The sequence below is a fragment of the Vicugna pacos genome, chromosome 2 (assembly GCF_048564905.1).
Source record: "Vicugna pacos chromosome 2, VicPac4, whole genome shotgun sequence".
Classification (NCBI taxonomy): Eukaryota; Metazoa; Chordata; class Mammalia; order Artiodactyla; family Camelidae; genus Vicugna; species Vicugna pacos.
The window spans coordinates 45,092,065-45,236,243 of NC_132988.1; the positions used below are offsets into that span (position 1 = coordinate 45,092,065).

Here is a 144,179-nt window from a genome sequence, read left to right on the forward strand (position 1 = left end):
TTTCTAAAGTAAACTTATTAGATTTTGTTTCTTAATACAGAAAATTTTAAAGAACAAATAACAAAAGTGGCCTACAGCATCATCATACAGAGGATTCCTATTTTTTAATTACTTCATTTATTTTATTGATTAAAAGATAAGGTCACCTGTTCAGTTATAAAATTCAAACAGTACAAAGGCTAAAAACATGAAAATCAAATGCCATCGCCCCCTTATCATCTCCTTCCCTTCTCTATTCCTTTTCTCTGAAAGTAACCATGATTAGTAAATTCTTGTGATGAAGAACATTTTCCAAGGAATATGTTACCCCATGATTAGGAATGGCATTTAAAACAACAGGCTTTAATCTTTTCAAAAGAATCTGAACCAGAATGCAGATTGTAATTTGGTTGCACATGTGAAATGTGGCAATGGCCCCAGAACCAAAGGCTTGAGTAACTGGCTCACCAAAACACCACCATCCCAGCCGCTGACACTTTTTGGAGTGAATAAGAAATCAAAGTGCCTTCTCACCACCAGAAATGATCCTTCCAGAGGTAAGGTATCTGGGGTACGTTTGACCAGCAGCTGCTCCTGCTGTCTGCCAGAAGCCCAGAGAAAAGACCACTGTCTCCAGGGCTGTCAATTTGGCCTTTTCAGACACACTTAAGTCCATTTCACAAAACAAAACAAAACAATTCTAGCTTGGAAATGACAAGGGACTCTTTAAGACATTGACTTACCCATATTTGCACACATTGAAAAGTATGTTTTATATATATACTGAATAAAATACCTAACTTTTTAAGAATGTTGTAAAATATTTCCATATGTACATTATATCAAAGTACTTCCCCCCACCAAGTTCGGTTGAAAGGAAATACCCAGAGCATTTGGCCATCAGAATAGATGTCTCTAGTTGTGGTTTTCAGATGCCCTAACGTGCTTCTGCCCAGAACTAATCAAATACAGCTCAGCACTTTCAGGCAGGGAGTGTGTATGTATGTAATTCCTCACAAAGGGAAAAAAAAAACAAAGACAAAAACGGGAGTAAAACATGATAGAAGAGGATAAGATATCATTTGGATTTTTGGTTTATTTCCAGCATTATCAACTGTCTTTAATCATTTAAAGTGAGAAGACTCCATCATGACCATCTGGATGGATGCACTGGGCTTGTTTCTCCATAAGTATATGAGAACGCAGTTTTTGTACCAGAAGCAGGAAAAGGCCATGCAGTCTGTGGTGTGGATAACTTGGGATATTTAATTGAATCCTAAGAACCTCTTAAGTTATATTGTCTCCGATTTATAGGTGAGATGATTAAGACTTAGGGCAAGAAACTTGCTCAAAGTCGCCTAATTGGTTAGTGTGGACTTAAGATTTAAACCCTTATCTGTCTAACACCCAGTTGTACATACAGTTGACCCTTGAACAATGCAGGAGGGTAAGGGTGCCAACAGTGAAAAACTCTGAGTAAGAAAATCTGAGCATAACTTACAGTCAGCCCTCAGTATCCTTGGTTGTGCACCTATAGATTTAATCAGCTGCAGATCCTATAGTATTGTAGTTTTTACTATTGAAAAAAATCTCCAAGTAAGTGGACCTGCACAGTTCAAACCTGTGTTGTTCAGGGTCAACTGTACTTTCTTCCAGGTCTTATGAAAGGACCGTCCAAGATCCATCTCTGTGAGAATCAGATAGGAGATCGCGTTAAAATGCATCGTTCTTGGCCCGACTTTCAGAGATTCTGATTGAGAAAGTCTTAGGTGGGGCTCAAGAATCTGCATTTAAACATCTCCCCAGAAGATTCTTAAGTGAATCTGGAGTGTGAGAATCTCTGTCTATATGGTAATGCTCAGATTTTTAAAACAGAAAGGGAAGTTTCACACGACAAACCTCCTTTGAGTCCCTGATGACCGTTTGTAAAGAGGTGGCAATCCCAGTGCACACTTCACCACTGACCGTGTCCTTGGCATGACCTGTTAGCTCTGTGTTTATATTAATAGTGTGAGCAATCCTGACTCCCAGCGGGTTGAACTACCAGCTTCCCTTGCTCAAAATTCTTCAAGCAGAATTCAGTCTTTCAACCCACCGTTAGAAATTCTAAAACTAAAATGTAAATAGTTCTAGAGGGAAGACACTGACTCATGGTTCACACGACGACTGAGGGCAGGTGTATTCTGAGATTAGGTTTTAAAGAGACATGGAGAGGGACCCAGAACTAACATTTGTTAAGTACCTGCTAGGTGCCAGGCACACTTAATCTTTATAAACCTTGGAAGATAGGTATTTGTACACCCATTTCTGGGGTTCATAAAACAGAAACTCAGAAAATTTAAGCAACTTCTCAAGGCCACGTAACGACAGAAATGGAGTTTATGCTTTGTCCACGACATCAAGACACATGCCTGCATTTGTGGGAAGAGGAGCAAAGGAAGGGAGATGGGAGACTCCAGAAATTCTCCCCAGGCTAAGTGACAGCATGGAGCCTGGTATACACTCAGGACAGTTATTTGTTGAATGAATTGATATCAATTCTTCATGCTATCAAAGAGAACTTTATAAATGCCACTGTACTTAAAGCCCTTTGGTGTCTCCTGATTGCCCAGAGTAGTGGTTCTCTAACTTGTTCGGAAAGCAAAGCGCTTAGAAATCATGGTGCTTTTTTCAGAATGTGATAGATTTATGTATTAAATGACAAATTAATTTACTGTTAATCAGATTTTGTGAAAACAACATTAGCACCAAAGATTTAAAAAAAAATAGAAATCAACACATTCACCCATACATTTGTAGTTTTTTCTAAAAATTGGGAATCCTAGATTACCCTGCAGAAATTCAAAATTTTATGGTTTGCTTTCTTTTTTCCAAAATGTTAAATTTCTCCAGATAATGTTCAGAAGAAAAATATAATCTTCCTGGTTTTACATAGTGCATTCCTGGAAATTTAAGTATTTATTGAAACCATGCAAAAAATATTCCTTTTAAATGGAGTTACCAAGGCTGAGATAACAATAAACAGATTTGCCACCTACATGAAAATCTGGTTGGGTATTGGAAAGTCATTTAGGACTCAGGATGATTTGCTGAGCAGGATGCCCTATACATTACAGAGTGTAGCATCAATGCCTCCCAAAATTTCCAAAATGCCTCATAGGTGCCGTTCCGGCTTGAAAGACTGATTTAAACTAATCTACCAAGAGTCATAGTAGCTGAACTAAACTGTGAGCTCCTGGAAGGCACTGGTGGTATCTTACTCACCCTCAGAGCCCCATCCAGTGCCTGAAGCTTAGTAGATGCCCAGTTCATCACCAGGACGGTGAAATGAAGTAATGAATCCATGAACGGGAGACTTTCAAGGTCACTAAACCAAACTTCCAGAGCAGGTAAGTGACTTAAGATAACAGAAGTTGTTAGTGGCAGAACAAGTGCTATAGCCCATATCTCTTTGCTTCCAGTGTAATACTGTTCCTACTGTATCAGGGATCTTCAAATCATGGTACTTCATACTTTAATCTCCAAGGTTGCCTGAAGACATCCCAAGGGGCACTGGAGTTTCCTTGATATTTTTAAAAGGCGATAGAACAGCTTTTTAAAAAATTATTCATATCTTTACTATGCTGGAAATTATATCCTTTGCAATGACTTAAATTTATAATGAAAAGTTTGGGGTGGTAATCTAAAAATGTGCATGAATCTACATAGGTTTTCAAAATTCTTTAAGGAATATGCAAGCAAAAAAAAATTAAAGACCATTGCACTGTACCACTGTTTTAGTGGTATACTGCTATGTAACTAACCACCTCAAAATTAAGTGTATAAAACAAATTTTTTTTCTCACTGTTCTTTGGGTTGATTAGACTCAACAAGGCAATTTTCTGCTGGTCTCACTTGAGGTTTCTTACGCAGTTATCAGCTGGCAGCTATAGCTGGAAGCAAAGAGTCCTCTAGAGCAGGGAGGGTCCACAAGGTACTACCTACAGGCCAAGTGTGACCCCATATTAGTTTTATATATAAAGCTCTATTGAAACACAGCCAATGACCATTCATTTAGGTATTGTATTGTCTATGGCTGCTTCCACACTCTATCAGCAGAGTTGAGTTGTTGCAACAGAGACCATATGGCTTAAAGCTTTTATAGAAGCTACACTAAGATGCAATAAACATTTGAATTTTCTTTCAAGACCATTTGTTCTACAGGCATGTGAAACTGTAAGCTTATTTCCAACCTGAGAGAGAGAGGGCATATCCCCGAGGCTATTTGGATAGGCCAAGGAATATAGAGGTTGAATGAGTATCAGGGGAATTGAGTCAGTAATTTTGATCCACTTCCTCCTTAATAGTAGGTTGATGCCTAAATTATCTAGGGGATCGCATAATTTAAATACCCTCTAATTCAGAGGAGTGTCTTTGCTCCTAACTGAAATCATTTAGGAAAGCTCTTCTTTCACTGGTCTCCCGTAGGAAGGGACAGGTGGCACAGATCTTTTGGCTCTGGGGCCACACAGGTGGACTAGAAGCTGTGTGCTGGCAAGGATGCTTCTTCTCAGTGATTTCAACTTGCTCACACATATCAGATTTGCAGGGCTCTGAATATTGGGAGTGAATTGAGTTGCATGTATTGCTTTTTATTTTTCTACACAAGCTGTTTCTTTATAGCTGATTTACGATTCATGTGTACAGCAAAGTGACAGCTTATATAGTTCTTTTTCACATTTTGTCCCATAATAGGTTATTACAAGATATTAAATATAGTTCCCTGGGCTATATAGTAGGTCCTTGTTTATCTACTTTATATATAGTAGCGTGTATACAAGCTATTTCTCAACTCAGGGCATTTATACATGTTGGTTCTTATGTCTGGAATGTTCTCCGTACTTGTCACCCAGCTAACATCTCCTTGTTCTGAGCTTCAAGGTGACTTCCTCAGAAAAGCCTGCCTTCACTCCCCATGATGTTCCTTTCTTACATGGTTTCACGGCACTGTGTACTTTTCCTTTTCAATTCTTATCCTAATGGGTGCAATTAAAAACTTGCATCTTCAATTTACGGGTCCCCCAATGTACCATAGCTGGGGAAGTCTGCTCTGATTATTGAATTAATATTTACTGAGCAGCAGTTCCTGAAACATAGTAGTTTCTAATAAATACTTGTTGGGTGAATGAAATCTAAAGCAAGTTACATACTAATGTAAAATGTACGGCAAAAATATCTACATAATCCTTCAAATTGACCAGAAACATTTAAGACTTACCCTAAATTACTGACATGCTAATATTTTGGAAACCAGAAGTATCTTTTTTTTTTGGTAGGGGAATAGGAAACAAGGCAGAAAGTATCTTTTGATTCAGAATTATTATGGATTTTATCCTTTAGAAATTCATGAAGATAGTCAACTTTAATACTCCTGGTTTAGAATACAGTGTTTGTCATACATAATTTTCATTGTTTAGAGATGAAACTTTTTTACCTTTGCAAGATTTTAAATTATTTTCCTCTACATTCACATAACAGGATTCAATAAAAGCTCTGTTTTGTATTTTATAAAATCAAATTCCAGAATACTTATAGATTCAAAGTATAATAAGAGTTTATTTCAAAAAAACTTTAAGTGCAAATCATTACCAAATATGTACCAGATATATGTAGAGCTCCCGGTGCCAACAGCATCATACCTAAGTTGTGATAACAGATTGTAACTTAAATAATATCCAGTGACTTGCCAATAATACTTAGTATCAAGTTTCCTGGGGGCAAAAAGGATTTTGTAGCATTTGGTTTCCCAGGTGTAAATACTCCCACCATGCCAACATCAAGGTACCAAACTGACATCACTGAACACAGAGCTGGACAGAGAAGCACATGACTAACTCTCACAGCTGGGATGAGCTGACTCCACACAACTTGCTCTATTGGTACTAATAATTGTAGAATTCTTAACTAGCAATAAGTAATCTAACTCAGAGAACAAGCATAATATTCAGCCCTGCTTCACAATCTTACTCCACAAGAATTGTATATGATTTTAGTTGGTGTTATAAGCTAGACATAGCCCTATCTAAATTCTGGGATCTCAAGCTCCAAATCAGGGTAAAAAAATGCAGGTATGCTATTACACTGCTGAAAATAAACTCGATTTACTTAAAACATATGGAGATTTTCTGCATTTAAGGGTGAAAAAATCCCCCTCCCCCATCCTTCTAATAGAATTTATAAGCAATTCAATGGAAGGAGAAACCCAAGACTTTAAAAAGAAACCACTGACTATATTCACATGTCTTTTTAGGAACCTGTCAAGAACACTTTAAGTCACACACAGAGAACTGGATTCAATAAAACGCTTTTTTTTAACAAAATCAAAACCTAGAACAGTAAGGAATCCATTTTGGTCACTTGGACAGTGTTGCTATGCTCACACCAACCTATGCTCTTATATATGTACACACCACAAGATGAAATCTCCAGTCCTACAAGAGGTGGGGTGAGAGGAGGGAATTGGACCAAACTGTGTGACAGTGTAAGGTGAAGAGGAGACTTAAGCAAAGGGACCTTTAAGTGTGGTCTGTGATCAAAAACAGTGGCTAAACACAGGTGAAGGAATGGTCAACACTCAGGTGTATTTCACATCCTTAGTCTTATGGACAGCATATTTGTTAAGTGGGGGCGAAAGGGTTGAAAATTTACACATATAGTATATGAACAATTTTATGATGTCTTGTATCTAGAAAACGAAACGGGGGAAGACACCGAACTGTTAAAACTGATTATTTGTTTACTGAAGTCAAAGGGGATTCCCATTCTTTCCCATACTTTCTAAACTGTCTATAGTTTTTGAAAAGTTTTCATTTGAAAAGTGAAAACATTTCAAATTTAGAAAAGGTTAAACCATCTAACGTATAAATTTTTAAAAGTACGTAACTATAATGCTTTAGCTTCCTCAAATTGCTAAGTTAACCCACTTATTTTGCAGAAACCTGGTAAGTCCTCAGCAGTTCATGAAATGGTCTTAGAAGAGTTCAGAAGAGCTTATGTAGAATACTTGGAGGGATGCTTGATATAGTCTAAGCACTTTAAGAATGAGCTTTTATTAAAACCCTTTACATACTTTTTCATTATTAAGAGGCACCAGGATCAATACAACATAGTTTCTAAGAGAAAATATATTAAGGTCCCTATTTTACTGCTGTCTAGAGCTGCCATCAAAAAATTCTAGCCATCATTGTCCTCCAATTACTTTCAGAAAAAGTAATCAACTAAAATCATGGGGGTTTCGTTACCACAGAAACCAAACCTGCACACTAACAAATCACCAACAGAAATTAACAGAACAAGGCTTTTTCACTTTATTACTCAAAAAAGCTTCTTTTTTTTTATTTAGCTTTTTGACTCTGTGCTTGTGCTTTCAATACTTTCACAACGATTTTCTGCTCTTCAATAAGGAAAGCACGCTTGATCCTAGAAAAGAAAATATTGAATGAATGTAGCTTTTAAAAATTGACTAACACAGGTAGGAAAAGTACCATAACTGAGTAAAGCAATCAGTGAAGATACCCAGAAAAGTAAATGAAACCCATACAAATACAGATTTAAAACTTAAGAGCAAGAATAATATGGACAGACCCTTTCAGCCTAAGGTCTCCTCCCTACACTGGAATTTAGAACAGGGTAACCCTTCAATTCTATGCCAGTAGTATCTGCCCTCCTCTTCTGAGCCATGATAAGCTATAAAATCACCCCCACAGCAGACTGCTCCTTATGATAGCTTTCATTTAACCTCACTTCATTATTAGGATCCAGGACTAATGGTATTACTTGATTCGCAATGTGTCTTAGAAATTTCCTATTTCTCAAGGTTTTTAAAAATATTAAATTTGGAAGGATTTGCAATTTCTGTGCTTTGAACCTCCATTTAGAGACAAAATGCACTTTATTGATCACTATTATTATTGCGCATAGGACCTGGAAACAGAAGGTCCATATTACCACTTGCTAACCAAAGCTACCTCTAGAGATAAAGCTCTCATTTAATTCCCACAGAAACCTACCCCACCTATGCTCCCTACTGGTATCCCTGGTTATCTAATAATCTACCCTCAGAACCCTGGGATTTCTGACTCCTTCGAATGTTTGGGATGTAATTACATTACACAAATACAGCTCACTCTTACTCAGAGCAAAGACTGCAGACTCCCCTCAACGTAACAGCCAATGCTATTCTATACGCTATCCTATAGATCTAAACCCAAATATCCAGAAGCTGGGGCCTAAATTGTATTTTTAATAAATGTGGTCATGTGGTTATGTTTAGCAAAGTCTGGGAGCCAGAGACTGGTAAAAAGCCAAATTCCTGTAGCTTAAAACTCACAATCCGTTCATCTCCAACATACCTTTCTGATTTCACTCCTCAATCTTCATTTTACACTCTCAATGTGCCAGATCAAACTATGTTCATTCTCTGCCTGCAATGCCCTCTGTACCTCATGTCCGAAACTCCCCCATCATTCAGATTCCACCTCAAATACTATTTCCAGATTCTCAGCTACTTGAAAGCTATTTCTCCTCTAAACTTCAACCAGTTTTCCTATCTCATGGAAGTTTTATTTAGCTTGTATTTGTATTAACGTTAACATGCCTAATCATCCCCTTACAAATTAACTCCTGAAAGGTAGAATGAACTTGCAACGTTTGGTGTCAGATTTGGTACAGACTTAGCCAGACCACTTGATAGAATGAGCTGACTAAACTGGAGGCAAACTATTCCTCTGAACCAATTTCTTCACTAGCAATGGTCAATCACCTCTCAAATCTTTCCACTTAGGTCTCTGGAGTCAATTTAATGTAGACAGTATGGTTAATTAAGAGTAAGAGTCTCAACAAAATCCGGAAAATAATCCTGATGCTGCCCCTTAACAGCTTTATGAATTTAAGCAACAAGCCTTGGTTTCTCCACAAAAAATGAGAATAGAAAACACCTCCCTGGTGGACTTCTGACAGTTTATCATAAAAATGCTGAGCAAAGGTCACCATTATTAACCCCCTGCTTCCACTCCTACCTATGCTACTACCAGTCCTTTAACAGTCACAAGACCCCGTCCTCTCCCAATAACCCCACCTCTAACCCCGTCCAGCCTTCAGGTCTTAATGTAGGTGTCATTTCCTTAGCCTTCACAAAGTAGAGAAACTCTTCCAACCACTCATCTTTAGTAGAAAGAAGACTTCACTATCCATCCTGCTGCAGTTTTAGTTTCTGGCACACCAAAGGTTTCCCTGCCCTGCTCAAAACCCATTGTTTCCCCTATTTGTAAAGATCAAGCTAAAAACCTGGCTTATGAGGTCGTTCATTATCTGTGACGTTTCTACCTTTCCTGTGTACCATCTCCCACAATGCTCTGTTCCAGCCACACTGGAACTATATATAGCTACGCTGTTCTTAGACTTTCCATCAACCTGACTGACCAAACCACTAGGAGTTCCTTACCTGCCCCTCCAAGTCCTTTTCGTTTCTACATCTAGCATAAAGATGTTCCAAATCACAACTGAATTAATTTGAACTAATATCATTTATTAGTATGTACAGCACCAATTATCCCTAGTTAAGGATTCTAGAATATGCAACTTGTTGTTTTTTTATCAGTCTTCTAATAATAATTAGCATGCAATGCAACACATACACTTGTTTAAGATAGTCATTCATTATTATTTACCTGTCACGGACACATTTAGCACACATGGAACCACCATAAGCCCGACTGACATGTTTTTTTGTTTTAGACAGTCTCATAAGAACTTTAGGTCTCACAGCGCGAACCTGCATAAAAAAATGTTGAGATTGTTTTGAGATGCTTTAACAGAAACAGAAATTGTCCCAGATTTTTGCTAAGTGTTAAGTGTAAACATTAAACTAGGTTACAGAGGGAAATGATAAACTGATTTATCTGAAAGGCATTTCACTGAATTTGTCATATAGGCTTTAAAAGAAAGTCTATGTCCTTCATAGATTTGGATCATGGATGCTTAGTCATTCTCAACCCTCCTAGTGGTGACCTCTCCATCCCTCTCTCCCTTACCAAGGAATTAATGCTCAAAAGCTCAACCCTTGTTATGTTATTCACAGCAAAAGGTTCACTTACTCCTCGAAGTCGGCCTGGGCACACGCCACATGCGGATTTTGGTGCTTTCCCAACTTTCTTGGTATAAAGGTAAACAATTCTATTACCAGGGGTTCGGGACCTAGGAAGTGAAAGAATAGGCAATAGCTCAGCACCTTGCAGAATAAATGATAGTACGTATATTAAATTCTGGAAATACTTACAGCCTAGTTTTGTTAGAGGCTGTATTGTAGGACAGCCTACGACGGTATGTCAAACGCTGGACCATTCTGAATGCCTAAATTGAGAAAAATGAAATAAAACCGCATTGTAGAAAAAATTCAAGTTTTAAAACAGCAACACAAAGTTTACTTATTATCCATGTACATTCTTAAATATAATAACCTTATATTAAGATATTTCATGAAAAGGAGTCTGTATTTTAAAACTACAGTTGGCCCTCTGTATCCACAGGTTCTGCACCCAGTTTCAACCAACCGTGGATCAAAAATACTTTGGGGAAAAAAATTTCATAAAGTTCCAAAAAGCAAAACTTGAATTTGCCACGTGCCCACAACTGTCTACACAGCCATTTATGTTGTATTACTATTACAGGTAATCTAGAGATGATTTAAAGTACACGGGAGGATTTACATAAGGAAACTTGAGTATCAGCGGATTTTGATATTCTCAGGGGCCCTGGAACAATCCCCCAGGATACTCAGGGATGGCTACACTTACATCTAAAGGTAACTGGTAAGAATGCTAAGAGGCAATGTTTGTTTTCCTAATGGTAACCAAATACAGAGCACTTGGTTACAATTACAGGTTTTTCTCCCACTGAAACTGATTCCGTCTGGAGCGGTGTCTGGAAAATTGCTACCAAAAGGCAAGTTTGAGAAACGCTGGTTTTAAAGGAAGAGCACACCTGAAAATTTAAGTTGAATCCTTAGCCATGCCATTTACTGGGAATATAAAGCGCCAGGAGCTGGCTTCCTTATCTCTAAAATATAGTTTTTACCTAGTTCACACAACTGTCATTAGGATTAAATGACAAGAGGCATCCTGACCAACATAGCGCCTGCCCACATAGTAGTTGCTCGGCGTTCAATGTTTTGCTCCTAACAGTACCTGGGTCAAGTTAAGTGCTATTTTTATTAATTTTGGTATTGGACCAAACGTCTCTGGATTATGGCAGCTAACTGGGTCCCCCAGCCCACACTTAACAACTAGAAGTACTACTGAATGATGTTTTTTAGCAAATCGGTTATACAGCTACGCAAACGAACGACTTCGCTCTTCAAAACATAAGCAAGACTTGAGCCAACCTAATTTATTATCCCAAATCTTGTTAACTATTTCATCACGTGTTATTTTAAAAAAAAAAAACTTGCATTTGTTGTTACAAGTTCCTTACTATCATTATACTGTAACTGTCAGAAACCAAAACCAACACGGAAGGCCAGGGCGAGTGACCCAATCAGCCGCTGGTCCGTGTGCCTCTCGAAAACCAAGACAGGAAACTTCCTGTTAAAACTTTTTTTAAAAATTTAAGTATAGTTTACTTACAATGTTTCAAGTGTACAGCAAAGAGATTCAGCTATACACATACATACTTTTTCAGGTTCTTTCCATTAGAGGTTATTACAAGATACTGAATATAGTTTCTTGTGCTGTACAGGAGGTCCATGTTGCCCTATTAAAACATTTTTTATCTTCCATGCTATTGGTCTTGGAAAAGAAAACACTCTGAAATGATCCGAATATGCCAGTCACTGGCCCTCCCAAAGCCTAGAGAACAGCCTCAGACGCGGGGTTAAAACGTGGGCCTAAGATACGAGCACGTTCCGCGATTTCGCTGTCTCAACCAGCCGGAATACAACTCGTTTGTCTCCGAACGCCGCAGGCGAAGGCGGCAAAGTCAGTGGTGGTGAGCTGAGGCCACTTAACTGCTCGGAGTGGAGACTGAAGCTAAAAGCCGGGGAACTGCACACCACCAACCTTCCTTCTGAGCCCTTACTCCCACGCCAGCTCAAACGACTGTGCCTGAGAGATCCCGGCTCCGGCAACTCCTCGGATGGCGGCCGATTCTAAAGGCAGTAGCGACAGGAGAAAGAAAAAGCATCCATACCTCTAGATCGGTCCCCGGAAGAGGAAAAAGGAAGGGCCAGCGAGTTCAAAGGCCAAATATGACTGCGCATGATAGGAAGTTACGTCATAGGAAGAGGCGAGGCGGAGAGAACGCCGCCATGTTGTACGGAAGGTAAGCAGTTCCCTTTAGTGGGCGGGGATTCATAGCACCGCCACGTTGTACGTAAAGCGACGTGCCGCGGTTCCGCGGGCCGGGATGCGCCTCAGCCGTCCGGGACAGCGCCACAGAAAGATCTTTTGGAACAAACGCTAATGACAAAGGAGTTGCATAGGGCAGAGGTGCGACAAAATCAGGTTTTTTCCGTTCTCATGGGCGCTATGACACATTTAACCTAAAGAGCGTCAAATCTGGGGTTAGACCTGGGTTTAAATCCCAATTCTGACAGTTATCATTAGGTGACCTTCGAGGAGTTGCTGCCTTTAACCGCCCTTTCTTTTTCTTGTCATTCATTAAAAGCACAAGCTTTACAAGATCAGGATTTTAATCCCATATCTGCTAATTATTATCTGTGTTACGTTGGGCGAGCCCTTAAATCTGTAAGAAGGTATTAGTAACTACCCTGCAGAGTTTTGTCGTGATCAAAGGTATCATAAAGTTAAGGCACTTAGCACAGTGCCTTGTAGAGAGTGAGTGCTCAGTAAATGGTGGCTAATCTTAAGATTATATATAGAGTTTCTCGAGACTTCACATGGGTGGTAGAGTTTGAGCTGCATCTCAAAGATGTGGAGGAAGGAATAAAACCCACTAAAATAGCATGTAAAAGTTTACATTTCTTAATGCCTATGTGTATTTTTCTGAGGAGAGAGTTCTTAGCTTTCATTATATTGTCAAGGGGGTTCATGACCTCCAAAAAAGTAAAGAACACTTCACCTAGGCTCTAAGGAAGAATGCTTAAAAGGGTCGTTACATTTTTAATCTCAAATTAGGCTCCTTGGAAACATACTGAGAGAGTTATATGCTGGGCTACGGGAGAGTACTCTTAAAAAATGCTCTCGTGAGGAAGTGAGGAACGTAGGACCGGGGGACCCTCAATGTGGTTGCAACTGAGACCTCAGCTGTTCCAACAGGGAGCCCTGGAATTAGGCGGGCTCTTAGTTGTCCCAAATTGGCAGAGAAGCTGGACTTTTGCTGACCCATATCAGCCAGTCTTTGGTCTCGCTGCTCCCTGACCATGGGTGAAGCTGTTTCCTGAATCTGAGAGCAATGTCCAGTGATGCAGTGACCCAGCCAGTATCCTTGACCCAGAAGAGAATTTGAATAGAGTATCCCAGTGTCCACTCAGTTTCCCTTCTAGGTTTTCCAGTTCAGTTACCGAGGTGAGAAAGCAGGCAAGTGACTGAGGGCAGGTACCCTGCCCATCATGCCTCACAGCACTGCCATCTGTGTTGCCACATGGGATGGGAGGCTCTGGTTGTATCCCCCCCTTTGCCTACTCTCACATAGCTGCTTCTCCCTGACCTTGTCATAGTTACGTCTCTCCTTCCCAGTCCTTCACTTTTTGTCCTCTGGAATCCCTTTTGTCTCTGTACCAGGCATTAAGATGGAGGCTGGATAGAGAGTTAAATGTGGCTTCTTAATGAATGAACAAATGAATGCATTTACTTGGAATATATATTCTTTCTATTTCGGGAGAATGCTGGGCAGTTGAGTATAACAGAAGATGGGAGCCCTAAGCACACTGTAGTGTACCTAGTGTGTGCTACCTAGCTTTCCGTGCCCACCTCCACGCCAGTAGATAAAAATAATGGTCTCACAATCAGTTTCCCTTATTATACTTAACCCAGTTCTATAACATGACTTTTCTTCTCTTTCAATCTGTATTTGCATTTTTTTCTTGATCAGTTTTGCCAGAGATGTGGCAATCTTATTAAACATTTCCAAAAACCTCATTTGTTTCTATTAATCTTTCTTTTAGTTCTTTGTTGATTAATTTCTGTGTACACTTACTAGATATTTCATAAACTTTTGTAAAATTGAAATAAGACTAACCTACCTCACTTTTTTCTGTCTTGGGCTGTGAAACTTTGAGGTTTAACACCTATTTATTTAAGGGATTTTTTTGTAAAAGTTATTAATTTTAATATCAAATTTATCTTTTTTGAGTTTGTGCTTTTTGTGTCTTATTTCTAAAACCCTTTCCTACTCAAAAATGTATAAGATATTCACCTAGATTTTCTACTGATGATTTAAAGTCTTGTTACGACTTATTTAGAGTTGACTTTTGTGTATAGTGAGTTAGGGATACAGTTTTCTTCCCTTCCATATGTTAACCTCATTTTTTCCCAACTTTATTTACTGAATAGTCCCTTTCCCCCACCAATCTAATATGTTATCTCTGTCATATACCAGTGTTCCATATATGTGTGGATCTGTTTCTGACTCTCTGTTCCACTGGTCTTGTCTTTGTGAGTTCTATACTCTCTAAATTTAGTAAATCCTGACTGTTGGAAGGGCAAATATGTACTACCTTTTCTTCTTTTTCAGAAGGAAAATTCTTGACTTTTTCTTTTCCAGATACATTTTAGAGTCAGCTAATCTGAATTTGTTTGGATTTGTATTGAATCTATGGATAAATGAGAGAATTGACATTTTTATAAAATGAAGTTTTCATAAGTATAAATATAGCATATCTCTCTGTATATTGAAGTCCTCTTTAATGGCCCTTAATAAATTTAATACTTTGTCTATAAAGATTTGCCTTTTGTTAGATTAATTTTTAGGTACTTGACATTTTCTAATTCTATTGTGAATGGTGTCTTTTAAACTAGATAGTCCAGTTTTTTGTTGCTGGTATATAGAAATCCTGTTGGTTGTATATTAATTTTACCTTCTGCCATCTTGATAAATTCTTCTATTATTTCTAGTAATTTGTGTAAAGATTCTTTTGGACTTTCTAAGATTTGTTTGAAGCAGTAATTAAAAATCTTCACACAAATAATACCCTTACAGTTTGATAAATTTTTCACAAACTAGATGCACCTAGATGAAGACACAATATTATCAGCACTCCAAATGTCCTCTCTATGCCCCTTACATTCTCTCTCCCTGTTTCCAAAGGTAACCACTATTCTGACTTCTGCCCCATAAAGTTTTACCAATTTTAGTTCTTTATATAAATGAAAAGTATTATTTATATCTGACTTCTTTTGCTCAAAATTATGTTTGTAAGATACATGCATATTATTTTTTCTTCCTATTGCTATGTGGAATTCCTTTGAGTAAACATACCACTGTTTTCCTGTTGAGGGACATCAAGTAGTTTCCAAGTTTGGGCTGTTATGAATGGTGCTGCTGTAAATATTGTAGTACTTGTATTTTGGTGAAGATAATGTACACATTTCAGTTGGGTATACACCTAGATCTGGAATTGATGGGTCATGGAGTACATGTGGTATGCAAAGGCAAAGGGTTCTAAGATGGCCCTCAATGACTTCTGCCCCATGTTGGTTCTCTTGTAATTATGTTATATTACACGTCAAAAGGGATTTTGCAGATGTAACTAAGGTTATTAATCAGGTGACCACAAACGAAGCCAAAATTAGAATTAACTTCTGCTATGCTAAATACAGAATTCAAGATTGGCAGGTTTTTTTTTCAGTACTTTGAAAATATCATTTTATTGTTTTTTGGCTACCATGATCTGTTGAGAAGTCAAATTATTCTTATTTTTACTCCTTTAAAGGAAAGTTTGTTGTTGTTGTTTTTTCTGGCTGCCCTTTGTAACATTTTCTCTTTAGGTTGGGCTTCCATTAGTTTTGGTTTCCAGTAATTTTACTATGATGTGCTTAGGCATGCTTTTCTCTTTATTTCTTTTGTGGGGCTTGTAGGATCTTTTATATCTATATATTGATATCTCTCATGAGTTTTAGAAAATTCTCAGCCATTATCTATTCAAATATTGCTTCTGCCCCATTCTCTTCTCTCCTTTTGGGACTCTAGTTACGCACTGTATTCTTATCACTGTATCTGTAGATCTCTTTTCTGGTTATCAGTTGCTGTGTAACAAGCCATCTCAAATTTAGTGGCATAAAATAACCACCATTTTATTATGCATATGGATTCCATGGGTCAGGAATTTCTACATATGGCATAGTGAGAATGGTTTGTCCTTGTTTCATGATGAGTGGAGGTGGACTTGAATGGCTGGAGGCTGGAATCATCTAAACAATTTTTTAGTTAATTCCTAGGTTGAGATACCTTGAAGCTAGGCTTAGCCTGAGACTGTCAATAAGAGCACTTATACATAGCCTCTCCATGGGGATTGGGCTTCTCACACATGGCAGCTGGGTTCTGAGAGGGAGCCTCTCAAGAGGCAGCATCTAAAAAGCAAGTATTCTAGGAGAACTAGTAGAAGCTGCACGGCCATTTATGATCTAGTCTTGGAAGCTACATAGCATCATTTCCACCATTGGTCAAAGCTGCCACAAGCCCCTGACATTCGAAGACATATATCCTCACCCCTTGATGAATAGAGTGTCAGTGATTTTAGGATTATATTTTAAAGCTTCCACAGTTTCCTGTACTCTTAATATTTACTATCATTTTGTTTTTCCATGCTTTGTTCTGTTTTCTTTTGAACTGTCTTCCAGTTCATTAATTCTCTTGTCAGTATCACTCCAATGAGTTTTTCATTTCAGTTATTGTATTTTTTAGGTGTAATTTTTTCATTTATTTCTCTGTTTATACTTTTCATTCTCTGCAGAAATTTTCAATCTTGATTTTTATTCCTCGAGTTCTTGAGTATATTTAGGAGAATTATTTTAATGTTTTGTAACTGATCACTTCATTATCTGAATGCCCCAAGGATGTCTTTTTATTGTCTGATATTTCCCTTGGTTTTTGTTGTCTTCTCGCCTCATGTGGTTGATTGCTTTTTATTGATTTCAGGATATTTTATGTGAAAAATTAAGAGTAATTTTAGGTCGTACATAACTACTCATATACAAATTTTAGATTCAACTTGTTTAGCTCCAGACAAAAACTTGTTGACATTTTTATTATGTTATATTTATGTGTTAACTTGGGGAGAATTGACCTCTTTATTATGTTGAGTCATCCTATCCAAAAACATGAAATCTCTTTCTATTTATTCATCTTTATTTTTAAAGTTTTATTCATATAGGCCTGTGCATTTTTATTGAGATTATTTCTAGGTATTTAATCTGTTTTCTTGCTAATATAAATGGCATTGTCTTTTCCATTGCTCCATTTAACTTTTTTTTATTGTAGGCTGTGATTTTTATTAATTTATATTCTACTGCCTTACTTCATTTTCTTATTATTGGTATTTAATTTTATTAATTTTAGGAGGGGGTTCCAGATAATTATCTAGGTATTTTACCTCTTTCTAATGCTTAAGCCTCTTGTTCAATTCCATTGGCTGATGCTTCAAACATAATATTAAATAGTAGTGTAGGTAATGGCCTTTTTCCTGAATTTAGCAGGAAAGCATCCAGTGTTTCTTCACTAAGTCGTGTGTTAAAGAAATAGCCATTGATTATTATTTCTTAAAAATTTTTTTACTATCAGGAATAGGTGTTGAATTTGCTCCTTTTCTTCTCAGTATCTATTAAGATGACAATTTAAGTTTTCTCCTCAGATCAGTTCACTTAGTCAATAATATGGGGAGGAGGGAAGCAGCACCCTTTCTGATTCACACAAGGGCATCATGGTGTTCCTGTTTCCCTGGCCATTCCTCTGCCTGGAATTCTCTTCCCCTGGTATCAGCACGGCTTACTCTTACTTCCTTTACTTGTTTGCTCAAGATAACTTTTCAGTTCACTATCCTAACTATCCTATTTAAATGGCACATTTCTATTCTTTATTGGCCCTTATAGATCCTCCCACCCTGTTTTTTTCCCCCGCACTTATCATTTTCTATATATTATATATTTGCTTATTGTGTTTATTATGTGTTGTCTGTCTCCATTAGAACTATGCTCCACGAGGTAGGGAGTTTTGTCCTTTAAAAAAATTTTTGTTGACTGATACATTTTTAATTCCTAGAGCAATGCCTGCCAAACAGTAAGAAAATTTTTAAGTGAATGGATGAGACTGGAGCTTATCAAGAATGGTGAGAGCATTTGGACTTGCACCACATACTCCAGAAGAACTTAAAGTTAAGAATTTAACATTATTTCTAGATTATTTATATTAGGTTATATTATATTATTTAAATTAGATTATATTTATAGTCATTGATATACAGGAAGACTGAAAGACTTTCACTATAGAACTTGTATGCTTTGTTCTGTAACTTGGTGTCACAGCCTGCAGGGCTCCATGAATTAATGAATTTTATTAGTACTGTGATTATTTGTGAATAGCTCAATTATATTACACTGTATTTTGTGTATTAAAATCATTAAGTGGTCCAATGTAAACACTTAAAATATGTCATAGTAATCTTGCTTTGGCGTGTCTTCCTTTTTAAATTGCCACTTGAGAACCTCAAGAAAAGTAGCAGGAGTGGCCCAAGCCTTTCTCAGCCTCTGAGAGGCCCTGGCAGAAGACGACTGTTCATCTTACACAGTCGCTGCAAGTCTCCTGAACTACTCCTGAGCCCTTTTGCTAATTGTGTCACCTGCATCTTTGGTTGCTTTGCCAGTTTGAGCTGTAATTTAAATAAAATTTTTGCTAGAAAGAGTTAAAATATCAGAGCATTTTAACCAGTCTAAAATTTAGAAATAGGAATTTGAGACAAATTAGGTTTTTCTAATAGAAATGTTCTGAGCCTAAAGCCCTAAAGGAGAGTAAGGAAACCAATTAACTTTAATTTAAATAATCATGTCTTAAGTAGCAAATGAACCAAATTCTATTGTTAAAGAACAACTGTATTAAATCCCTGAAAGGTTAGCTTCAAAATGGCATTAATGCAGTGGTTTCGTGTCTAACTAATGAAATAAGTTTCTGTTGGTCACTGTAACCTCTGTTTGTTGTCTTACTGGACATTGTATTGAGTGTAGAGGAGGGGAGAGATTGAGAGATCAAGGAAGGAATAATTACCATTGATGTTCCTATTGTTAGTAACCTTTTTTTAAAAGCCACAAACAAAAAGCTAATCATTTTATTCCTGGGAAAAAACAGTACGAGAAAATGTGGGAAAAGCTTATTTTCTTATTCTAAAACTTGTGTATATATATGTATATATATATGACTTTCTGTTTGTATTTGCTATTTTAAAATAATGTATTTATGATGATTGAGATCACTATGACTACAAAGACTGAATTTCAGCCAATGTCTGTAAGCATTAAAGCAGCCATCAACAATGTATTAAGGTATATATTATGCTATACTCTGGCACTGGGTCAGTGCCTGGAGATATATTTTGGATGAGTTTATATAATAGAATAGAGAGAACAGGAGTTTGGCAGACAGACAGTTTGAAGTCAGGTCATGGGAGGGTTTAAATGTTATGCTCAAAGACTTAAATGCTATTTCTCTCATGCATTCTCTATTTCTTCAGTCCTCATGTGCTACCTTGTGACCTTAGAAAGGCCAGGTTAACCTCACTGAGACTGTCTTCCTATGTGTAATATGGGGATAATAATCCTATATTATAGGTATGCCTGGAGAATTAACAGATGTAAAGCATATGACTGAGGCTGGCACACAGTGGAAGCTTAATAAATCTTGGTCTTAGTACTGTTTTCTAGAAATGAAACACTGCTTCTGCTCTCCTTATTAACTAATTTTGCACATCAATGTCATATCCTATGCTCTGCTAATGTTTGTTATGTTCTTGAGAGAACCTTTTTATTCCCTGTGGCATCTTGGGGAAGAAGTCTAAAGAAACTGGTATAGAATTTACTAAAATGGAAATTAGCCTGGGTTGACAGGCAAGGGCAAAAAGAGTTAAAAGGGTTAGTATATCAAAGCCTTGACTTTCTGGAGTTACTTTTTTCTTCAAAACATAGCCTCTGCCTTTGCTGGCAATGTGACCTGTACCTTGTTCCAATTATTTATGCTAATCAAGGTAATTTTTTTTCTGTGAAGGATTTGATGAGATGATGCTATAGAAAAATCCAGTGCATTTCCATTATTGCTTGCTCAACAGCAATACTATTCTGTAGCAAGAGGAAAATAATTTTGCAGAATGCTCCTCTACCCCCGCATAGGAAGTACATAATATCATGTTTGTGTCGAAACTTTCTCTTCCAAAATGTCATAACCCCATACGAAAGAGAATTAAAATCCCATTATTTTAATTTACGTCTTGCCACAAGATAAGTAAAGTTATCATTGAAATTCTAATTAAATGGGATGATTGACTAAGGTAGCACATCAAAGAAGAGAAGTGAATATGATAAGTCGAAGACTTATTAATTAGTCTGCGTGGAAGAAATTCCAGGGATGTCAAGCTGAGCCTGCTGCAAGGAGAAAAAAAGCAGACAAGAAAACGCTCGTTTCTTTGAAGTTAGGAACTGAGATAGTGATGGAGGTAATTGTGTCTGACTGGATCCAGTAATGAAGAGCTGTAAATCAGACCTCAGAATCGAAGGAAAGATTCAAGTAACGAACGCGGCCGCCCCCCCTGCTGCGAAGAAACAGAATGCAGAGCGCACTAATTGACCCAGCCTATTTCCCAGTAGTTCTCTGTTATTATTTATTAATTTTTAATTTCTGAATTATTTACGTCCTGGGAAATTATTCTTGACAGCCTGTTAGGCGTGCCAGAGTTAATGGAGGATGAAAGCACTGGTACCAGAATTAGCAGGGATGTAGTCACAGGCTACTGGATTTAATGATTTTGGAAGGAAAAATTGATTTCACACAGCGTGTCACTTTATACTACTTTAGGGATACACCAGCTATTTGATTAATTGAGGAATAACCAATTCAAAGTATATTTGAAGTGTAAATGAGTCACACTGCTCAGCTGTTTATTTTTCCCTCTTTCTGAGAGATCTGAATTTTCTTGAAACTGCTGATTAAAAGCTGATGAAGACACACTTGCACGCTTTGAATGTACACCTGTTTGATTCGTATTAAACACAGAAGGGAAGAAAACCCTGAAATACAAAAGGAGATATTTTTACTTTTCTTCTTTCTCCCTTCTGATCTCTTTGTGATTTTTTTTTTTTTCACTTCAGCATGTGGTATAGCAGTAGTTGGAACCTGCATTCCTTAAAAACTAGGCTCGGGAAGTTTCTCATTTGTTTTATGGCCTATGAACACAAGTAGAAAGAAGCAATGCCTGCTAATGAATAGAAAGAACAAATAGAAGGAAAACATACTAAAGGGAAACAATGACTTTAGTGAATAAGGTAGAGGATTAATATATTAGGAAAATGAGTGAGGCAGAAATAGGCCATCACTACCCAGCCTGAAAGCTCTGCGTCATTCGTGGCTTCTCCCTTTCTGGGCAACCGCGTTAGCCTTGGTGTGTCTGCTACTCTCACCTTTGTTTATCTCTCTTTGGCCTAGTCCTCTGACTGGTCTCAAGTCAAATCTTCCTCTTCCACTGTATTTGACATCAATGCTTCTCAAAGTTTAATGTGCACCCAGATCACTTGGGGGTTCTGGCTGCTTTGCAGGTTTAGATTCGGTGAGTCTGGGACGGAGGCTGAGAGTCTCCTTTTTTGACAGGCTCCCAGGTGCAGTTCATGCTGCTGGTCTTTGACCAGTCTTTGAACAGCAAAGTCCTTCAAATCTCTAACAGTCTCATTTTCTTTAAAAATATTGCTTTTAAGCACATAACTCTCTCATTCAGAAACCGTAAGTGATTTCCAATACCTACAATTAAACACAGATTCCTTAGCCTGGCATTCAAGATCTTCCTCATATGATCACAGTCTGCCCTCCTGGGCCTATCCTACATTTCCCAGCTCCATGCTTTTGTTTACGCTATTTCTTCTTCCTGAAATGCCCCTGTCTGTGGAAAGTCTACCAGTGCCTCAAGATGTATGTCAAATATCACATCCCCAATGTTGGCTATTCTAACCTTTTCCCATTCTATAAGACGTGTTCTCCTTCAAATGCTTTCTCTCATACTTTAGTTTTACCTCTTCCTTGCCATATGATGATCTTCAATCTTACATTGTTGTCATTAATGTACCTATTTTTCCCTATGCACATACAGGGTTGTGAGTTGTGTAAGGGTAGGGACTGTGCCTTATCCTTCCCAAGTGCAGGTGCAGAGCATAGAGTATACCGCTAACAAATATATCTAGTGAAACTGAACTATTCCCTCCATGGTCATCCTACCCTTGCAAATTTGTAGCATCTCTGGAGTTCTTTAAAATAGCCCACAAATTCTGATTTTTGCTACTTCGTTTATTCATTTATCCACGTATCTGCTTACTCACAAGCATTTGAATGTTTTCTTGGTGCTAGGTGCAGAGCCTGGGGCTGCAGGGAGACAAGTGAAACAGCAGTCCTTGTCCCTCAAGAACCACCCCCCCTACTTTTTTGTCCTGCTTTACCAACTTTATATTTCCTAACTCCAACCCCAAACATATCTAAGCAATATTTATTCACCCTAATTTTTTTAAAAAGCAAAAAATTTTTTGGTAGTTCTTGTAACTATTGTAGGCCCAAGCTTCATTACCTCAGAACATGGGTTCTCATGAGTCCTGAGGATTTTATCTAGACTTTGCATATATTCATTCTCCTCTCTGAAAGATCTGGAAATCCTTAAAGCCTTGCCCATTTAACCATAATTTCCACCTTATCCCCACTCCCCACAATACCCATTTTTCAGCACTGTACCAGTTCTCAAACCATTGCTTCTACCTGTCCTAAACTCCTTAAGGTAAGATTGCATAGCATGTTTAACAAATTTAACCAACACCAAAATTGTTCTCGAGTTCTTTCCTCTTCTTTTCTTCTCTCCTCTTTTTTCTGTCTCCTTCTCTTTATCTCATGCCCTTACCTTCTTGTACTTACTGTCCTTAACCGCTATACCCATCCAAATGTAGAGGGAAGAACATTTTTTTAAAAACCTAATTTCGTACCTACCATAAAGATTCAGGCAAAAATAAACCACAAGAAATTGTGTCATGGAGTGTATGATGTAGAAATGTCCAAGAGTCTAACTATAAATAAAACAGAGACAAAGAAAATTGTATTGTGGTTATTTGATGGCGAGCCAGCTCTGGCTAACCAGCAAGAAGAGAAGGATTCAAGGGTTTCCCAGAGAATATAAGCTAGAATTCAATAGAATTGAATTTAGGTGAGCAAGAATGCCACCCAATAAGAGACGGGTCCCTCAGTGCCCAGGCTAAGGGACCTGCTTGGGTCTGGATCTTACTCTCTTTCCTAGGGCTTGACTCATGAGCAGAGGAACCCAAAGAAGGGAAAAGACTCGAGTCGGTCCATTCTCCACGGGGAGACTGGTTACTGATTCCTGTAACCCCAGAGATGCCTTTATTCCAGTTCTTCTTGAGTCGTCGCTGTTCAGCTTTTACATCAACTGATAATTTTATCACTGGCAACCAAAGAACTCTAAGTGATACCAGAGACAATTATAGTAGTAGGTATTCAGTAGAGGTTTGTTTATTATCCACATGGTGTATTAGATATAAATTTTATACAGCCTACAGGGACAACTCCCTAGCCTCTTAATACGCAAGGATTTTACCTTTGTGCCTTTGCTCAAGCTTTCCCATCTGCCTACGATGTCATCCACCCTGCTCCCCTTCTCTGCTTACTCAATGCCTGCTCTTTTCTTATTGTTTAACATTAATATCACCCAAAGGAGAGAATCAAGTTATTCTAAGTTTTATTATGAAAAAATTCCATGTATATCAAAATTAAAAAACCATACAATGAAACTCACATATCCTCTGCCTGGATTCAATAATTGTTAACATTTTGCTGTAAATGCCTTGCATTTTTTCAAGTAAATTTTTCATCATGACATTCTCTGCTAAACACTCACCATACAATTCCTAAGAATAAGGATATACTCCTATATAACACAATTCCATTATTATGCCTCAGAAAATTAATAGTAATTCCATATTGGATTAATCTAATTGTTTCAAGAATGCCTTTTATGTCTCTTTAAAGAAAAAACAAGATAAATCAAGTTGTTCATTCGTTATATTTGGTTATTAGGTTTCTTTAGTCACTTTCCATATAGAACAGTGTACTACTTTATCATGACATTGACTCTTTGAGAGCTGCCGACCAGTTATCTTGTAGAATGTCTCACATTCTGGGTTTGTCTAATTATGTTCCTCATTTATTTATTTACTTAAAAAAAATTTTTAATGGAGGTACTGGGACCTTGTGCTTGCTAAGCATACACCCTACCACTAAGCTATACCCACTCCCGCCTTATGTTACTATTTAACTAGTTCCTCTATCTCCTATGCTTTTGGTAAACTGAAAGTTAGGTCTAAAGGTTTGATTAGATTCGTGCTAAACATTTTTAGCAAGACTTGCTTCTTGGGTGATGTTGTGTATCTTTCATCATATCAGGAGGTGTGTTGTATCTGGTTGTCCCACTATTAGTGATGCGAAGTTTGATCACTTGATCAAGATATGGCCCCAGGATCTCTCTGTTTTAAAGTTAAAATTTTCACTATTTTTCAATCTTCAGATCAAATATGATACTTTAATCCCTCCACCTATGCATTAATTGTCTCTTACTTTGTTAGAGATATATCTGTATTGTAATACTTCTACTTGTACTATGGTAATAGTTTTGATGTATGTTTTTCATTATTAGATGGTGAAATCCTTAAGGGGAAGGTTGATATTTTATTAATTTTATTTTATTTAAATTCTCTCTGAGGAATGAAGTGAGGTATAAATGTATAAATAAAATGCATTTCATGTATATTTGAAATTCTAATCTCCAGCATATGGGAGATTCTTTATAAGGAATGATTGAGCCCTAGCTACTCCATCCATCAGAGTGGCTTATCAGTGAATGAAATAATTTTGACTTTACGCATTTGTCACAAATTGCTTTTACTGACCTTTGGAAACACAGTTGCGAATAGCTGGTAGCTGCACCATTTGAAATAGTGGAGTCTGGAGGATACTCCTAAAGATCCATGGTCATTCATTATTGGTCAAGTCCCTACACAAGTCTTATACTGAGAGGATTATTTTACTGGGTTCTGGTTTATGGGGTTCAAGTATTATCCAATCTGTTTGGCTCATGAGACCAGATAACTCTGTCAAAAATGAACTGGCAGGTTTTTACTCATTAACAGTTCTGAAAGACTCACTGAGAACAACCTCCTTAAAGAAAAGGCAGTCAAAGAAAGTTTCAACAGCAGTATATATTATTAATACTTAAAAGGCCAAAGCCTATAGCTGGTAAGACAAAGCAAAGGGAAAGTATAGAAACTCATTGGGTGGGATGTTTATAGCTGATACCAGCATAGGAATAAAGAATGATTCAAACTGTCAGTTATTAAGGAATATTACAGTATGATTCTGGGATAGGAACAGATCAATGGAACAGAGTGGAGAGTTCAGAAATAGAGCTGTGTTTATGGGAATTTGATATATGATAAATGTGGTACCACAAAAAATGGAAAAGGATGCCTTGTTTGATATATGATATTAAGTAAACTGGCTCTTCACCTGAAGAAAAGCTGAACTTCTGACTCAACACTATGCACAGATGAACTCTAGATGGATTAAAAACCTAGGTGAGAAAGGTAAAAATACATAGCCAGTAGAAGAAAATGAAGAATGTCTTTGAGAAGCTTACTAAACTGTGAAAGCACAAATTGTGAATGAAAAATACTGATGGTTTACACTGCTACCATGATAAGTGACCTCCTCCAGCCTGGTCCTATGGTCCTGCTTTTCAGTAGGGCTGCTAGGTCCTTACTGAAGACAGAGCATTAACCTCTATTCTCAGAGCTCAGGCTCAGTAAGCTTCCTGGCTTATCATTTTCATGTTTTTAAAGATAATGATTACCATTTTAAGGTTTATGTGAATTTGTATTATCCATATATGTTGAATTCCAAAGGTACCCAAACTCACATTATTGGTGAAGATCTTTCCACAAAGGCTCAGTCTGATGAGGTTACAGCAGTAGTTGGAGTGTATCATGTAGGATTGGGAGAATTTGGAATGAAAACTCTGTGTAGGTCATTTCTGCCATTTTAAGCAAGTGATTCCTCCTCTGTACATTGGTAACACATCTGAGCACCCTAATTCCCAGGGCTACTGGCAAGGGACAAATGTGGCAACGCAGGAGTTAGGTGTGGATGAGCACTTGATGTATTGGAAAGAACTATGCACAAATAAATTTCTTAAAGTCAAAAAAAAAAAAGAAAAATTGATGGTTTAAGTACATCAATATTAAGGCTTTTTCAATGTTCAATGAAGGATACCAAAAACAGACTATGCTTTAAAAAAAAAAAAAACCTGACAGGGAGCGAATACTTGCAGCATTGAAAACTAACAAAGGATTAATATCTAGATCAATGCTGTCCACTAAAAATATAATTTTAAGCCACATATGTAGCTTAACATATTCTAGTAATCACATTAAAGAATAAAAAGTGAAATTAATATTTTTACCCAATATACCCAAAATATTAGCATTTTAACATGTATTCCAAAAAGAAAATTATTATTGAGATATTAAAAATTTTTTAATACTAAGTACTTGAAATCCGGTGTGTGTTTTACACTTACAGAACATTTCAATTTAGATAATACATTTTCATTGGAAATATTTATATTTCATAAAAGGTAGACTCACATACCTCAGTTGTTCTAACATACTTAAAAAATTTCCAATAAATGTATTAAGTTCCAAAAAACTTTGCCTTTAATATTTATCCATGTTGACAAAACTGGTTCATCTTTTTTAGAATAATTTATTTGACTTTGAAGCAAAAGCATGTCAATTTTAAAACCACATTAATTCAAGTTAAGTAAATTCACTAACTCCTGTTACTTAGAATTATTAAATATTGAGTTCAAAACGGTATTGTATAATTTGAAAAGCTACTCTAAACTTACCAATACTAGCAAAGCATTCTTCAAATTTTTTCTTGTTTTTCTTCTTACAATCAAATTATATAATGCCATTAATTATAATTAGAATCTCCTGAACTTTGACTCATATTAGAAAAATGTATAAAATCATTATTATTGGTTTGTATTATAAAGAGTTTCAGTATCAACATAAATTCTTGTACCTGTCTAGTTAAATCAAATATAACCTCTTTTGGAGTTTTAAATGTAGTTTGTCAATATGTAGTTTGATACCTGTGAGAAAATGAAAATCACACTGTTATTTTCTGCCTTTGGTTATCAGATATTCAGCACGCATTCCTTTCATCTCAGGAAAACCTTAAGTTGGGCTTAATTCCTTCCATGACTATTATCAATGGGCATTGGCAACGAGCACTGACAAAATCACTAAAATCATTGTCTTCTGTTTCTTTAAACAATTCCATAAGTTGGCAATGATTCATAGCATTTGTGCATATATGCCAAATGACTTTTGAACAACTACACTCAGAACACTTTTCATAGAGTCTGCTTCAGAATACTGAGCACAAATATTTTCAGTACTCTGGAACGAAGCAGTATGGAAAATAGCAGTCTCTTTATTTAAAATTCCAATAAATCTGGATTTTTGACCCATTGGAAGTGGACTACCACATGACATGTTAGAAACACATTTTTTATGTCTAGCTGAAATTTTTTGATGGCTGTAAAATATTAAAAAAAAAAAACAACTCTGCACCACAAATTCAATTCTCAGTCCATGAGAAATGAGTGACAGATGGATGCTATGGTTACCTTGTAGGTGGCTTGATCCCATCAGGGCCCTAAGCTGTCTTTGCCCTCCTATCCTCCAGTTTTCTTGCCGGTGATTCTGGCTGATCACAAACGTAGGGCATGTGAATCTGTGATGCAGTCCACAAAGGTCAGCCTCGATGACAGGTTACGGTGTAGAAACAAACTCTGCAGTACACCGTGTCTTTCCCTTTGTTGATTTTTCTCTTTTATTTTGGAGGGACCATCTTCTCACTATCTCCTTGGTAAAGAGTACATAGGAATTAAGTCTTTGAGACCTTAAATATCTGAAGATGTCTTTATTCTTCCCTCATATGCATGTGATAGTTTGGCTGAATCTAGAATTGCAGTAGGAATATTTTCCCTTGGGAATTTTGAAGGTGTTTCTCGCTTGCATTATTGTGATTGAGAAATCTAAAGTTGTACTGATTCCTGATCCCTCGTATGTAACTTGTTTCCCTCTCTGAAAGTTAATGGGATCTTCTCTTGGTCCCCAGTATTCTGAGATTTCACAATCATGTTCCTTGATACAGATCTATTCCAGTCTTTTTGGGGGAGACAGAGGGGTGGTAGGGAACTCAGTGGGCCCTTTCCATCTAGCAACTCATGTCATTAGTTCTGAGAAATTTTTGTTGACTTATTTTATTGACAGATTTTTCACTTTGTTTTCTCTGTGCTCTTTTCTAGGAAAAAAATCTGTTACTAAGATGCCTCCTGTCTGTTCCTTTTATTTTTCTTATGTCTTTTCTCTTATTTTCCTTTCTCTTTTGTCTTTTTGCTCTACTTTCTCAGATCTTTTTTCAATGTTATCTTCCAATTCTATTGAATTTTTAAATTTTTAGCTATTTTGTAATTTTCAGGAGCTATTTTTACTCACTGAATTTTCCTTTTATATAGCACCTTTTAAAAAGAAAGTTTCACAAGGGTAATCTTTTCTGATCAGAAGATACTAATAGTTTTGTTGAAGTGTTCTCTCTTGCTTCTCTCTCTCTAGTCTCCATTTTCTATAAGTTAGAAATATTTTTTAAATTAAAAAAATTTTAATTGAAGTGTAGTTGATTTACAGTGTTAGTTTCAGGTGTACAGCAAAGTGATTCAGTCATACATCTACATACATATATTTTCTTTCTTTTCAGATTCTTTTCCATTATATGTTATTATAAGAAATTGAATATAGTTCCCTGTGCTATACAGTAGGTCCTTGTTGTTTATCTGTTTTATTTATAGTAATGTCTGACTTTTTTCTTTTAACGGAGTTACTGAGGAAAGAACCCAGGACCTTCTGCATGCTAAGCATGTGCTCTACCACTGAACTACACCCTCCACCTTCTCCAGGTTACTTTCTTTTTGTTCATGGGTTTTGACCTCTGTCGTCTATGCTGGAGGTCTTCCTCAAGTTTTTGGTCATACTCTCTTATATGTTCATGATTAAGAATTAGGGGCTGAAATATAATTGGTTGCCCTGAGTACTTTGATGAGGCTTGTTTCCTTTTTTATTTTTTTTTTAATTTTGAGGAGGAAATAATTTGGTTTTATTTATTTATTTATTTAAAAATTTTCTATAATTGTAGAGTCCCTAATTTAATAAATATTACCTATTTCTAAATTCTGCCCCACTTTGTTTTGTTTATTTCGGGGGGGCAATTAGGCTTATTTATTTGTTTATTTAATAGCGGTACTGGGGATTGAACCGAGGACCCTGCATGCTCAGCATGCACTCCACCGCTGAGCTATACCCACCCCACCCCAAGGTTTGTTTCCTTTGAATGACACTGTCAGGTGATAAGGATGGGCTGCTTGCTGGTGAACTCCTGATGTGAGTATTTTCAAATCTCTTCTCTTAGGCTAGTTATGTTTAGCAGAAAAGAATTTTCCAGTCTCCTGCTTAGAGGGAAATGGTCGGCGGCTGGCATTCTGGGAGCCAAGTCAGGGAAGAGATAGAAGTTGTTGGTACTTAGCATTCAGTCATGACATCTCTCTGTATTTGGTATGATAATAATAACATACCTTCATTTATGTTTAATGTCTCACAGTCCAGAGGCCTTCTGTACTTGCTTCTATTATAGGGAGAATAAACTATTATACTATGTAGTTTGTATGTGTATTTATTTAATATAAGTACTATATATATTAAAATATAGCAATGTGCAATATGAGCAAAGATGTAGAGAGCTGGCCTGGAGGAACAGCTTTCACCCAGCCCTCCCTACCTTAGCCTCCTAGTTGCTTTAGCCTCTCCTTTACACCTGCTACACCAAGTAGAGGTGTATGGTGCTGCCGGTTGTCAGTCTGCTTTCTAGATTCCAAAATTTTACTGTTCTTGTATTCTCTTGTGTTCACTTTCATGTAGGTTTATGCCTTTTAAAGAAAATCTCTTTACTCAAGTTTTAGTGGAATTTTTCAGAGAAGCAAAATCAGATGTGTAGTTTATTCTACCATCTTAACCCAGAAAACCATTTAGGTCACTTTTGCTTCTTTTAAAATAAGCAATGAGGCAGTAGTTTCTTGTTACTGAGATAAAGACCAAAGAGAGTGTTCTTCTGTCTCCTTTATTCTCTCTCCATGATAATGCGAAACAATATTTAGATTGTACAAGTACGTATTCATTTAAGCCCTCTGCTGTTGAGAAAACTAGTTTTGAAAGTTTGAACAGTCTGAGCAGCTGCATTTTGGTCCTTGAAGCCGACTCAGAGGGATTTTTCCACAACCTGCGACCAAACTTGATGCACACAATGGCTGTTTATTTAAAGAACAGAGGCATCCATCTCATTACCTCTCCTAGGTGAGAAATGATTAGGGTCCCTGAGAGCAAATTCAAACTATTCTTTCTCATTTGAGGAAATGCAATGTTGTTTTTCTCTAGTAAACACGCTAAACAGAATGCAAGTGTAATTTCTTAACAAGAAATTTTATTAGGTTACTTATTACACAATTACATGTGTTAATTATTGAAATATGGATAACTTGTTTTATGCGAAGGTGCAGTTGGGGATTAGTATGAAGTACAATAGTAAAAAGTTGGAAACTCTTCATTCCACTCATTTCCCATAAAAATGAAAAAAAGAAATCATTAATTGTATTATAACTGTTGTGGATACTTCAGGACTATAAAACAGGAAATTTGCCAAGGATCTCTCTGGCTGACCTTAAGTAACATTCAGCCTTCTTCCTTTTTTCCTTTCTCCCCTCCTTCCTTCCTTCCCCCAAAACATGTTTCTTAATTCTCAGCATGTGCAAGGCTCTGAACTAGTTACTGGAGCCCTAGCTATGAACAAGGCAGACACTGTCCCTGCCTTCTTGAAACTGTGCTTGGCAGAAGGGAAAAGCGTGAAACAAGTAATTACAACATGACTTACTGCGATAAGAATATAAAAGAGGAGGACTTGCCAGATCTCAGGTGTAATGTTTGAGCTGAGATCTAAGAGGAGTAAAAGATGTTGCTTAGGCAAAGGGCAGATATAGGGAGCCCGGGAAAGCAATACCAGACCTAAGTTAACAGTAAGTGTAAATAAATGCCCAGGGGCAGTTTTGGATGGTCAGAACTGAGAGACAGAGACAGAGAGAGACCGGAGATGAGACTGAGCAGAAAGCCAAGTCCACATCGTGTTTGGCTGTAATATTCCCTCAGAAAGAAAAGAACTCCTTATAGCAGAAATACTGGGCAGGGAATTTACTTGCTCAACAGTTTAAATGGCCATCCTGCTTCAATATAACAATACATTTCAATGAAAACATTTTACTGAGAACACGTTTTCAAAAGTATATATGTATATATTTTTTAATAGTTTCGACTTTTATTAGACTACAAAATGAGTTTTCTAATAGGTGAACAAGAACAAGATCTATTCCGGGTACCCAACACCATCTGCTATGTTATGTTAATGTATCTACCTCCCAATGTTTTTGTTTTGTTTTGTTTTGTTTTGTTTTAATCACAATTCAGTATTTAAAAGATAAAGCTTTTTTTTTTTTCAACATTCACTATTGCTTAATAGCTGAATGCATGTGCTGTCCTAGATCATGAGGTTAGTGGTGCTTATTTCAATATTAAATAAAAGGATTCATTTTCATTGAAGCAAGCAGGGAATTAAGCTTACAACTTCAATTACCAATAATTAATTCCCTGCACTGCAAGCCATTGCAGTTTGCATTTAAACTCCCAATGCCCAACGGATAACAAAAATCTATTTTGATCACTTTTTATTTTCATCATTTAAGGCGTACATCTTATTTCAATTAGGCACATGCTTTTCCAGATCATAAGAGAGAACAAATACCCCTTCTAAAAAATTAGGCGATTGGAGTAAGGGAGACTTTTAAGTGTGACAAAGAAATCCTGGGATCTTTTCATTTCTCTTGCTTTTATTGAAGGAGTGCTTACTATTGTGTAGAATTAGCTGCCTCATATACACGAGCCTTTTATTTACAAGCAGGTGGATCATTTCCCTAAATTTGTTTTCCCTTATGCATTAAGCTATTCTTTGGTGGTTTTTCACTATCTGAGGAGAAGAAAGCAATTGAGCACATGATTTAGAATAAGGCAAAATTAAGTCCTGCTCCAAAGCCGAGCCCACCACCTTGGGCAGCAGGCATAAGGATCAGAAGATCTCTTCAGAAAGGGAGACTTGACCTGGAGATTGATGAGAGACTGAGCTCATCAGGATGTTCCACATTTTTTTGGACAAGTTCTGAGCAATAGAAAGAAGCCGCCAGGGTGTCACCAAAGCAAAGACACAATCAGAGCCAGAGTTCTTAAGTTCTTAGAGATGAAAAGAGGTGCTTGGAATTAGATTTCACTGGAAACAGGCAGACCTGTGTGGCAAAAAGAAAGTAAGTTCTAAGAAGCCTTACTTTTCAAGTTTTCAAAACATTAGTTTTCTTCCTGCTTGTGTTAACCTTGCCACAAATATATCTCATAATTCATAATAATTGACCATATAACAATAATATTTTATTTAAGTGGAACTCAGTGAAATGAAACCATAAATTAACTTGAATTAGCTTCTTCATTTGGCTTTCAGGAAAAAGAATGCAGTATCAGTCATTTAATAAAAAGTAGTAGCTACAATGGCAAGTTCTAAGGTTAGTACATATCCATCCCAGTCTTCAATCCACCCTGTACTATGGTGCAAACAGATTTAGAATCTGATTGCCATACCCCACATGACCCTTAGTATAGCAGTAATGCACTAAAAAAAAAATTATACTTCCCATTTTAAGAAAACAAACCAGTATCAACCAATATATTTTAAATGATTCTATTAACAAGGGTTGGAGCAAAGGACTTTCTGGCCAAGTGAACCTCAATGATTAAAAATGGTAATCGTTATGCAGCCTAACATTCAAGCATTCTGACTAATCCATCAACTTTTTCCATCATTAAGTAAAAATATATACTACACTGAAAGAGACCCAGCCATCAAATGAAGTTCAGCCAACAGTTTCTGAATACAAGGAGAAGAATTTGCTGAATATTATTATACAAAACAAACAAAAACAGATGTCATGTTCCTGGAGGCCAAAAGCCACATCTACTAAAATCATTTAAACACAGAGACCCACTGCTGGCCTTGCTTGATGATGCATTGTTAGCACAGCCAAATATTTCCACCCTAGGAAATCAAGTAGAAATGATTTAATAAGTGATTTTACATGACAAACTTAGAGAAAGCATTAATTTTTTTTCCATTACAGTTTTTGTTAATGAGCCATTCTGATAATAGAAAGGTAGAGGAGAAGATTTAATTTCCTGGGAATGAAGATCAACATGTGACACTGATTTCCTGGTTTCTTTCTTCATGATATTTTTAAGGTCAGACCTTCAACAATAAAGGTAAGTCACTCATCTTAGACTCTGTTACCTTCTGCTCCACACCATCTGTTAGACAGAACCTCTCTCTCACTTTAAGCTTTTGGCTCCTTTTCAGAGGTCTGCTGATGTTTTCAGCACAGACAAGCAAATTCGACCCAGGAACTTTATTGTGGTACATACAAATGTAAGTTTCCAAGCACAATGGATATTATTAGCCCCAAATATCCCTACTAGACCACACAGCTCTGAGACCCAACCCCCAGTCATAGGTAGCCACAGGGAACAAAGAGGAGAGAGAAGGCTCAAATTTGCTTGGAAAGATAGGCCAACCCCGGAGGTCTGGGACAAGAAGCAGCTGAACGTCTGATGGATTTGCCATTACACAGCTGTTCTTGCCTGGGAAGAGGAGCAGGGAACACTTGTACTGCTTTCCAAGATTCTGTAAATGGTGAACTTCTGAAGGCAACAGCATAGCCCCAGCTAAAATCATCTGGGTAAGTGTATGAGACCGAGAACTCAAAGTAGACTAGATCAGCAAGCCAGTGAGATCTTTGTTGTTTCCCAGTGGAACTAGAGGCTGTCTCAAGGTTAACAGTCAGCCAAAGTTTTCAGATGTGCTTTTCACAAGTAAAAGAGACACCGTTTATGGCCATCATCTGTCACTCAGGCGTCTGAGTTGTTCTCCCACTAGATGATCTCATGCTTCTCTGCTCTGTGCTCCTTGTTACCAAATTACTGTTTTTGAAGTGAGTACCTAGCTAGGGGTGCAGACTGACAGTGCAACACCACTTTTACTGCACATGCCCAGAGAGTTCAAGTGGCTTAAAATTAATGGAAGTCATAAAACTAGTTAATCAAACACAGGCTTGAACTCAGATTTCTTATCTTCTCACTTTACCATACTTACTATAAATGGTTCCAGTGTTTAATAGACTGCTGTTCCTCACTGTGATAAGCAGAACAACGCCACCCCCCCCCACCATGTCTACACCCTAAACTTTGGAAGCTATGAGTATGTTTTGTTAAATGGCAAAGAGAATTAGGGTTGCAGATGGAATTAAGGTTGCTAAACTGAGTTTAAAATAGGAAGATTATCCTGGATTATCAGGATGAGTCCAGTGTAATCACAGAGGTCTGAAATGTAGAAGAAGGAAGTAGAAAGTCAGTGTCGGTGATGTAATGTGAGAAGGACTTCACACTGCTGACTTTGACATTGGAAGGGGGCCACCAGCCAAGGAATGTAGGCAGCCTCTAGAAACTAAAAAGGCAAGAAAACAGATTTTCCCCTAGCACCCCAGAAAGGCATGCCCTACCAACTTCCAGATTTTAGCCCAGTGAGACTCATTTCAGACTTCTGACTTCCAGCACTGTAAGATAATAAATTTGTGTGGTTTAAACCACTAAATTTGTGGAAATCTATTACAGCAACTGTAGGAAACTAATACACTCTCTAAAGTGTCTAAAAATAAACACATGATAAAAACTCAGTAATGTGTCCTACTATTTTTTAAAAAGGATCTATTCTTCCTTTGAGGTTTGATCTTTAACAATTAGGAACAGCAGCAAATATTCAAGTATAATACCTATTATATGCAAGAACTGTTCTCAATGTTAGATACATTAACTCATTTAAACCTTTCAGAACATTATAAGGTGTTTCTGTTATCATCCGCACTTTATAGAGAAGAAAACTGAGACACAGAGAACTCATGCAATTTGTCCAAGGTCACAAAGCAGGAAATTTGCAGAGTTGGGATTGAACCCAGACTAGAGTCTGTCCACTGCGGTGCTATTCTGCTGCTCTCAATGGTAGTGACTCAACACATGTCATCCTTACCTTGAGTCAACATAGATGATCTTGTCTTTTATGCAAGAACTTAACAAAATTGCTGTTGGAGATTTGTTTTCTAGTTCATAGATTGTATTCTTTGAAATATTTTTAGCTTTTTCTTATAGGTTTCCCATACTGTTACTTCACCTTTTCTCACTTAGCACTGAGACTGTTTTCATGTTAATCACCAAAAATTTCATAGCTTTGCAGATGTGGATTATTCAAGAACTGATCAACATGTCTGGTTTCCCAGCTCAGTTGTCTCTCTTCCTTTTTGCCTCTTGCCCTGTTGAGATACCTTACCCCATCTACTAGTCTACTTGCAGTGAAGGGCAGAGGAAGTGAAAATAAAATCTGCAGATTTAGTTACTTGTAAACAGCTCTTGACAAAAGAACAGTTTTGCCCATCATTGCCCACCATGGATTTTTTTGCTGTTTGTTTTCAAATGAAACTTAAGCTTCTTGTGTTCCAATGATGTCTCATATGTAGACATAATTTTCTTTTAAGTTTTCATTTCTACTGTAGGCTTTTGAGATTCGTTAATTTGATTTGTTCATGCTATACTGTACTCTCCGTTATCACAGATGATCAAGAATTGGCTTTAATCATGTTTTGCTTTGCTTTGTTTTGTTTTGGTCTCCAGACACAGAAAACCAAAATAAGAAGTCAAAGCCAGTTTGTTCTTCAAGGTTTTCTTCCCATTTAAAATATGCTCCACTCTGTGTGATTGCCCGTGAATGGAAATAGATTAGTAATGGCTGATAGATCTGTGGGGACTGTCCAAAGTATTTCTGAAGAGAAGTTTATGGAAAAATCAGGGCTCTATGGAAGAGTTTGATGATCTAGATGTTCACTAGTAGAGGGAGATGTCTGTTTTGGAGGTGAGCTAGGTATTACAGCGGCCACACATTTGCCATACCTCCTGTCATGAGTCAAGAACTGTTTCGCCATAAATTCTTGCTGAGCTTCTGTGTGGACAAACTTAGGTCTAGGCAGCACCATCTGTTTCAACCTTACCATTTTCCTGACTCTCCAGACTTTCAAAAAAATTGAAACTACATAAAAACGCATAGAAGATACTGTGTAAGTCTCTAAAATATAGCCTAAAATGAGTGGAATTAAGATTAAATTAAATACAGAGAGTTTTAGGCTTCAAGTAATATTTTACCAACTTGAAGGATTATTAGGTAATGCCAGAGGTCATCGACAGCTGATACAAACTTTCTTTTTAACATAACAATGGCTATCATTTCTTGAGTTCTTTTATTTGTAAGGCCCTTTGTTCAGCGACTTTATATATTTAACTTATTTTATCCTCATTCAAGCCCACAAGGTAGATATTTTAAATGCCCCTTCTGCAGAAGAGAAAATTGAGGCCAGTGAGGTTAAGTAACTTTTATTCGGTCCCAGAGGAATCTCTCTGGAAAGCTTTGGGAAGATTGCCCTCTAGAGAAAAAACAAATCAGACAGATGCCCTTTGAATGCACCTCAGCCTAGAGATGAAACTGAACCTGCTTCTTACTCTCCCCATTTGAAAAAGTAAGCGTTACCAAAATAGAAACTGAACAATATGTTTGAAGCCATGGAGGGATTAGACAGGCCAGATCTCAGCAATGTCTACCTCTCAGGACTGTGTGAAGATGGAGCAACCAGTCTCTCTCAGTTTCTTTTATCTCTTTCTAGGTCAGTCCCTGCAGGGGTTCAGTCCTGTCAGTTACCCTTCTCTGCGTTGCCTATCAATTATTTGCTGTCTTGCTCTGGGGTTGTGATATTTAAAAGAAGATATATATCAAGCTGTGAGGTTTTGCTTGAATTTTCTGGGAACTTGCCTCAGTTTTCTGCTTAATTTTTGCTTTGGAGACTAGTTATACAATGGGGTGGATTTTCTTTTGCATCAGAGGTCATTGCAGAAAGTTTGGAAAGCTTGATCATTAACAAGGACTCAAATCAGACCTCTGGCAGGAACTTAAACTGAATGAAGTATCAGTTGAGAGACTATTTGGATGTTCTTTTGAGGCTTTGTCTGGATTCAAGCTTTCAAAAATACATAGCTTAAAACACACACACACACACGCATACACACAGCTTCAACTTCAAATTGGTTCATGAGGTGTGCTTCTTAAAACACTAATTTGGGTCACGCAGGCCAGGAAGAAATATTTCAGTGAACTATTTTGATTAATTCTAGCTTTCAGGATTAAAGTGAAGTTAAAGTTACCATGTCTGCCATTTTTGACAGCCAGGTGAGTGGAAAAGAAAAGTACTTTCAGAACTCAAGAGATTCGGAGAATTGCATGGAAAAACTGAATCCTTGTACTTTGAAGAGGCACTTGGGACGATGATGGTTAAATATCATGTTGCATAGATTACTTAGTACCTTTTAGTATTTTATACTGGTTACTTACTCCTTTTAGTTAGACTAGTACTTTCAGTGTCACTGCATAGACTTTGTGTTTACTACTCAGTTTACCACCCAGGTGATGCTCTCTCTTGTTATAAGGGTGATGGAGAGACTAGATTCCTTTTAGCAAGTCCCTGCTGAGGCGATAAGAGGCTTGTGACAAGATCTCTATGTGTTCACCAAAACCTATTTCTTACCTACTAGTAGACAGCCAGTCTACATTTGCCAGCCTCCCCTGTACTTAGTTGTGACCACGTAACTGAGTTGAAACAGTGGTGGAAATGAGGTACGTTACTTTTAGCCCTAGGCTTTCCTCCCCCTGAGTTCCTGCAGTGCTCTTCATAGTCTCTCTCTGGATCAGGCAGTCCATCCTCTGACTGTACGGTCCAAGAGAGAACTCTGAAACCCTCATTAATTTTGAAGCCACAGAGGGAACCATCACACTGGACATTGTGTGTGAGGGAGAAACTTTCATTGTGTGCCACTGAGATCATGGGGTCTGTTATAGCAGCTAGCACTACTTACCCTAACTAGTAAAGAAATGGTTTATACAATCAAGATAAAAGATAGTGTTATTATTAGCAGGCTTGAGTAAATAATACTGCTTCACTTTTACAGGTTAAAGCAGATTTGAGTTAAGATCTCAAAATCTATGCTTTTCCTATTGCTGTAGCATACAGTACCAAAACAACAAATTGAAAATTCAGTACATGGAGCATTGAGTTATTTGTTACCATGTCCAACAACTGGTTTGTCTAATATTTAAATTAAAATTAACAGGTATTTAAATTCAAGAAGCTAGTTGTTTACATGACAAAAAAGTTTACAAGTGATCTTCTTGCTTAAGAACATGAGGAATTTGGAGGGGTTTTTTCCATCTGTTTTCAACACAGTAAAATTAACAGAATTTTAAAATCTTTTTAAACCTTCAGCTTATCTGACGGCATTTGAATATTCAACTTAAAGTAGCAACATTTAATTTATCTTGAGTATCTCAATGCTACCTTAAGCAATTTAGTTTATTTCTGTACTTAATCTTTTGTTTCTTAGAGAACTGTCCAAGTGAATTTAGAATCTTTGGGGGTGAAATGACAGGGAATATGATATAAAACAGTCAATTATTTATTATAACAACCACTATTAGACTGTCCTGTGAAAAGCAAAATAGTAAGAGGATAACAAGTACTTTATGAACAAATGTACTTTCAAATAATCTTAAGCTATGATGGGAGAAAGAAGTGGAATTTTTAAAATCTCAGTGGGAGAGCTTGGATGCTTTTTGGAACATAAATTGGAAGCTACTTATTAAACAAGGGTAATTTGTTCTGAGTCCACACCACAAAATGGCTTCAAACGTTTTTAAAGTAGGTCATCTGAGTGCTCTAAAATGTTTGGCATATGGTAACCTTCTTTAGCACATTCATGTGATAGTTAAGAGTGTATCCCAATAGCATCCTTGGGATTTCTGATCATATCAAAGCATCATCAAGGAGCAGTAATGAGACAGTTTGTTTAATTGAAATACTTTAAATTACTATGTAGTATAGCATGAAAAAATTATTATTTTCACTAGCTGAACTATTTCTGCTAGTCCCAAACTAAAAGTCCTAATATTGGAGCATGATATAATGCATTGTAAAATCTGTTAAACAGCAGGTCACAAAGAGGTATTTATATAAAAGAATTCATCTAAAACACCAAGATTTTTGCCTTAAGCATTACTCTTAGGCATCAATATCCTATTGCCAATTCTGCCAAGCCAGAGGAAATATCAACCAGAAATAGGCCCCATGTATAAAAATAAAAAATAAATGATTGTGATATCACCATTTATCACTCTCTTTGTCTTAGCAGGCAATACAGCTCCTGTGTTAACACACAGGCAGAGTAAGTTGCTCTAGACACAGTCCATTTAAGAGTTTTTCTTTGAGTATTTTTATTACTGAAGATAAACTTATTTTGACTTAAGAACCTATCTATAGTCAAATGGAAAAATTCATATAACATTTGTCATGATTGTCTTTCCATTGAAAGAACTGGCTAACAGCAGAATATCAGAATGAAATTTCCCATTTGGTTAAAATAGGATCTACCTCAACATAAACACTTTAGTTTTTAAGGAGCACCAAAAAGTATCCTAAGAATTGTGCCCCTCACTCAACTAATCTGTTTCATGAGCTAGGTCAAGAGGATCCCGTGGGAATGGATGGAGTGTGAAAGATGTATAAGAGGGGACAGGAATCTCCTCTGTAGCCTAACCTAACATCACCTAAGGATACAGTTTGCTTTATTATGTAAATCGTAACTTACGAAGAGAAAGAACAAGGCTCAAGTCTGGTGACTGAGAAGTGGTTTGATGAATCTTAAAACTTAGATGCAGGGTATTAGCAATTGAAAAAGACATTCTTTGCTTTTTTTGAGTGATAGCAAAGGCTTGAATTATTTGTTTTTGTTTTGTACAAAGGAATAGTTATAATGAGAATATTTGATTTTTTATAGATTAGTTACCTGGAGGCAATTTGATTTTTTTTTCATTTATTTTTCTATAAATTTTTGTGGAATGTTAATTTTGCTGGTCTGCTTTCTGGTTAAATGTTTTAGGTACTATTTTGTTAATTATTATCCCAGTAATCAAGTTAAAAAATTTCCCTAGGTTCATACAGTCAGTATCTATGGACAAGGAGAATTGGACCCAGGAATCCTTGTTTCGTTAGTTGTCTTATATGTCTGACATTTTGTGTATAATACATATGTGATTTTAAGGGTCCTCTTTTAGGGTCCCTGGAGGAACTCCTCTCACAAAAAAGTATTAGTGTATTAATAGACTATGCCAGTTATTTTCCCTTACATGTTATGAACTAGAAAGTTGAATTTTCCAGCTTGTAAAAAAAAAAAAAACAAACAAAAAACAAATGTTTAGATTGTGGGTCCCTTGAGTCCTCTACTCGGTTGGAGTTTTATTTTCCCATCCCTGATCCAATCTGAAGTTCTTTGTCTGCAATTCAATCTCTGTGGCTTTAATCATTTTGGATTGTACCAATGGCTTTTCAATAATAAAAGAAATGGGGATCCAGGCTTGGCATGGGACAAGTCTCTTTAGCTGGAGTAAGACATTACATATGAGTTGTCTACCCACAAAAGGGCTCAGTCTCAGATTAAATTAATGAGCTGCATGTTTTAATCATTAAGGTAATAGCAACATGTGGATTCTTTGCCTCTGTTTTAATCATGTCTGTTTTTACCAGCTAGATCATCAAATGCTTTCTTTTGAGAAGCCTTCCCATTTCATTGCAGAGAATAGCTTCTATGTGGGGCAGAAATAAATGCTTTGGAGACCTAAGAAACAATAACTTTATACATCAGGGTTCAGTGAAATTTATAGCTATGTCTTTGTCCTTCAATGCTGGAATTTGGAGAGACAAGGCTGTAGTCACCATTAGCAAATGGAACCAGCACAGGTTCCAATTTGCAAAGAGTTGAAGCATAAGAGGTGAATCGTAGGTCTCAGCAGCTGAGGTTGAAATGAATCATTTTGTGGAGCATGGTCAGCACTTAGACCAGGTGAGTTGAAAGAGATACTGCTGACTAAGCCAGTGAAGGTGGGGGCTCTGAGTGCTTTGCCTCAGCCGGAAATTGCTTTATGCAGACTTTCAACTTGCAGGCTGGTATCTGCTCGGCAAATGTTGGCAAGAGGACTTGCTCTACTCAGGAGAATCCGTGGTGAGCAGATCAGGACACGTCTCCTAGACCAGACAGACCAAATAAAGCATGTTTTAGGATAGGATGTATGTGTTTTAGCACCATTTGTGTTCTCCTCAGATACTTAGGCTATGGCCAGATGAAACCTAGAGCATAGGTTCAAAATAAGAAAATCCAATATATTGGGTATTTTGTTTGGGTGATGCCAAACACATGGGTTAACTGATTTTTCATGTACTTTGCTAAATTAAAACAACCATCTGTGAGCTCTGTGGGATTATTGCTATCCATTGTGTTACCACAGCAGTTGTTCGTAGCTTGAACACAGCTTGTGCTGAATGTGTTACAGTGGGTCACATCATTCAGCTGTGAGCTTCTAGAGGGCAGGGCCAGTACCACATTGTCTGTGTGTCTTCAGGTCCCACACACAGCTGATGCTCCATTCAAGATTGTAGAACAGAATTGATAGTGTGGGGATAAACAGAAAGTTTCTGCTTTCCTTTCTGGAAATTGTGTGAGTCCAAGGAGCATGGGGCCAGTGTTGGGGTGGGGATTTAGAAATATAAAATTATAGATTAGAGGAGTCTCAAAGATCGCATAGTTCAACACCCTTGTTTTACAGATGAGGAAAGTGAGGTCCAGAGAGGTCAATGATTTGATCAAGGTCACTTCGTTGGTGGCAGAGCCAGGATTGGAATGAATTAGCATTTACCAAAAGCTACTATAGGCTGGGAATGTGCTAGCTGTGCATGGTCCAATATGATAGTGTGTTAGCCAGGGTTCTCCAGAGAAATAAAATCTATATATAGTCATTCATTCTTATGAAATTATGAGGAATTGGCTCACACCATTATAGGGACTGAGAAGTCCTAAAATCTGCCATCTGCAAGCTGGAGACCCAGGAAAGCTGGTGATGTGATTCAGTCCAAGTCCAAAGGCCTGAGAGGCAGTGGGGGTGGGGGGCAATGGTATAAATCCCAGGCCAAGGGCAAGAAAAGATATCAGATGTCCCAGCTCAAGCGGTAAGGCAGAAAAAAGATGGATTTCTCCTTCTTCTGCCTTTTTGCTCTGTTCAGGCTTTCAACAGTTTGGAGAGTGAGAGAGACACCACTTTGGAGAGAGCCATGTACTTTAGTGAGTGCACTGATTCAAATGCTAATCTCATCCCAAATCACTCCCGCAGACACACCCAGAAATGATGTTTAATCTGGGCAACCCATTAGCCAGTCAAATGGATACAAAATCATCTATCGCAGTTAGCGACTAGCCTTGCAGGGATAATGAGCGCTGGAAATGTGACAAGAGAGAGAGATGGTGGTACTGAATTTCAAAGTTTACTTAATTTTACTTAATTTTAAAACTGAAGCAGTGTAAAATATTCCTCCATTAAAAACACCTTTATTGCTTTTGTAGATTGTAATCATTGAAAATTTTGTATCTGAATTGAGATGTGCTATCAGTATAAGGTAAACACCGGATTTTGAAGACCTATCATGAAAAAAAGTGTAAAATATCTTGTTAGTACATTTTTATACTGATTACACGTTGTAATGATAATATTTCATTTGGGTTCTATGGGGTTAAATGACACTCATTTGTTTCCTTTTACTGTTTTTAGCACAGCCACTAGAAATTTTAAGTGACATGTGTAGCTTGCATTATATTTCTATTGGATAGCTTTGTTCTAGGCACTTGACATACATTATTTCATTTAATCTTTACAACAGCTATCTCTGTGTCATTTTCTCCAGTGGCTAGATGAGGAAACTAAGAATGAGGGGAGTTAACGTGTTTGCAGAAAGTCAAACCACAAGAAAATGGCAGACTCAGGATGGTACCAGATCTGGCTGACTTGGCAGCCTGTGCTCCTTCTAGGGACTGTTCTGGCCCCAGCCTTCCAGATACTGCCTCAGTATCCAATGTACTTCCGATATACAGGCTGACCTGTAGATTCTAATACAGAGATTCATCATTCGTTTATTTATTTTCACTGACCACTTCATAGGAAAAAAATGAAAAATTTTATGTACTGACTGACTGAAAAATTTTATGTATTTGACCTTCAGGTTCTTGGGTTCTGCTCTACATGTGTCTCCTAAAAACTGTGAAAACTAAGCATGTGTAATAAATTCATTTTAGAGAATTTTTATATTTTTGTTTGCTTCAATTGTAATACTTAAAAAAATAATTTCCTAACTCAACAATTATGCTTCTGGTTAAAGTCATATATGAAAATTGATTTATCCTTTTTTACTGATTCATCTGTTTTTCTATGACAAGTGGGTCATATGTTTAGAAAAGAATTAACATTATTTTGGAACTAACATTACCTGGAAAAAATTAAAATCAATTAAAATTAAATTAAAAAACTATTTGATTTTAAATGAAAAATAATTAAAATAAATTTTAAAACAAATATATTTTAATATTTGCTTTGGCCTTGTTTCCAGTATAGGTCTGAGTTTTGCCCAGGTAAGAAAAACAAAAAAATAACCTGGAAGTTCTGTGTAAAGCATATTTTCTGCACAGGCAAAGATGCTTCTTTCTTACTGCTGTTTGAGACTTGGAAATTCTATCACAAATTTCCTCTGAGTTCTAATAACATTAGATATATGCTTAAAGACGTGGCAAAAAAGTTGAAATGCATGAACCCATAAACATCACTTTTGGTGAGAGAGTGTCAGATCTTCCCAAAGACTATAAATTCACCCAGAATCTGTATTTGTAGAAAGACCTGCAAATACCTTCTCATCTCTCCCAGCTAGAAGAGACTTTGGAATAATTTAACTGCAATTGCATTTACTGTCAATAGAGGGCTCCAAAGGATGGAAAAGTAATTTTGATGGATTTGGTTTATTTCCCCAGCTCAGTTAGCTATTAAAATTTAATTATTTAAAAAAACAAAACAAAACAAAACCTTTGGAAAGTCATTTTTTCATCTTGAAAAAGGAGGATTCAGTACTGCTGTCCATATGTCCATATACTGTCCGTATGTCTCATCTTTGCCCATCCAGGCATGACCAAGCTGAACAGAGCACCCTGAAGCCAGGATTTGGTGCATGGGTAGTATCAGAAATGGAGAGAAAATTCCTACTTTCTCGCTTTTTTACCAGAGGGCATGGTCACTGTTTCCCCAGCTGGGACTCTGTCCAGCAGCTTGACTTGCACTGGTCCTTTAATTGTTAGCAAATTAAGATCCTTCACAGGGAAGTAAATTGGCTTGGCAAATATTCCAGTTCCTGCCATGTGGCAGGCACTTTGTTAGTTTCTGGGGAAACCAGGTACTAAAACAGACCTGCTTACATGGCGCCTACAGTCTAGTGGGCAACAGGGACATTAACCAATCACACAGACACAGTAAATACTTACCTTGACAAAGTGATGTTTGAGCTGAGATCTGAAGGCTGGATAGGAATTAACTACGTGAAGTAGGGAGAGTTGAGGAAGAAGATTTCAGGTAGAGAGAACAGCAGGGTCCATGTATCTGAGCCAGGAGAGAACATGGATGGATACTCCTGGAATTGACAGTCGGAGTGGCCAGAGCCTGGGAAGTGAGGGGAGAGTGACTGAGGCTGGACAGGGAGGCAGAGTTCGATCATGTAAGGACTGATGGCAGCATCATGCAAGGACTTCGTTGTATGTGCAACACAAAGCCTTTGATAAGTGGATGTTAGGGTTAGGTTTATGTTTTTAGAAAGATCACTCTAGCTATTTCGTGGAAAATGAGTTGAAGGAGGGCAAGATCACAGGGAGGCTACTGCAGTAGCTCAGATGGGAGATTTCAATGACCTGGACCAAGGTTCTGATGTTGAAAATGGAGAAATCTGAGCCTGGAAGGAGATCAGATTGCCTGCACGTAGTTGTGGATGGAGCACAGTGGGGAGGGAAAGGATGTTGTTAAGGTAACTTCCAGGTTTCAGGCTTGCAAAATGCTCACAGGCTAGGTTTTACAAACACAGAAAGCACAGCTGGTAGTGTTTAGGAAGCATTATTATTACTGATGTGAGGTGGGAATCAGAACTTTTAGCATTGGGCAAACTCATTTCAGGCTATTGGTCTTTGTGTCAGACCTCTCTGTCATTAATTAAGTGAGCATTTCAAGAAGAGCTGGAAATGACCAACAGCATTGTAATGTGATATCTAGATAACATCACCAGGACTAATAGATGCATATATATCTACACACACACACATACACACACATAGAAAAAATTCTGGAAGAATATAAACATGTTACTGTTGTTATTTTTGAGGGGTGAGATGAGAGGGAGCACCATTTTCAAGGCTAGATGTTACTGAGTTTTCTGAAAATTTTTAAAGTAAGCCTTAACTGGTCTTCTAATTAGCAGAACCTGTAAATCACCATCGTTACCAATAAAAAGCTTTTCGGCTAGGAAATTTAAAGCCTTTTGTGGAGCCTCAATAATCTCCAACCTCCATTAAATCTCTCTCCTGGAATCTAGAGAGCCTTTCCATTTTGGGACCTTCTAGCCCAAGAGAGCACAAATTTCTCTCACTGTAACTCATTAGAGATGCTCAGAAAATCAACTTGAGGACTAGCTACAGAAGCCCTTTCAGCACCGTTTGATCTTTTCAGTAGCGAAAGTGTCATTTGTAGCACGATGGGTCCAGTTCTTACGTGAGTCTAAAATAGAGCCACTCCAAGATGCTTTTGAGACTCCCCGCACTCCAGCTAACTACCAGTCTTTCTCCCAATTGATGTATCAGTTCTACCATATCCTTGGGGACATCATTTCCACTTGCTTGGTAAATAATTAGCCTGCTGCCTTTGGCTATAGAAAGGATTATAAATATTTTAAGCACTGCAAGTGATTGAAACCAGCTCTATTTGATTTCATCTATGGCTGCAATGCTTTGGGTGAAAACTTACCTCTAAGAATGCAACACCTTGGGCAGATAAATGTTCTAGGTGTGAGAAGAATAAGGTGTTTAGGCTGCTTTGATCAGTGGGCATTCAGAAACAGGTTCTAATAAACCAGCTGTTTTGAACCTCTCCAATTTTAGCCCACGCCAGTCAATTTTTCTTCTAATGAGAGAAATAAATGACCCATTTCTCACAAACATTTTTATACTTATAGGATTTTTGAAAAATAGGCTTTAGAGGGGTTAATATCCAAAATATATAAAGAACTAATGCAACTCAATAGCAAACAGTTTGATTAAAAAATGGTCAGAGGATCTGAATAGACACTGTTCTAAAGAAGACATACAGATGGCCAACATGTACATTAAAAGGTGCTCAGTGCCACTAATCATTGGGAAAATGCAAATCAAAACAACAGTGAGATATCTACTAGAATGGCTATTATCAAAAAGACAACAAATAACAATTACTGGTGAAGCTGTGGAGAAAAGAGAACACTTGTGCACTGTTGGTGGGAATATCAATTGGTGCAGCCACTGTGGAAAACAGTATGGAGTTTCCTTTAAAAATTAAAAATAGAACTACCATTTGATCCAGCAGTTCCACTCTGGGTATGTATCCAAAGGAAGCAAAAGCATTAATTTGAAAAGATACCTGGACTTCCACACTCATTGCAGCATTATTTAAACTAGCCAAGCCATGGAAAAGGCCTTAGTGTCCACTGATGGATGAATGGATAAAGAAAATGTGACATGTATATATGTGTGTGTCTGTGTGTGTATATACACACAATGGTATGTCATTCAGCCGTAAAAGAAGGAAGGCCCTGCCATTTGCTACAACATGGATGGACCTTGAAGGCATTATGCTAAGTGAAATGTCAGACAAAGACAAGTACCAATACGATCTCATTTATATGTGGAATCTAAACAAAATGAAAACAAACTCATAGATACAGAAAACAGATTGGTGGTTGCCAGCGGCGGGCAGTGGGTGAAGGTGATCAAAAGATACAACATCAGTTATAAAATAAATAAGTCCTGAGGATACAGTTAACCCACTAATCACACTGTATTGCCTATTTGAAAGTTGCCAAGAGAGTATATCTTAAAACTTCTCATCACAGGAAAAAAATTGTGACTATGTAGCGACAGTTGTTAATTAGACTTTTTGTGGTTATCATTTTGAAATATATACATATATTGAATTAAAAAATAATTCGTTTTTAGAGCAGTTTTAGGTTCACAGAAAAATTGAGTGAAAAGTACAGTTCCCAAAACCTCCTGCTTCCACACACCCCCCCACCAGAATGGTATATTTGTTACTCTCAGTGAATCTACGTTGACCTGTCATTATCACCCAAAGTCCATGCTGTACATTAGGGTTTGCTCTTGGCGTCATACATTCTATAGGTTTGGACAAATGTATACTAACATGTAGGCATCATTATAGCAGTAGACAGAGAATTTTCACTGCCCTAAAAATCCTCTGTGCACCACCTGTTGTTCCCCAACTACCCTAACCCCTGGCAACCACTGATCTCCATAGCTTTGCCTTTTCCAGCTATCATCTAGTTGGAATTCTTACAGAAATTTAAAAATTGTTCTTCTCACAAGAATATAGAAGCTCCCATAAATATCATTGGTTGTAATCTTTACAGTGAATTTTTTTGTGGTTGCTATGGAAACTCAGTGTCTTACCTGGACCACATCTATATCTAGCTGGTAGTACAGGGACAACCCAGTGAGAACCACTGTCTTACTGGCAGGCAGGATTCAGGAGGAGAGGGCTGATGCATTGGGGTGGTTCTTCCAGTGCCCTGCAGAGTACATGTTCTCAACAATTCAGTATGACTTCTGATGAAAATAGTAGCACGTGCCTGTTGATTCACAAAGTAAAACAGTACAATGGAGTACAAAGTAGATGTTGTCTCTGCTTTTATGTCCAACTGATAACCACTGTTATCCTTAGGTACTCCAGGTGGGCTCATATTATACTTAGTATTGGACAACATGCTGACTTTATTAAAAACAGTATATAATGGGGAAATTTCCCCATGATATTAATTCATAAAGATATCTTTTTAAAGGTAGACAAAATTTATTCAACCAGTTCTCTATTGATGGCCACCTGGATTATTTGTAATTATTTGCTGTGAAATGCCAGCAGTGAAGACGTACATGTCTCTTTGCATATCTGTTTGATTATTTCCTTAGGATAAATTCCTAGAAGTTAAATCGCTGGGTCAAAAGGCAAACATGTTTAAAATTTTGATACATGTTGCCAAATTATATACTCACTGAAAGCAATGAGAGAATACACTTTTCTACATCCAAATCAAGAGAAAGAATATTAATCTTTCATCTTTACCCATTTGTTAGGTAAAATAGTTTTAATTTTTATTTCTTCATTAATATATTAATGAAGTTGAATTTTTATTTCAGTGCTGGTTACATAGGTATATTTAGTTTATGAAAATTCAATGAGCAGTATACTTATGATATGTGCACTTTTGGGGGTTAAGTATTATATCTTGGCCTTTTTTGTTGGGGAGGATTTCTTGTGTATCAGTTAGGCTACTTATGGCTGCAAGTAACAGAAAAGCCCAAGTCATATATATGTATTCTCTTAAATAACAAGAATTCTGTAGCTAGCATGGTACAGGTTGATTAATTCAGCACATCAGTGCATCTCAGTCCTCCTCAGAGCTTTGGCTTAGTTCTCCTCATGGATGTAAGATGGCTGCAGCAACTCCAGGCCTCACATGCAAATGCCGCAATATCCAGTGGGAGCAGAGGAACTGTTTCTCCCTAACTACCTTTATCATTAAGGAAAATCATTCTCAGATACCTCTCTCCTTCCCAAAGTCTTGCTCTCAGATCTAATTGGTCAAAATTCCATTGTGTGTCCACACCTCAGTCAGGCACTGGCAAGAGGAATGAGTACACTGACTGATCTGAAGGAATAATGACTCACCCCAGTGGCTGGGGCTGAGGCCCACCCCCTGTAGTTCATGGTTGGGGGAGGAAATCAGCAGTGTTTGCTAGAGATTGAGGATGTTTAGAGGAACAATGGGAGATCAGATGGGACAGGCAGGTAGGATGGGATTGGGATAGATCTGGGTTGACAGGATGGATTTGAGGGGTGATAACCACAGAGCAAGAGTGCTGTTAGAAAGTCACTTCATAGTCTACATACAAAATGGTAAAAGTTGATATTTACTGAGGCCCCACTCTTTGTCAGATAACGTACTAAGTGCTAGGGGATACAGTGAAGACAAAAGTAGACTTTATGGACATCACAGTCCAACAACTTAACTCAAGGAGGTTATGAATTCCATTGCATTAATAAGCATAATAATAATGAAGGCTAATAGTTACTGAGAGCTTACAGCAGCTGGGCATTGTTTTCAGTACTTCACATATATTAACTCATTTAGTCCTCACAAGAACTTCAGGAAATAGGTACTATCATCATCCCTATTTTAAAGGTGAGGAGACTGAAGCACAGGGAGGTGAAGTAACTTGCCCTAGGTCAGTAAACAGAGAAGACAAGAAGAGAGCCAAGACAGTGGGACTTCAGAGTCCATGCTTTTAACCATTCACTCTACTGCCCCTAGAACCCACACATCAGGAGATGGAAGACAGTACTGTGAACGTGGGCTGGAGTGGAAGCAGTTGGAACAGAAGAGGGAGTAGCTGTGATTACATGCAATATCTGATCATTATTGAGTGCTTACCATCTGATAGGAGCTGTGTTAAGTGCTCATGACACACGATGTCACTGAGCTCTCACAACTCTGTAAGATGGGCGTTGTATTCCACAGGTAAGGAAGCTGGGGCTTCGAGATGTTGAATCATTTGCCAAAGTTTAATATTGTATCTGAGCCTCCAAAGCCTATGGAATTAGTTAATTTTACTATATTCATATTTAAGATATTTTCTTAAAAAGAAAAACAGGGAATTCAGGGGTAAAAGCATGATAGGATGTAAAAGTATCCTAGTATCTATCCCTTTTTTATTGAATAACTTAAAAAAAAATCAAATTGTAAGTGCACTTTTGTACTTTGGCTGACTTGAATTGGCCTTCACGTAGACCATGGTCTGATTGGACGTGATACTTTAGGATACTTGGATTTTTTTTTTTCCTCAAAGGAACCTAAATCCAGAATACAGAAAGTTTTTCCAAACTTTTTTTTCATGAGAAATGTCATGTATATGAAAATGACATTTTTCATTAAATGATTCAACATCTCGAAGCCCCAGTTTCCTTACTTTTATTATACATTTATAGCCTTTCAGTGATACTTTGTGTATATAATAAGCACCTTGTATTTACCAATTTGTTTTAGATGAATGCAAATTAGTTTTAATCTGTGTAACCAACCCGCCAAACCGCTACTGGCTGTTCTCACAAACCAGGAGCTCCACGCCACCCCACTCCACCCTCACTCAGCGGCACTGCCCTGCAGAGTTAGGGAGCAGCAGTGACCTGGAGGATTTTCTCCTTTTCTTCTGTTTTCAGGGAAAGTCCCTCAAACCTTTGTCCAGATGTTAATGTGGCGCATGTGGTGTGGAGTCTTGACTCTTCAAATCTTCTTTTCTTTAGTAGAATGACTGGGTGGGGCAAAGGAAATTGTTAAGGAGTATTATGGTTTCTTTCTCTTCTAAGCTGAGTTGAATCCAGCCAACATCGTCAGTGACCAAAGTCATTGCCATCTGTCAGTGGTGGGTGGCCCAAACTAGCGGTCTCTAGCTCCCAATGGACAGGTAACTTGGATCTGAAAAACCAACACATCACATCTGGAACTTATTGGCAGACTCCAAAGAGAATCCAAAAATGGAATCAGTCACAGAGATAGAATGCCCTGCTTTTTCTTGGAGCTGGTATCTGCTGGGTTCAGGCTTGTGGCATATGGGTAGGGCAACTCAAGAAAAGTTTTCCGATGGTATAGGCCAACTGAACATACTTTTCTGAAGCACAACCTCCTACCAAAAATGGAAAGTAAAAAAAAAAAAGCCCCAAACCAAACACACCCAAACCAACTCCCTCGTCTGGTGTGCCACATGAAATAAAATTGCCTGTCATGAAGATATTTGAATTTAAATTGTTGCCAGTTCTAAGGAAAAGGTAGGGGTAGCTTCTTGAAACATAACCAGCATTCTAACAAAGTACCCAGGACTAACACTATAATTAGTAGACACAGATGGTACAACTTCTTGCTTCCTCTTCCTTAGATATATAGAGATTACCAGGGGAATAAGAATGACAGGATGGGGAAAAAAATAGAAAACACTTAAGGAAATAACTTTATAAATAGTCAGAATATAGTATAGTTTTACACCAGAATGATAAAAATAAATGCATATCTCTTTAAATATTATTTTGCAAAGTTTTATATACCTATAAGTACCTGAAGTTTAATTCATAACTTTGCTAGGATTTACATATTGTCCCTCATAAGTGCTCCAGCTAGCAATATGTGCTCAATTTCAAATATAAATCATGACTGCTTTTATAATAATATTATAGAAATAAAGGTGAGCGAAGGAAATGGGGAAACTGTGTTTAAAAAATACTCTGATGTATCCCTGGAGAGGCTGAACAGGCAGACACTTAAAGGAATAGTTGACCTGCAGTCAGCCAGGGGCTTACATACATACATTTTTCTCTGAAGCTTTAAGCATAGAGTCGGGGGAGTGTGCGGTGGGGGAAACATTTAGGAGCTCCAGTATTAGGCAGCCTTGGACTTACCTCCTGGCTCTGCAACTTACTGGCTGTGTAGCTATGGGCAAGTTACTTCAACTCACCGAGCTTTAGTTTCTTCAGCTATGAAATGAGAGTTGTTAACACCTTTCCAGCAAGCGATTGTGAGGTGTCATAAGATAATGGTATTAAAGCGCATGGGGACTGGCAGGTGCTTAGCCAGTGTTTTTCATTTTCCCTCCTGTCTCTGTTGGTGTAGGGGTCAGTGTTACCTGTGGGTTTCTTGGAGACGACAGTGGCTTTGGCAGAATGAAATCTCATCTCTTCTGCCTTGCATTCCTTTTCCTCTCTTTTCTCTCCTTTTTTTTTCCCCCTTCTAATGATAGTATGATTAATACATAGTTCTCATGAAACAGCATATCCTTTTCAATGTTTCTTTTCCCTAGCCCAAGAGTAGTGCCTAATGTGTACACACCTTTGGTAAAGAAACATTTTCCTAATTGTTAGAAGAAATTCATAAGCCACAGGGCTTGTTTCTCCCTCTCTATTCGAGTACAAAAGAGAAAAGAACAGTAAGGAAGCTTGCCCTGAGGTTATTTAAGGACAGTTAGGAATTGTGCTTCTCTGTCCCTAAGCCTAGATCCCAGTCTATCCCAGAGTGATTGCAATTCATTCCAAATCTGCCTCCGAACTACGAATTTGCACTGGGCTAACTCATTTCCTTCCACGTTGCTTTAACATCGTTTCATCATGAACTTCTGAGTGTGTATGAGTTTTTCGAGGCATGTATGGATCTACGTGTTTTATACCAAAGAGTCAGCTACACATCTGGGCATTCAGGAAGCAGTTGATAAATTCTGAATGAGCAAGTGAATGAATTAATGAATGAACACCTTTAGAATATTTAGAGTATTTCTTCACTTTTTGAAACCTATGCTATCTTTTGATCAGTACTTCCCAGCACCCAAATGTGGATGCCCTTCAAAGGTGTCCTGCCGCAAAGACAATGAATGGTTTTCTGCATATCCCACCAGGCTGAACTTTATTGAGCATCATTTTTCCTATTCCCCAGTCCCCCTGCGCAATTATACATTAAAAAAATACTGTTGGGCATACTCCCTACTGCTCAAGGTTTTGATATTTACTCCGTGTCCCCAAAGGTATCTGCACCATTGTAGATCAGAGGCGCCAGAAAGGCAGGGACATGCCTATTCAAATATCTGCCATGCATAAGATATGTTAGTTGCTAAATAAGTGCTTTTGATAATGACACAAAGGACAGCTTTGGAGAAGCTCTAGTGCTTTACCATCACCGATAATACGTAGCAGTTTAAAATTGGATTCAAACGCAGACCTCCCAAGAGGGTCCCAGTAGTCCAGTCTGAGGTGGAATCCATGGTATTCTTCAACCTCTCTTCCTTAAAATCTGTCCAGCTTATGCCCTTTCATGTGCTTTTGAAGTAGAAAAGAATCGCCCTCCACTAAAACTTTCCCTGACTCAGGCGTTTAATATTAGTAATGAAGACTGAATGGCTGGAGTTTTAATTTTTTTTTTAATACTTTCAACTTGAACTATAGGAGTCTAGGAGCTGAACATTTTGGTCCATGGCAGCTAGAGGTCTGCCTGTACTTTTTGTGTGCATGATTATAAATTGAAAAACAAGGAAAGTGGCATGTAATTTTATAGCAACCAAACACACGGTTTTCCCCTTTCCTTTGGGATGAAAATTCCTTCCTGTAGAAACTAAGGTTATGCCCCTACTTGTGAAGCCCAAGGAGGGACACTTTGATGTGAAAGAGGATCCTGGTAGAGTAACGGATACAGAAACCAGTGTGGGAATAGGAGGAGCCTCCAGAGACAGGAAAAGGCATTGTCCCGAGGAGGGGTTATTTCATCCCTCTCTGTCGTCATTCGGGCTGTCTGGTTTGTTTCCTCCCCCAGGTTGGTGTGAGTTGGAAGGAGAGCCCTTTGTTAATGAGGTCGAGAACAAGACTGCCCATTTTGTGAGGTGGTCAGGGCTGAACTTTCAGATTTTTGATTTTATGAAAAGTGACCAAGAGCAAAATTAATTTGGGTTTCACCTAAGCAATCCCAGAGCGACTGGCTAGGAAGTAAAAACTCCAATCAACTGGTGCGGCTAAACAACATCAAACAACTTGTTGGACTGATTTTCCTAGGAAATGCTTCCATTGGCCCACAGTTTAGGCATTATGTAGGTATAAGACTGAAATTTTGCCCACAGCTGGGTCCCCTGAAACCAAAAATTTGCTAAAATAAAATAATTTTATTTGAAGAGTTGTGTATCGCAAACGAACAGCTGCTGCTCAGAAGCACTGATAAACACAAATCTCAGAGCTGGGAACTTCTGTGAAGTAATTTTCTGGGATGGCATTAGCAGTGCCCTGTATGTGGGTCCCACCTTTCTCAGGGGCTTTCTCAGCACGCACCAGGCTGGACCCCAGCAGAATGTTCAGCCAGACCCTCATCATCTGGGAGCAGGAGGGGAAAGAGCGGCCAAGGCCAGTTCCATCTGGCACAGGCATGGGGCTTCTGGCCACACTGGTTTCACTGTGCTTAGCACTGAACCTTTTCAGGGTGCTTGGGAGTGCTTTGTATTAGTTTTCACGCCAGTCCATGGTGGAGAGCAACGTTAATATTAGATTTCCCATTTTAGAGACCAATGAGCTGATGATCAAGAGGCTTAAGGGACCTACATATCATCACCCAGAAAATGAGCATCACAGCCAGGATTAGACCACATGGAGATGCCTGAGACTCTAATGGCTGTATGGTCAGCAGACAGCATCGGCCTCTGTGCTCAGAACTGAAGGGAATCAATCTTCATCTCTAGGACGTTGTAGGAACCTCTCTCCTCCCAGGGCCCAGTGAAGCCCCAGCTGGCCATACCTCAGGAAGTGAACTTGGTATGAACTGCTAGAGGTGGTGTCTGGCTGAGTTGGACTCAGTCCAGCTCTTTGTTCTAGGTCACACACAAAGTACCATGAGGGTTTGAGATGAGCAGGATTTTGTTCTAATCTGGAATATTAGCACATAAAAACAAAAGCAAAGCACCTTAGGGAGCATAAGCTGAATAATAAGCCAACGCTGATCTTATAAAGCCATTCAATTTGATATGGCAGAAGTATAAGCCACCCTCCATGTGAAAGACACAAACATGAATAAAAATAGTCCTGACTCTCCAGGAGGTCAGCTTTCTGAGGCAGACAAATAGGTATCAGGCTCACCTCAGAGATACTGGGGGTTCAGCTCCAGACCACTGCAATAAAGCAAATATCTAGAAAGTGAGTCACACAAATTTTTTGGTTTCCCAACATATAAAAGTTATATTTATACTATACTGTAGTCTGTTAAGTGTGCAGTGGTAGCATCATGTCTGAAAGACAATGTATAGACCTTAATTAAAAGATGCTTTACTGCTAAAATATGCTACCCATTATCTGAGCCTTCAGAGAGTTGTTATATGTTTGATGGTGGAGGGTCTTGCCTCATGGCTGTTGACTGATCAGGGTGATTGTGGCAATTTCTTGAAATAAGACAAGTTTGCCACATTGATTGACTCTTCTTTTCACAAACGATTTCTCTGTTGCACATAATGCTCTTTGATAGCATTTTGCCCATAGAACAACTTCTTTCAAAACTGGAGTCAATCTTCTCAAACCCTGCCTCTTTGTCAACTTAGTGTATGTAATATTCTAAATCCTTTGTTGTGATTTCAACAGTCTTCAAACATCTTCACCAGGAGTAAATTCCACCACAAGAAACTACTTTCTTTGCACATCTTTAAGAAGCAACTTCTTATCTGTTCATGTTTTCTCATGAGAATGCAGCAGTTCAGTCACATCTTCAGGTTCCATTTATAAATCTAGTTCTCTTGCTGTTTCCATCACACCTGAAGTTCATTCTGCCATGAAGTCTTGAATCCCTCAAAGTCATCCATGATGGCCAGAATCGACTTCTTCCAAATTCCTGTTAATGTTGATATTTTGATCTCTACCTATGAATCACAAATGCACTCTTAATGACTTCTAGACTGGTAAACCCTTTTTAGAATATTTTCAATTGACTTTGCCCAGATTCATCAGAGGAGTCACTATCTATGAAAGCTATAGCCTTGTGAAGTGTATTTCTTAAATAGTAAGATTTAAAATTAGAAATTACTCCTTGATCTATGGGCTGCAGGATGAATGTTGTGTTAGCAGGCGTGAAAACAACATTAATGTCACTGCACATCTCAATCAGAGCTCTTAGGTGACCATGTGCATTGTCAATGAGCAGTCATATTTTGAAAGGAATCTTTTTTCCTGAGCAGTAGATTTCAGCAGGGGGCTTAGAATGTTCATAAACCATGTTGTAAACAGATGTGCTGTCATCTAGGCTTTGTTGTTTTGATTATAGAGTACAGACAGTGTAAATTTGGAATCATCCTTAAGGGTCCTAGGATTTTCAGAATGGTAAATGGGCACTGGCTTCAGCTTCAAGTCATCAGCTGCACCAGCTCCTAAGAGGGTCAGCCTGTTTTGTGAAGATTTGAAGTCAGGCATTGACTTCTCCTCTCTAGCTATGAAAGTCCTAGATGGCATCTTCTAATATAAGGCTGTTTTGTCTACGCTGAAAATCTATTTTATGTAGCCACCTTCATTAATTATCTCAGCTAGATCTTCTGGATAACTTGCTGCAGCTTTTACTACATCAGCACTTGCTGCTTTACCATGCACTTTGATGTTTTGGAGATGGCGTTTTTCCTTAAACCTCATGAACCAACTTCTGCCAGCTTCAGACTTTTCTTCTGCAGCTTTCTCAGCTCTCAGTCTTTACAGAATTGAATAGAGTTAGGGGCTTGCTCTGGGTTAGGCTTTGGCATAATGTAATGTTGTGACTGGTTTGATCTTTTATCCAGGCCATTAAAACTTCCTCCAGATCAGCAGTAAGGCTGTTTTGCTTGTTTCTTATTCATGTGTTCACTGAAATAGCACTTCTGATTTCCCTCAAGAACTTCTCCTTTGCATTCACAACTTGACTAACTAGTGCAAGAGGGCTAGCTTTCAGCCTGTCTTGGCTTTCGACATGCCATCCTCATTAAGTTTAATCATTTCCTAGCTTTTGATTTAAAGTGAGACTCTTCCTTTCACTCGAACACTTAGAGGCCAGTGTAGGGCTACTAACTGGCCTAATTTCAATATTGTTGTGTCTCAGCCAATAAGGAGGCCCAAGGAGAGGGAGAGAGCTAGGGGAACAGCTGATTGGTAGAGCAGTCAGAACACACACAACATTTGTCAATTAAGTTTGCTGTCCTATATGAGTGTAGTTCATGGTGCCCCAAAACAATTACAATAGTAAGATCACAAATCTCTGATCACAAATCACTATAACAAATATAATAGTAATGAAAAAGTTTCAAATATTTCGAGAATTGCCAAAATGTGATATACAGACACAAAGTGAGCAAATACTGTTGGAAAAATGGCGCTGATAGGCTTGCTTGACATAGGGTTGACACAAACCTTCAATTTGTAAAATATGCACTGTCTGCAAAGTGCAAGAAAGTGAAGTGTGATAAAATGAGGCATGCCTGGACACCTGTCTGTGTCACAAAGCAGACCGTGTCATTCTACAGAGGAAGAAGAAACAAAACTTTAGGGGTGTCCACAAGAGGAAGGAGATATTGATTCTGACCAGGGAAGTCTGGAAAGTTTCTGAGAGATGACAATTGACCTGGACCTTGACAAGTCAGACTCCCAGAACCTGGAATGACTGCTGAGGTTCAGGGCAGTGTGATTTGTCTGAGATTGGAATCCAGTTCTGTAGCCATCATTCTGAACTGCGTCACAACCATCATCTGAATGCTGCCAGGGAGATACGGTGTACTGTGAAGTTGAGATGATTTTATTCTTGTTCTATTTTGCTCAAAAACCCCAGAATGAGGTAGTGGAAGAAATGACCCATTTTTCTCATTTTGCATAATTTTGTATTTAAATTCTCACTTTTGGGGACTTTCATAATAATGAGATTTATCCAGAGCCTTGCATCAGTTTTGAAGAAGGACTTTCATTCAGAGGAAAATTTTCAAATAAATCAACCGCACATTTAAATCCATTTAATGTTTTCTATATTTCTAACTGACATTTCCTGAAATATTTGCTCATTACTAAGTTATTTTAGCTAAGACTGAATCCCTTGGTTTTTCTACTTGTTTAAGTCAGGACCAAATGAATAGATAAGGCCAAATCTATTGTCTCCATGGAAAAAGATTAAGAGGTTATAAACATCAGATTAGAGTTAACTATGGTATTAAGCAGGAGAAACTGGTCATAATGTATGACAATGAGTTTTTTTACATACAAAAATAGCATACTTGTCAAAGCACACAGGTATTATACTGGGAGAGGCTTTGTAAATACTTTCTAATAATATCTCCCGTTTAAAAGTGATTTTCCAAGAAATGCATAATGCAAAAAATTAGTTCTGGTTGGACAGATGTAAGTGTGCTTTGTTTTCATGTATCCACTTGTGTGGAAGGTTCTGCTTAAAACCAGTACTTATAACTCAACCTTCAGGATAAGACGTTGGGTACATGTGAATCTGACAGTTAGAATATATATTTGATTTTGTCCAAAAAACTTATTATGTCACTTAATTATACATAGTATTGTGTACAGTGATTTTTTTTGGCTAAGATCCATATGACCGTGTTCTAAGTTTCATTCACCCATTTGATTAATCATTATTAAGCACATATGATGAGCCAAGAATTGTACTACGTGCTGGGTAAGCAAGTCAGATGTACTCCTTGCTCCAAAAAAGCTTATAGTTTTACAGGGTGGACAAGCAGTAAACATCAAATAAATTAGAACCCACAGAGTGTGAAGAATACTGTATCTTATTGAGTAGAGATGCTGCTGGTTATGAGATACACCATTATTTTTTTAGTTGTTAGAAAGAAAAGACCATGGCCAACTAAACTATTATTTATTCCAATCTCAGAGACGTTAAAAAGTGGGGGTGAGGGGTGGGGTGGAGGGAATGTATATCTTAGAACCAGTGAAATCCTCAAGCAAGAGGATAGAGGACCATGAAGAGTATCACTGGGGATCTTTAAATAGGGATGGACTGAGCAGTGAGATATGTTTTGTCTCAGACTTGAAGAATAAGAAAAGTTGGTCCTACTACTACAGCCCAAGAAAGAATATGCCAGGCAGCAGTGACAGCCTCAGGACACAGGGGCAGGAAATCAGGAAATCACTTTGCATGTTTGAGGTGCCCAAATTATACCACATGGCTTTGATAAACAATTGTCCTGGGGTTTCCACCACACCCCAATCTGAATTGCATTATAGAATTCTAAACCACTGAGGCATCTTCCTTTCCACACGGCCCTCAGTGGTGGTTGTAGCTTTCCTGCTGTTGTTCTGTGCTCTCCTTCCACTGCTGCTCACCAGTCCATCTCCTCCCACTGCTGCTGTGTGCTTGGGCCTCACCTCTCTGCTCTCCACCACCGCCATACAAGCCTGTGGCTCTTTCCCGACTGGAGGAACCATCCTCTCAATCAAAGTGAATACCACTCTTTAGAAATCTTGGGTGGTCTGACCTGATATTTTAGTTTAGTGGCCACAGATATTTTAGTCTCCCAAGAGGTTTGTCTTACTCTTTCAATTTTACTGGTCCCACTGTGTAAGGAAAGTGGAACAATTTCCCCAGGGACTGGTCTGGAGGTACTGTTGAATAACACCACAGTGTTTTTCTTCCTTCCCACAAAGGACCAGCTGGTGCCTCAAGACCGGGCATAAACCTTTTGGCGATCTGCTAACTCAGAGTGAAAAACTCTGCTTTCCTTCAGCATTCCTACCCTTCCAGGTCAGGCAAAACTTTTTCTTCCTTTTCTACTTAGAACGTTGAATCTTGATGCCGCCTCTGATTTTCTTTATTTTTCTTTCCCAGGAGAATTAAATACCCTTGTGCCTTAGTACATAATAAGACCTGTAAGACAACCTATGGATTTTCAGATTCTCATTTTCCCATCCCTCCTGCCACAAAAAGAGAGGATCAGTACTTACAACTGCGCTCTTGCTCACTTACCTACCCACAGGCTGTATAACAGCATGTTGGGGCAGCTGCCATCCACCCTTAGCACAACTTTTCTGAGATGCTGACAGTCTCCCTGAGGAAGTGCTTCTAAACTCCCTTATTGAGACAGATAGGAAACGCCATCTGCAAGATAATTTTATGATACATTTGAGCCAAATACACTCAGGAAAGGATTCTAAAGGACAATATCAAGTGTCCATGAACTGGTGAGTGGATAAACAAAATGTGGATGGAACTTTCCAAAACATGGATGCACCTCAAAATGTTATGTTAAGTGAAAGAAGCCAGGTGCAAAAGACTGTGTGTTTTATGATTCCATTTATATGAAATGTCCAGAAAAGGCAACTCTATAGAGCCCAGAAATACATTAGCAGTTGTCTGGGCTTGGGCTCGAATGCCTGTGGGTAGGAGAGTTATTTACACAGTGATACAAATGTTCTAATACTGGATTGTGGTGATGGTTATGTAACTCTGTATATTTACTAAAATTATTGAATTGTACATTTTAAATAGGTGAGTTTCATGGTATATAAGTTATACTTCAAAAAAGATGTTAGAAAAAAGCATGACATATTACATCCATTGTGATATCAACCAGCCATGACTCTAACTCCATTAGTGCTCATGAACTGTGTACTATAAATCACTTCACCAATTTAGCTAGATTTCAAAACTCAACATATAGTTAACCCTGAGTATGTGCCCGCAATCATGTTCAGATATATCCCTTTATATAATTATTACAAAATGAATTTGACTTGAAATGGAGTAGGAGCAGTCTCATTTTAGATACTATCTGTCTTTAGAATTGAAAACAGATCAAGGAAAAAGAAAAAAAAATTAGATGCAAAGGGAATAGAGAAAGTGAACCAAGGCTGCCATATCTTCTTGCACTATTTATGTTCAAACAATGCATCAGTGAGAACAAAGTCTGGAAGGCCAACACATATCCCTCCACAATCCCAGCCTCTGCTTCTTTGTCCATCAGGTATCTCTTAAGTTCATGTGAGTAACTTGAGGAGTGGGTCCAGTTGGTTCTATGTGTGCTGACTACAGTGGGAGGCTATTGGCCTTGGGGGCTGTCTCTGAAGAACAGAAGCCGGGATACATTCCTTCTCCCCAGAGTGGCCCAGTGATAAGTAAGACTTTTTAAGAATAGGCTGATTTACTCCCTCTGGCCAAGTTCAATGAGGAAGCTTCCCAGCCCAAGTGGTCAGGGTCCTCTGGGCTAACACTCTTCCCCAGGCTGCTAAGAAATCCCAAGATGAAGCTAATGAGTTTGATTTTGTTAATTGCCACCAGGCTGGTGGTAGCAGAGACCTGGCTGGCACGAAATTGCTAATGCTCCATGGTTAGTTCTCTCTAGTTAATTCTGGAGGTTAAGTCAGGACCAGGACAGGTAAAACTGCGTCCTGACTGTGACTAGGACTAAGGGAGTAGAGAAAAGCCTTTCTCATTCACAGAAATTTTCCATGGGAAAGTGATTTTTAATTAGGTTATGCTCTGTCACAGAAAATTCCTGGCCAGAATCTGGCTATGGCCTTATTGTTACAGTTCTTAGCAACCAGATCTTTTTGTCTCAACCCACACTGTTGATAAGGATGCAAGATAAATCCACGTAGAGTAGATCAGGGTTTATTCAGTGCTCCTGTTCATACCCAGAAGTACTATCACACTTCTGTCTCAGGCCGGGGCTAGCCACCAGTCCTGTCTACTCCTACAACAGTAGCTTTTGGATCAAGTTTACAAGGCACCTTGATGTATTTTCCTAATTCTACATCTCTCAGAAAAAGAGTGAGAGGTGTTGGATCCTTTTTTCCTAAGGGAACCCTGGCTCCTTGTTCTTTCTCCACCTACTTCTTCAAATCCTAATTTTTCTAACCCCTCACATCCTTTCCTCCTAATCCTCTCAACTATAGCTTCCAAGATCACCAAGATTTATATGTGATACTAGCTAGCAAAATATAATGGCAACATTCTCTTTGATGTCCTCTTACTGACCAATCAGCACGCAGTTAATTTTTCTCTTTCTTAAAATTCCCTTGGCTCCCCTGACATCGTGTTCCTCTGGGTTTTCCTCCTATATCATTGACAGTATTTGTTTTCCTCCTTTTGGGTGTTCTTTCTTTGCTCAACTCCTATATTTCTGATTATTCCAAAGGATTAGTCTTAGTTTCTCTGTTCTTTTCTATCAATATCCTCATTCTAGGCAATTACATACCACCTGAATGATGATGATTTCCAGTTTAATTTCATCAGCTCCACTGAGCTCCAAACTTACATATCCAACTTCCTCCTTGATATGAAATTTAATAACTAATAATTTTCAATCCTAAATTTTTGATTCCCTTCTCAAATCTATCCTTTCTTTACCATTTCAGTAAATGACATTAATATCTATATAGCCATTCCAGACAAAAAACCTAGAAATCAACCTTGATTCCTTTTTTCTCTTATTCCTATTTTTAATCCATCAGCAGATCTGTTCAGCTCACTTTCCAAAATCTATCTCAAATATGACCGTTTCTCTTATTCTCTACTTTTCTCTCTTAGTCCAAGTCACCAACTGAGGTAGCTATCCAGCTGGTCTCCCTGCTTCCATGCTTGCTCCCTCACAAGTCATTCGCTACACGGCAAAGTGGGAGTTTTTTTGTTTTTTGTTTTTAATATGGCTCAGATCATATTCTTTCCCTGTAATTTCAAATAAACACAATCCAGATTCCTTACTTGGTGTGATTTGGTCTTGTCACATAAGCTTCATCCATTTGGTTTCTTTTCAACAGGCATAAAGGTAGATCTTTTATCTTTTCACATAGTTCATTTTGTTCTTCAACTCAATCCCAGTCTTACTGGCAACAGAACACCTCTTGATCTATTAAGAACTGGTTTAGTGCATTGAAAGGAGGGTATATTTCTCTTCCCTTGAATCTGGACTGGCCTGTAACTGCTTTGGCTAATAGAGAATGATGGTTCTAGTCCTGGTCTTCAAGAGGACTGGCAGCTTCTGTCTTATTGTCTTGGAGCAATGTAAATTGAACTAATCTGAACTTTCCTGCTGTGAGGAAGCCCAAGCTAAACATGTTGAGAGACTATGTAGAAAGAGAGAGAAGAGCCTGACAGGCTCCCAGCTCTTCCAGTCCTCCCATCGGAGATCTCAGACACTGAGGAGCAGAGGCAATCTGTCCCCTCTGTGCTCTGTTCGAATTCTTGGAAACATATGGGATAGAGTTGTTTTAAACCACTAAGTTTTGAGGTAGTTTGTTATGCAGTGATATAAAACTGGAACATTTGGGAAGTAATTTGACACCCTGAATATCCTGAACATCTTCATTCTATTTATTACTTATTTAATAATTTGGCTGGGTATAGTATTTTTGGTTGGAAGAATTCTTCAGAACGTTGAAGGTATTGCTCTGTTGTCTTCCAGCTTCAAGCACTGCCATTGTGAAGTCCGATGCCATTCTGATTCACATATCTTTGCATGTGATCTGTTTTGCTTTCTTCTTCATCTGTGGACGTTTAGGTTCTTCATCTGTGGACGTTTAGGTTTTCCTCTCTGAGCCCAGTGTTTTCAAGCATCATGAGGGTTTGTTTTGTTGTGGGTCTTGGGTTTCAGCTTCCTCTAAGTTCACTAAGTTCATCTTATCCATCTAACTCATTGTTTTGATCACTTTTATTGTTCTCCTCCTCTACCAACTACCATTCCTTTGTAGGTTTATGTCTTTCTAAACCTTTTACCATAATAGTAACAGGATTTGGGGAAGCAATGGCGGTAACTGTGTGTGCACTTTCCCTGAACTGCTGTTTTTGCACTACATACTCTTTTATTTATGATTTTTTTTCACGCCGTCTCCCCTACAAAATTGTAAACTCCATGACAGCCAGTATCATTCCTTCTTGTTCACTACTTATCCTCTTGTTCACTGCTTATTAATTACTGTCCCGGTACAGTACCCAACACATAGTTATTTAATAAACATCTGTTGAATGGATGAATCAAGAAATGGCTGAGGGAGGGGGCAGGAAAGGCAGCAGGGGCAGACACATCAAAAGCAAACATCATAGTCTACCTGGTCATTTTGTCCAGAACCATAATATTTAATGGGTGGAGGGGATGGTGGTGACAATTGTCTCCCAGAGGACATTTGGCAATACCTGGAGGGGGAGCAGTTTGCTCCTGGCATCTAGTAAGTAGGAGCCAGGAATGTTGCTAAACATCCTACAATGCACAGCACAGCCCCCTACAACCAAGAATTACTCAGTCCAAAATGTCAGTTGTGCCAAGGTCAAGAAACCCTGGTATAGATCAGACTCAAATATAGCTAATATATATAGCATGGTACCTCTTAAACACATAGCCCGTTTTCAAAATTCCACACAAATGTGTCAAAACTTCCAACTGTATGCCCCTCTCAGTGTGTGGGCTCAGTGGAGAAGTAGTAAGTTTGAATGTCCTATGGCTCACCCTTATGCAGTTTTTTACATAACTTATACACATTTTTTTTGAAAGCTGGGATTAGTGTAAAGAATGGAGTAGGAAGGAAATTGACAGAATCCCTACTTAATTCATTATTTTTCTTTCCAACATGCAACGGTAAGTAGATTTAATGGTGTCTTACATTTTTCCTCAGCTGCTCTTCCACCTTCTCAGAGGAAAGTGCCTACCAGGCTCTTCACAATAACCAAATAATGTAATCATAGCACTCTAGGGCTAGAAGGGGACTCATTTTAAGATAAAGTAATTGCCTCATGTAGCTAGCTCAATACAGAAATACAGAACTAGAATATGAATCCAGGTCTGTCCTGAAAGGTAGCTATATTTTGTTATAGCATGTTCTTTGAATTAAAAATAACAACAACCTCCCCCACCCAAAAAACAAACAAACAACCCTTTGACTACACAGATTCACTTTCAACAATGCAATAAATAAAATGCTTACCTTCACCTACTTTCATCAAAAGTGAACTCACCTGGGGCACCATTCCATGTCACCTAGCCATACCGAATGCTACACCTTAGACCCTGTTGATTATGACTTTGCAGACAAAGCAGGGATTTGTAGCTCTATGTTGTGACATGCAGCCCATTCTGGAGCCTTGCATAAGCTACATTTTGATGAGCGTTATGCTTGCAGAGTGAATTCACTCAGGCTAAACTCAGCGATTAGTCATGGTTGATTATTTAATGCTTAACCACTCCCCAGCTCCACCTCTCTCTTCCAGCCTCACCATTTAAGCCCAAACTAAAGTTGGCACAAAATGGGCTCTGTGCTTCTCCCCTGCTGTTCTTGTTCTACTCAAGATATGTGATATATTTAAGAAGTTAACCATTTTGCTTTTGTTACTCTCTCTATAGAAGCTGGATAATGGCCATCTTCTTCATTTTTTTCTCTCAAAATTTCTGAACATCAGTAATATAACAAAGGTTCTTTGACATTTTCAGATAAATAAAAGCCTTGAGCCAAATCCCTTTGTCTTCCTGCTCCTCCCTTCATGGCTCTGCAGGATGAGCACTCAGTCAGTCCTCTCTTCTTCCACCTGGACTGCAGGTGTCCTCTTCCTCTCGGCCCTGCAGGACTTCTCTAAGTCTGAATGTTTAACTGCACCTCTGGGCTGAGTTTTGGCAGAAGTCACCCAGCCTCCTCAACAGGCTACAGACCAGAGTAGTTCATCCACCATCACCCATGACCGTGCCGTAGATTTAAAGCTCTTTTCATCACCATGGGACGTCTGGATACTGGCTACTTCTGTCAACCCCCACCTGGCACTTCCCTTTTCCTCATTTATGTTCATTTTCTTGTATCATTTATTGGCAGGATTTTCCTCCATTAAACTGTAGTTCCTTGAGAGTAGGGCTCTATCTATTTTTATATTTATATTGATAACATACTGCCTTATTCTCCATGATAGTCAACTCTGGGATTTAGCCCTAGTAAGTTTAATTAGTATTTGTAGTGGGTGATAGGTGAGTCTGTAATTTCTTTGCTTTATGCCATAGTCCTTATTTACCTGGCGACTTCCCTACTGGGGAGCTAGTCCAGAAGACATCCATTTCTTTAAAGAGTTGTCAGGGATGGAATCAGAAGGGGAAAAAAATGCAAATTCTTGGCTTTTAATAGCAAAGTCTTTGTCCTGAATGATAAGAAACATTGTAAATTATAAGCAAATAGGTAGACTCTGTTTTTCCCCTCCCTCTTTCCTTCCTCACCAGATAAAGATCCTAGGAATGAAGGATGGAGGAAGAGTGTGGGAAGATCAAGAGAGCTTCAGAAATTGATGTGTCTCTGGGCCTTGCTTCCTGTCCCAACCCCTGGAGAGCTTCAGGTACCCCTGATCTGAGTTCACCTGGGCTTTGCTGATCCCATTGGGAACCTATCTGTGTCCTAGAGAAGGACAGCAGAGATGGCATTGAGAGGTGGGAGGAGCAGGGTGAGTGCCTGGAACAGTCTCAGGTCCTTTCGGGACCCCAGGACTGGAGATGACCAACCTTCCTTTGGTTCCATAAGAAAATTCCTGGAAGTTAGGGAGAGAGGGGAAAAGTAAGAGAAGGAGGGCGCAAAAGGAGAGGGGAAGGGGAGGAGGGAGGAGAGAAGAACTAGAGGGAGCAGGAGAAAAGAGGGGAGAAGGGACAGGAAGAGGTAGGAGGCATGGAAAGACAGGACTGCTTTCTCTACCTTCTCTGCCTGTCTAACTTGAGCTGAGATTTTCTACACACTAGCAAAAGGTCCTCTGAGAGTAGGTATTAGGTCTAAACTGTATTTTGTTTTACATTTTATTATGGTAAGAGCACTTAACATGAGATCAGCCCTCTTAACAGATTTAAGTGTACAGTGCGGGATTGTCCTCTACAGGCACTCAGTTGTACACCAGATCTCCAGAACTTATTCATCTTCCATAACTGAAATTTTCTACACACTGACTAGCCACTCTGTTTGTAGGTCTAAAATGGTTGGTTCTCAGCCATTTTGTATCATTTAACCAGTACAACAGGCAGGACCACACGGGGACTTTGGTCGGCATAAGGCACTTCTTTCTAATTTCTAATTTAATTTAAGAAATTAATATAATTTCTTTTATGTTGGAATAAAGACAAATATATTAATATTATATATTAAAATATCTTCTTCAACATTAAAGTTCATTTATTTCCTTCTTGATTTCTAAAGAAATAAAACCTTTTCATAGGCCCCTGAAAGTACTGTGTTCCCAGGCACTGTGCCCTCTGTGCCTGCTGGGGATGCCCGCCCTGAGGACAGGACATAACCTGGGCCCGCAGGGCCTGGAGCGCTGCCCTGACAGCCTCCCCCCCCCCCCCCCCCCCGCCCACGCAGCCTGGGCTTTGCTCTCCCTCTTCTCTTCCCGCTCGTGTAGATTCCTTCCTTCTCTGGAGGGGTGAGTTCTCCCACCTTGGCCTTTCCACGGGTGAATGAATCCTTCTAATCTCCAGCCCCGGTCAGAAAGTCCTGCTCATATGATCGGTAAGGATAGTTCCATTTCAACTGGGAACTAACTGCAGGCGCAGGGCTTTGTGCAGCTATGTAAATTAGGCTGGCCCTCAGATTGAGCACCACCCACTGTAATATTAAAAACAAACAAACAAACACATCCCAAAGCATCACCCTCACCACGTAGATTATGACCACCATCCACGTTATCCCTAGTGACCAGGGAAGTGAGCTAACAACTGATCTTTGTAGCCGGTACAGTTACACACTGGCAAGACTTCAGACTCCCCCGCCCCTTTCCCCCTCCACTAATTGCCCTTCTGAGATTGTGGCAGAAAACACACTGGCTCTTGCTTTGAAAACCGCAGGGGCTTGTGTGAGTGAATGACATTTTATTACTCTGCCCTTTAGAAATTAGCCTCTGTACTGTCAGGCCCACCATGGAACTTTTCTCCACTTCTTCGGATGTCAAACACCCAAATTTCAAATAATGCTGGAGAATGATGCGGCTGGGATGATTTCACAGCATATAGATCAGAGCTGCCACAGGGCAGCTTGAAGGAGCCAAGGCTCTGTGGCTGGAAGGAAATGGGGATTAATAGATAACAGATAACTTGAGACAACATCTCCTGAAAGATTCATCATCAGATAAGCTTTGGATAGCTCTGATCCATTAATTGGTTATCTTTGGCAAAACACACACACACACACACACACACCCCTGGTTTTATGAGAATTGGTCTCAAATTGATGTGGGTGGAGATTTTACCCAATTGAGTAATTCTTAGCCTTTGGAGTATAACACCCAGTCTCCTAATTCTACCTTACATAGCGTGCCTATATTTTTAAATTAGAGAGAATTGGATTTGATTTTGTCTCGATATTTGTTTTGACAATTTCAAGATACCTTTTGAAACTATTTGCAGCATTTCAGACTTTTTCAAAACCAAGGCTGAAATGAACTTTTCTAGCTGTTTGTTCCATCTTTGAGTTAAGAGTATGAGTCTTTGCATTTTAATTTAATAGTTGCTTTTTGAAGCCATATGGGAACTTCAAGTTAATTAAATATTTTAATTAAAAAGAATATGCATGACATAGATTACCAGTCCTCAGGAATTATTATAGAATATCTTTGACAGTAAAACTACGCTGAACCCAATATTTAATTGATGATTATGAAGATCTTTTCTGATTGCAAAATTGTGGAAATCAGTTTTTATTATGATATTGATGTGAGTAATTTCCAGGTCAATGAGGATTTCTGGAGACAGAATGATAAATAAAGTAGATCTGTTTCACTCTGGGAACTGATTATAGCACCTGGGAATTATGCACATATTGTTAAATTAAGTGAAATAATGTAAACAAATGAACCAAGCACCAGAGTTGGCACATAGTATATTTTCAGTGAATGAGACCAGAATTTGAATGTGAAATTACTTATATCTTGAGGATTAACTTCCTAGAATTATTTTTCTGTATGTTTTTCTCCATCAACCTCACTTATTCAGTACACGTACCTATTACATCAGTTTTTTTCGAGGAGGGTATTTAGGCTTATTAATTTATTTATTTTTGATGGAGGTATTGGGGATTGAACCCAGGACTTTGTGCATGCTAGGCATGCACTCTACCAGTGAGCTATACCTTCCCCCTATACATTGCATCAATTCTAGGCCAGATATTTATTCATATTTTATTACTCTAAAATTACATTAAATTTTAACATTAATGGTGGGTTGCATTACTGTCAGCTGGAACAATCAATTGTACTACTTGCCTACCATTCCTGGTGGCACAGTTGGATAACTGAGTCTCTTCCTATTTCTGTCACCTGACTTCTTACGGACTATTTGAGAAAGGCACATGAATTGTCCTTTGAAATCTAACACTTGGTAGGATCAACAAGGCTCTAGCCCCCAAACTTGCAAAATGGTGGGTGTCAATGGCTTGAAAGAAAATCCCAGAGATAATAGTGGCACACTCTTTGAAAAAACAGTGCCACACCAACACTCGTGATGGCACAAATGACCACTCTGAATTTAGAAGGTAATTCAGCAGAGTTAGACTCTTGAGTATGAAGAAGTTTAGGGAATTCAAGCAATTTATTTTGCTTATATTTTCTTTTTTACACTTGCAAGAGCTATGATAAATATCTATGACTAAATAATTCTCTTACACTAAATAGAAAAATGTCGAAGTAATCAGAAAGCATAGTGTCATCATTTCAATAAGCGTATGTCATCATTTGGGGGAGGCTTTTTTCCCATTCCCAAGGCGTATTAAATAGTGATGCATCTCACCGTCAGTGGTGCCTTAGAGTCAGTGAATTCTGAGTACCTGCCAGACCCTGTGCTAGGCTTTGCAGAGAGTTAATTAAGCAAATACATTATTTTTTAATATTACATTAATATTAAGCAAAATATTATTGAATGCCTCCTATGTGTCCCAAACCTGCTATATACTGTGGATGAGCCAGAGAAGCTCTCATGGAGGTTTCTCTGGCTGGGAAGACAGACATCATACAACATGTTTCCAGAGAGGAATACATACTCTGGAGGGGCAAAAATGTGTACGTATTACAAAATACGCTGCAATAAACGTGGTGTCTAAGATGCGATCCCTGTTCTCAAAGAATTTACAATCTAATGTCAAAGATAGAAGGAAAATTCAAATTGGTGTGTTAAATGCTGTAAACTCCCAAAGAGTCTGGAAGAAGTGATAGTTAAACTGTCCCAAAGGGCAAATAAGGATTAGTTAGCTGAAGAGTAGGGGAAGCGGAAAGACTGTCCTGTTTAAAAGCCGAGAAGTAAGAGGGAGGCTGGTGAGTTTCCTTCAACTGTAAAGAGTTGGGTGGCAGAGCTTTCAGCGTGAGGGGCGAGAGATAAGCCTAGAAAGGTAGGACTTGGAAGATCTTGTAGGCTAGGGCGAGTCTTCTGTTCTTTATACCAAGAGCAGTGGGGCTTTATACAGAGTACAGGCATGATCGGATTTGTGTTTTAGAAAGATATCTCCTGCTGGAGTGTGGAGAGTGGATTAATTTTCTCCCTTCCCCTTCCCCCCAAGCAAAGAAGCCAATTGTTGCAGTAATTCAGGAAGTTGATGTTAAGGCTCTCAATTTTCCCATCTTGATTGAATCTTTACCCTGCTTGTGTGTGGGCTTTGTAATAAAATGTTGACTTCAGTAACTTATGGTCACTGCCCATGGGGAGCCCTATTGCAGACACTACAATCACTTTAAAATGAAGTCCCATCAAGTTATTTGACTAGAAAAGCAGATTAATAAACCCACTGATCCAGTGAGCAGCTGATCAATAAAAACGCCACCTCAATTACATGATAAAGTCAAAAATCAAAGTGTACGGTTGCCCTCCTGAGCTTCTGTGGGACTGAAGAATTTCCATCTGAGATTTATCAAAGGGTCTTGAAAGCCAGAGAATGGTTTAGATGAAACTCAATTGATTTTGTGTTTCTGCCAGAACTCAAAGCTTTCTACAGGTCACAGCTTGTCAGGTATAAAAAAATCATAATTTTACCAGAGCTTCCTTTCATGGTTTAGAAGGCCCCGCACATGCTGGACTGATAAGCCCTGGTCCTGTGTGTTTAAGCAGATGTAAATGAAAATGCCAAAAGGCTCAAGTTCAAAGGGAGAAATGTCGCTTTATGGAACTCCCTCTGTTTGGAAAAACACTTGGGAAAAAGTTTCTTAAGCACAGCTAGGGAGGCACGGTTTCAGTCTGTTCATGCCTCTCCCAGCCAGCACAACCACCACCCTTTTCTCTTGGAGCCCACGAAGGACTGGACAGCTAGAGAGATGAGCTGTTTACTGAACCATCCTGGAAGGCTCCAGATCCAAGGAGAATGCTGACATCTGTTCCTCAGTTGCCTATGCCTTTTTGATTGTAGTTGCAGTTTTCTAAGCAACCTTTTGCAAGGAAATATGGATGGGCCAAACAAGTCACCTGTAGAAATTTGATCCTCATGTGCTTTTGTATTTCTGGGTGTGCATGGGTTTACCCCTGCAGGAAACCATTTAAAGAATGTAGATAATACCTATCAGTGTTGTGAGTCACCCTGTCAAGAGAGTAATGTACAACTGTGCATCCTTGTAAGTTATTTATCATACCCCGAGGCTCGATGGAACACAGTTTCCTTGATGAAGAGATAAAAAGGAGCAACATAAAAGCAAGGTAAAAGAAGAACACTTCATTAAAACTGAATCTACCTTCTGGTCTTAACTTTTTTTGAGGTTTTTTTTTTTTAATTAGTAGTATTACTGAAATTTATCACCACAAAAAATTTACTTTGTAGAACATCTTTTCAGGAAAAAAGCAACCTTTTCGCTGCTGAAATTAGTAGGAGGAGTTTGCAGAGCTGGACGGGGAAGACAACCCGCCCCCACCTCCCTCCCAAGGGAGGGCAATAGAATGCAGTTGTGGAGAACAGGATTAGTCCTTGGAAGCAATGGACACTAACTTGAGCACACCAGTCCCCTCACCTTAAAAACAAGGGAGCCAAAGCAAAAGCCATGGAGCCTCACAGTTCTAAGATTCTGTTTCTTTCAGGGTAGCTGTGGGTGGCCACTGAGAAGTAGTAGATCCAAGAAAGAGTGGAGAAGGGAGATAACTGACGTTTTATTCCATGTTGAGATTTAGTTCCAATTTGACTTTGTTTACTCTCCTTTCCCATTGCTCTGCTAGAACAGAACATCAGGAGTACATAAGCCTCAGGAAGAGGAATAGCTGATTTTCATGACAGTATTAAGGGTCTGCTAAATAGAGCAAAGCAAGAAATTAATGTTTTAACCTCATAATACTGTGATTGTTTAAAAGGACTTAAATTTAAACTGCATAAGTAATATATGGATACGGTTTCTTTGTAAAAAATGAAAATATTAAATAGAAGACTAAACTCCCCTTTTACCGCCATTCTTTTTTTTATTGAAGTATATATAGTTGATATACAATGTTGTATTATTTTCTGGTGTACAGCACAGTGATACAGTTATACATTTTTTTTCATATTCTTTTTCATTATAGGTTATTATAAGCTACTGAGTATATTATTATAAGCTAGTGACTATAGTTCCCAGTGCTATACATCAGGATCTTGTTTATTTTGCATGTAGTAATTTGTATCTGCTAATGCCACACTCCTAATTTATCCCTTCCCCCCACTTTCCCCTTTGGTAACTGTAAGATTGTTTTCTGTGTCTGTGAATCTCTTTCTCTTTTGTAAATAAGTTCATTTGTGTCATTTATTTTAAGATTCCACATATAAGTGATATAGATCTTTCTCTGTCTGACTTACTTCACTTAGTATGATAATCTCTAGCTCCATCCATGTTGCTGCAAGTGGCATTATTTCATTCTTTTTTGTGGCTGAGTAGTATTCCATTGTAATGTATATCACAACTTCTTTATTCCATAATCTGTTCGTGGACATTTTTAGATTGCTTCCATGTCTTGGCTATTATAAATAGTGCTGCTCTGAATATTGGGGTGTATGTGTTTTTCAAATTAGAGTTTTCTTCAGATATATGCCCAGGAGTGGGATTTCTGGATCATATGGTGAGTCTATTTTTAGACTCATACTTTCATACTGTTTTCCATAGTGGCTGCACCAAACTACATTCCTATCAACAGTGTAAGAGGGTTCTCTCTTCTCCACACCCTTTCCAGCATTTATCTTTTGTAGCCTTTTTAATGATGACCATTCTGACCAGTATGAGGTGATACCTCATTGTAGTTTTGACTTGCATTTCTCTGATAATTAGCAATATTGAGCATTTTTTAAATTTGCCTACTGGCCATCTGTATGTCTTCACTGGAGAAATGTCTGTTGAGGTCTGCCCATTTTTTGATCATCACTATTCTTAATCCCAGTTCCACCCCAGCCTCTCCCAAGGGAATCTTTTATCAGTTTACCATGTTTTCTTCACAGACCTTCTTCTAGGTAGAAGCTATGAAGTATTGTTTTATGTGTGTATGTTTTTAATATAAATAGTATGTGTTGTTTTAATAAAATTTTGCACAAGGCCCATTCATGTTGTCACAAATGGAAGGATATTCTCCTTTCTCATGGCTGAGTAATATTCCATTGTATATATATATATATATATATATATATACAATGTATATGTATATACAATATATATACTATATATATATAGTATATATATAATATATATATATTATATATATATATATATATATATCCCACATCTTTTTTATCCATTCATACAATGAAGGGGGCATTTGGGTTGTTTCCATATCTTGGCTATTGTGAATAATGCTGCAATAAACATGGGAGTGCACACATCTCATCAAAATCTCCTTTTCATTTTTGGGGCAGTATACCCAAAAGTGGAATTTCTGGATTGTACAGTAGCTCTGTGTTTAATTTTTTGAGAAACCTTCATATTTTTTTCCACAGTAGTTGGACCACTTTACATTCTGATCAACAATGTATAAGTGTTAAGTATGGGTTTTTTTAATTGCTGTGTCTTAGAGATAGGTCCTTATTAGTACATGAATTTCACCTCATTCTTTTTAACTGTGTTGCAGAGTTCTGTAGTATAGGTAAGTCATATTTATTTAGCCATTCCCCTGTTATTTGCAATTATGTGGCTTTTGGATTGTTTGTTTTTAGCTACTGGAAATGCTACAAAGACCATCTTTACATAAGCTTCCTTGTGAACCTATGTGATTGTTCATTTCTCTAAGGTAGAAATCATTTGGTTTCTAGCCTCTGGGTCGCCAGGTCTTATAAGGGCAGCTCGAGTTCAGCTGCATGTCACAGAGGGTCTTAAAAATTGCCTCACAATTGGAGGGAAGGGAAGAGTTACTCTTTAATCTTAGCAAAACATTAGCCCATTTCCCAGCTACATCAAATGTCTATTCATTTTCCAGTCTCAATGATTAACTATTAAGAATGCTACACATGTCATCACTCCCCAAAATATTACTTTAATATTCTTTCTCACTTTTGTAGCTTGCATGTTAAATATGCATTTCAGAAGTGAAAAATAGTAGCCATTTTGTATTTATATGAAAACATGTATAAACAAAGACTTTCATCATAATGCAAGGAGCCACTCTGTAAGAATATTGTCTTTTCTTTTACTAAATGAACGTTTAGTACATGGGATGGGAAAGAAAGAAAAGGGGATGATGTCAAAATTGGATAGCACAGTCATTTCTGCCCTGTGCTATTTGTACTGGCAGCGTCAGGATCAATCCAGTCGCAAATCCTTTGAGCAGCTGTTTGCACACCATCGACTAATGAAGCTCTTTGAATGCTGTGTTATCGGTGTGATGGAGCAGGAGATGGAATAAAGAAAGAAAGAGTGGACCAGGGAGAGACATCCTAAAGACAGACTCCCTTTCCCCAGCCACTTGTGGAAGTCTATTTCAGGTCAACTGGGACCAATTGTGAGTTCTGGCCTTGGGCAAAATTCCTATTTGCAGTCAATAAATTAATGGGTGACACCTCGAAATGGGTTGGCTTTAGCTGAATCAATGTCTGATGTGGTAATCTTTCCTCAGGCCAAATCCCCACTGCAGTTCCTACGTTGGAGCTGACTGAAGAAATGGACGGATCCTTCGACTTTCTTTCTTCTTCATCTCTTTTTAAAAATCACTCCTGAAAAAGCAGAATACCGTGTTCTGGCACTAACTGGCATTCTGACTTTCCTGTCCTTGCCCCTCCTCTCTTTAACTGCTGTGGAATAACTCCCAATGTTAATAGATTTCATTTGTATAGAACTCTACAACGTACAGAGTTCTTTCTCTGCCTGATGCTAGTTTAATCTGTTCCCTCTAAGAAAGCTGTCCGATAGGCCAAAGAGGGAACTGTTCCTTTACAGTAGCTCCTTTTGAAAACTCTAGGCAGCAGGAAACAGAGAAGGCTGCTCTGTTGGTTCAGCTGGCTTTTACAGCTGAAGATAACACGAACCACAAATCTGCCGGGGTTCGTGTTTTCTTGGAGGGGGAGGAGAATTGAGGGAGCAAAATAAAGAGAAGTTTAAGTTTAATATTTCATAACTGTGTGCTCTTTCCCAGGTTTTATTCCTGTAATATTCTCTGTGTGTGGCCAGACCCTTCATAACAGCGCTATTGAAGAAGGAGAGGGAAAAGGGAAAGGGAGGAAGGGTGGAGGGAGGGATAAAAACTAGCCTTTGGGGGAAAAAAAAGACCACTGCTTTTAAGTATCAACCGTGACCTTAACCGGATGTAGTCGAGGCCTTGCAGAATTGAGTTGGTCATTCAATTCTGAAAACAGGATAGGGGGCAAGCGTGGGTAGCATTTGTAGTGAGGCCAGAGGAGGGAAGTGACCCATTTACTCTTCTATGGAAAAAGTGGGTTCCTGAGGCATCAGAAAGTTGATGGGCTGAGAGCTTTCCTTTCCCTGAGGGTATGTTGGGTAATGTCTGCTGGGAAAGCAACAACAGTAATAAATCTGAGGAATGAAGATAGTTGAAACATGGGAGCAAAATCTTTTTTGTATTTTGGAAAATCTTTTTGTGGAATTAAAAAATAGGAGAAAGATTTTTTTAAATCTCTGGAAAAAGAATTGGCGTGTCCACATTATGTATGCAACGCTGCTCCTGCCACCAGACTGGGAGTCTAACAAGCTTAGCTGCTTAGGAGAAGCATATTTTATTTTCAGGTTGGCCAAGCTATTTCCTGCCTTTGGAGCAAAACCCAGTGCAGCTACTGTACCCTGACGATATTTTTTTCTCTCTGAATATCATAACCTTTTAAATAACAAGTATGCTGCTCTTTCAAGGGCTCTGAAAACACAGATGGAGAAATACAACAGCACCATTTTATCCTTTCCCTGAAGAAGAACACTCCTTTCTCTACGCCATTGCTGGGGTTTCTGGATGTAAATGTGGAAGATGACAAGTGTTTTGATCACACTTGAGTGAGAAAACATAACCAAAACACACAGTAGTGATTCAGTCACATAGCCTTGGAAAGAGGTGGTGAAAATCGGGCCAGTTACAGTTTCTGGGCTGAGTGGGGGTCTGTCACAGCAGAGCAGGGTGGCTGGGCAGGGCAGAGGAAGAGCAAGGAGACAGTGGCGCCATGATGGAAAGGCTTGTGAATGGTGTTTGGCAGTTGACATCTGTTGACGAATATTTTTCTTCAGTGCACAATTATAAGCTAAAAAGACCTTCGATTTCATATAAACCAATGCCCTCATTTTACCAAATGACTTGCTAGGGCGAGCAGCACAGTTAAGCCAAGATTCCAGGTCTCTTGTCTCCCAGGTTGGTATTTTCCATTGCTTTGACTTGGGCATTTTACTGTTCGGGTTAAAACACACAGTCTCTGTCTTCTAGTAGCTTACAATTTAAAATGTCTATTTCCCAGCAAAAGAAGTAACTTGGGGGAATGAATGAGCAAAGAAGACTGGTTCTAAGCCTGTGTTGCTGGGTGACCATAAGAGAACAACAGAGCGTGTCTGTGCTTGAGAGGGAACCCAGATGGAGAAGGGGGACTGGGGCAGCTTCTTTAGCAGTTTTAAGAGTTAGTGGTTCTGAATCAGACCGACATAGGCTCCACATTGTGCCACGAGGGATGTGAGAGTAGTCAGATGTAAGGTTAAATTTCTCACTTGAAAGCATGATATTGAAATAATCATACTATCTGTTTCTATAGCAAAGGTCAATGTGGGTTCTCACAGTGACATGAAATGCCCTGGCTCTGTGCTTCTTCCTTTACAAACAGACACCACATGTCAGCTTCCTGACTGACTTCTGGTAAATCATCCTAGAACGATTCCTGGCATTCACCTCACAGAGGGTTAAAACTTCCTCTCACAAACCAGGGGCTGCACACAGAGGAGAGAGACTACAAAGGCGGGTGTTGTTGCTGCTTTTATACCAACCAGGAGAAGTGAGCGCCAACAGGAGAAAAATGCTGTGGTATAATTTTAAAAATCCAGATTCATAAGAAAAAATTTTACAGAGGTTTTTTTCTAACTCCATTTTTTTTTTCCTCTCTCCTCTCCACGCCACCTAAACCATCTCTTAAAATGTCCTTATTTGGGTAAGAAAGACTTTTTATGCTATCACACTCTACATTGAAACCCAGGAACTAAAGGTTTGACGGGGGTGGCACAGAGAGGGTTTGGGATGTTGACCCACTGGATTCCCAGCCTTGACCCTGAAAGTGCTTGGGGGCAAAAAGTTTTCTTGTGGGGCTGCTTTCATTCCTCCCGTTAGCAGGACTGGAAGAATAGGATGGAGGTAAAAAGCAGCTACACCCTCAGTCCTCTGCCCCATCTACTTCTAAGAACTAACACGAATAGAAATCCCATCCATCAATGACTGAGAATTCCTGGAAAATGGCAGCAGGGTATATTAAAGCTACCTTGTTGAAGACCAGGAAGAAACCAAGGACACAGGGTCAGGTATAGCTCACATCTATGTGGACAACTGCAGTATTTTCCTTAACAAAGATTTGGGTCTTAACCCCTCAAGAATACTGTGCTGATCAGTATTACACTCTGTAACCTTTTCTGATGTAGTTTTTCAGAGGGAGAATACATGTAATAAAGAATTAATGTCCAGTGAAAAACCAGAATGAGCTGCAGGAAACATTCATGTTATTACATTAGGAAATGCAGACAAGCTGATATAGTGCGTGTTTAAACAGTCCAGAATGAGACAATATTAAAAACATTTACTTTGGGACCCAAAGTGGGTGTTGACATTTATAGAAAGACCATGCAGACCCACCCAACTGTCCTTCTGTGCGTTGCCATGCTGTTTGAGGGGACAACCACCTCTCAGAGTTAACATACTTTATTTACTAAAAATTAATAAAAAAAAAAGGTACCATTTTTCTTTCCGGGGTAAAAAACTAATTTGTTAGCTGTCAAGACAGCCAAGCAGAAGGGAAACAGCTTTCCCCCTCCTTTTTAATCTGCTTTGATGACATGGTAACCAAATAATCAAGCTGTGCTTCTGTACTCAAAACACACTGAATGAGCCTCCAGGGCGGGGCCCGCCAGCAGCACTTTTCTGAAGCTCCTCAGATGGCTCCGTTGTGCAGTCAAGATTGAGAAACCACTTGTCTGAAGTCTCACCAGTTTGAACTGGTATTAGTTAGGAGGAAACTTGATCAGAAAGGGAATTACAGGTAAATGAGCTATGGATTATTAATGTGCTGCTTTACGAATTGCTTTATCAAATTAAGGGCATGGAAAGAACTTAGAATTCGATTGTCCCATTCCTGTGCATTCAGATGGGAACGTACTCCAGGAATCGATACTCTGTTTTCCAGGGCCTTCAGTGCTAGGTATCCAAGTGTCTTTCTGTAATCCATTCCAAAGCATTGCAATAGATGAAAAAGCAAGAGACTAAGTAGACGGCTAGTAAAACGCATTCTAGAAAGAAACTATTTTTCTTGAAAATAAAAAGGGAAGTAAAAGGTTAAGTTAGGATTGCTTTGAGACTATGCACTATGTGTAAGTTTTCATATATGCATATTACAAATGAAACTGACTTCACAAAACCAATATATGAATGCTCTTAGAACTCTTTACCAAAATTTCCCTTCTTAGTTAATGCCAGGGAGGGTGTTTCAGCCATTTCTCTGATCGCTGTAAAGGTACTGGTCTGGCCAGGTATATACAATAACCTATAACTTACCCATATTTAAAAGCTGTAATTATTAGAGGAGAAAATTAAAGGTAAACCTTTCACCTTTATTGCAATACAAGAGGGTAAAAAAGCTTTATAAAAGGAAAGACCAAAGATAATCATATAAATGTTGAGGTTGAAAATAGGTCTGTTTTCTTAATTCAAGGAATTTGGGCACACGAAATAATAAAGGATACTTTCTTTAAACAGCAAATAGGTAATCAGTAGGTTGAGCTCCAAGTCTGATGGTCTCCCTTCTTTGGTTCCATTAGGGTAATTTCCTTTCATTTTTTTCTCACTGCACCCAGGAGGCGGACGGAGATACTTAAGAAAGTTGTGGGTGGCCTAAAGGTGGGAATACATTTAGTTGATTAAAAAGAAGAATTGTGTGAAGGGGGGTTCTTTTTTTCCCTTTTTTAAGTTTAATTAAGTAGATTTATTACAGTTTGACCACACATACACATTATATTGCATGTAAATACATATATACAATATACTACACATATTTTTTTAGTTTACATATGTGTACTGATCATTGTTTCTAAGAACAGATTAGAGCTTTAGCTTTGTTGACTTACGTAGTTATCAAATAAATAAAGCCAACCACAAAATAAGAATCAACAGAATGTGGTAATCCAATCATAAAGGACAGTCAAATGTGCTTACACATACTCAAGAAATCAGTCACCTAAGTTATAAATAATAAGTTGTTCATTTGTGTCCTTTATTTATTTATTTATTTATTTATTTATTTATTTATTTATTTTGTGAAGTGGGGTTCTGAACTCATTTGGGAAGGTGCTGAGCACAAGAAAGGAAAACAGTCACTGAAAATGATGTGTGGGCTCCAACAGGAGATGCAAAACCAAAAAGGAGGGAACGATTCCTTAGCTTTCCCACTTTATGAAAATTTTCACAGTTCCTAGGAAATTTAACCTTTGTGGGTCCCTTCCAACATTAAAAAAAAAATACTACAAACTATATTTTATGACTCTGTTGGTATAAAGACAAATATATTAATATTATATGTTAAAATGTTGTTTTTAACCTACTTTTTTCTTCTGTTTTTAAAATAAATTAAAAGCTTTTGTCCTGAAAGTATTATGGGTCTTCAGCACTGTGCCTGCTGCCTAATGAGTAAGCTAACCCTGACTCGAGTGCAGTAATTCAGGAGGGCTGTAGCAGAATAAGAACAGAACAGGGGGATGAATCACATTAGGCTTCTCATCCATGGAACAACAGTAAGGGTGTTGTAGTTTATTTTCATGAATGAGACGGGATATTTTCGAGGGTTATGAACAGAGAAGTGACATGATCTGATTTATATTTTAAAGAGCTAGTTTCTTTTGTGGAGAATACACTATAGAAGTAAGGAAGAAAATCAATGAGACTAGTTAGGCAGCTCTTCTGATCTTCTAGGAAAAGAGATGCCATGGCTTGCCCTAAGGCAGTGGTGGAGGTAACAAGTGATCAGATTAAGAATAGATATTAAAGGTAGCGGCAAAAGGGTTTGCTGATGGACTGGATGTTGAATGTGATAAGAGAAGATTCAAGATGACTCCAAGCTTTTACTTGAACAACTGGAAGAGTGAGTTTGTCACTTACTAAGATGGCTAAAATTGTAGATAAAGTACATTTAGGGAGGAGAAGCAAGAGTCCAGGGTTGGACATGTTTACTTTTAGATGTTTATTAGACATCCAAGAGGAGATGTCTGGAGTTCAAAAAGTAGTTCAGGCTAGAGACAGAAATTTGGGACCATCTACTTTCAGATGGTATTTAAAGCCAGGGAAGAGGATGAAATCAGAAAGAGAATGTTATGTAGATACAGGAGTGAAAAGACCCAGTGACTGAAATCTCAGATACTCTGATATTTTAATGGTTGGGAACATGAAGAGGAACCAGCAAAGGAGACTTTGTAGAAGTGGCCAGTAGAGTAGGAAGAGATAGGAGAGAGTGGTGTCCTGGAGACCAAGTGAAGATGCTCCCAGGTCCGTACGAGCAGTTGCTTTCAAACTTTGACCATCTCTGGCTGCTGAACACCATGTGAAATGAGGGTAGTCCCACAAGCTTGCTCCCTTGACACAGGAGGAAGCCAACTTCCCACTGCGAAAAATGTGATGGAAAATCAGCATAACGACCATTCACCCTGCCCCCTGTATGACTTGCCACAAATAAACAGATTTAAATAATCTCTTCTGGTTCAGTTCAGGCACAAATATCCCCAAGAGAGTAGAATAAGCCCAGGAGGTTAAGGTCTTTTCTCAAGGTGCAAGAGTCCTTTCTAGTGACAGATGACCTCTTCAGGTCCCATTTGAAGAGGCATTTATCCCCACACCCTAGAGCTCCAGCATGATTCTAGATTATAGTTATGAAGGAAATGATGAGAGGTGTGTGAAAATGGGAGTGGTGAGGAAGCCAAGAATGAATGCTATCATAGATGTTGACCTGGTGGACACACAGACATGATGAGGCAGACTTCAGAGAAAGGAAAAGCATGGCTCAGACCTAGACGAGACAAAAATACAATCAGAAAAAATAAAACAAACAATCCCCCCATGTGCTTTCCTCCAAATAAAATCTCACACAACCCACGGAAAGTTACATTTAAATACGACTGACATAGATTTAGTCAGACATTGACCCTAAGTCAGCACCAACACCCAAGGCTGTTATAGGGTTTTGGATTTTTAAACAACCTTAGAAGAAAGTCTTGGTTCACATTCTATACTGGATATATTGCTTTAATTTTTTTACAAAGTTGAGGAGAAAGAAAGAAATTGCCATTATTAAGGGAGGGGTGTGAGGCAATGTGTGAAGTCCTTGAGTAATTTAGAAATATAAATTCTTTCAAAAACTGCCTGCTTCTGAGAATACATTCTGACACTAGAATGTACAAACTGTCTTCTCTTCAATGGGATTAAAATATAACAAGACAAATAAAATAATAAGATTATGCTAAATCTATATTAATCTTACAATATCTTTTTATATATCAGTATAAAGTAGTATAATCACATTACAAAACTTTTTTTATATAAACATTTTTTATTGAGTTATAATCATTTTACAATGTTGTGTCAAATTCCAGTGTAGAGCACAATTTTTCAGTTATACATGAACATACGTACATTCATTGTGACATTCTCTTTCTCTGTGAGTCACCACAAGATCCTGTATTTATTTTCCTGTGCTACACAGTACAATCTTGTTTATCTATTCTACGTTTTGAGATCCCAGTCTTTTCCCACCCACCATCCCGCTGGCAACCACAAGTTTGTATTTTATGTCTATGAGTCTTTTTCTGTTTTATTTATTTATTTTATTTTTTAATTATTTTTTTAGATTCCACATATGAGCAATCTCATATGGTATTTTTCTTTTTCTTTCTGGCTTACTTCACTTAGAATGACATTCTCCAGTAACATCCATGTTGCTGCAAATGGCGTTATGTTGTCAGTTTTTATGGCTGAATAGTATTCTGTTGTATAAATATACCACTTCTTCTTTATCCAGTCATCTGTTGATGGACATTTAGGCTGTTTCCATGTCTTGGCTATTGTAAATAGTGCTGCTATGAACATTGGGCTGCAGGTGTCATTTTGAAGTAGGGTTCCTTCTGGATATATGCCCAGGAGTGGGATTCCTAGGTCATATGATAAGTCTATTCCTAGTCTTTTGAGGAATCTCCATACTGTTTTCCACAGGGGCCGCACCAAACTGCATTCCCACCAGCAGTGTAGAAGGGTTCCCTTTTCACCACAACCTCTCCAGCATGTGTCATTTGTGGACTTTTGAATGATGGCCATTCTGACTGGCGTGAGGTGATACCTCATTGTAGTTTTGATTTGCATTTCTCTGATAATTAGTGATATTGAGCATTTTTTCATCTGCCTATTGATCATTTGTATTTCTTCCTTGGAGAATTGCTTGTTTAGGTCTTCTGCCCAATTTTGGATTGGGTTGTTTGTTTTTTTCTTATTAAATCATGTGAGCTGCTTATATATTCTGGAGATCAAACCTTTGTCAGTTTCATTTGCAAAAATTTTCTCCCATTCCATAGGTTGTCTTTTTGTTTTACTTATGGTTTCCTTTGCTGTGCAGAAGCTTGTAATTTTCATTATGTCCCATTTGTTTATTCTTGCTTTTATTTCTATTGCTTGGGTAAACTGCTCTAGGAGATACAAAACTTTTAAACAAATAAATGAAAAAAAAATCACCCTACATCCAACCACCCAACACCACCATTTTGGACTATTTCTAATCTTTTTTTCTAAGCAGATTTTAAAATCTATATAATTATAATTATAAACTTTCATATCTTACTTTCTCCATAGAGTATTAAATAAGACATGATTTTAAAAATGTGGATAACGGCTTTTACACTGGAATTTCCTTACAGAGAGACCTTACCTGCCTTTGGGCTGCTACTCTTTTATTGCTCCAAAAATTATTCTCCATCAGCAAATAACAAAAGAGTCTATAGATGACCCTGTTCATCACCTGCCCTACAGTAAATTCTCTTTTTTATTCTGTGCAACCCAAATCCAACTTTTGTTCAGATGTTCACACATCCTTTACTGGCATCCAGTCCTAATTAAAACGTGACTGTGTTTAGCCAATCCCAGTGGTTCATTTCTCTGGGTATGAGCATTCTGTCCAGTGAGATGTGAGGGGAGATCTGGGAACAGCTTTTTATTATTACTAAAATAGTCATGAAGTCATAAAGAGTTGGACATGCACTGGACATTGTCATGCCTGCATGACAGAAAACTCTGGAGTCAACCAGGATGAGAGCCAGCCAAGGACAAAGCCGAGATGCTGGGGTTGGCAGAAAGGAAAGATGGAAGTAACCTAGATTCTAACCTTGGTATTTGCACTCTACTTAACATCCTACTTAAATATTCTTTATTGCTTAAATTGCTAAATTGAGGTTTTCTATTACTTGAAGCCAAAGGCATTGCATTAATGCTGAGCCACTGCCCTCAGGCTGTCTTCTCTTTCCTTTAGGAATTGGCTTCATTACTTAGGTTGCAAAGAGAAAAAGGGCCAATAAGTGGTTGCCTGTGGCCCCTGATTTTGCCCAAGAATTTGGCCCATTGCAATCACTGTTCATTTTTCTCTGATCTATACCTTTCCCCATTCCCTTAATTTCAGAAACGAAGCTTAAAGTATCTCTAGGATCTGGTATTAAATGTTCAAAATCTTATAATTTAGTACTAATTCATTCAGTATGTGTTTGAGCTCCTCCTTTGGTTTTGTATTAGACACTGCAAGTACAGATAAGAATGAGGCACAATATCAGTCCTCAGGTTGGTCAAGCAGTATATACTGATTTGCCAATCATGCGTTAGATGCTGGGGTTATCAGAGTGAATAGAATCTGACAGGAAGAGTCAGGAAGAGACAGACACATCCCTCAAAAACCCAACTTCAGTATAATGAACTTTGTGTTGTAACAGTGGCATAAATAAAATATTCTAGGAGTCAAAAATTGGGAGGTGGCTCATTATCAAAAAGGAAAAACTTTACAAAGGGAATAATATTTGATTATGATGTGCTTTGCTGTGGAAATAATATTGGATTGAATAATATTGAATTGAGTTGGGTACTGAAGAATGAATAAAGGTTTTCTTGGTGTAGAAGTGGAGTGGGAAAGGGCACCTTTGACACAAAACATAATATGAATAAACAGTCATATTAAACATTTGGAGAACAGGGAAAAGTTCAGGGGAGCAGGAGATAATTGTGAGAAGAGAATAGGAGATGAGGCTACGGAGACTTGTGTCTGATTGCATATAATCTGGTGGGCCAAGCTAAGAATTTTGGGTTTTATCTTGAAGCAAGTAAACTTGTATATGAGGGGAACATGGGACATTGCACTAAACATGCAACTGAACGCACAGCATTTTGAAGTCTTGTGGTTTTTCTGAATACATGTGAATTTTTGTAATCCTACTACATAATATATTTATATCTGATAATATAGACGTAGTATATTTTTTTAAATCCTCAAGTGAAAATGATGGCCAAGAAAGACATCTCCAGTTTATTCTATATTTCAGTCCTCCAGCATACTGCCATAACTTTTGGGGGTATGTATTCCAGATTGATAAGCACTCTGCAGGCAATGGGAGGTTAAAAATTATTTTTAAGAAGCAGGAAAGGAATAGAAGTAGGCATCCCCCCTTCCTCAGGAAGGTGTCTCTGGTTTCGGAATAGTGCATGAAGGAGACAGACAGACGGAGAGAAAGCACTCGGTGGGACTTGGTGAAAAGTGGGACTTAAGCTAAAGTGAATATTAGTTGTTTATCTCCCCAGCATCCATTTCCCCTCCTTCCAGCAACAGCCTTGGCTTTGAAGTGTGGATCTTCTCCTCCCGTTTTCTTCCCAGGTTGCCCGCATAGGGTTCTACAGTCCCAGGAGTGAAGCGCATGACTCTGCCGTGAACCAGTCACCATACAGCATTTCCCTGACCACAGAGATTGATTCAAGGGCCGTCATGTGACCCATGTTGGTTCAATCAGAACAAATCATAGAAAATATGCTAAGAATGCAGGGAGAAAAACATTTGCTCTTTCCTTCTGAATTAGCAGCCAGAAAGACGTAGTCCAGAAGCTGTTGGTAACCTTATTCTTATTACCTGGGCTCTGAGAAAGGAGAAAAAAAGAGGAAGAAATATGACTCTTGGCTCAATTTGGATACTTTAATTATGTGAGTAAATACATTTTTGTTTGTTTAGACTAACTTCATTTTTATTTTCTGTCACGTGCAACCAGTATAATCCTAACAGAGACAGAAGGAAAAAAAAAACTGTTCTTTTTCTAAATGTTGTATTTGCCAAAGATATATCACAGGTCATTCAATGAAGAATTTGGAGATTTGAAGAACTCTGTTTTTTTAAGCTTCATTTTTCCTTGCCCTCAAATAATATTTTCAACTACTATAATAATAACAAGCAAAAAGAAAAGGACTATATTTTTAAAATTAGATATTTAAGTGAATACGATTTTCAAAGGCTATGCTGGGTTGTTTTGTTTTTTTTAAAACACGCACACTCACAACTTCAGTTGCGTGGGGAATTTTTGCATAACAATGATTTGGTGGAAATGAGAAACAAAATCTTGCACAAGGTGATGCTTCTCTGGAAGATCCCCTGAAACCAACTTTTGAAGCAACCTGATTTTAAAATCCACTTTCTATGCATTGAACCAGCAACTGAATACTGTAAGTAAAAAAGAAACGTACACATTAAGTAATAGTCTCTGGGCTGTTCTGAGATAGGCTGAATGCAGTCTAGCGATTGGAGGAATTAATCTGGCACTCATTATTGCTTTTGCAATATGTCAAGCTCATTGTCTCTATTTCTTTATTGTGTACCCTCACTGATTCAGCCTGATCCTGGGTTATCTGTTGCGATCATTTGGCACCCCACATGGAAACTTATTGACTCATAGGTGATTATCAAATCTTTGGTCCAGACATTTCAAGTTGGAAATGTATTTTCATCTCTGACAGGGCTAACACCACATCTCGGTTTGCTATTGTAACACCAGCCCCCCAAAGCTCAGAAGACTTATATCCTCACAGTGGGTGTTCCAAATACAGGGTGCAGTGTGGCTAACAGTAACCAACCCACAAAGAAACTGATCTCAGTTTTAGGGTTCTGCAGAACAGCTGAATGAAATTTCCTTCAATAAATGCTCCAAAAACAGACACAGCCCTGTAGAGCATTAAATGATAAGTGGTTTTGGATGATAACTTTGATGGCTGAGTAGCAGATGGGCTAAGTGGGAAATGCTGCTGGAATAGCCCAGATAAGACTTGATGAGAGCAAAGACAACCTGTGTGAGTACATGAGGCTTACGGACGAGGGCCTTACCTTTGACTAAGTGCCTACTGTACCAGGCATTGTGCTGAGTGCTTCATATACATATTAGAATGTAAGCTCCATGAAGGAAGGGATTGTCCATCTCATTGGTTACTTGTTGAATAAATACATGAATAATGGCTGGATTACTTTGTGCAACCAATTTTTACCCTGCTCTCTAATCCTCTTTCCATAATAACCTTTAACTCCTACAAATCCAAATGCTACTTCCTCAGACTACATGACAGTAGCCTGTTGTAGGCTCCCATTGTCCTCTGCACTCTTCCCTCGTAACACACATTACACTACTCAGTGTCTGCTATTCCTGTTAGACTGTAAGCTCCATGAGGGCTGGGACCATGCCTGTCTCATTCACTGCTGCACTTAATAAATGTCTTGAATGAATGACACTCTGTAAGTCTTACTAAGTCAGTCTCCTTATCCCCATTTCACCTGTAAGGGGCTCAAGTCACCAGGAAGCTAAGTACAAGTGAATAAGGTGCATCTTGGAATATGTTGTAGAAATACATGGACACTTCCAAAGTGAACTTTTCTGAGAAATGCTCCAAAAATTAATTTTTTAAATTTCTATGCCATTTTCATTATTTTTTCTAGCTACTTGCACATATAAGTACCATTTTAAAGATAAGTTGAATGCAAGAAATCAGAACATGCACACACACACACACACACACACCTGCCATTCTACTTTTGGTAAAGCACTCTGGGTATTTAAATCTGTCAGTGCCTCAGAGTGTTGAGTTATAAATGAGAAGGCCCAACAAGATAATATATGAACCTGATACAGCTCTCAGAGGAAGTAAAACTCATAAACCAAAAACCAAAAGCCAAAACAAAAGCTTTACATTCCCAACCAAATGAGAATAATAAAAATGATAATGATAATAATAGCTTACATTTGTTAAGTGCCGGAATATGTCAGAACTGTGCTAGAAGCATGCCATTCACTTTCACTCAAGCCTTGTAGCAAAGATATGTGGTAGATCCAATTAATCTTATTTTATAGAAAAGTGAACCACTTTGGAGAGGCTAGTCATTCCACATGGAGAGTGAGAGGCAAAACTCAGACCCAGACATGGGCCTGTGTGGCACCCAAGCCCGTCCTATGGGGCGAACAAAACACTGGTGCTGCGTCCCATTCAAGGCACCTTAAAAACACATTTTATAGTAAAAAAAAAAAAAAAAACTTTGGCCTTGAAGCACTAGAAATTTGGCAATTTTCAGATACTTTTGACTTGATTTCAATATTGTTGACCTAAAGCACCTTTTTTTTTAAACTTTATTTTGAGATTTGGAAGCATGACTAAACAAGTCTTTAAATCCATCATTTGTGTGGCAGTAAAGCCTGGCTTAAAATGAGCATGTTTCTTCTTCCCCATGTAAGGAATTTTTCTACTACTTTCTCTCTCACCTCACCTCCAAGGCATCTCCCATCAAAGTAACTAAATTCTTGGTACACATGTGGTCTGGTAGTTTCCAGTCTTGACTGTGGGCCAGCATTACCTGGGGAGCTTTTTATTTTTGTTTTTTGTACTATTGTTAACATTCAAGGCAAAACAACTCAGAAGCAAAGGCAAACAACAACGAAACAAGCCCTATATTAAGTGTATTACATTAACTTTCTTGTTTAATCCTCCTGACAGTTTTATGAATGAGATATTAGTGAACTGCAGTGCAGAGGATTGTTGCCCATGTTGCACAGCTGTAAGTGGTCCACGCTCTTAAACACTGTTCTGTGTTCCCTCCTTTTATTGAAGATACCAAAATCATTTTCAGAATAACCCCAAAGAGATCCTCCCACATTAACTGATATTCTCTTGGTTTACTCACTTCAAATGGTGAAATTCATCCATCAGTAGAGATTCTGTATTTTCACTATTCACTTTATTCCCATTGTTCCTAAATTTTTGCCAAGCCTGTGCTAGAGGAAAGACTGAAGTATACTTCATTGTTTTTATTTTAAAAAATTGTACAACAGAATTGTCATTCAAAGAGGCAATTAGTGGGAAGGAAAATAGTTCTGTGTGTAGAGCGCATGCTTAGCATGTACAAAGTCCTGGGTTCAATCCCTAGTACCTCCATTAAATTAAAGAGAGAAAGAAAGAAAGAGAAAGAAAGGAAGAAAGGAAGAAAAAAAGAAAAGAAAAAGACAATCAAAGAGTATGTGGTTGAGAAAGTAAAAAACATTGTAGAAGTGTCAGGCAGTAAATTAATAAAAAAAATCTGTTAATCTGGATTTTGTGATATTTATAGTATTTATCACCTCTTTGAAAATATTCTTAACTAATTACCATCTTACCTAATTGTAATGTTGTGTTCTGTTTCTTAAAGTGAGCTCTCCAAGTGGCATAAACAGTAAACTTCACAGAATGAGATCTGTCCCAGGGAAGAGGAATCACATGCATAATCTTGGTCTCTTAACGTGTTGTAACAGTGTTCTAACCTATAAGTAGGGGCAACATACAGCTGTTATCATCTTCTAGGGGGCCATTTGCCATTCTTGAACTGGATTCTAATGTCACAGATAGTAACTATCTATCGTCTCAGCACATGTAGCTGCTACAGTGTCCCACCAAAAGGAATCTGAGACTAAGTAGAAAGTAAAGAATGTCCCGTTAGCTCTCACTTATAAACACTTGGTTTCAAAAAGGAAATAGCCCCAAAATTAGTCATGAAATGACTAACATTTCCTTGACATGACATTTCATTTCATTGACACCACAGGACTATTGGGAGCGTCTAATATGCTATCTCCTTAGATTGTTGTACCAGTTGAATTGGACTTTTTCTATATTTTCCTTGTGAATATTTAATTTGGTAAATGTCCCTTAACCAATCCTATACCAAAATCTATTGGCTCTTAACTTATTTGAAGGTGACTTATTCAGACACATCAGTTTTCTGGAAAACATAAGACAGCTCAGGATAATGTGGAAAAAGACAGTCAGAAGTGTCACAGATTCCATTAATTAAGAGAGAGTCATAGAGGATCTCACTCTTAATTTAGATGCACTTCTACTAAATTTGGCTATATCATTGCCTACCATTAAGTTTCAAAGAAGTAAGCAATTAAGAAATGCGGTTCAGCAGAATACTACAGGAAGGTAGAACTGCTGTGGACGCAGGGAAGAAAAGCCATGAAAAGAGGACACAAGAACTTAACAGGAGTGGGGGGCCATTTCCTGTGGGGCAAACCATCCTAAATATTATACTGGTTACTTCGTATAGTAAGTGATGTTCATGATAAACAATCCTGAGTCTTGAAGAAACACTTAATTTTCTTCAGTATTCCTCTAAAAATAGTATTATTAAATATCATGGTACTTAAAATGTCAATTATCTAGAAAATTTACTTATATGTATAAGTTTATTTTACAGTAATGAGTTTTTAAAGATAATATAACTATAACAAAGAGCCACATTAGAACATTTTTATTTTATTTCATCTAACTTTGGAATGCTCTCTGTGATCTTTTCCCAGGCACTGCTTGCTTTGATTATCTCAGTATTATTTGCATTCCCTGCCTGCACATCAAGAGAGAGTTCCAGAGTCGGAGACCTCAGGTCAGAGACAATGTAAGATTAAACAATTAGATTAAATATTTGCTGTGTATAATTCAAAATGTTTATAATCCGCAAAAGATGAACAGTGATTGCGTGTCACGTGTGAGGATGGACATAAGGTCCCCTTTCTTGTACTGAGGACCACGCTGAGCTTTCTCATTCCTGACGTCGCATTGGAATCCCCCACTAGATGGCGCTGCACTAGCAGGGAGGACTGGACCAGGAAGCCTTGCTTTCTCCTCCCCCGCCCCCATCCTGACCCTCACCTCTCGTTCCGTGTGCTTGATGTTCCGAGAGAGCGATTGTTCAGGAATGTCTAATGATAACAAAACCCCTTTTAAACATTAGACAAGCACAAGCCGAGGTGAGCAAACATCATTAGTAGGCTTCTCCTTTGTTATATTATAAGGAGCGAAGCCTAGTAGCACAAAATGCAAGCTGGTGGGCTTCCAGTTATTGTGTCAATAACAAGGCACCTTTTGAAATACACTGATTATCTGTTTGGGGTGGAAGACAGTAGGAGGGAGGTGCCAGGTAGAAGAACATTTTAAAAGTGTGTGTTTTCGTGGGGGGAGAAGTGTGAATTCACCTTTGATAGCAGACTGGAAGACTCAGACACAAGCAGCCTGGAGTTAGACATCCTTGTGTTGGAACCTGCATCTTCATGCGAGGCTGAACTGTCATACGCTTACATGGATAGCTCCTCATAACAATAAGTGGCACGTATGTCAATACAAGAAATCAATTTTTCTTTCTGATTAAGACCTTTCAACCTAATGCAGGAGGAACGGTCCCGGCTGCCTTAAATATGTCCTATTAAAACAGAAGTCTGTACTTAATCGCTCCTTTATAGAACACGAGTCTGAGTTCAAGCCAGGCAGAAACATGGAGGGAAAAAAAAAAGTTTAGGAATAAAGTAATCTTTGTTTCCATTTTTGCACTGCAGAAAAGCATGAAGCAGTTGATTAATGTCGACACTTAGGTGTTCATTTTAGAGCAACTTGGGAGATCTAGTAAGTTGAAACTAACATCTTACCTTATAAATCTTAAAAGACCTTCAAGTTGAAGGAATTTAACATAAAATAATGGTGTCAAAAAAGGAAGTTAAGCATTATTACTTTACTGTTGTTATTATTGCCAAACCAAGTAGAGCAGAATTTCTTGACCAAGACCACAAATCTACAATAGTTCTTTCTACAGTTGACCAGGCCGCTTTCCTTGTTGCTTTTGCCAGGGAGAAAAGCCTGTGTAGAAGTGTGCATTGGACTCTGTCCTCCAGAGGATTGCTTTGTGTCAGGCAACGCAGGGAATGTGGATGGTGGGACTATTTGGGGGAAGTGGGGAGGGGGGTGGAGGTGTATATAATTCCTGAAGTAGGGGTCAGATCATAACCATAGGCAAGGGTAGCTGTGGGTCTAAGAACATAGGCAGGAGTGAGAAAGGGCTGGGGGAAAGGGGACTGTGGTCAAGAGTAGAAATGGGCATGATGTGTGTGTGTGTTTCTCAGCAGCCCTGTTTTTGAAGGTGAACTTTATTTTACAATGGGGACTGAGGAAAGGGAAAACAGATTGGGGAGGAGGGTAGACACACCAAATTTCATGCCCATAGCAAAGGTCAAAGGACACAGGAAATTGTCCTGGTATATTTTCACTAAGTGCCGTGCTGTATAACCACCAGCAAGGCATCAAAGCTGCAGCTTGGTGTGCGGCTCCCAGGCAGCTGGGCTGTGTGATCACTGATGCCAGCACCGAGGTGCCTCTCTGGGTGCTCCAGCAAGGTTGTTAGTGGTCACTGGACTCTCACCTTGAAAGGGAAAGCCTTGCAGCACTCTCGCAAATGGTTCTGAGCTGCTGGGGCAGCTCACCATTGGCAAATGGCCCAGGTGAGGCAATGGTGAGGAGCAGGGAGGCCCAGTGTCACAACATGTTAGGTATTTATTGCTGCATTAAAATGACCCTAAAACTTAGTAACTTAAAACAAGAAACATTTATTGTCTCATTCAGCCTATTCGGCCAAAAATTTGAGAGTGACTTAGCAAGGTGGTTCTGGCTCAGTTTCTCATGAGGTCACAGTCAAGATGACCGTCAGGGATGCAGTCATCTGAAGGTTTGAGTAGGATTAAATGATTCCTCCAAGATGGTTCATACAGACAGAAACCTGGTTTCTACTGGCTCTTGGCAGAGGGCCCTGTGGATCTCTCTGCCGGGCTGCTTGAGTACCCTCACAGCATGGCTGCTGGCTTCTCCCAGGATAAGTAATGAGAGAAGAAGACAGAGGCAGAGGGGGAGAGAGGGCGGGGGAAGCCACAATACCTCTTAAGACCTAGTTTCAAGTCCCATATGGTCACTTCTGCCACGTTCTATTTGTTAGCAGCCAGCCATTAAGTCCTGTTCACACAGAAGAGGGGAATTAAGCTCCACCTCCTGAAGAGAGGAGTATCAATTTATGGGCATATTTTAAAACCACCAGGAACAGGGAAGATGGCCATCAGAGGGCCACTAGATGGAAATCTCCCAGGTGGCGGGGGCATAGCCTCCATAGACTCTGTGTCTCTCACAGCCCCTGAAACAGCTGCATACTGTCTCACTTCGGAACTTTAAAAAGAAATGCCAGCATCAGAGCCCCAGCCCAGACAGAATAAGAATCTCTGTGGGGATGCAATCTGGGGATCTGTATTTTTAAAGCTTCCCATATAATTATGAGCACAGGGAGTTTTGAGAACTCCTAGCATAGACAAGTGTTGTCCAATGGAAATATAAATTGAACATGTAATTTAAAATTTTCTAGTTGTCACGTTAAAGAAGAGAAACAGGTGAAGTTAATTTTAATATATCAAAACTATTACCATTACTACTAACATGTAATCTATATAAAAAGTTGAGATATTTAACATTTTTCATACCAAGTGTTTAAAATATAGTATTCATTTTACACTTATAGGACATTTCAATTTGGACTAGCCACATGTTAAGTGATCAGTAGCCACAAATGTCTAGTAACTGCCATATTTATTGATCAGCGCAGGTCTAAACCATAAGCTCCATGAAGGCAGGGACCTTGTTTATTTTGTTCACTGCTTTGCGCAGAGCCTGGCACATGGCATGTACTCAAAAAATATTTGTTGGATAGACTAATAATATGCTGATATGAAAGTAAAAGTATATGAAGTATACATTCATTTCAATATGTAGCATTTCTAAAAGATTTCAGTGATTGTCTAGATTTTTCCAAAAAAGACAGAGCTATTATGTACAATGGTGCAGCTCATCACAAGAAAACTTTTTGGAGCTTTGTTACTTGTTGGTCTGGTATTGAATCTGAAGAAATAGAAATTGTTTCATCCTCTGTGTATGTGACTGGCCCCCTGAAGCCTGCATACACTTGTAACATTTAAAACATAGCCTAGACTCATCCCTGTCCCCAGCCCTACCCATACCCCCCAGCTCCTTGTCACTCCAGGTTGGTCTATTCCTGACTTAGCGGTCTGTTGCGGGAGATTGTTTTGGATTTGCCAGTCAGTGGTTTGGCCAGAAGGCACATCCCTTGCTCATCTTCCTGAGCATTAATCAGTTTCAAGAGCAGTTCCAGCACATTGGAAGAAGCTCCTGGCTTCTTATTTGGGATTTTTTCACTCTTCAGAATTGAAAGAATTTCTTAGAATTACAAAACATGGAAAAACATTGATGACACAAACAAACACAAAAGGGTAGAGCTCAACTATAACAAACCATAAATTTGAAAGATAACATCCAGAAGCTGGAGAACTAGTAGCTCTAAATTACAAACTTAGAGGCCTGTTTTTATTCTAAATTGTAAATGCAATGCTTAAGAGAAAACAATATGAGCGCAATACTTTAGGAAAACTATGCGGCGGAGTACTTACAAGTCAGTATTTCAAATGCTTCCAGTTGTTTTTTCCCCTATGCACATATGTATATAAACACACTTTTAAAAATGGAAACTTACTTTACTTACGGTTCTCTATAACTTCTTTTCACTTAATTGCATATTGTGACTGTGTTCTCCTGACTTCACACAGTAATTTACCTCATAAAATTTCATGGAAATATGTCGTCTTACTGATGTTCATTTAACATTATAAATGTGTATTAAATATGCTTGGACAATAAGAGGCAGGGCATAGTCCAGTCTCAGTGGTTAGTTACTACTTCTGAGTATGTAAAGAATGAAGGAAGCTTGAGCAAAGTTCATGGATTTTAATGTTCTACGGGTGAGGGTCTTTAATACAACACATGGCACTATCTATTGTGGAACTTGCACTTTCTAGGCATTCTAAATTATTTCTAGGAGCCAGGAATTCCACGGGTGGGCAGTTAGAATACTCTGCCAAGGGCTGAATTAACAAAGGCACTCAGAGTTCTCAGTCAAAGTCATCAGCCAAGTATTATACTGACTGGTTCCAAACAGAGAAGCAATCAAGAGTGCATCCAGCAAACAGCACAGCTGGCTCCTTACACGCTGGGTATCTGGGCCCAGAGTTCAGATGGGGCAATTTGGAGGTATTGATAACACCAATAAATGATGGAATGGTGGGTAGGGTGAGTCATCACAGCTCCCACTCGCCTCAGGGAAAACAGCAAACTCCAGGCATTAGGAGTAAAGAATCAATGATTCTATGCGGGCAGTCTTTTAGGAAGTATTCCATACTTCCAGATTTGTAGATCTTAGTAAGTTACAAAGATCTCAAGGCAAATATTTCTTAGTGGCATGACACTGGGCAAGTCACTTAAACTCTCAAACTTAGTTCCCTCATTTAAAAAGTGAGGATCATAGCACTTGTTTATCAGAACTTCAGCAAGAAAGAACCAGATAATCCAGGTGAAGAGCTTAGGACAGGATCTGACACACAGAAGATATTAAATACCTGGTAACTGCTGTTATTATTTGAAAGGGAGCTAGGAAGGAAGAAGAACTTGTCAAATCGAAATAGTGTTTCACACAAGACAAATATATTCACCGACATATCAAAGTCAAAGAATGTACCTGTAGGAGGAAAAATTGGCCCACGATTTAGTGGCAACAGATTCCCACTAAATCCACACTTAAACAATGTTCAGCTTTGAAAACATGATGCAAAACTAAAGCAGACATCAGATAGGGTGCTGAAAGCTGCTCAGAGACAATACTTTACCTCCCACATGGATTCCATTTAGCTTGTTAAGTGCTAGATGTCAGTTCACAGTCAGACACTGTACCTTATTTTCTGTCCCCGAGGGCATGGTAACCAACCAGGGCACCTGGCCACGAGTCAATGATCCATGTAGTAACGGCAGCTTTGACAATGCACATCCGTGGCATCTCTCCAGGGATGAACTGAGCTTTCTCATTTCCTGTTTAGTTTCATATGGGTGGTGATTATTTATGGAGAGGCAAGAGGTAAATTTTTTTCTAGATTGAGCAACCAATTGTGTGGGTTTTGAGGTCCATTCCCTAAATAACCATAAAACTAATAGTTTGATTAATCTCAGTTATTCCCTCTACACTTGCTGACGGCAGTGTCTTTGTACTTGGCAATGGGAGGATGTCACAAACACAGCTCACCACGCTGTCCTAGAACTCTCCATAGGATTCTCTCTGACGTCCCCAGTTGCACTGTTTGCAGCCATTTCCTGCATCTTCTCTATCCCTTCTGCCCAAGTGATTGTTGACTTGTTTCTGGCCTGCCACCACTCCCCAGTTCCATCACCCTTCTGAGTTTTCCTAGTTCCTTTTGGACTACAGCCCCTGGGGATCAGACTTTTTTTTTTGCAAGGCTGGTGCAGCTACCTTAAGGCTCTACAAAACAGAGAATTCTCAGTTGTTCCTGGTCTGATGTGGTTCATGAGCCAGCTCCAATTCATGTAAATTTTCTAAAAAATCATTAAGGACTCCAGAAGAATCTCCTATGTAGTTTCTAAAGTCAACTCCCAGTTGAATGCTTCCAGCCAGAGAAGAGTCTTCCTTCCTTAGTCCAGGATAGGAAGAGGTGGTATCTTACAGGTAGCACTGCTTTTTTTTCAGTTTTTAAATTTAATTTATTTTTAAATTGAACTGTAATTGACATATAACATTATATTGGTCTCAAGTGCACAACAGAATGATTTGGTATTTGCACATGTTGTGAAACGATCACCATAATAAGTCTAGTTAACATCTGTCACCTTACACAGTTACACATTTTTTTCCTTGTGATGAGAACTTTTAAGATCTACTCTTCTAACAATTTTCAAAGATGTAATACAGTATTATTAACTATAGCCACTATGCTGTACATTACATTCCCAGGGCTTATTTACCTTTATAACTGGAAGTTTTACCCCTCACACCCTTCACCCATTTTTCACACCCTTCCCCACCTCCCACCTCTGGCAACCACCAATCTGTTCTCTATGAGTTTGGTTAGTTGTTGTTGTTTTAGATTCCACATATAAATTGATCATACAGTATTTGTCTTTCTCTAACTTATTTCACTTAGCGTAATGTCCGTGAGGTTCACTTATGTTGTCACAAATGGCAAGATTTCTTTTTTTTGATCGAAGAATATCCCATTATACATATATACCAGTGTGTGTATACATACACATACACACACACACACACACACACACAAAGTGTATATATACATTTAGCCATTCATCCGTCAATGGACACTTATGTTGTTTCCATATCTTAGCTATTGTAAATAATGCTGCGATGACCATGGGGGTACATATATCTTTTCAAATTAGTGTTTTTGTTTTCTTTGAAACAGAAATGAAATTGCTGGATTGTATGGTAGTTCTAGTTTCAGTTTTTTGAGGACCCGCCATACTGTTTTCCATAGTAGCTGCACCAGTTTACATGGCCACCAGCAGTGCATAAGGATTCCCTTCTTTCCACATCCTTACCAACACTCGTTATTTGTTGTCGTTTTGATGATAGCTGTTCTATCATGCATGAGGTGATAATCTCACTGTGGTTTTGATTTGCATTTCTGTGATGATGGTCCATTCCTTTCTCACATCCACATGGCATAGGTTTCAGGGAACCAGGTCACATGGAGCTAGCTGCATATATAGCCTGGATTCTGGACAGGAAGACACACCACATGCGTATGTTCTTATTTATGTATTTGTTAATTATTTATTACCCATCTCAAACTATATTTCTGTTGGGTTTGAAAATGAATAAGAAGAATGAAAAGAGCATCATGAATAAATGGTTTGGAAAAATTTAGGAATAAGTTTTAAAAATTATTTGAAGGCAGGAGGTATGCCAGCTTCATCTTTAAATCCTGACTTCAGATGTAGTGAACACTATATTCCTGGCATTTATTCCCAAATTCTTTCTCCTCAGTAGGATCCATTTCCACTTGTAGATCATGTGGTTTCAGGGAAGCTAACTAAAGCAGTGGCTTGGGGGTGACACACATGGTCTGGGCTAAGCCTGTCACTGTGTTCCTTCCTCTGGCCACAGTATTGGCTTAAAGGTGAACATGTAACCCAAGCTGGCCCAATCAGATTGATTCTCAGACTTTTGCTGGGAATTACAGGGGGAATGAATCTCTCTGGGAGTTGCTGGCAGCCGTCTTGGGACCAGCAGGGGATGATGCAGAAACCACAGAAAGCAGAGCAGAAAAATAGGTGGCAAGAAAACAGGCTCCTTGTTTGACATCGCTGAGCTACTGGATCAAGCCCAGCCAGAGACCAGCCCCATCTCTGCACTTTTTAGTTCATGAGCCAAAACATTTCCTTTATGTTTGAGCTATTTTGAGTCACCTTTATTTTTATATGCAGCTGAAAGTATCCTCATCAATATATTGTAATGATGTAATGATGAGTGACACATAGCAGGTGCTCAGTAAGTGTTTGTGAAATGGATGATTGATCAGCTATACCACATTGAAACTTTAAAAGAGACTGAAAATATCGTTGTTTTATGTATACTTCAACAAGAATTAAACAATTAGAAAATTAGAAAAATCAAAACTAGAGAAAGTCATCCATTTGTATGAAGTATTTTGGTAGTAGATTTGGTGAAACCCAGTTCAATACATCTATAGAGGTTCTTCTGGATACAAACCCTGGTAACCTTTTAACCCTGAAGGATGTTACATAATAAAGATGAGGATCCTAGCCATCCTCCCTAAAGCTGCAGCCTCCCCGCAACATTCTCCAACACCTCCCTTTCTTTACTTTCATCCATAGCAATTATCACCATATATTTTATTTTACTTATTTTATCCAGGAATATATATATATATATGCACTATTATAAGCTCTATGGGGTTTGGGGTTTTAATCTCTTCTTATCATTGCTGTATTCCCAACCCCCTAGGACAGTTCCTGATACATAGTAAACACTTGGTAAATATCTGACAATTGAATGAATAAATTATAACCTTGCTTAGCTAACAGCAATAAAGGCAGATTGCACATAAATTATCATCTGGAATAATACAGAGTCTTCTGCTTCAGGTTAGCTAAGGGAGTTTGCATAGGACCCAGAGACAGCCGAGGTCTAAGTTTCAAAGAGCTCTCGTTTCACTAAAGATTGGATGGGAGGTTTCAATTTCATTTTGTTCAAAAGCCACAGAGAGAGACAGTTGGTCAAGACATCTCTGCATCCTCTCATCTATGTTCACTCACCTCGGACAGGCCCTGATTTGAGGCTCTTTAGAGCCAATCTCAGTGAATCTTTTAAAAAAAATATATTTTGAACCAAATAAAACAAACACATTTGAGTCCAGAATACTGGCGGTTGCATTTTGCTCTAGGAGTAAACAGTTCTTTTAATTCAGCTGCCATTTTTCAAAATAATCAAGCAATGCAGCAAAATTTAAGGAAGGGTTTTAGCTCTCAGGAAATATTTTATCAGGGTCGTATAGTATAGGTTGGGGTAGACTCAAATGTGAGAGTACAGTCTGTCGAATTTGTATCAGAGATATAGAGACAACGCCTTCTAGAAAGACTTTGATTAATCAAACCAGGAGATACATTTCAAAACATTGTAGGAATTTACTGTATACTACAGTTTGTCTGGACATTTCTCAGCTTTTCCCAAATTAGTGACATTCTTGTTTCTAGAGAAACTGATGCACTTTTACGGGAAAAGCAGAGGAAAACTTTCTCAACAAAATGAGAAAGCCCTGTAACAGAAGTTAAATAAATGAGGGAAGTGTTTGTCAAAGGGTTTTTCCCTCTTGGTTTAAATAACTTTTGACTGGAGAAAAATATCTTCAAAGTGTAGCTCCTGAATGTTTTGTCATATGTTTATAGTCATTAATTACTTTTCCCTTGAGCTTTAAGCAGCAGATCATGCTGGAAACTGGGCAAGATCAGGTGAAATGGAAAGGATGACTTCTTAATCAAACAATGATAAGTATTGAATTGTATGATATGATTTATTATGATTACTCAAAGGCAAATAAAGCATTTATTTAATATAATCTCAGATGGTAAGTCATGATGTTATAAGGTAGTAGGTGTTAACTGGTAAAATCCTGTACTTTGCAGCAAATTATGTAGCAAGGTCAATGAGGTGATTTAATTTATTCTTTCCTGACAAAGAAACATTGTAAAAAGTATTTACATATATACACACATATCTATACAAACACATACATATGAAAAAGTGGATGAAGAAAGTATCAGTAGAGAAACTCTACAGCATCGGGAGAAATACCAGTAGAGATTCCTATGGCATTCCAGTTAGCTGAAGGGGCTTTCAGTGCAATGCTGGGCACGTAACAGGATGGGGCAGGAGCAGGCAGGGAAGAGGCGTGAGTGCAAAACCGTGTCACTACTGTCTCTAATCTGTCATACATGGGCACTGCCTCTTGCAGTGGTATAGCCTGGGGCCTAACTGCATTCATAGTTTTCACCCAGGAGACTTCTCTCTTGGGCGGGGCTGAGGGCATGATACTCCACAGTGGGCAAGGACCCTGGGTTCATGTGGGCAGAGGGACCTGATCTGAAAGAACTCTGTTAGGTTTTACCTGGAGCAGTACTTCAGAGCAAGATACACGTATTTGCTGGCATGTATTTGCACAAGTCAATTGACATCTGCATCGTGGTTGACTGACTGACTTGGTGGGAACAACAAACCCTCAAACTCATGTAAACAGAGAAGAAGTGAAAGAAATGTAGTAAGAAGGAAAGGCTGGAAGAAGAATTTCGTATCTTATCGAGATACAAGCCTTATAAAATGTTTACAGAAATACATTCTTTACATGCTGAAGGCCATGGAGATAGGCTCATTCCAAGCAGTCGGGTTAGGCTAGTCCATGCTGTGGTAACAAACGAACATGGCTCCACACAGTGGAAGCTTGTTCCTCGTTCACACCAAGTCCAAAGTCAGTTGGCAGGGACTCACCTCCTCCCAGAAACGCAGGCATCCAGGTTCTTGTCACTTCGTGGCTTCCAAGGTTGCTGGGCGAGAGAGAAGGGGGAGGCACTCTGGCTTTTAAGCGACTCACCCTGGACATGACATATGTTATTTCTGTTCATGGGCCCGTTGCCCCAACCCAACTCTGAGAGAATCTGGGAAACAGAGAAAAGCACATGAATGCTCAGCAAATATTAACTGCATTAGCCACAGACATGAAAGCAAATGACAGAAAGTGGGTGATAAAGGCAAGGATAAATAAATGAATTAGACTGTTGAGGAATGTAAAGACATAATAGAGCAAAAGACCAAAACCCAGCCTCTCCCTGTGGCATTAGTGGGTGATTAAGGGCTGACTTTAATCTTAATTTGTAAACAATGCTTTTTTTCCTTAATTACAAAGTAATGCATGTGGACATTTAGGAAAATTTTTGAAAAGAACAAAAAGATTGTATATATAGTTTCACCCCTCCCCTTCTTCCCCGTACAATTATAACATGCTTTTTTTCCCTTGCCTTTTTTTTTTTTTTTAAGATCTCCTCAAATGTACCCTTTTAGACAGGATTCCTTATTCTCCTGACTGGAAACTTGCTCTCCTCCCTCTCTAGGGCACATACCACGTGGTTGAACCCAAAGCCTGTCTGTCTCCTTTGCTGGACTTGAGTTTCTGGGCCCCTTTGCTTCCTCAGGGCCTAGCATGGATCTGGCATAGAGCTGAATGAATGAATGATTCTTGCAGGAATAGGCAAAGGAGTGAATAAATGAATGGATAGATCTTTTGCTTGCTCTTTAAATTTTGTTAGATATTTTCATGTCTCTCTCTTCTGAATTCTGTAGTAAAACTCTTAATATTCCTTCAGAAGTCTTCAGGGGGCCCAAATTGGTGGGAAGCTGGGATGTGAGGAGGTCTAAATCTATAAAGGCTGTGAGATACACAGCCTTGTTAAGACATGCCAGGGCAGGATGGGGCCACTGAATGCAGCCAGTAACTCATGCATGTGGATATAGAAGGCTATCTGCTAATTCAGGGGATAAGGGTAGAAACTGGGGGCTTTGCATAGGACCATGGGATAAGAAAAAGAGTAAACAGAGTGGGCTGGGAAGATCCAGGATAATCAAGACTGAGAACTCCACAGAGATAGAGAGGCTGTTCTGAATCCTGAAACCGAGGGTAGTCATCCGTTTGATCCCTTAAACTATAACTTGCTTAATAAATAATATCCTGTAACCAGCCTTCACTGACTAAGCTCGCTTTAATTGTCCTGAAAATTGCATACCCTCCAAGCTTCACGTAGCTTAGACAATGTGTCACAAGACTCTTTTCACCACCCTCTACAGATAACGCCTCTGACGTACGGTCACTTTAGTAACCATTGCTTGAGTTGTTTTTCAGGACCTTGGAGTCAACGCTTGTCCAGTTCAAGTTCCACCCGGTTAAGACTGGTTAGGACCACCGACCCTCCAGTGGGCCTGTGAAAATGGCCAGTGGATGACCTTTTGATGTCAGAGGGCCAAAACTCCATCCTCAGATCATGCTAATGCTGTCATCTTCTGAAACATGCCCCCTGAAGAAACATGTAACTCAGGTACACCTACAGAGTACACTGATTACTTCACCTTTTTCTCACCTCTGATTACCTTTCCCCAAGCCTCAGACCGCCCTGTTTCTCTATCCCATAAACATCCCAAACCCCCCACCTTCGAGGAAGCAGATCTGAAGCTTGTTCTCCCATCTCCTTGCTTGGCTGCCTCGTGAATAAACCCTTTCTCTGCTGCATCTCAGCACTTGGCTTGCTGTGTGTTGAGCACATGAACCCCATAACCAGGTTTGTTCCAACAAGTGAGAGACCTGTGAACAGTCTCAGAAGGCAGACTCAGGGTCCGTGAGGTCTTCCAGGGGAAGGGTTTGCTCCAAAGCTAAGCGGACTGATGTGTTGACCAGACAGAATATACCCTTGTTTTTCCAGGAAACAAAATATAACCTTGGATGAAAGACTAAAAACCTCAGCAAGAATAAAGACAGGATAGTGAATACAAAAGACTAGGGTTTCAGATGGGGGGAGGGACAATTGGGAGAGGGAAACAGCAAGGGGCTGTTTAATGTTTGTTGAGTAGAAACAAATGCTTTAAACTTGTGCCAAGCTAATTGAGTAATGTGAGGCTTTGTGCCTGTAACTCACCTAATCTCTGTGTCACCTGAACTTTGAGATTCTCTTGACTTGTGGTATAAACAGTTTGTACACCTGAACTGATGATACGTTCTAGTTCAGTGGCTACAGTGTGGAAGGGCTGTGTTCACAAGAGAGAAGGGGGTGGGGGAACAGTTCAGAACTCCAGGGAATATTCTGCTTAAAGAAAACAGTCTTGATTCCCTCGGGGAGAAATACTCAGAGAAACGACAGAGGGAGCCCAGAAGGCCATGTTTTTCGTTTGGGCGTTGCTTCAGAGGTACTCACTGCACCTCCCGTTCTCGTCGAGGCGTACCCTGTTCTGAGGAAATAGTCTGATCCTGACTTGGCTACACAGACTTGGCTCCTCAGAGCTGCTGAGGTGAGTCACCGGTAGTGCCTGTTATTCCAAAGCAGCAGGGAGAAAGATTGTGCTAGTCTTGCTACCACCATGAAACTTTGGATGGTCTCCAAACACTTAGAACTTCCCTGATGCTATCAAGAGAAAGCAGCCAACTGGAATGTCCTTCCAAAGGAATTCCAACCTTCATCACGAATCTGAGTGAGATGAGAGATTAAGTAAAGGTATTGTCAGTTCAAATGTAGTAAGGCAGGTTGAATCCCCCATGGAAGTGGAGAATGGCACTGGGCGGGGGATCTTCTGCCAAAAAGTTCACAATCAGAAACCCCCATACTTGGAAATCAAATACTCTAAATCCACATGGTAACACTGTAGAGAAGCATTCCTTATAAACCTGAGTCAATTACAATAATACTTTTCAACAGGGAGCTGGCATTAAACTTACAGCATATCTAACCCAATAATTGAGCAAACTGAGGGCTAAGAAAATGGTGACTGGCTCAAGGTCTTACCATGGTTACAAAGGTGGCCCAGCATGTTAAGATATACAAATGACCCATCAATATGCTGCTATGGGACCTTCAAAAAAATTGGGGCTGCCTTTCTACCCAAAGACAGCCCCTACTGAAAACAAACAATCCCTCTTCCAAATTAACACTCATTAACTACAAATAAAATATCAGCCACCAAAACCATATCATCGCAAAATAAAATGACTCCTTTAGCCCTAAGTTTAATTTTAGAAAACTGATGAGAGGGAGAGAATTTGGCTGTCCAGACTGAACCACCTGAATATTAGACCTTGACCACTCCCACATATTAACATTGACTTGCTGACTCATGTCCACTCAGCCAGGGACCCAGTCTTACGTAGAACCTAGAATGGAGCCAAAAAGGAGTGAGGGGACCTCCAGACTCCTCCCCTTGTTGTCACCTCACTGTGTGCTGGGTCCCTGACCTTCACTATCCTACTTCATCTTCACAACAGCCTTGTACGTTACCTCATCTGCTTTACAGATGAAGTTACTGAGGCTCAGATACATTAAGTACCTGTCAGTTCACCTTGCTAGTGAATACTCAAGCTGAAACTGGAACCTGAATTGTGTTCTTTTCACCGTATAACTCTCCAGTCTTGGCTCTGCTCACAGTTAGAGTCTGGGACACAACAGAGATTCAGCTCAGCTGTTAAGCCCTCACGTCACCCACACGGGCGAAACTGAAGGCCCACCTGTGAGAATCATTCTCTATATTGTGGTGGTTTCTTTCTCTTGATAAGAGCAAGGAAGGGTGTCACTCACTGTGGGTCCCCCAGCTTGGTGATAGATCTGCCCAAGAGAAATGACCTTGTTTATCTGAAAACAGTATCTGGCCTCATGATGCAGTTGGTTCAGAGCCTTTGGCTCCCAGTTCAATAGCCCCAGCTCTCATCCCACCAGGACTGACCAGCCATCAACAGCTCTCTTGCGGGCCCCCTGGCCTCATGGGCACTGACTCTGTCCCCATGCAGCACCACCCTGGCAATGGGGTAGGGGCGAAGGAGAGAGCACACCTGGGGAAAGAGAGGTCAAGACTGCTGCCAGAGAGCCTCCTGGTTCAGAAAGCATCCTTCTTTCTGGCTGCGTTTAAAGGGACAGTGCATGCCTTGGTTAAGCTCTCAGGGATGGAGTCACTTGCCTGTTCTGACAATCTCTCATTCACTTTATTGGTGAAAGAGGGATCTTCTGTCTTAAATAGAATGATATGGTAGAACACGTGACACCCATCACCAGACAGCAGTTCATTAGTCACACATACTCACAGCGGGCGTGGACCCTGGATGCCATACAGGGCCACATGGGAGTTGCACTTGGGAGCAGAGTGAACCAAAGGGGCTGTGGGAGGCAGGCTTTGTGATACCAAGAGGGTGTGGTGCCTGCTGATTCCCGCGGGAGGATGTGATTGGCTTGTTTGACTAATTTAGCAAGCTGGTAGGGTGGTAAATCCCAGGGGGCTGCAGAGCAGGTCAGGGGTAGCCGGTGCAGCTAATAGGAAAACTAACCAGGTTGGGAGCCGTTCCTACTAGGTCAGGATGGGCCTGTCTAGTGAGAGCAGGGGATATCATGTTTAGGCCTTCGGGACCCTGAGAGGCTCAAAGACGTTAAAGTAACTCTTGAAAGTTTAGGCCTCATGATGCATTACCCAGACCTCAAGTCTGTGCTCTACCATGTTCCAGCTGGATGGCCGTCAGCTAGTTACCTTCAAGCTAGTTCTCCCTGAGAAATAACGTATAGTCCTTACCCTGTAGGGCTGCAATGAGAGTGAGTGTAACGAGCTTAGCACAGTGCCTGGCCTGTAAGAAGTACCAAGGAGATGCTGGTTATTGTCTTCATCATCCCTGGAGATAGTAACAGTGAAGGATGATTCCCTCCAATTTTGTTCATGATTGAACAGCTATTTGAGCAAGGTCTTGCTTTTTAGGTTTTGGGTCATTTGATGACCTCATCAGTCGCATGGAAAATGCAGGCGTTGCTGTGTTCACGTCACTGCCTTGACTTCACTCAGGAGCAAATGCTTCCTCCCAGCATTCTGAGGCAGCTGTGGAAGGAAGGGGTCATCCAATGGCTTAAAAGGTTGAAGTGAAAAAACAAGTCTAGCCAAGACCTTTCTATGAAGCTGAAGATTTAGACTATTTATAAGATCTTTCCTTTTACTGTCTAAAAGAAATTATTTTGATCAGAAATGGAAACAAAGGGATTAAAGGAATCAGCAGAGTGATTTGTAATTGGCCTCCAGACTGCACTCCTGTTTCCATTTGTCAAGAGCAAGCTGGTGAATAAAACTGCATGGAAGGACTTCATTAGCTCTCCTCCTGCAGCCTGGGATTAGACGAATACTTTAACCTTGACACATTCATTTTGTGATCACAAAGCCCTTCGCCTATCGGTCTATTTTCCCCTTTTCATATCACCCTGATCCTGGCAGAAGCTCTTAAAATGATCAGAGAATGGTTCTGTCTTTCTCTCTCTCTCTCTCTGTTTCTGTCTTTCTCTCTCTCTCTCTGTTTCTGTCTGTCTCCTCCTCCTTCTTACCTTTCCCCAAATGTACTCACCACTCTTTATTAAGACAAAGAAAAACAAACCCTCCAGGATGTGGGTGTGATAATATTTTTGACACACATTCTAGAAGGCCACTAAGGGGAACATGAGCATTGCCCTCGATGAAGAGTTAAGGCATATAGGATTGATTTCCGAAAAGAAGTTTGTTGAAATGAAACGATTTCCAGGGAAAGCACAAAAGAGCAGGTAAGAAAAATAGCAAGTACATTTAGCCAGCAACTAATCTGCAAGGAACAACATAAACAAGGAAGCTGTATGTCAGAAAAATACACATAAGACATTTCATCCAAATGGTGATTATGAAGAGGGTAGATAATCTTGTTGTAAGAGTCCACTTGAAATTGGTGTGGGGTGGTATGTGTATACATCTCTGAGGTTCAAGTGTAAAACTGACCTGTGTATGTGTTAAAGCGAGATCTTCATCAGAGTCAAATGTTAATTGTAAAACACTTGACTAGTCTCCCAAAGACACAACTATCTTTGTTGTTTGATAGGTGGAGAAATCTACCCACTGTACACCCATTTATTATAATTATGGACTTTGCTTTACTTTTTTCTTTATCCAGCAACATTTTTGACTTGTTTTAGATTAAAGTGTATGTCCCGTTAATTATGGCATTTAGTTCTCAGCTTGTAATTGGTATCTGGGGCTCCTCACTCGTACAGCTCTTAGTGTCGCTGCTTCAAGGGTGAGGGGGGTGCTGATGAATTTGCCTGAGGCAAACTACAATGGAAAGTACCGGCTTTCTTAAATAATTTCAGTTACTTCTTGTAGCTTCCATAATTTATGATTGTTCCAGCATAGTGGGTGGGAGTGGTGAAAGGTAGGCAGTACATCTGATTACCTTCCAGTCAGAGGGACCCAGATAGGGGCTGTCTGTTACTGGCAGGGCTGTGCGCCAAAATGTAATCAAATAGGAAACTGGGTGCCAATGGTAATTTTTTGAAATGTGCTTTTATGACATCCTCCACAAAGATGAAAGCAGTGTTCCCTAAAACAAACAAACAGCACTGGACTTGGGCTGAAGCTCTGATATGAAATTTATTTATGTTTCACCGAACCCGACTTGAAAGTAATTGTACATGATTTGAGACTTTTAATTGTTCTTGTTGTTTCTCTCTGCAAATAAGGAAATCCTGGCTTTCTGTAAAAAACTCTAGATCCTGGCTATTGGTTTCTTTTCAAGGTTCTGCCACACTAATTGCTTTCTGTTTGATTCTGTGCCCTTCTGAAATTGAAGGTTGCCTCGAGGCAGGAGAAAAGCTGTGGTGGTGACTTGTGGGTTTGGGGACTGGGGGAACCCACAGCTGTGGCTGCAAGCCAGTCTCATTATCCCACAGCTCGGCCGGGCAGACCAGGGGGCCCGTTTCACTCCTTCAGATCTGAGCCTATGACTGGAAGGGTTAGAATCTCAAAGCTTTCTCATTGCATTATTTATCATTTCTGACTGATAACAACACCACTTTCTTCTAGGAACCAAACACTGGTCACTATGGTTTTGTTTTAATGTGGTATTTGGTGTTGTATTTCACTGTTCTTCAACCGCAGATTTACAAACTGGGAAGATATGAAAGGATCTGTGTCTCACAGGAAATAGACATTTCACTTCTTTTCAGCAATAATCTGATATTAATGCTTCTACGCCAACATATTCCTAGTATTACTATATGATTGCCTCCTTTAAATCTGTCTAAACTGCAGTGGTGAAAGTTGAAGTGACTTTATTAGTGTGTGAGAACATGTATGTGTTCAGTGAAGTCAGAAACCATTTCATCTGCGTGTAACCCGACGTTTTTGTAAACAGAGTATCAAAAACATAAATTCAAAATATTAATAAGTGAATTGCTTAGTTATCCAGAAAGGTTTACTCTCTGGGGTATACAGGCATCCCTGCTGAATGAAAACTTTACACAAAGTGATAGTTAACAGGAAGGGCTGTGGGTCAGACTGCCTGGATTCAAATCTGTCACTCACCAGTGAGGAAGCTCGGTCTTCTCTGTGCTTCAGTTTCTCCTACGTCACCTGAGAGGTTTAATGTTACCTGGGACTTAGGGTTGCTAACACGTGCCTAGTGCTTAGAACCATGCCGGGCACCTGAGGGTGATTTAATAAATGCGAACTGCTATTATTTTCCTCAAATGTATTAGTACTTTGAAAATTGTACCCATTAAATATTATTTGGCCTTCTGCTGCACACTCTGGGTCATCACTGGGGACTTCAGTGATGACAAAGTGATGCCGTCTCGGTCCTAGGTGATCTAACCTCCTGCCCTCCAGGTGGTGCTGCTGTAGCCTTGAGCCATTAGCGGGAGTTTTCCTACTGTCCCCACTGCCCACCCGTCACTCTGTAGGCCTTGTGGATTTTTATCTTTGTCTTCTCCTTCACAGCTTGCTCTGTTGTCTGCCCTCAGCGCTCCCCTCCCACCCACTCCCAGCCAGATAAACCACAAGTCTCCCACCCATGCTTCTCTTTCATCATAGTCATCCGACTTACAGTGATCTGAGTTGGTCTTTTCCCCACTAGCCGGCAAGTTCCTTGAGTCCGGGGCCCACGTGCCCATCTTACGCCAAGCTCTTCCTGAGGGCTTGGTGGGCGCTGTCCCTGAGAGCTGCTCGCAGGGGGCCTACTCCACTCACAAGCATGTGCTTCAGGGCAAACTCTCTGGGTTCAGGTTCTGGTTTTACAGTTTTGTGGGCCTGTGTGATGGTGAGGTTACTCAAACTCTCCAGCTGAAAGCTGTAGTGACCTCATTAATAAAAAAGATGCTGACTTCCCCAGGACTGTTGTGGAGATTAAGTGAGGTGAGCTAAGTGGAAGGCCTAACATACACTAAGCGCTCAGTAAAAGTTGGCAGTTATTGTAATTGTGGCTAAACTGAGAAAGTAACCCACAACGTTCATCTGTGTACTGCCCCCAGCCTCTGTTGTAGAGGTGGTGGAAAATACTGCAGGACACTAACGTGATCAAGAGAAAGGAGTTAAAGAGACCGGAAGTCTTCAGTGTGATGTTGTGGCATTACAAATAGGACAAAGCAGGGAGTTGAAACAGCTATTCTGTTTTTTCAAATTAAAACTAAATGTAATTCTTTAGCTCTGAAAGCAGCATGTTTCACATTCAAAAGGGCATCTGATAACCTCATTTTTCCCTCGCATTAAACTTCTTCAGTGAGCTATAGGACCTATTTGTCTGTATGGCCCAAATTCATTAGTTAATTGCAGGTGTGGTCCCAAGGGTTCCAATGACCATTCTGACTGTAAATTTAAATAAAACCATTCCCTGGGTTCTCTCTGCACAGCGGTGTGATCTAAGCAAATGGTTTTTGTCTCCAGGCCACGTTGGTCACGGTCATTCTACACTGGTCCTGGGTCATAGACTTACAGACCCCTAGATCTGGAAGGAGCCTCAGGAACCACCTAGTTCAGCCTTTTTGTTTTTACAGGTGAAGGTGAGGAGGCCTAAAGGAGTTAAGCTACTCGTCTAAGACCATAGAGCTGATTACTGGTCGTGGGGCCAGAAGATTCTGTCAACTGTTAGTTGCTGAGTTAAGATTTGGGAGAGTGCAGGTCCTCTGACTTACGTGTAAGCACACTTCTCACTAAATGTTCTAGTTTGATTACAGGTATTAATTTTTTTTTTAATGTGCTTATGGAATGAGCAGTAGATCGGGGATCAGGAAGCCTGGCTTTTCTGATTCTCTCCCACATAAGCTTGGGGAACAACACTTATTCCGCAGTTTTTGTCTGTAAAAAGGGAGCACGCGATGCCTGCCCTGTCGCCTTAGCAGGGTTGCTGTAGGACCAGATGAGCTAATAAAGGAGAAATTTCTTTGAAAGAAAGACCAAATGGACCCTTGTGAGAGCAGGGCTCTGGGGTCAAAACATACTTGCCACAAACCCCAGCTCTACCATATGTTGACCCTTGGTCAGTGCAGTTCATAAATGAGAATAAAGCTTATCAATTTATTAAATCTGCTGGAAGATTTAAGGAAATGGTATATAAAGTTCCTGACACAAGGTAGACTCTCAAAAAAATGGTAGCTATTATCAAATCTTTAAGATACTTGACAGAAACAATGGATCACAATCTACTCTGTCTTATAGGGAGGTGAGGCCTCGTGCTGCCCATCACTGCCCCCATCTTGTGGATTTCAGCGTCTGGGATCCTTGTGTCTCTTCAGCACTGAGAACTGAACACAGTCGCTGCTAGAGATGCACGATACATTCATGTCGAGCTGAACCGAATGAACCCAAAGTGTGTTTATACTTATAAAATGACTTGGGAGAAACCTTCACTGTAGAATTTATGAAAGAAAATGAAGGGCTGTTTTGAAAATCAGTTCTGAACTTATTCAGGTTTTTTCAAAACAATGAACTCATCCACGTATCCAAATTAAACACCTAATAAACACTGTGTATGGGGAGATAAAGTCCAAATCACAGACCAAGAGGAACTTCGTGCCTTCAAACGGCCTTGGGCCAGGTTGTCCCCTTCATACAATGTGTGTGTGTGTGAACGCCTCAAAGAGCCACATGGAGGCCTCCACGGCATGAGTGCCTGGGGCTGAGGCTTACTGGGGAGAATGGAACCGCCACGTGCAGACTGTGCCCCCCATGGGGAACAGGAAGGGCGCCCAGTGGCTCTTGTGCCTTCCTCCAGTTCCACTTCTCCATTTATGGGGAAGTAGAGGGATTGGAAAATTAAGCTGATGCATAGTGGCACACATAAATTCATAGAGTCCTCATTAGAAAGTAAAACCGCAGGGTGGGAGTGATCAAAATAAATTGTATTGTCATAAAGCAATTAAGAGAAAATCAGGCAATCATAAGGTGATAAAAGCCTATTAGTTAAAGGGCCTGAAAAACACAGCGGGTTGTAAAAAATTAAATTTTCACACAGAAAAAAATGCGAATACATGCAATTGTCTGTGGCGAAGAGTCAGATTGCTGATGTGTGTCAAGAGTTAAAATAAAAGCCTTGAAAATGTGAGGTGCAATTTTACATCTCATCTGTTCTCAAATTTGAGGATTTCTGTCCTTTAAATTCTTTTCCTTTCTTCACAATAATCTTACCAGTTTTGTTCTTTAAGAATAAGAAGATACTTTTTTTTTCAAATGACATGTAAGAGCATGCAGTGAATTTCACAAAGATTTCCAATTTTAACTCATTGAGACCATCCTAGAATTAGAGTCTTCAGATGTTCAGAGAATCTTATTCTAATGCCATTATTTGGAAATGAAGAAACCGAGGTTTGAGGAGATTAAAGCCAAGTTTGCACTTGGCTACGGGGTTAGTTAATGGGAGCAGATCTGATTCTAGAGACCAGGTCACTCCTCTTTTTTCCACCTCAGGGCTCTTTCCACTGGGCTTCCTGGCTTTTTGCTATGATGTTAGGTCTTGAAACTTCTGGTCTATATCAGAGGTCAGCAAACTTGTTCTGTAGAGGGACAGATAGTAAATACTTCTGGCTTTGAAGGCCACAGGATCTTTCTTGCAGCTACTCAATGTCTGTGGTTGTAGCTTAAAAGCAGCTATAGAGATACTTAAACGAATGAGAATGCCCGCATTCCAGTGAACTTGTTCACAGCAACAGGCGCCAGATTTGGCCTGCAGGGGGTAGTTTGCGGACCCCTGGTCTTTAACATTTTTTCCCATAATCATTAAGAAGCCCTTAAAATAACCTAAATCAACATTTCTAGATATCATAAGGATGTTTCTAATGGGAATACTGACCTGTCTGGGTGTGTATTTTTTTCTGAGCACTATTCTAGATTCTCTGAGGCCATACTCAGTGAGCCCAGTCCTTAGTACTACAGTGGCAGAAGCCCCAATCTTGCATTAATCTTACTCTTTTCTTCCCATTTCAATAGCGGGTGTTCCTGCGATGCAGTCTGGTGTCAGTACACAATGGCCTTGCAGTCGAGGTTGAAAACCACTGTTTTAGCAGAACTTCTGGAGGCAGCAGCTGTCCTGCTACACACCCTGTTGTCGCCGCACTTCTCTCTGTCTTTTTTTTTTTTCGTTAATGAAGGTACTGGGAATTGAACCCAGGACCTCCTGCATGCTAAGCACATGCTCTACCACTAAGCTATACCCCCACCCCAAACCTCTTTCTCTTAAACGTGCAGAAAACTTATGGGAACCCAGTCTGTGATTTAGGTCACACTAACTTAGTATTCAAAACTTGGATTTTTTTTTTTGGTCCTTTCTGTTATGTTAATCCTTCAAACCCAAAAAGCAATATATCAGAGAGAATTATTTATAGCTCTTAAAAGGGCCACTTCAATGCCCAGATCCCATGGGTTTGTCTCCATAGGGAAATGGCTGTGGTATTTTTGAAGAGTCTGGTAGGAATTTCAACAGAATGAAAAGTACATTGAGTGTTAGTGGAATCGAAGCAATTCCCCGGTGGAATGCTATTGTTGACACCACACTGTATCAGTCAGTCTTTCCAGATGTAGATAGGACACACTGTAGCCAGTTTAAGTAGAAAATTAAATTATGAAGGGACAGGTTGCAGATAGGAGTTGTGCCCACACTTTGTCATGTGATTGCTTCTATGAAGCCCCTGCTGCTGCCATTGAAGGGCCAGACAGGGCAGTTCACACTGAGGATCTGCCCAGCTTTCCATGGTGCCTTCACTACCAACTTTGCTAAATGATGTCCTTTCTCACTGTGCTCTTTTCTGAGTGGAAATCTTAACATTGCTTAAAATTATGCACAACAGCAAGCATTGCTGGGAAACTGAGTAACTTTTTCAAAACTGGGGAAGACATAAAAAATTTCTGAAACATAGGAAGAATGTTTAAAAGTTATAGAGTGGCCTCAAAGAATGACAAACGCCCTTTTGTGCTCTTTTCCTTATCAGAGGTACCCTTGTATGCAACCATTCCTTTTTTTCTTTTTTAACTTTTACCTATTTATTTTTATTTGGCGGGGGGAGATAGTTATTTTTACTTATTTTCACTTATTTATCTAAATGTAGGCACTGGGAATTGAACCCAGGACCTCATGCATGCTGAGCATGCACTCTACCACTGAGCTATACCCTCCCCCACCCCCAACCATTCTTAATAAAAACTAACTGGAAAAGACCTGTTGTCCATCATCTGTATGTTTATGTGAATTCAAAACTCTGGCATTACCGCTCCCTGGAACTTGCGCCCTTTGTCTCTTCTTTAATAATGGGGTGGAAGAAAGGCTTTCTTCTCTGCTATTCTTGTTCTCAGAGCTGTTGGTGGGGAGTGGGCTATAAACTGGTGTGTAAAGAGAAAGAACTCCCCTCTTAACTCTATCCAAAAAAAATCAACCCAGGGAGAATTAGTTCCCTGTCACCCACGCACTTTCATTTATACACAAGGTACCCCTCAAGTCAGGAGTTGGACTTGGCAATTAAAAAGTTTACCAACTACTTGAAGCAAATTTTGAAAGACCTCCATTAAAATATGAGCAGAAAGATTAGCACTTTGAGGAAAGGCTGGTAAGAGAGTGCTGAGAACATAGGAAAACATTTTTCAAAACGGACAGTAGATTTTATGGAGATGCTGGCACTCTTTCTATCAAGGACAGGAAAAATGGGGATTTTTTTTTTTAACTATAGAGTAACAGGAGGGGTTTTATTTAGACCAAAGGAACAGCTCCCCTGCAGCCGCCCTCAGGACACTCAGCCATTCCCCTGGCCCTTCAGTAGAGGCAATTCTCATCTGACACAGATGGCTTCCAGGAGGACTTGCCTAGAGGCAATATAATGACCCAAATAATCTCTCCAAGTCTATTGCAGGTTTTGATGCTGTGAAAAACTTTTTTCCAGTCCTCCAGTGGAAACCAAATTAGTGTCTTCAAGCACACTGGTGAAGTTTATACAGTCAAATGAAGCCTCTGGGTACTTAGTGGAATAAGTAAGTAGATGCATATCTGAGAACCTGCCTGCCCAGTGATCCAGCCTCGCCCTCTCCCCGCAGCACGATCAATTTGCATTCATCTACTCCCCTGTCCTCGTACCCAGGGCAGCCCTTGGCTTCTTGAAAAAGAGCGAAAAGTCTAAAACACAGACTTCAAAGACAAAGGGAAGTCTACTTTAGCATTTTTATATCATTAAACTGGGACCGATTATGATAGGTCAAAAACATGATAAGCATTGGTCCGGACGTCTTCCAGAAAGGCTGAGGAAGGAGTGGCTTTAGTGCAAAGCAAAATGTAATTAAATGTGGGCTGACTGCTGTTGGTGCACATTCAGTTCTGTCTGCACCCAGGAGAGAGTTGTCTGTTGCAGGCATTTGGTTGATGCTGAACCAGTTTCACTGGAGGAAGGAAAGTTGCATGTGGATACACTTACTGTGTTATCAAGCTATGTAAAGATGTTACCATTTCTCGAACTTCCCAGTTCCATTCTGTCCCTTGCTGTTGGAATCCTGTCGTACATGCCAAAGAAGGACTGGAGTATATAAAACAGGGGGCCCAAGGAAACATTTCAAAGGTTGTATTTGTTTCCACTCAAATTATTGAGAAATAAATGAATGGAAACAAAAATATCTTGATATTAACATCTAGCATTTATTTACCAACCAGGCACTGTAAACACATCATCTCAATTTTATCTGCATAAAATGCCTATGAAGTACCTATCGTTGAGGAAAATGAAGTTCAGAGATGTCAGGGAGTTTGTTCATGGCTAAAAACTGGATTTACCCATAATCTTTCTGCTAAACTTTGGCAGGCTTTGCTGCAATCAGCAGCTGTCCAGTGTTATGTTGGACGCAGTTGGTGCCTGTCACATCTTCTTGGCCTTACCACCTCAGTGCATACTGCCCAGCTTCTGAGTTGGCAGTTCTTCACCCAAAGACTTTGTTTGACCTTGGAGTTCATTCTGCTCCTGTAGCAGGGCCAAAGTGTCCGTGCATGAGTGCTCCACTCCTACCCAAGAAGTTGTCAACCAGTGACTGAGAGGAGCTGCTCTACAAGTGTCCCAGTTCCCTCATCCTTCAGGTGGGACCACTTCTACACCAGCACGGAGGTCCTCAGCAAAAGTAAGCTTCTACTATCCATAGCAGGAGCTTGCTCAATAACAAAAGATTCTTTCCTTCCCTCTCTCATTTCCCCACTTTTCTACCAGTGTTTCCCAGCATCACTCTCCAAGTAAACTACTTGCACTTGGATCCTTGCCTCAGGATTAGCTCCAGAGGAACTCAAACACCTAAGACAGTTGGATGTGTGCCTTGCTACTCATAAATGGAGGTTGGGGCTGAGGTAACTTGGTGGTTTGGATACAGGAAAATGGGGTGTGAGAGGATGGTCATGACCCTGATCTTGGTTGAGTCCCTGGGATGTACCCCACCAAGTGAGGGTCCTTGGCTTCGTGCAGGAAAGAATTCAAGAGTGAGCCATGTGGAGTGAAAGTATATTTACTCAGAGAGATACATACTGCATGGACAGTGCAGGCCATCTCAGAAGGCAAGAGAGAGCCACCACCAGGTGCAGGGTTGTTAGTTTTTATGGGCTCAGAAACTTCATAGGCTAACAAGTGGAAGGATTATTCCAGCTACTTTGGAGAAGGGGGTGGGATTCCCAGGAATTGGGCCACCACCCACTTTTTGACCTTTTATGGTTGGCTTCGGAACTCTCCTGGCACCTGCAGGAGTATCATTTAGCATGCTAATATATTACAGTGAGCGTAGAATGAAGCTCAAGGTCCACTGGGAGTTGACTCTTCTGCCATCTTGGTAGCACAGCACTAACAGTTACTGTGTCATTCTTTTAATGGTTGTGTCCTGCCTCCTTCCCTCCTGTCTCAGTTTGATGGCAAAATGGCCCCAATTCTCCAGCCCTCTCTGTATCCATACCCTTTGCAATGTGAGTTTTGAGCTCCTCCCCTCAAGAGATGGAGTATATTTCTCCATCTCTTGCACCCGTGCTGGCCTTGAAACATGCTTTGGCCAACAGAGTGAGGCGGAAGTGACCGTGTGCTGGTGTTGAGCCTAAGCACCATGAGGCTTTGTGTGCTTCTGCTCTTCTCTTTCTGTCTCTGTCACACACACACACACACACACACATTGCTCTCTCGCTCTCTCTCTCCCAGATGTCTACTACCTCCTTATAAACAAGTCTAGGCTGGTGCTGGGGGATGAGGTAACACTGGAGGAGAGCTCCTCAGAGGCTGAAGCCATCAGGGAGTAGCCAGGCCTGGCTGGTGCACCTGTCGGCCTCAGGTACGTGAGCAATGTCCAGCCACTGCCAGCCAGGTCTGGCCCAGATCAGCATAACCATCCAGCAGACCCAGAGACTTAGGGGCAAAAATCAATATTTAGGCTGTATGCCACTCACTGCTGTTTGCTGTGCAGCACTCTTGCGGCATCAGGACACTGATGCAGTTACTGCAAGCTCTTCTGATTTCCGCTCTTCCCACTTCCTTCCTTTCACTGTAGTTTCTATACAAAGTCACTTTCTCTATTCCTCTCTGCTCGTGTTTGTCAATATATTAATAGTTCCTTCTGATCACTGATCAAGCTGGAATCGCTCAGCAATGTGTAGTAGACCTTGCTGTTGATTTTACTCTAACCTAAAATCCAGGAAATCTTGTTAGACCTTTCCTTCAGTTACTCTGTGTATTACAGCTTGAATGCTAATTATATTTTTATTTAACATTATAATATAAGGAACTTTCTAAAGAAGGGAGGGCTGGGGGAACAGAGAGGCCCTCAGAAGACAATGGGAAAGGAAGATTCTTTCCAAAAAGTCTTTTTTTTTTTTCAACCGAAAAAAAGACAATGCCCTCATTTTTTTCATTCAGTGCCAGGCACTGTTATGTGCTGAGGATGGAGGGTGTATAGGTCTCTGCCCTTGAAGAACTGAAGTTCTAGCAAAGGAAAAACTGGAAAGAACCAAGGTTAAGTCATTCTCCATGTTCTGGAGGCTCCAGAGAGGATTTGGTAAATGTGAGTTTCTCAGGCCAGGACGAGGCTCAGATGAATGAGAGTTACTCTGAGGCCGGTGACTTCCCGGCAGGTGGCTTGAGGGAGATCAAAAACCAGAAGACTGGCAGGGTGGGCCTGTACCAGTGGAGGGGGCGAGGGTTGGACAGAGACCCAGTTAAAAATGGTTCCCTACCAGCGCCAAGGTTCCCTGCACAGTGCAGTCCTGCGGACCTGGGTGGCTGATGATGGGGACGTGAATGCTGAGGGCTCTTCTGCCGGCTCAAGAGGGAAATCAAGCTCTGTGGTTGCTGAGGCAAATGGGTTTTAGAGTCACTCGGTGGCTCACAGATTTACGTATCGTCTACCTTCTTAATAGCAATCAATGTGTCATTTGCCGTTTGTGTTAATTAAACTTTTAAATAAAACTTTGGGTTACGAGTGCTTATCTCATATTTCAGACATTCCCAGGAGTGCTTACAAAGGGCCTCGGAGTTGAAAAAATATGCCATTTGGCAATATTCCACAAAACTAATTACCATAAAGAAGTCGTGAAATTTTGCACAGGGGGGCTTGCTACAAATATTTGAACCAGTTCAGAAGATAATTTGCCTTAGTTTTGTCAGATTCTCAATGTATCCAGCCCCCAACTCCCACATGAAACCGGAGACCGTCAATCACTTTGCCTTCCCAAGCGTCCAGCCATATGAACTTGCCCCTTCAAATCTGACTTCCTTCTGGGACTCCGTGAAAGTGTAGATGCTAACACCATGAAATAGGAAAACATATTTTTCTTCGTTCTTTAGAACAGAGTCACCAACGTAAAATATTCCAGTGAAGCTTGAAATTCAGGACAAGCTTTCTGTGTCATCTTTTGAGACAGAAAACACTAGCACCATGTCAGCCACTGGAGTGTAAGCCCCTTAAGGGTAAGGATTTTATCCGTTTTGTTTAGCTCAATGATTTTTCCAGTGCCCACAGTATTTATTCAATAAAAGAATAGAAGGATTACATACCATTTCACACCCAAGAATAGCAAAACCAATTTAAAACAAAAATGAATACTGAAAGGGGGGGGGCACTTTTCTAGTAAAAGGAAGAAAGATGCATTTCTCAGTATATGACTTACAGCTGCCTGTACTGAAAGTATACCTATGTGGCCCTTAGAACAGGCCAGGACAAATGTCCCAGGTCTCATAATTTGAAAGTCTCTGGACAGCTACCTGTGTCTCTTTTCTGAACCACATTCTACTATCTGGCCATGTTCAGAAGAACGCACATGACCCATGATGCTGATCAGAGAGGTAGTCTCTTCTCTCTGTTAAGCCCGAGCCATGGGGATTTTGAGTATCAGGGGACCAGTGGGAGGCACATTGAGAAAGAAAACCATTGGTCATTGTTCATAAAAAAGGTGATGGGTCACAGCTTCCTCTTTCTCATGGTCTTCTGTCTTGGTTCTTCGATTCCTTATAAACACTTAATCTGAAAATACTAACATTATTTTTGTTGTTGTTCTTCAGATTTAATTTGGTTCTAGGTGTCTGGGAAGGGTTTGAGATTTCCTGCCTTGTAAGGGACCCCCAGTAAAGCATTCATCGAGGCCCACCCAGGTACCAAGATGGTGACTCCATCAGTCCCAATCGTCAGCCATGCATTGATGCCCAGAGGAAAACTGTTTCAGGAAAAACTGGATTTCTGTTACTGAGCCTATAAGTATAATTTTCTGAGTTTTCTTCTTTGGAAAACAAAGATGTACCTCTGGTATTTGATAAACAGCAAAAGCATTTGGCTTAATTTTAATTTTGTTCTCATGAGCTTCCTTGAGACCAATAAGAAATTCTTGAATTGAAAATCAAGGGTTGAATTGAGGCTCTTGGGCTACTCAGTACTGTGGGAGTGTAGCTTGCACTTTGCCAGGGTGAGGAGCAGAGTCAGTGATCCTCAGCACGTTTGAGCCCAAGTCTGGGTTAGTGAGAGTGTGAAAGGATCCTACCAGTTTTAGACTTTAACCACTCAGTCTGTACTTGCCTCTCTGTTCTGACAGGTAGCCTGTCTCTACTTACCTCCCCCAAGATGTCCATCCCATATAGCAGTGATTGCAAACTGGCAGCCCACAGAGTGTTTTGCTTGGCTTGCCTGGTGTTTAGATGTTTGTTAAATGTAACCTGTAGCATTTCAAAATTGGGAGAGTCCTCAGAGATTTCTAGAATTCTGGCTTCTCCTGAAAATCGGTTATTTACACTGGTTCTGTATTCCTGCAGACATTAATAGCCTGGAATGTAGTAGCCACTCCCCCATGTAGACAAAGCACATGATTTCCAGCTCACCACAGTGTCCATCCAGGTGGCTTTTCATTCATCATGTTGACTCTGTGTGCCTTGGGGTCCCTGACTTCTGTCCCGGAACCCCTCCTCATTGGCTTGACACCATGAGAAATCAGCTCTTTTTTTTTTTTTAAAGGGAATCTCACCTTCACTTCTTCCTGCTATTGTTCATGTTTCCTTCATTCTCCTCATTTGCGTCTCCACAATCTATTGACACTAGTTCATTTGAGTCAAATATTGTTTGGGCTCTCATAGAATCTCCATTTTTCAATAGGTCCTACATAGTTGGGGCAGGAACAAGGAATGAATATGCTCTCCACACAAGCATTAGTAGCTCATTTAGACAAAGTGGAAACATAGACAGTTGAGGCACATGAACATAGGTGAGGTGATAAATAGATCAGGAAGAGCACTCTTGCCCAGCTGTGGAACCCTATCCACTTGCAGAGAGATGCGTCTTATTTGCCACTGGTGAGCTGGTTCTGCCTCTGCTGAGAGGACCATGGAGGGCCTCTCTAACCTTCTGTGCAGTTAGGCCTGACTTGGGAGGAGCAGAATATATAATTGTTCATACGGGAACTGAGTCTAATATCTTTGATTGTTAATAGCATCAGAGCAAACTTCTGAAAGCTCCTATGAGTTTTCTGGACTCACATGTTGTTTGTTGTGCTTAGCTCAAATCCTAGGAAAGCTAACATTTACTTTACATTCATATTCAAAGTATATTGGGATTATGGTTGCTTTTGGGTGGCCTCCTCCAGCTTGGACAGGACTCACTCAGGTCTTAGGAGAGAGATGATCTTACTTCTGAATGATCAGATTTCCACTTGCAGATGAATAATAGGACTCCCTTCAACAGGACCTCTCAGGAAATTTAAATTTTTTTAAATACACATATATACACACATATGCATTCACATGTACACATACACACATATATAGATTCAGAGAGAAATAAATGGGGAAATGTAGTGTGTATTACATTAAAGCCATTTACAATGGGCATTTGTCTGTCCCTTGTCACAAGTGATGGTAGCGAGTGTGTGCTTGACCATCTTACTGAGCATCTCCATGAAGCAGAAGAAGCTGGTCTTTTGCACTGGGCTTCACTCTCTCCCTAGTTGTTTCATACCAATAGACGGTGGCCTGAGCCACCTACATTCACTGGGCAAATCCATTATTAGTTGGGGGAAGAGGAATAATTTAAAGTGAAATAAAGGACAACACAAATCTTTAACACAATTCAAACACTACTCCACTTTCTGAAAGTCTAATCTTTTAAACTGTGGTTTTTTCAAATCTTAACCCTAGTAAAGGGTGACTTAGGAGTGGCATCAGAACCATCACATCACACAGAAGGATTTTTCCTGATGCTATTTCTAGCCTGGTTGGAAACCTGAAACTTTAGAAATCTACCAAGACTATCTAATTTTGGTAGGTTTTTTTTTCCCCCATATTGAGGCTTGTGGGTTTGAATAAAAGTCAGAGAAATCTATGGTAACATCTCAATATGTACATTTTTCATATAAAAATACTGTGAGAAAGAGAGAATGGGGCTGCAAATGTATTAAGGGGGGAGAAAAGGTGATTCCAGTTTTTCACAAGTTCAGATGGTTTTAGTCCTTTTGCAAAGTTACATTGCAATTGAAAGTGAAACAATTCAGATTGCCTTAGCCATGTGAGGTGGTACATGCAGTTCACGTTCAACCTGTATTCCTTGAATTGGTCTAGGTTTCCACAGGAAACAGAGAGCAGTGAAACCAAAGTAAGAAATAGAGACTAGGCTCAATACTGGGATTCAGACAGAGCCTTCACTGGTAAAATAAAACCCCCTTGTACTGAGTACTAGGACCCTGCACTTCACAAAATGGACTTATTCCTAAGACTTACATACAACCGAATAGAAAGGGATTTGGCGAAAGGGATTCATATGGGGAAACAACTGAAAGAATCCTTTGTGGTTAGTTTGCAGAGATTCCTTGGCAAAGCAAATAACCCCTGGTTAATTTGGTTATTTTGTAAGCCCAAATTTTCTTATGATACGAGTTCTTAAAGACGACACAACTGTTGTTTATGGATCCAAGTGGGTCACTTGAAAGGTGAAGTTTGTATCTTGGTTAATTTCTTATTGTTTATCTGTTTTGTGAGGATTTGCTACTCTATTTCTAAAACCCAGTTAAGAGCTGCTTGCTCCTCATCTGGCATCATAGCTATTGTGTAAATAAGTTTTATTTTTGATTTTTAGGAATTTCCTTTGTGGCGTACGGCCTCAAGAAAAGATGACAAACACTTCAATTAGCCTTCCCTCCAATCACCATTCGGGGAGAAGTGTGTGGGGAGAAATTCTCCGACCTCAGTGGAAAACATCGCGGGCGGGCAGGGAGCAGCTGGCAGAGCATCGACACGGTTCACAAACACGCTAGAGGCACTGGCTGTGACAGACAAAGCCTGCCTTTTGGGGAAGACACGTGAAGCCCACTCCTCTAAGTGTTTCCTCTGGAGTCACACCACAGGGCTGTCTTCTTCTTTGCTTTCAGCCACAGCCGCTGACTTGAGGAGATGTGTCAGCTTTGTCTTTCCTGCTGCAGAGCTCATTCGGCTGCTGGGCCATCTTTCGGGACTGGGCACCTGAAGATGGATGTGGCGAGGAAGGAACTGGAGAGCGCAGACAGGCAGGCATCTGAGAAGTCGGCCTCCTGGGCCAGGTGCTCGAAGATGAAGGGCTCGCTTCCCGCACATGCGGTTGTGCCACCTCGGCCATCCCGGTGAGGCCCAACGCGGATTTTCAGGTGAGCGGCTGAAACCACTCGTTTGTGCAGTTCAGCTAATACCCTATTATCTGACAGAATGAAAATGAGGGGAGAAGAGGGGGAAGGAGACCCTCTACTCAGAAGTATGCCTTTTGCTCAATCAACATTCTCATTTATGAAGTGACGATGAGGTTATTCATCCCAAGTGATAGCAGAAGGATAAATAAAAGCAACATATGCAAAAAAGTCCACCAGGGCTCCGGCCCACAGAAGATACGCGGTCACCTGGTGTGAATCTAAACCTCGCTCCTGGTGCCGGAGCCAGTCGCAGCCTGCGGGGGCAGGGGCAGCTCCAGGGCTTGGCGGGAAGCCCATCGTCACTTCCAGCTGCACCAGTTCCCACAGTCACATGTGTGACCCTGTGCCCGAGGCGGCCATCCCGACTGAGTCCAGCATGCTAGTTACTAAGCCGAGTGCCTCTCAGCTTCAGATCCATCCTTCTGTTCTCCAGTCTGGGACTCTGGAAACGGCATTTTTCTCTTGATAGCTGGTTCTCTGTGAGAATCAGCCCGTAGAGAAAACTAGAGGAAGACAGGAAGGCGGGAAGAGGAGAGCACATCCGTGCACGTGGTTCCCGACGCCAGCTTGCCCCTGCGCGCCCCACAGCAGCCTCCGTGTCCGCGCCGCCCCAGCACAGACGTCAGCACCAGCCGGCCGTGCCCCTTCTCAGGTGTCCGAGTGCCAGCTCCGTGGAATGTCTCCTCAAGTTTCTAGGTTCTGATAACCCTGTGTTCTCCCTGTGTTTTCCTCACCTGAGAAACGATGGGGGCTTTCCGTAGTTAACATTGCTACATTATTGTGGTGTGCCCTTTTTGCCTTTTTACTTCTTGAGCCCTTAGAGTACTGTACACACCCTGATGCATGTTGCTTTTTGCACATTACACTGTATCTTGCAGGTATTTGTGCATAGAGGCCTTCCTCAGTTCATTATATTAGCTGCATAGAATTTCTTTAGGTTGATGTCTCTGCGTAGAATTTCTTTAGGTTGATGTGTCATTATTTAACTAGTCTCTTATTGGTGGACGTTTGGTTTATTTCAGTATTTCGCCAGTTCACACAATGCTTCAATGAATGACACAGCAACGTTACATACCCATACATCATTTTGCATACGTGCAAGTTTATCTGTAGGACACATTTTCTGAAGTGACCTTGCCAGGATCTAAGAAGGACATACTCATTTGGATGTTGCCAAACTGCCCTCCGCAGGGACTGTACCAGTTTACACTCATGCTAACAACATATGGGAATATCTGCTTCCCCTCAGCTTCCCCAGCAGAGTGTTATAAATCACTTCTGGAGTCAATAAAGTGAGTCTTTCATTGAGCCTCTGAGGTCATGGCTGTGATATTTAAAAGACTCTCTTTTATAGGCCTTAAAAATCTAGGCTACTTTGCTGATCCATAAATGATCTCTTTCTCCTCAGACAGCTTAGGGTTCACAGGGAGCACTGTACTTTCTCTTAGGCCCATCTTCTTTGCTATCTCAGCACAGAGGTGAGGCTTAGAGCCAGGCAGCACAGGGCTCAGAACTCTAGATTAGAAGTCGAAAGCCTGAGGGTGTCTCTGGAGGTAAGTTTGACCTCCTCCACGTCCTTACCTCCAGATTCCATTTCAGTGTTATCCTGTAAGATTTTTACTTCAGAGAATTTGATCTTACTTTACAGGCGGTAGGGGCCTGTTGAAAGGTTTCCTCTGGGGAGTGGACAGGGAGAATGGACTGATTGGGGAGTAGCTTGAGCCTGGGTGGTGGGGACCCAGGTGGTTCCCGATGGAGGCCTGATGAAGGCAGTGCAGCAGCTGTGAGCTGGAGAGACCCCCCCCAAGAGATGGAGACATGGAGACCAGCTGATAGAATAGGGGAGACAGGGGATGTGAGGAGGAGGGGAGAAGTTACAGATCATGCCAAGACATTTAGCTTGATGTAGTTGGTGAATAATGAATAGGAAAGAAGGAGTACGTGTGAGGTTGAAAAAAAAAAAAGTTTTAAACGTCTATTTACATTTTTGACTTGTTTTTCCTAGCTTTTCAAATGAAAAATTTTAAACACACAAGAACGTTGACAAAGTAAATTGAATTTTCCTACACGTATCATCTAAACGAAAAAGTTATTGATCCTTTGCCATATTTGATTTATACACATTTATATACATACACCTTTGTTTCTGCAGAAACATTTGAAAGTAAGTTGCAGGCACCATGGAAATTTATCCCTAAATTCAACATACGTCTCCCAAGAATAAGAACATTCTCTTCCATAAACACAATACCATTACCACATCTAAGAAAATTTACACTATTTCTCTAATGTTATCTAGTTTAAAGCCCATGTTCAAATTTCCCAGATTTCACCAGAAATATCTTTTATAGTTGGTTGTTTAAAGCATTTTCAATCAAGTTTCATGCATTGCATTTGGTTGTCTCTCTTTAGTCGTTTCATTCTAGAACATTCTCCATTTTCCAAATGATATTGACTGTCATTTATTGTGTTTTTTAAGGGACCAGGCACTTGTCTTAGAGAGGTCTCACAATCTGGATTTGCCTGATTGTTAGTGTGTGGCATCATTCAACTTGGTTCTCTGTGTGTTTTTATGTAACAGAAAGTTGGGTTCTAAAGACTTGATTATGTTCAGGTTAAATGTCTTTGACAACAATAATTTACAGGCAATGCTGTATTTTATATTTTATCCCATCAGCAAAGGTATAATGTCAGGTTGTTGCACGGCCTGTGGAACGACACTACATTTGATTCGTTGATGTGATGGTCATTGTATCACTCCATTGTAAAGATACGTTTCCCCTTTGTAATTAGCAAATGGTCTGTGGAGGTGGTAGTTTGGCACCTATGTATATATTTTAGTACCTGTCTAGCCTTCATTGTAACTTGCATTTTGGAAAGCTGACCTGTGGGACACTAGGTGAGGTTGTCCAGTGGGGAACCAGCGGAACTTATAGAACTGAGGTTCAGGGACAGGACTGGAAGCCACTAGTGTCAGAAGGATGGCTGAAGCCAGTGAAGAAGCTGAGCTCAACCAGAAAGGCGCTCAGAGAAGGGACAGAGACTAGGGGTGAGCAGGGGAAGCAGAGCCAGCAAGAGACCCGAGTGGGGACTGAAATACTGAGCAAGAATATGAACACACAAGCCTGGGAGATTTCAGGTGGGGTGCAGCAAGGGAGCAACTACACCTAACCCTGCCAGGGGTCTGAAGGAGGTCATGGGATGTGGAAAACCACCGTAACATTCTTAGTAGATTGTTGAGCACAGAATCTGCTTGACAACAGCGGCAAGGTCTGAATTGGGCAAAGGCCACCACTTTTCAAGAATTGGATGCGGGGCAGAGACAGAGTAAAAGTGCATCTTCAGAAATAAGGGAATGTGGTCATGGAGAAGATTTTCTTTTGCTTGCTTATTCATTTGTAGGATGCAGTATATTCTATCCTATTTGAGGACCAAAAGCCAGGAACCTGTGGAGAAGGAGAGGACTATAGAGGTAAGGGGATAATTTACAGGTCATGGCCAGAGGAGAGAAGAGGGGACATGATCAAAGACACAGGGGTTTCGCCTTTGGAAAGAACTCTCCTGTTCAAGATGAGAGTTGTACGTGAGGATGGAGGCAAATGTTTGGATGTGCTGGGGAGAGAAGATGGAGGAGTTCTTGCCTGATGGCCTCGATTTCCTCAGCGAGGTAGTAGATTATCTCTTCTTCCAAGACAGCAGGTGTCGGGGTTCAGGGCCTCGAAGAGAGTGGAGGGTTTTGAACAGCTGCTGTTGAGAATGGGAAGGGGAGCTGACACATGTCCAAGCAATAGCAGGGAAGATGGTGAAGAGCCCACCAAAAACGCCAGTGGAAGGGCCGTTCCTTATACATCTGTAGCTCATTAAGAAGACCACAGCTTCCTAAGTGGGCCTCGTTTGCTTCACATCTGCCAATGCCATAGGTTGAAAAAGTAGCGTCAGTGGTGCCTGGAAGCCAGCATGCCCTCCGTGTCTGACAAACCCGCCTCAGATGGACGGTCCCCCGCCCCTCCTCCAGGGCCGGAGAGATGCCTGAGAAGTCCCATCACAGAGACCCGTTGTGGCAGGTCAGAACCCACCAAAAATATTCCTCCTGTGCATTATTTATGACTTTCCTGCATTTATATAATATCCAGCTTCCTGAAAGTAATTTGTTTTGGATTGTGTAGTGCTGGGCAGCACATCAAAGGTATGCTAAGCAGTGGTAATAAAACATTGAGGTTTATGGTCACTGAGGTATTAAATATTGCTCATAAATTACAGGGTGAGTATTTTAAATGAGCTATGGCTCGGGGAACAGTAGGCGCCCCATCTCTGCACATATTAATTGCTGGTGCCTAGCTTATTAATTATCAATAGTTTCAAAGGCTTTGTTGCTGTTGTTTTCTTAAGGAACCACTCTCTGTCCTTACTATGGCTCTGTGAGTGTGCATGAGTGGGTGTGTTGTGTGTGTAAGCTGGCATTAAGCATGATAAAAATGGGAGGCTACTTTGGGATACTGTAGAGTCTGATGGCCTTCCATTTAAAAATCCAGTAGCCCTCCATTTCTACCACTGGCACGCTGGTCGCCGCTTCCTAACAAGGCATGCTGCTTACTGCTTTGAACTCCAAGTGGCAAAGTCAGAAGGACGGTACCGTTCTGTTTCACTTCAGGTTCCAGTCGGTTTGGCTTTCTGGTTCTAAGGTTCTATCCTGGTGATTCCCGCCCCTTTCTGCCAAATCATACTCTGCTGGCAACTGACTATGAATTTCACAGACTCCCTTTTAGTTTGAAGACTCCGATGTCTTTCTTTGTCCACCCACCTCTAGCAATGCCTTATCATCATAGCCTCTGAGTTCCTACCTTCTCGCCAGCATGAGCCTCTGCGTATTTCCTCTCAGATGAGTTTCTTCAGTTTCTTGTGTTTAATTATCCAATCTTGAAACTACCAAGGAATCCCAGAGGACAAGCAAGCACCGAACCTGGAAGGGGGCTGTTATTTTAGTAGAACAGAATGGCTCACACTTCGGGAGCTTAACAATTTGGAATAGACATTCCAGAAACAGAGTCAACACAAAGGTATGGAACCTTCAGGGATTCTCCCCAGCTTTGTTTGCCTAGTGGGAGATTAGAGCTGTAATAGGCAGTTGAGAGGTTAAGGAAGTAAGTGGCTGAGCACGTACTCCAGGCTAGACTCCTGTCATTCAGTGGCGTTGGCCCTTGCTGGTCAGCACTTCTGCTGCAGGTGGTTCTGTGTAGCTACCTTTGTCCAGCAAGGCTATGCTATACTTTTTCAGTTTGATTTCAACCATGTGAAAAGACGAACCCCAGGGAGAAAAGGTAGGTGGACATAGGTTCCGAGGACTGTAAGTTAGACCTGCTGTGTCCAGTGTGGTAGCCAAGAGCCACATGTGACTGGCGAGCTCTTGCAATGTTGTGAGACTAAGGAACTAAATTTGTCATCTTATTTCATTTCAATTAATTAAAATTTAAATTTGAAAACAAGTACTCGATTCAGTTATTAGAAAACGTGTATGTTTGAGATAAGTTGGGTACGTGAATCTATCCTTGCAATTTTAAATTTTATGAAATCTAAATACAGAGCAAGTATTTCTAATGAAAATTTATCATCCAACTAGAGATGCACTCTAACTGTAGAATGCACACCAGATTTTAAAGACTTCGTGTAAAAAAGGCAAAATATCTTATTTACCTATAGAATATTTTGACTATGTTTAGTTAAATGATATCTGTTATCAAAATTAATTTTACCCACTTATTTTTAACTTTTTATATGACTACTAGAAAATTTTAAATTACATATGTGGTTCCCATTATGTTTCAAGTGGATAGCTCTGGGTTAAAACAGATATTTCTTGGAGGGGTATGGGGACCCTTGAATTTTTCAGAAATCTCAGTTGTAGAAATTACTTGGCACTAGTAGGGTGAGTTTCAAGAAAGTGCTGAACAACTTAAGAGAAACTGCCAAGACTGGGAATTCAGACTCGACACACAGATTAAGAGTTTGAATTTCTCTATAATAATAACCACCAGTCATCTTCTTTTGAATATTTTAAAATTTTATGTAAAAGATATTTTTCCTGTATGTTTCCATAGCTTTTTTTTCCTTTTTTCTTTTTGTCCTAAACATTATGTTTTTTGAGAGTTCTCCACAGAGATCCAGAGTAATACTTGTAGCTCTAGTTAATTCAATTTCACTGCTGGATAGTGCCTAGTATGCCATATATGAATACACTCTTTCTTTCTTTCTTTACTTTTCTTTACCTTTTTTCCTTCTTTCTTTTTTCTTTCCTTCTTTCTTTCCTTTCTTCCTTCCTTTCACAGAGGTACTGGGGATTGAACCCAGGACCTTGTGCATGCTCAGCATGCATTCTACCACTGAGCTATACCCTCCCGCAAACCCTACACCACTGTTTTTCAATTGGTCTTCTTTTGATGCACATTTGGATTATTTCCATCATTAGGTAGATTCTTAATTCTTACCATTACAAATGGTGCTATGAACATTCTTGTTCACAGTTCCTTCCATGCATTGGCAAGTGTTTATCTATAGAGTGTTAAGTCTGTAAGTGAAAGGCTGAGCGTTAGTGTATACACATCTTCAACTTTACTAGATAGGATTAAAAGATCTCTCTCTCTCTCTCTCTCTCTCTCTCTCCCTCTCTCTCTCTCTCTCTATATATATATATATTTATATATCTTTATAAAATTATTCTCCTGGGGTTGGTTGTATCGATTTATACCCCAACAGCAGTGTTGCTTCACTTTCTTCTCCACTTGTGCTAGTCTTTAAATAAAAATGCTTTGCAACCTGAAGTGCCTCTTTCCTGTTTCATTTGCATTTCTCCAGGCATCTTTTCATATTTATTGATCAGTAAGACTTCTTTCTTGACGTATGTGTTGATAATTATTGTCCAGTTTTCTATTGGATAATCTGCCTTTTTGTAGGAAGCACTCTGACCGATCATCTTGAAGCAGATACATAGGTGACACCTGAGCTGTTCCATATCTCACTGTTGTTCCTTTTTTCTATATTTGTTTTTCCTTCTCTTTAAGTGTTGATCTTTTAAGGGTGTCATCTGAGATCAAAGAAGGGCCCCCTCTTTCCCCCACCACCAACTTGTGCCATTTCTGATACTTACAAGGAGTGGAGTGAGTGCTCAACCAGCATGGAGCAGTCGTGAGCGTGAACAGCAGGAGAGAGCCCAGAGCAAGGTGATCTCTACTTCTGCACCATGGTTGATAGCTATCTTATGAGTTCTTCCTGCATTAAGGACAAAAGCTGCTGTTCTGTTCACAAGAGAAGAAGAAAAAAACAAAAGAGTAAAAGCTACCACATTTAGCATATGTAAGTATCGAGAAGGTTCCACTGAGACTATAATTAGATAAGAAAAATGAAATAATTTGAAGATCCCAAAATAGCCACTAGCTTAAAAGCAGTTATGAAAACTAGTTTGAAAGACAGCAAAAATGCTTTTAAAAGCATCCCTTGAATCTACAGCTAAATATACAGATTGACTCCATGGGGCTGCAGTTTTTAAGCTGACAGTAAGACACAAAGCTCTCTCAATAATTCTAGCTTAGGGTTTCATTGACACTTGTGAACAGTCTTTGAAAGCTCTTCTGTGGCTTGTAACAGCTTCTGTTTCTTAGGACACTTGGTATTGTAAGTACAGATATGGTCATTAAAAGCTAATAATGATACCTAGTATTTATACAACACCTTTCATCCAAGGACCTCAAAGAACTGAGCAAACATTAACTCACTAATTCCCATAAGAGCCATGAGGCAAGAGTTATTATACCCATTTTACTGATGAAGGGGCTGAGGCACAGAGAACTTAAGTAAATTATCTTACTCAGGGTCACATGGGACATTAAAATTTTAACTGAGAATAGGTCAAGATCTCATGCTCTTTGTTCACGTTTGTCTAAAAAGGTATCTACTTGTTTACAGAGATTTGTGGGGGCTTTCCTTCCCTCCACTCTGTTTTCTCCTAGCGAGTTGTGTTAAACAAACAGTTATGAAAAGGGGAATTTTTCAGAGTTAAACGTAAATTTCCAAAGGGTAGCACAATGTCATGTTGTTCTGGAGACACGTTTATTGAACAAAAGAATACAGGTGTGTGGCAGAAGAGGACAAAAAGTTTATATAAGTTGTATTACCGGTTTATATAAGTTGTATTACCAATACAAGAACCTTCAAGCCTTTCCCTCGGGGAAGTTGCCTCTCATTTCTTTAACACTGACTCGGAAATTTCTGCCATCTCAACTGGTAGTTCTACCAGGCCTGCCCTAATAAGTCTATTCAGACATTCTTCTTTCAGCTTGACAGGGCCCAGGACCCTCATTAGTTCACTTGCCCCCATTTTATTAGGTTCTGAATTTCTTTTTGTGTTAAATTGACACCTGACCTTAAGGTCTTAGTCCTGCCCGATGGCAAGAGATAGAACAAGCCTCATCCCTCGTCAATGTGACAGACCTTCATAGCTTCGGACCAAGACCTTTTGTTTCCTTCAAATCTTTTCCCTGGAACAACCAGAGTTCCGGCAACTTTAACTCATACGTGGTTGTTTCTAGGTACATCCCATCCTGTTCATCCCTGTCTGACACACTCCAGTTGATCAAGGTCTCTCTTAAAATGTGGTACCCAGACCTGAACATCATTTCCAGATGTGGTCTGAGATGAGAGAACAGCTGCTCCCACGAACCACACCAGAGCTCTTCCTTTATTTCAAAACTGCAGTTGACTCCTCCTGCAGCCTTTCTTCTTCAGGCAAAAAACAAAACAAAACAAAACAAAACAAAACAAAACAAAAAAAAAACAACCAACCAAACAGAAAGCAGAAACAATCTAACTTGCAGTGTCATTTCTTTAAGATTTCTTTTGCATGATTTGAATAATTTCTCTGCGTATTTCCTAACTCTCTTTTTCTAATGTATTTCTAAATGTCATAGAAAAAGACATCAGGGTCAAATAACACTTTTAAGCTGATTAAAAATGGTGAGTCTCCAGTTAAGTGAATCTTAATTTTTTTCTTAAGCAGCTGTCAGACTGTAACCTGGTAGATGTGGAAATATGATTGTACCTTTAATATCTGTCATGTAAGTTATATGCTAAATGCAGTAGTCAAAGTTATTGTCTATTTTTAGAATAAAAATTGTGTGGGGGGGGTTCTGATTACAGAAAGAAATGAATTTTAGCACAGTGGTTAATAACCCAAGTTCTAGAATCAGATATTCATGAGTTTGAATTTTGGCCCTGCCATTTATGCGTCTTTGGACTAATTTATTTAAACTCTTCAAACTTTAGCTTCTCCATGTGTAAAGTGAGGAGTATAATAGGACCTCTCTTATGGCGTTATTGTGAAGATACTATGTAATGATGATCATAAAAGACCTAGCACAGAACCTGACATGGAGAAAGCACTCAACAAACACAAACATTTTTACTGTGGAAATATTTGGAATGTACAGAAATAAGGACAAAAGAAAATGAAAGTCACTTGTAATCGTCAGCTTATTTTAGAAATAACTACTGTTGGTGTTTAGAATATATTCTTCAAATTTTTTCTGTAGTTTGAGTAAAAAGAGTTCTTGCAGAACAAACAAGGTTGTGAAAATGAGCAGTGAAGTTCCTAATGTATCATGATAAGCAATAAAACAATAATAATATCAACATTATGACAGACTTAAAACTATAAGAAATACACGATCCATATTTTTAGGTCATTACTATTAGAAGTTGCCTAAAAAGAATACATAACAGATCAGATATTGTCTTCTATAAAAGTAGATGAGAAGTGGACATGAGTGATACAAGGGGCGTGGTTACGGAAAGCATCTCAGAATATATGCACGTGTACACCGGTGTCCGGGCCAGGTGTGTGTATATGTCAAGACCAGAGTATCAGGTAACTTGTGGTTCTCAGAACCTTCTGTGATTTTACATAACCAAATAGAAAGTTATCAGCTTTGATGGTAATATGAAAGCAGTACTTTGAAACTAGTAATATCAGCAGATCTAAATTCCAACAGCAGTTGATTCAAATTTACTTACCAAATTTACTTATTTATCTTATTGATAAATTTATTTAAACTTTAATTAAACTAGTTTATTTCTTTATTTCCTCTAATATTTTCCTTCCCATACTGTGGCCTCTACTCTGGAAAAAAGGGTATATGATTTCCCAAGCAATCTTATTTCTGGCTTCTCTGCTGCACCTCACATGCATCAGAGCGTTACTAGACCTGGGAGGACACTTGTTCACCAGGATGGAGCCTCTAGTTTCATTTCACCTCCCCTTCACACAGCTTCCTGCAACTGCTAATCACATCCGGCCACTACCCTGCAGGGCTGGATTCCAGCCAAAGTGGGGAGAGACTCTCAGGCATCTTTTACCAGCTCTGTGTCAACCCCTTGAGCCACACCATTCCCACGTAATAAAACTTCTAAACTGGGTATGGAGGCCAACGGGGTGGCATTGATTCAAACCAGGCCCTTGCCCTCTCTGGCTCCTGGGCAACAGGTCAGGCCATATCTCGAAGGCAGAACACCCGCCAGACAATCCTGGGAGCGGTGAAGGCCTCCAGAGGCTTGACTGGGTGCCAGGCCCGAAGACAGTGGGGCTGGTGGGGTGTGGGGAGAAGAGCATAGTTCAAGACACCACCGTATTTTATGGCACAACAATCTCAGCACAGAGGCAGATGGTCGGGGAGGCTGTTTGAAGGGCAGCCTGTGACAGACCGAGAGGGTGCGGGCTCTGAGTCACAGCGACAGGTGTGTTATTATCAAAGTGATGTAGGGGGTCTGGAATGTGACTTAAAAGGCAGTAATGAGACATTATCCATAAACATATTAACTGCTTCAAGTAACATGGCACTAAAAAGTGAGGGCAACCCCATTCTTATGAAACCTTGGCTCACTGGCCACGAGCGAGCAGACACAAGTGATGTGTAAGCAGAAGTAAGTGGAAGGGGCAGGGTGTGCATCTTTCTGGAGCAGGCACACGACCCGTAAATCTGCACACTTTTCTCCTGCCCTGTTTCCCCAGCATAATTCCCGAGACGGTTATACATTGCCTCTCCATGTTTGATATCCTGTTAGTTCTTAAGAAACTCTTAACCTTTTCTTGCCATCCTGACCTAAGATATAAAGCCTTCCTCTTTCTTGAAATAGTTATTTATCTTCATACTCTAGGGCAAGGGGTCTGTCATTGTCCCCTATTTGTTCCTGTCTTTCAGGATCATAAAGGGTGTGTTTACAATCCACTTTTCAGGTGGAGAAAGCTTTTTTAGCCTGAGGCCCTGGACGGTAATCGGTAACAGTCATTTCCAGCTTTACAGCTGCTGACAGTCATCCCATGAGATGCGCAGTAACTGACTTCAAGGCTGGCTTCCACTAGCAATTGTAGCGGGTGATGCCCCAGACCAGGATATTCCTGAGCTCTACAAGCCTGTTTCCATCCTCCCACCCCGCAGTTTCACCTGCGTGCCCCTCAGGTACCCCAGGGAACATTTTAGCATCACCAAAATCGCCTTGGCAAAGACAGACTCAGGACGTTGCCCTGACCAACCTGACCTATAAATAGGATGGTCACCTGTTCCAATTTTTCACATGTATGTTTCCACCTTCTGTTTCTCTGCCTGTGGAATTAGGATAGTTTACAACTTGAAAACGGCTTCATTTTGTACTTGACTTTTTCCTTTTTGCAGTACTATCACCATTAATAATGAAAACAACAGTAATAACAGTGTTTGCCCATACTTACTTTTCTAGCGTTTGTAGTTGTATATTATCTCATCATTATTATTATTGACTGTTTCAGGATAACTTGATATACAGTTGACTAATTTTGAACAAATTCAGTACACTTTTAAAGAGTACCGATATAAGTCTTAAGACTGTAATTTACTTACCCCACACAGAAGTTACTAGTTTCTGTCCTCATACATTAGCTCAAACTTTGGCTAAAGTCTGATTGAGACTATTTTTTTCTTAAACATAACTCTTTGCTTAACTGGAGGCATGTTTTCCCTGATTAGAACCCGTATTGAGGCCTAGTACATAAAAGGCACCTTTTCGTTACTGATCTCACTGAGTTCTCCATTGATCCTAAGAAATAGCTATTACTATGTCTCCAATATAGACAAAAACAATACTGTTGCCCAAGGTCACAGAACTAATACGGGGCAAATCCAGAATTCAAATTTAGAATTTAAAGTTCTGTCTGGCTCAAAATATTCCAATAATGAGCCTGAATTTCTGATATTAAATGCAAGACCTTTAGAATCTGAAAACCATAAGTACTCAACATTTTAGCTTATTTGATAAAACCAAATAAATCACGTGAAACACATTTGTAAAGACATAGCCCATAGGTTAGAAATAATCTTGTTTAAAAAAAAACACACAGGAAATACAACTTGCAAACATAATTATTTACTAGAAACATTTGCTTTTCAATTATATCACATAAAGGCTAACTATGAAATGAATCTAAGTTACTGAGGGAATAGGAAATATCAGTGTTAATAAAGAGTTTTCATTATTACATAATTTAAATACCTCCGCTTACTTTTTCTAAATGATTCACCCATATTTCCATTTTGTTTTCAGAATCAGGAGTTGGAGATTCTATGAGCTAAGTCATTCCTGCTGCCAGGTGATAGCCATCTCTCTACCGGTGAGGCCACAAATGCTAACTGCCGTAGTGTCTGCTTTTCACTTCCGTGACTTCTTGAGTTTTTGGTAGGAACTCAAATCTACCAAGTATACATTTTAGATGAAATGTTTAGCTGGAAATTAAGCTCATGACATAGAGGACCACAGCAAACAGTCCTTGACCCTAAATAGTGGGTATCTGTTGTTTGTAGCCTCAGGCCGATCATTAGACCTATCTGCAACTCAGTGTCCACACTTGGAGGATGGAACCAGATGATTACTACGGATGCAGACATTTCAAAGCTCCGTGATTCTGTGGTTCACAGCAAGATCGTGAACCAGGCTTGCTTCTCTGTGTAACTGATGTTTTGGGCTTTCCAGAACCCTTTCCTCCTTCCATCAGTAACAGCACGTGACCCCACTTTTGCTGAGGTAAACTGCCTGCCTCTCCCTCCACCCCAACAGCCACTTGTCCCGTGGTTCTGCTGTTGCAGCTGCTCAGAGCACTTCGCCCACCCGACCACAGGGCTGAGCCAGCGGTGAGCACGTGACCCAAGGAGAGCCAACCCAAGCCTGTCTCTGAGCCTGTCCATGTAGCAGCTGGCAGGGATGTTTATCTTTCCCCTTTGGAACACTAGCCATAAGGATGTGGCCCCAGATCTGCCTGTCCTCCTATCCCCTAGCATGTGAGGGAGCTGGTGAGCAAGAGGCCAGGCCTGAGGAAGAGGCCAGGATGAGAGGAGGGCAGTAGAAGACGGATTCCTGACAGTACTCAAGTCCTGGATCAGTTGACACCGAGGTCCGCTCCATGATTACCATCCTGAGATTTGGTTACCAGAGTCTATCATGACCACTTCTTTGCTTAAGTCATGTAAGTTTGCACATTTTTAAAAAAATTTACGTATGTGTACTGTTCATTGTTTCTAAGAACAGTTTAGAGTTTTAGCTTTTTAAACTCAGTTATCAAAGGAATAAAGCCAACCACAAAATAAGAATCAACAGAATGCGGTAATCCAATCATAAAGGACAGTTGAATGTGCTTACACATATTCAAGAAATCAATCATCTAAGCTATAAATAATTAGTTCATTTGTGTCCTTTTATTTTTAGATTCCACATATAAGTGATATCATAGGGCATTTTTCTTTCTCTTTCTGGCTTACTCCACTTAGAATGTAAGTCATGTAAGTTTGGAGTTTCTGTCGCAAGCAAAAGGGCCCTAAGCAGTACAATTCTCCACCTTCCCCCAACTGCCAATATGCTACATTCCAATTCAGTTACATTAAGTCAAAATAGCTTTTATGACTCCAACAGCTTGACAACTCTCCACATCCTCTGAGCTTTTACTCTTAAGGAGGTGCAACCAAGTGACAGACTTACATGGATGCTGTGAAGCACTGTGATTTCAGCTTTTAAGCACTGAGTTTTAAGAGATGGCTACCTTTCATCATGAACCAAAGAAACCTCTTTCTCTGTAAGAACATCTGAGACCTTCCTCAGTATCTGGATTTTTCCAAAAGAGGAAATCAATCAAGAAGAAAACATCAAACAAATTACTTAGTCACTGGATAGAACTTCTAGAATGAAATTCAGGGGTGAGGGTGTCCTCTGTCACGTAGGATCTGTCACTAGATCAAGAGGCTGTGAGGCCTTTTTCTCATACTGTTGGTGGTCTCCACAGAGGAGCAGAGCGAGAGGGGAGGGAGGAGCAATGCTGGCGGATACCTCTGAAAACTGGCTGGCATCACAGAGATTTTCTGATCAACCCTGGAGAGATTGCTGAGCAGTGCATTGTATCTGAAGGTGCAGATCCAGCCCAGAGCAGCCGTGGCTCCCTATTGAGTGGAAACTGGGGGTGCAGGTTTTGGGGGAGTCGTTCAACCCCTCCAGCAAGTATAGAGACAACATAGGGGCCCTTAATCTAACGGCAAGGGGAGGAAACCACATACAAAAAACTCCAATCTGCGGCCAGAAATGTAGCTGGAAAGAGAGGTCTTTCTGCCTCACTAGTAAGAACAACTCTAGAAAACCCAGAGGAAACCGCCGAGCCTGTGTCTGGTACATGGCAGAACTTGTGAAAGACACAAAAGCCAGTGAGTGGCTGAGACCTCAGACCAACTCTACAGATGCGGGTGGGGATGGCTCCTCAGAGAGAAAACCGACCACAGCACCTCTCCACCACAGATATTCAAAGATCAACAAGGTTGTTTTCCATTTTAAGTACAACTTATTTGCTTTAAATACAAGTAAGCCTGAATCCAAACTGCAGGATGCCATGTATAAATCCCAAGACTTCAATTCCCTTTTTCCTCCTCATTCCACTTCTACAGTCAGAGCAGCGCGTAGTCTCATAGATGGGATCTGAATCACACAAATACAATCAACAGGGCGACACACTGATACTATTTTAGCAAGTAACACTTTAACACTGCCACAAAGAACTGTATAGTAAGTTACTTTAAGCACCACAGTTTTGGTTATTGTAAATTCAGCTCTGATGGGGTTATAGGATTGAGCACTTCACATATATTATTTGCACCTCATCCTTTTCTCCATTTCCTTAAGCATTTTCTAAAGTTACACTTTGGCACTAGGAGTTACCACCGAAGGGACCTCCTTGTCGTTTGAAGACTATGACACCAGGGCTCAAACAGGTGACATACTTGCTCAGGGTCACACAGGTTGTTAGTGGAAGAGCCAGAGCTAGAAGCCAGGCCTCTGGAGCAGCAGATGCTGACTCGAAAGGGCTCTGTGGGCTCCCCTGTAGGAGACGGGCCTGGTGACGGCAGGGTTCACAAGAGGAAGCGAAGAGGACAAGAGCCCCAGATCGGTGTGAGAAGACTGGATCTGAGTCAGCACACCAAAGCTGTCACGAGATAAAAGCAAGTAATTCTTACTCAAGTGAAAACGACCAGGGACTCATTTTCAGCCTCCAACAAGATGTTGAAAAGTTAAAGAGCTGTAATTGCCTTCAAGGCTTTGATAGTAGCTCATACTTGCATAGTACCTTTCATCTGTGAGTTCTTAAAATACCGTAAAACTAGTATGATTAACTCAGTTTTACAGGTGGGGAAACTGAGACACTAGATGGAATCAAAACTTGCCCAAAGTTATACAAAAAAACAAGAGTGGAACTTAGCCTATGACTCACGTGTGAACCGTGGAAGGAAAGAGCCCATACTGGTTAACCAGCTCTGCCCCTGGGCGGAAACCAAGGTGCACAAAGGCCTAATGATCTGTCCGAAGTCACACAGCTGGCAAGGGAGTGAGTGAGTGAGTGAGTGAGTCGCACGAAAACCCAGGCCCCCTGAATCCCAGGGCTGGGCTCTTTTCTCTTGTTCACTCACCTGAGTACAGTCCTGCTCAGGCAGATGTGAAGAGAGCTCCAAAATGGACTTCCTACCGAACTTTCCAGCTTTCTTGCTGCAAGGTCGTGCTTCTTCCCTTATTCCCCACAAGGGATGATCAGCTCTAGGAGTGAGAATAACCCAACCAACTGCCCTCATTTCAACTGGCGAGTGGCACCTCCCAGTTTTATCCGCTGTCGGGGAAGGTGTCAGGCATCAAACCGGAGGTCGAGTGGTGGCCAAAACAGCCTGGTAGCATTTGGTGGCTGCTGACCGGACTTGTTGGTTCCATTTGATTCTTAATGGTGGCTTCTTCTTCAACTTGAAGACACTTAGGATTCTCCCCCTGCAGGACACCCATCAGCAAAAAACACCCTACTTTTCCTTTAAATATGCTTTTGGCAACCACAAGAGATGGCAACCCTGCTACAGTTGAAAAGTCTGCTCCACATCAAAGCCAGCCTTTCTTTTCACCAGACTCACAGAGCTTTTTATTCCCAGCCCTCCTGAATATTCCAAACACCACCAGTGTTTACATTTTTGTCCAGCCTACACGTCTTTTCCTGCTTGAGAACCATATTCCCTATCACTTTAGTCATGTGGCTAACACACCCTGCTTCCTTCCTTTTCCTCCGGCTCTTCTGGCCTCTGACTCAGTTACACCCATCCTGGCTGGTGGTACCGTCGGGAACATTGAAAACATTAGTTCTTGCCAGTGCCCTCTGACATGGGTCCCTTGTTCAAGACTGAAAATACTCCATTCATTCAGTAGCCCAAGAACCACCAGTGTTCCCATCACACCAGATATTTCAAACAGCGTTCTCAGATGGTGACCAGCGCAGAATTTGTCTCATCTGAAGTCAACTTTTACTGCTCCTGTTCCTCGTGAACTAGAGTCAGGAAGTGAGGTCGTGATGATTGGGTTTGGAAAGAAGGTAAAAAGCTAAGAGGTTGTAACCCATGTTTTGCCTCAAAGTAAAAATAGAAACACTGGTCTACCCAGTAACACTGAGTGGGAAAAAAAAACACCAGCCGTATTTGGGGTAGAAGACCATCAGCAGTCTCCTTCCTGGATCCTACGCTAACGTGCAGGAATGATTTTCAAGAGAATTCCTCATTCCTTCATAGGCAAAACGTGTCAAAGAGCAAGTCATGCCGTCTTCTTAGGTTGTGGCTGGACTCACTGACTCAGTCATTCAACAAAATATTTATCTTTGACTACCCTGGCTGGGGAACAATGCTAAGTTCTAGAGAAAGAGCAGTAAGTAAAACATAGACAGTACCTCCCCATGGAGTTTATAAACCTAGTAGGAGACTGTGCATCGATTGCCCACCTCACCCACTAGGTCTAGTCGCTTGGTTGACACTTTCGTAAATTAAACATCCATGGGGTGCCGAGTATCATATAAGGATACAGACTGCTCTGTTGTTGAGACACTTAGTAACAAACCCGGCTAAATCTGAAAGTGGCGAAGCTTCCTGCCTTTGGGTCCACTGCCTCGCTGGCAGAGGGCACCATTGTGCCCTTGACCAGAAAGAGTAGCCACAGCCCAGGGGGTGATCTCTAGGGATGGGACGGGCCAGAGGAGGCTTCTTAGCTGCTTATGAGCTGCAGAGCACTCTAAGTGGGCCCAGGCTGTGCTTTGTACAATGACCCTGTCAAGTAGATTTTGTTATTTCTGCTTTATGGAGAAGCTGAAATTCAGGGAAGGAAAATTACTAGTTCAAGGTCAAGAGCTAATGTCAGGCCCAAGCTCAGATCTGTTGACTTCAAAGTTCTTGCTTTTCTCCCCTATTACACACTATCTCTCAAACCACAGAAATTAAGATCCACAATTCAATAACTTAAAACTAAAAATCTGCCAAACTCATCATTTGTGCAATAGAGGAGATGAATTTTCATAAAGAAGCTGTTTGATTGTTAGATCCGTAAGGCTAGAGTCCCTTCCCTGCTCCTTTTCTTATCCGGGGATCTTTAACTACATATACGTATATATTTGTGTGTGTGTGTGTGTGTGGCTACATCAGTTTCAAAAGATATATTTCACATCTGGATCTACTCTTTCATTGTGGTCCCAGTCTAGACCACAACAAAAAGACCAACACAAAAACATGAGTAAAAGGGAAATGCTGCAGGAGCATTCACATGGGAATTGTTATTTAGAAATCATGTCCCTGAGCTCTACTTGTTTGGCCTCTGAACCAATTTATCCCCAATTCTTGAGACAATGTAGTAGTTTGTCATATCCTGAAGGGGAACCAGAAAACCAAAAACTCTACTTCAAAGCACAGAAACTCCTTACTAACTTGAAAGAAATGATCAAGCAATTTATGAAAATGAGTCAAATTTATTTAAAAAATAAACGTAATTGGAGGCCTATTGAATGAAGCAAAAGAAATAATTAATTTTTTTTAAAGCAGATTGTTTGGGAAGGAAATCAGGCTTTTCTAAGAAACCCTATGCCTGTTGAATGCGGTCAGGTGGTTGCAACATAGACTTGACAATGAAGAATTCATGACCCCCTTCTCCAAATAGTGAATGTCAGATGGACTATAACCTTCTAGAAGAGTCATTTATTAACTGTGCTGTTGTTGGCTATCTATAGCTTCGGCATGACTATTACAATATGATTTTTAAGCTATTGATTCTCATAAGATTATAGAATTTATAGCACAAACAGAATTATCCTGCCATGATATGGTCTGGCTGGTAAAAGGGCACAGTGTGGTGACAACAGTGACCAGGGACACCAATGGAAAGGAGGTGTGTGTTTACATTATTTATATGGAACTCATCACTAATGGGCACATAACTCAGACAACTAGGATGATGCAAGGTCAAGTTTTGGAAGGAGCTAAGGAGAGAGGTGTGGGAAAGAGCTGGGTATTATGTAGAGTCTGAGCTGTGAGCTGAGCTGCAGGAGAAACACAAAACCTGTGTTGGAAAGATGAGCTAGCTATGAAAGGGGAGCAGTGAGGAGAGGGTGGAGACCAAGATTAGCTCGAGTAGGAGTGGTTGATGCGAGGGCTTGGGAGAAGATTCTTTTTCTCCATACTAATAACTCTGCATTATTACTGAATTATAAGTATCCACTAGATTTACTAGAGTCTGGACTGAGCATGACTCTGACATATTCTTTTTTAAACTAAGGGCCTCCCACTCATGGCTTGTTAATCTAATACCAGTGACTGAGTCTCCAGCAGGCGCCGCAACCCAGAACCCTTCCCTGCAAGGGACAGCATAGGAGAGCAGCCATTATCGGTAACGTTTCCCAGAAATACTTAGAACTTTGTGAAGCATAGACAGACAGACCCACCAGGAGCCGGGGAAAGACAGCCTAGCTAGAGTAGGAGCAAATATGTGACACTTCAGCAGAGTTACTATCCCAATGAAGCAACTGTCATGGCCAGTAAGAAACTCAGATGAGTGTGTTCTGTGACGATCTGTGAGTTTGCTTGGTGATGGCCTGATTAAGTGCATTCACTGATTCAGTGCCCTGGCATGATTATTAATAATCTTCAGCTACTACAGACCTCTCTGAGTGCTCTGGGAATTGCCATTTGCGTGGATCCTTGAATGAACGAAGAGGATTCTGGACGTGAAAAGGACATCACAGTCAAAGGGAAACATTCGGATGGCCAAAATAGGTCATGTTAAAACTGCTTACCCAGCTGTCTAAGCTCTTCTTGGAATTCTAGGTCATTCCCTCTCTCCGTCTCGTGTCCTGTGATCTAAACAGCTCTCAGGGGTCCTTTGGTCAAGCATGCCGGCCCTACTTCCTCCTTTTGCTTGGCTGGCAACTCTCACATAGACTTCAATGGCAAAAAGCTGTCAACAGTTCATAAAAGGATCAAACACCTTAAGATGTTGTATACAAGTCCCAGTGATGTTTTCAAATACACTTCCTTTCCTAGTTCCTCACAGATAACCTTTCGGCATGCAGTGAAGTAATCTGGAGGCCGGATAGCCAGTCCCGATTTGGGGAAAATTTTTCCACCCACTGGTTGTCATCATACATGGTTTGGTTGGAGAGACATTTCATCAATGGAAACTTGTAATATTCCTGTTAGCAACCTTCCTCTTCCTAGGGAACAGAGGTCAAGGAAGGGTCTTTCACAGGCGGCCAGTTGTAAAGGCCTGGGCTTACTTTCATGCCTGCCATCACAGTTCTTAACCATTCCTCCTCAAAGAGAAGCAAAAGAAAACCCAGCTTTCCATGACGCCTGTTCTTTTCATGCCAGCCTAGTTCCTCGCAAAAAGAGTTTCAAAATGAAGTAAAGGTTGCAGGGTTTTGGTTTTTATTTTCCCTAAATTTCTAATTCTGAGGCTAAATACTGGTCGAGTGTTTAAAGAGGACTTAGAAGATAAAGAGCAAGCAGAATACTCTGCTGGCGTCCCACCCGTGGGGCTTCTACTGGGGGTTCTTGCTTTCTGGGGCAGGAGGCGGTGAATGGAGGAACAGATCAGGGAAAGATGAGACTGAGAATCACAACCTCTGGTCAGACTATGAGAAATTTTTTCTAAGGCCTCTTCTGAGACCCTGAAGCTTGTCTTCACTGGGGTTCCTCTCATGAACCATAAAATAGAAAATGATGTGTGTGACTCTATTCTCAGTTCTCCCAAGGATGGCAGCGAGCTAGTGTCATTCTGGATGGTACTAGCAGTTAGTTCAGTGTATACAATGGATACCTTACAGCAATCAGGGCCTAATTCTACTTCTGAACTGGCTGATGGAGGTTGTTAGAGAAACTCCAGACCTAATGGCCTGGAGTCCGAAGAGTTCGATAAAAATTGCCTTTTCAGGAAGCACAGATGATTAAAGTGCTTTAAAAATAAATGCACATACTTGAAATTTAACTTTCACAGAGTCACAAAGTTTAAGGAAATTTTTTTTCAGATGAATCCAAGAAAAGCTCCGGAAGTCTTATAAAGCTTTAGGTGGGAGGGTCACAGTACAAGGAAGCAGAATCTCTCCACTTTGGATTCAAATGACCAAAATGAGCACATTTCCTAAGTATTAACTCTGTAGCATTTCATTAATTTCTTCTTCTTCCCCAAAACGGACATTTTGTTGGGCACTATGTGGATGAGGGGCATTAGGGACCTAAGAAATGTTTTAGCTGTAAGTTAGACACTGTTGTTGAGGTGCCCACAGTCAGCGCAGGAAGGAAAG

The 144,179-nt window shown here is 39.9% G+C and overlaps 1 protein-coding gene and 4 long non-coding RNA genes across 14 annotated transcripts; 2 read left to right on the forward strand and 3 right to left on the reverse strand.

The window, feature by feature from the left end:
• Positions 1-7,301: 7,301 nt before the first annotated feature.
• On the reverse strand, positions 7,302-12,278 carry RPL34 (ribosomal protein L34). 2 transcript variants are annotated; one of them, XM_006212060.4, is made up of 5 exons: positions 12,202-12,278; positions 10,295-10,368; positions 10,113-10,212; positions 9,687-9,790; positions 7,302-7,437 (listed from the first exon to the last, which is right to left on the reverse strand). In XM_006212060.4, the coding sequence occupies exons 2-5, from the start codon at positions 10,357-10,359 to the stop codon at positions 7,353-7,355; spliced, it is 354 nt and encodes a 117-aa protein (XP_006212122.1). In that variant the 5' UTR covers positions 10,360-10,368; positions 12,202-12,278; the 3' UTR covers positions 7,302-7,352. The 2 variants fall into 2 exon arrangements, with proteins under 2 accessions (XP_006212122.1, XP_015101388.1); XM_015245902.3 differs by having other exon boundaries at positions 12,072-12,212.
• Positions 12,279-12,351: 73 nt separating this feature from the next.
• On the forward strand, positions 12,352-75,874 carry LOC116285466 (uncharacterized). 6 transcript variants are annotated; one of them, XR_012059697.1, is made up of 9 exons: positions 12,352-12,500; positions 18,229-18,340; positions 33,650-33,788; positions 33,883-33,951; positions 60,067-60,163; positions 60,248-60,600; positions 66,606-66,718; positions 75,066-75,272; positions 75,387-75,874. It is a non-coding gene; the product is annotated as an uncharacterized lncRNA (long non-coding RNA). The 6 variants fall into 6 exon arrangements; XR_012059698.1 differs by having other exon boundaries at positions 18,229-18,295; XR_012059700.1 differs by lacking the exons at positions 60,067-60,163; positions 60,248-60,600 and adding an exon at positions 54,966-55,215.
• Positions 75,875-85,798: 9,924 nt separating this feature from the next.
• On the reverse strand, positions 85,799-101,456 carry LOC140686149 (uncharacterized). Its single transcript, XR_012059710.1, has 4 exons — positions 101,302-101,456; positions 97,836-98,014; positions 89,684-89,827; positions 85,799-86,143 (listed from the first exon to the last, which is right to left on the reverse strand). It is a non-coding gene; the product is annotated as an uncharacterized lncRNA (long non-coding RNA).
• A 25,339-nt stretch (positions 101,457-126,795) lies between these two features.
• Positions 126,796-139,145, reverse strand: LOC140686148 (uncharacterized). The gene is made up of 4 exons (XR_012059709.1): positions 139,006-139,145; positions 130,137-130,284; positions 127,837-127,955; positions 126,796-126,900 (listed from the first exon to the last, which is right to left on the reverse strand). It is a non-coding gene; the product is annotated as an uncharacterized lncRNA (long non-coding RNA).
• LOC140686145 (uncharacterized) lies at positions 126,889-136,759 on the forward strand. Of its 4 annotated transcripts, none has more exons than XR_012059706.1 (4): positions 126,889-128,313; positions 130,051-130,342; positions 132,788-132,908; positions 135,614-136,759. It is a non-coding gene; the product is annotated as an uncharacterized lncRNA (long non-coding RNA). The 4 variants fall into 4 exon arrangements; XR_012059704.1 differs by having other exon boundaries at positions 130,066-130,342; XR_012059708.1 differs by having other exon boundaries at positions 130,140-130,342.
• Positions 139,146-144,179: the final 5,034 nt, after the last annotated feature.

Coding starts and splice junctions, on each gene's coding strand:
- RPL34 (XM_006212060.4), bottom strand. CDS start 10,359: ATGGTCCAGCGTTTGACATACCGTCGTAGGCTGTCCTACAATACAGCC. Junction 10,213..10,294: donor GCCTCTAACAAAACTAGGCT/GTAAGTATTTCC, acceptor TTCACTTCCTAG/GTCCCGAACCCCTGGTAATA. Junction 9,791..10,112: donor GCCCAGGCCGACTTCGAGGA/GTAAGTGAACCT, acceptor TTTTTTATGCAG/GTTCGCGCTGTGAGACCTAA.